Raw genomic sequence first — 138,432 nt, forward strand, 5'->3', positions numbered from 1 at the left:
AATTATTATCTCACACTTTTTTATTCTTGTCTCAACTCTAATTACAAAAATTGCTTCAAAAATTTGAAAATAATTGTAGATTTAGAAAATATGATCGTATTTCTCTAAAATTAAAAAAATAAATTGGCTAAAACTTGATTCTCATTTTACTCTATTCACTCTATTCACACCTTTTTACCTAAAATGAATATGTATAAACTTGAATATGTATTTTAGATCTTAAAAATTAATAAAAACATTTTGTTCGGTAGTAAAATTTCTCAAATTTCACCAGTTAAGTTCCCCAAGCCGGGGTTAGTCTGTTCCACATGTGTTTAGTGCGGGGTCATGTAAGCAAACGGCCGTTCCATTAATCACAACGTGGAGGAGAATAGATGGACATTAAAAGAATGAATGAATGACTGCCGGCGGGGACGTCGTTTTGTTACGTAATTCTACCATAGCTAATGGGAGAAGCGCGTGGTTCATTCTTTATAATGCTTCCGTTATGGTACGGCACCGCATCACCGGATTCATGTTGCACTGATTTTTTCCTATCCAAACTACTGCCTAATAAGTGCAATAATCCCATATACGGGCGAGAATGATTGATGGTCTTTTCAAGAGTTTTTCGGCGAAGTTTTTCGAGACTTCATCAATTACAACAACACACAATAAATGACTCGAAAACAAACTCATAATAACAGGATTTGGAGTAAGACTTAGTTAAACAAATTAGAGATTTGTGAAAGGGAACGAAGGGCCGCCGAAGGCGTCATTCTTTTCTATCCACGTGCTGGCACCAAGACGACACATGTATTTCATGTAATTATGTACATTTCCTATGTAAATGACTTTAGGCATGGTATAAGAATGATTTATTCATGGTTTCTGTCTCTCTCTGGCCTGGGACGGAGTCCTGGTGCGCTGAGTATTTGTCAACAGCCATTAACATAATCACTGTATTTAAAGTAAATCACACACTTTGGAGACAAATGACTCAGACCAGACGGGCCAAAGGCTCAGGCACAGCACTCACAGCCATTTTTGGTGAGCACTTACACGAAGCTTTCTATGCAGCTTAGCAAATGCCAATTTTTATGTTCATATTTTTGTTGGTTTTGGAAGAATTGAACAATTTTACCTTTTTTGTTGCCCTCTTACCAAAAATATTAGTAGAGAATTTCCAAACATACAACATTAGATTCGCCTTTTCTTGGCAAACCCCTAACTAATACCTCATCCATCCAACTATTGTTTCGTGGTCGGCCTCTTGTCTCTCTCCGCCAACTTAACGATTAAATAAAAAAGTGATTTATACTCGTCTTTCTGAGAAAAGCCTCCGCAGAGCTGAGCTTGATTCGCATGTCTCCGCTTGTGCCGTCACAATACGTCATCCCAACCATCTTTTGCGGCACACTTCTTCGCAGGTAAATCGAAAACCCTCTGCTCGCACTAGGAATTCCACCGCGATCGTGGTGAGTTAAAACGCGGTCCATTGTTTCGAGATTATTATGAAGAGCGAAATAAATTTTCGTGTCAATGCCGATGCGAAAAAAACCTTCATTCTTCCTCTGTTGAAATTTCGAAACGAAGTAGCGCACGTGTTTCCAGTGATTTCCAACTGGACGGATGGAATTTCGTTCTTGGCGTGTTTCAACCGCTTTTTCATGCCATTGTCTTTAATGTAGGTTTTTTCGGCGATTTCATCGCGAAGATGAATTATGGATATTGGTGGGCTTTAAAGTAATGGGGTCGTAAAAAGAAATGGACTGGGAGATGGATGGTACGTTTGAGGTGTTATGGGTTCCAATTAATTCGAAAGAAGCACGATGGCTAAAATAAGACTAATTTTTTTATTCTATTTTTTTTTACAAAATGTGTAATATTTTTTTAATAATTTTTTGAATTAGTTAAACAATCGGAGCGCGTTACTTTTCAAATATTCTATCAAGTTGGCTTTCGACCAGAAACAACTTGATGGAGCTTAAACGCCTTGTACATTATTGTCCGTAGTTTATTCTGGTCACCCCGGAGCTTTGCAGATCGCGTCCACCCCAAGCATTGAAGTAGCGACCGATGAACAAAAACCAGTCCACATCCAAACAAACTAGTAATAAATCATCCAACCCCCAACGATAATAACGTTAGAACTGTATGTGCTGACAACTGCACTTTTTACCCAACGCCAATGACAACCATAACGTCGGAAAACAGAATCACACACGCACTACTTGCCTCTTCTCACGCCTGATAATGATGGCGCCACGTGCGTTCTGACTTTTCATTATTTCCAATCGACCGATCTCTATTATTGTCTCCCGAATCTGGAGCGTGGCGGCCGTAAAAATCGCCAAAATATTTGCATAATTGCCGTTTTGTTTTTGGGTCTGTTTTCGGCCGGTTTTTTCTGATAAGAGCGGGCCTTTTTGCATATTTTATTGATCTGATCGATCGGGTCGTCCTCGTTTGCGGTTTGATGAGTCTTGTTGATCTATCAAAATCCTACAATGAGGGATGGAGGGTGTGCAAAGGGATGCTCTCGCGAGCTCAATGGACTGGAAGACATCGTCAGAAGTGTGAATCATTCGCAGACTCATCTGCAAGTCAAATCGCTGATTCTTCACTACTTTCAAGGGCCATCGCATACTCCAGATGCAGCTTTGTTCGGTTCAGGTGCTGGGGATGACGGCTAACAGTTGTCGGAAAATGTCGTTAAAATAATTGCGCCATTAAGAAATTTTTTGTGGACTTGAGACTTGCTTTGATAGAAACAGCGTATTATAATGTAATACATACTCGTAATTGTTAGTTGCTGGACAAAAATTTGCTAATATTTTATAACGCTACTCTAAAAAATAAAAATTTTTCCTTCGTAAGTTTTTGTTTGGAATGAAGAAATAGTCTTGTCTTTTGGCTCCAAACATTTTTTTTATAATTTAAGAACAAAGGGTTCACGTTTAGATATGTTTTAAGTTATGTTACAGTTCTACATATACAATTTAGTGCCTTTATGTAGTAGCTGCATTATTTCCTTATTCCTCATTCCTTATTCCTTACTTCTTATTCCTTATTCCTAGTCTTTAGTCCTTAGTCCTTAGTCCTTAGTCCGTAGTCCTTAGTCCTTAGTTCTTAGTCCTTGATCCTTAGTCCTTAGTCCTTAGTCCTTAGTTCTTAGTCCTTAGTCCTTAGTCCTTAGTCCTTAGTCCTTAGTCCTTAGTCCTTAGTCCTTAGTCCTTATTCCTTAGTCCTTAGTCCTTAGTCTTTATTCCTTAGTCCTTAGTCCTTAATCCTTAATCCTTAGTCTTTAATCCTTAGTCCTTAATCCTTAGTCTTTAATACTTAGTCCTTAATCCTTAGTCCATAGTCTTTACTCCTTAGTCCTTATTCTTTATTCCTAAGTGGCGTTTTTAGCACTGAACCACCAGGCTATAGATAGTGGTCACATTTTGAAAATATGTTTTTTTTAATTAAATCAACATTTACAAACTATATTTTTTTAATTCGCGTAAGACGCAAATATTTTGCACAATTTAGTCACAAATTGGTCTAAAAAAACATTTTCTTGCACATTTTCAGTTTCATACTCTAATTTTTCAGCCAATTCCATAAAAAAATATCAAATCAAGTTGCAGAATATAGGATTTTTGAGTTTTCCAAACGTGTAAGTTAATTTTTCAATTCGAAAATCTCAAAAATTGATAGTAGCATCTTATTACTTACCTACGGCATTTTGAAAAAAATTAATCTTTCCACACAGCATGACTTGTGCTTCTCAGTTACATCTCAACGGTAAGTAAATACAGGTAATCAAATATTGAGACGTTATTTTAATAAGATTTTATTTAAATTATTTATTATAAAATATCCCGTAGATTCTTTGAATTATTTTCTTAGAAATGTAGACGTACGCACATATACTGAAATAATTATAAAATATATTTGTTGGGGGAAAGCTGCGATGGATGCGGTTGGTTAAAACTTGTAGACCAGAATAAATCTGTCGCCAATTAGAATCTCGAATAGATTTTTCGTAAGCTTAACAAACTTAAATCTAGTGTCCCTAATTGAATCAAGTTCTTGTCCGTTCCCCGAATCCATCATATTTATTAGGTGGTGGTCCCGAACAATAGTCCATCTCGCATAAATAATTTATGTCGAGCATCGGCATTGCTAAGAAGCCCGAGTCCTTAATGTGGCAGGATCATTAAATCGAGAGTGCATGCCCCAATAGCAGCACACGTCCATGCAATTTGTTAGTACGACTTGAAAAGATTAAAATAATCCAATTATCCTGATGAGGTGGACACGAAGGGCATTAGTTTGGATTTATGAAGTCGCATCGGTAGGCCTCCTCGTCCTCGTAATGATCGCCTCATTTGTTCGGAATGCGCACGGGGCCCCGTTGGACCATTACAAGAGGACAACAAGCGCGACAAGATAAATAAATGAATTAATCAACCGGAGCGGCATTTATGAAGTCCGGAGGTTTGCGCTGCCGGCAAAGGTCTACAAGGACGCACACGACGATCTTGATTTCACTAGATGATAATCCTCGAGTCCTTACGTAATGGCACACATCAATTGCGCAGGATGCGACTTCAGAACGAATCGAAGCCAGGAATTTTAAAACAACCACCAGCATCTTTTTCCACCATCCACAAGTTCTTAACCATTGCTCATTTTTAAATAATTATGTATTATTTTCTTACTTCGAAACTTTTGGCAATAGTATAAGAAGTTTATACGATTTTGTCTTTTAAACTGACGTTTTTTGTATAAAACAACCCATTAAAGCTATTATTTAACCCGCAGAAGATTTTCAGTTATATATAGTTTTTTTTTGTTTCTCTGTATTTCAGTCTCAATATTTTTTATTTTTTTTAGCTTTTAATTATTGAAAATATACATATACTTTAATTCTATATTAAAATTTTTTTTTATTTTAAAGAGTTTTTCTATCTTATAATTTTTTTTATTTTTTGAATTTAGAATAAATAAATAATTTACGTAGAAGTGTCAAAATTGCAGATTCGTCAGTTGTTAAGTTTGATTTTAAAAATTTATTTATTTCACTTATTATAGTCGTAATTATTAATTTTTCTAAACCGACAATGTAGATTTTAATTAGTTGTATGCAAGTCCAGTTTTAAGAATTTTTAGTTTTTGTGTAATAAATTTAAAAAAACGTATGTTTTCGTCAAAAAATCAAACCTAAGGCGAAATCCCGTTCTGTGAAAAAGACCCTTAACCAGTCCTGGGGTCTTATTTGTCGCAGGAATGAGTAACTGACCAATAAAAATATAAAAATCACCTCCTACTTGTTTATCTGGTGCACAAAAAATTGCAAGGCGATTGAAGCGTTTATCATTGGATATGGAAGGGAGACTGCACTCCCAACTGTAAAACAACAGACCAATCATAGAGCGATTAAAACTGAGCAAAAAATTGTGTTTGATTATTTTGCAAATGCCGGCCAAACCATCTGGAATTCCGCTGTTTTCTAAGAAAATTTCATGTTTTCTATTACAGTTGGGTTCAAAAATCGTGAATAAATTGTGAATCAATTTGTTTTTGATAAAAATAGATTTTCGTAATTAGTTCATGATCAAACGCAAACACTTCGCAAGATTTTCAGCAAAAATTCAATTGTTTCTCAAGATTCTCTCACAAAACTCAGAAATGTACGAAATTAGGTCAATTTTTTTATATCTTTGTTGTTTTTGAATAATCTTTTTGACGCTTAAATAAGGATTGTACCTTCCTAAAAATCTGGTCTTATTAGTTTATTATTTAGTCCTTAATCTAAAAAACTGGCCCTTAACCAGTCCTAGGGTCTTATTTGTCGCAGGAATGAGTAACTGACCAATAAAAATATAAAAATCACCTCCTACTTGTTTATCTGGTGCACAAAAAATTGCAAGGCGATTGAAGCGTTTGTCATTGGATATGGAAGGGAGACTGCACTCCCAACTGTAACAGACCAATCGTAAGGCGATTAAAACTGAGCAAAAAATTATCGTTTGATTATTTTGTAAATGTCGGCCAAACCATCTGAAATTCCGCTGTTTTCTAAGAAAATTTCAAGTTTTCTGTTACACTTGGGTTTAAAAATCGTGGATAATTTGTGGATTGATTTGTTTATAATAATAAAATAATGATTGATTCTCGCAATTTGTTCGTGTTTAAACTCAAACATTTCGCAAGTTTTTCAGCAAAAACTTAATTATTTTGCATGACTTTTTTACAAAACTCAAAAATGTACTGAATTAGGTCTTTATATTTTTTTAGTTATTAACTTGGGCATTTGAAACATGAGTTATTTTTTATATAGACGATTTAATAATCTTTGAGAAGCAAAAACAAAAAATTGGGTGTTCCACTTAATATTAAAATATTAATAATGCAAAGGTGCCTGATTTTAATACTACAGTGAGTTCATTTTCTAGGTTGAGATGATTTTTTACAGAAAAACAAATTTAATTTAATTTAATTAACTTCTTTATAATTTTTTGTGTAATAAATAATTTTAAGCTTTTTTACATTGAAAGATCATAGGGAGAATAGGCATAGAACAGCCTTAGGAGGAAGAATCTCGTCACGCCCTTGTGCTAAATTGGTGTTGTTATTTTCGTTTGGTGCAGCCCTTAGAACGGAAATAATGAACGAAGCCGCGTGTCGGATTTATACAACGTCCAAGTTGATCGTTGTCGTTTTGCTTTGACGCAATCATCACCTAATCATCGGCCGATAAAGATCGAAAAGTTTATTTACGCAATCAGCAATACGTCACACACACGAGCCCCTGTTTGTTGCTTCACACATGACTGGTCATCGATACACGTGACACTCCCTCGCATGTGCAAGGGGTGTACTATTGTTTGTCTTAATTGCCATTCAATAATACGAGGTGGTTGATAGGAGTGATATGTCAATATGTAAATATAAGCCTTCCTGCAAGCAAATATCAGCTGTCAACAGTCCACCGAAGTGGCAAATTGCGTCAAAGGCCCAATGATTTAAACCGACTAAAAGCGGCATAATTGTGTATATTTTATTTAAATTTAATTAGGCTCTGGATGGGAATAAAATATGACGAGTCCGTCAAAAGTTGGGTATGAATATTCTCGCATGTGATAAATTTGAAAACGCGGTAAATATGCAAAGAGAAATATGTTTTCAATTAAAACCGTTGTTGGAAAGTATCGCAAATGGCATGCATGTATGTTAATAAATGCATTAACCGTCTAGACAAGCTTGGATTCCGCTCGGTCCATTATAAGTTTGGCTTAAATTTAGCGTTTTACCGTGTTGTAGCTCAATTAATGCCGAAAAGAATAAGTACGAAGTTGGCGAACAGTTATTAGCGTGACCGTACAATGAATAAACCATAAACTTCAACTGGCATGAAAATATGAGCCAGTAGTCGCTAAACTGACCACGGATTTATTAAATTAATTTAGGAATCGGACGCGCGCTTTATTTTGTTTGCGCTCTTTGAATTCATTAAGAAGTTATTTATTGGAGTCGCTTGAATAACAAATACGGACAACACCGTGAAATCGGACCGATTTAATCGGGCATTTATTATTCGGTGCCGACGAACACAATGGGATATGAACGCGGATGATTTACGCACACACTTTACATAAGTTTTGATCCGAGCTTCGATCGCCTAATATGTAAAGATCACACCTGAGGGGCACTGTTTCACTCACCCATTCACTGCCTGGCTAACACTCGGACACTGCAAATGTATTGTATAAGTGCTTTTGAAAAACTTTTCAGTTCCCAATTGTTATTTGTCCCCCTTTGCTATTTTCTAATTCTACAGAAAGTTTCATCAAAAAATGTACGTAATTTTAAGAGGATAATAAAATAATCAATTTCTATACCCTGTCCTTTCTAAGTTCTAATTTGCATTTGTCACTCGAATTCTTAAACCAGACTCTGATATTTCACAATTTGGTGTGAAACACCAACTTCACTAAGAAGCAGAGTACTGAAAAAATTTATTAGCTTCTGGACCAAAAACGGATAAAATCGGAGATGCAGAAATTTTGCAATTAAAATTATTTGTGGGTTTTTAACTGTTTTTAATGTTTCTTGTGTAAAAATGTTGCGTTTTTTATGAGAATTAAAATAAATTCCGACCCTGTGTTTCCCACATACGCGGGTCGCGTGTCGTCCGGATAATCGGCAGCGTCCCCCGATCCTGACACTTTACAGGCAATTGAATAATTCGTGTTAATGGAGCGAAGAGTCGGAAAAAGCTCAAGACATTTGTAATCCGCGATAAAATCAGAAAATGCTGCGAATACACATTCCATTTCTGGTCGACACAATGGTCTTCTTCTGGACCTATCTCAAATCGGAGACATCCGTTGATTAATGTCGAGGTGGATGCGCAGGTAAACGCGACCCACACAAAAATTAACTAGCGAATGACGATAAATCAAACAAAAACTGAAAGTTTTCGGGGATTTATTGCCAACACTGACAACTTCTCCACCTACAATCTGTTTACTTTTGTGAGGGTGTCCAGGACAGGACCGGAGCGGGGTTAACTCGATTAAGACGGGACTGAATTATGTGGCGTGGAAATGAAATTGTTGCATGGAACGCTATAAATTCTAGTTTTGATAGCCACTTTTTCGATAACGAATGCACCGAATAAGTCGATAGCAAACAACTTGTTTTCAAATTCTGTAACTCTGACTCACTGATAGGAGATAAACTGCTTTGCTTATCACAGTTTGACCAAGTTTTGTGTGCAGACAACTGTATTATTGTCTAGTGTTGCCAAACAAATACAGTTTAATTGGATTAGAGCGACAATGGGCGTCAAGATTTATTTTAGTTCAACGTCTGCAGATATGGAGGTAAATGCTGACTCACTACTTGTTATCATTATTATTAATTTAACTAAGTTTAATAGGTCAAACAACGACAAAACCGGGTATTTCAAATCCTAGATTCAAAAAATGTGAAATACCAAGCTATAGACATTACTCAAGATGAACACAAGACTGAAAAAGAATTCATGCAAAATAATACGAAAAATTTAGGAGCCACATCAATGGAACCAAGTCCCAAACATCCGCTTCCGCCACAAATTTTCAATGATGGCGACTATTGTGGAGTAATTATTTATTGTTTTTTGTTAATATTAATTATATTGTTTTTCTGTTTAAGGACTATGAGCAATTTGAAATAGCGAACGAAAACAGTGAACTAAAAGAATTTTTAAAACTCAGTTCCTGAAGGACGAATAATCGAGCGAATAATATAGGATGTGTAATATCAAAGTGTATCTTTGTCAGAAATAAACATGTAACTTACCTGGTTATAAAATAAATAATTACAAAACATGTGTAGTTTTATAACTTTATTACTTCCGGCTTTTAATTATTTTATTTATTTTTATTGTTTAAAAAAAATCAATTCACGAGTCCAAAAAAATTTTATAAATGTTCCAAAATGCACCAAAAAAAAAAAAAAAATTAAATACCTACCTACTATTCCACATTTGACTAAACGTTTAAAAGTCGATCTATATTTTCATCTTATAATTAAAACTCCGGATGATCAAGAGCAATAATTGTTTAATTGACAATATTAAATTTTATTTCTAAACTCTAAAATTTTGCATTTAAAAAAAAGTTAAAAAAAGCACAAGCTCAGGTGAAGCTTGACTACGAGCAGCTGAGAGTACGAATTAGTGTCATCACTTTGAGTACCAGCAACATTTTTAATTAGTATCTATTGGAAAATATTTTTTTTTATTTGTAAAATAGGTAGGTAAACTACTAAACAATAAATTCTTAAATAGTCGTTTTATAATCAAGGTAGGTAGTCTCTACTATAACTGGTATAATTAACTAAGTAGAAAATGACCCCTTATATGCGTTCAACTTCTAAAAAAACGTAGAACCTGAGGTACAAGTCATAAGGTCACCATCTGCACCCGTTGGCAATTTACGGCTTGCAGTTTCTTTCCACCTGTCCGTTTCCCTCTGAACCGATCTTTTCGCCTCTTTGACTCACTTTAATCGAAAAGCTCCTAACGAGAGCAATAAATCTCCGAATCCAATGATACTAAATATGGTATATGGGCGAACATTATAACCCGCCCTAGAAAAAATCCCATAACCCGAAAGCAAACCGAAGACATAAACCCTAAAATAAACAACCATCAAACGGTAATATTAGTAAAAAATGAGGACCCCGCCGAGCCGAACGAGCCCGCGATGCAGTGTTTACGGCATTGTTTATGGGGCCCTCTCTCTAGGGCGTCTCGCCCGCAACCGAGCCCCCTTGGAGCTGTCTTGGACCGAATCACACGGATTCTGTTTGTCTTAGCCCGACACTTGGAGAAACTCAAACACCCCCGGATATTTCTGCGATATTAGAAGTTAATATAAACCATTAGGTTTCTCCCCCGCGTCAGTACAATAGTTCTTTAAACGAGCTCGCTTCCGGTGGATGGGGATGTTTGTACTTACCAAACTCATCTTCCTGTCTTCCACTCGCTGACTCTCCATTGTGCAAAGCTAAAAAATTGACAATGATGAATCAATAAGTCGGCGAACGGAGAGGAAAATATTACTGACAGGATATGAGGGTCATTTAGGGAAGCAGGGCCGGGTTGGGTTTTTTTAAAAATATGTTTATAAGTTGACGCACAACAATGACACTTTTAATATGTCAAAAAATGTTAACACGCATCCCGAAAGTTTCCCTTTTGTTAATTTTACTATTGGTGAGCACAAGAGCTCAAAATTTGGTGCACAGACATCTCCCAAGCATCGCAGTTGTGGAATACGAACAAATAACACAACCATCTTTCACGACACGAGATGCACAGATAAAAAACGCCGAAAAATACATTGAGATAATAGATGAACTGTCCAGGAAATACGTAAAAAGCACAAGAGTAACAGCTTAGTCAAGTAACAAACTGTTACAGCATCTTATATTGGTGATTTTCCCCGAGGCTACTTTAGACTACTTCAAAAGCAAGCAAGACCTCATTGACAATGGTGCCGAATTCAAACAACATATTGTACCTTGTAATCAAACCAACATCCCAGTATTCCTCAAAATGTTGTCATGTGCTGCCCAAAAATATCATGTGACGATTGTCTTTAATTTAATCGAAAAGGAAGCCCAGAGAGTATTTACTTCTGATGCATTGCTTAACATTGATGGAACCCTTGAATTTAGGTACAACAGTTTCAAAAAATTGCTCTATTTACGTGGTGATTACAGCCTTAAACGAGAAAATCGGATCGGAACCGGCGCTTTACACAACAAACCAGTAGCATTTGCAATCCCTGTCCGTTTCATTTTTAGCATCGTTTCTGGAGCATTTCTGAGACAACCTAATTTCGACTTCACGCCCACATCTTTCGTCACAGGATTTAGCTTTTCATACGAAAAAATTGTAAATCGGAACAGCAAAAGAAATTATGTTGTTTGTAGCAACTGGATATCGCAGTTACCGTTTTTGACATGTTTGGTACTTATTTTTGCGAAACTGTGTAAAATAAAAATTTTTTTAGCACTGCAAGTTGTGCAAATGTGGGCACAAGAATTTAATATCACTGTGTTTATGTCGGGAGCTAATAATCCTGCAAAAGGACAAGGAGGAACTGCTATTTACCATCGTAAGTTTTTGGTTGTTAGGCAGATTTGTTAAAAAGATTTAGGGGAAGATGGGCCTATTTTGATGGAAATTGGTGCAAAAAGAGGGACTAAAGCGTATGTTTACCATTTTATAAATAACACGTCGGGAGCGCTGGCAGAGAGTGTCGAGGAAAAAAGCGTTGACGAGTTGGCAAAAGAGATGGATAATTTTTACTTAGAACAGGACCCTGATTTGGATAGTAATGATTTAGAAATCATTTAAAACAAATGTTTGAACTGTTGTTGTAGGATACAAATCGCTAGTTTTAAGAAAAAAAGAATCTTTTGTGTATCTTTGCAATGACAATGTTAAAGACAATTATTTTTGCTGCTCGTTCGACATTAAACTATCCATAAACACCTCAGTTACAAACAAGAAACGATACACCTACCACTTGGTGGCCTATAAAGGTTACAAAACCTACCACAATATTTTTCGACCTGGAGGCATTGAAGTTTGTGCCGTGATCGCCTGCTTAAATTCCAAACTGAAATCTTGTGGTCAACGATTTAAAAACTACGATGAAATTGGATGGCCCGTAACCTTTGAAAAACTCGTTATTAAGGCAACTTTTGGTATGCCCAGGAAAGAAAAAATTTACTACAGTTCACAGTTTCCGAATTCTTTGCTCAGTTCTATTCGACCAATTCATCCAGACTTTACGTCCTGGAGCTCACAGATTATCTTTGACGCTCAAAACAAATCGTATCTAGAACGAACATTCGCTCTTCTCGAGCCCCAAAGCAAAATACTGACTTTTGGAATTTTTGGAAGAAACTTTACGTTGCATGATCAGAGGTCAAAGGGTCAAAAATTGTCCTTTCACCCGCTTGGCATAGTATTGAGCTTAATTATTATTAATTATTAATAATAAAACAACGTTCTGTATGTATTAATCATTTATTAAAAACTTAAAAAAATAATAATACAACTTATTAGTGTTTTAATCCTTGAGTATTCGAAATGTGCAATATTATTTATTCTTCAGCTTTCTAGTAAAGCCAAAGCAAAACTATTTTACCTTACCCCACACAAGAAGTTAAAAAAATAAATGAAAGATAGGTAATTGAAATTCTCTTTCACGTGCTAAACTAATGATCTGTTAAGGCCAAAAGGTTAATAAATGTACTCTAATGGTTAAACTTTGATAATTAACCCACCAGATCATTAGGTTTAATTATTTTTGAAAACGTTTATTTTCTGTGGGAAAAACTGGAGTAAAAATTAAAATATTGAGGTCAAGGTTATAGTAAAAATTAAAAAAAATAAAGCAAATTATTTTAAACCTAGAAAAAGACACCCGAGCTCCGAGCTTTAAGCTTTGCTGCAAAAGTGCGACGACAGAAGTGAAGACAAACGCTTTCATTACATTAACTCGGGTCGCTTCAACTTATGCCTTCACAGGTCACCCAATCTTCAAAGTACACCGAGCAGAAACCCTCAAAATTTGCAACCAGAATTGGTTTAGTAAAAGTGCCCTTACATTTAATTAAATGTCTTTTGTTAGTTTCGTTAACCCACCACTTCATCACATTTGCGGCAATTGTCATGATTGCATTATCGCAATCTCAACCGCTTTCCCTAAATTCGCTTGAAATTTTGGGGACTCCTGACGCACACACTTAATCCGCAGCAGTGTGGTCACAAAGTGGAGTAAATTATACGTAAAATTTGAGTACCGCCAATAAAGCAAAAGGTCTTAAACATTTTATTGTTCATCGCTAAAAGCATTCTAGGAGGGTCAGTTTTCTCGCTGGCTCATCCATCAGATCGATGTTTTATCGACCTGTCATTATTAACGTTGAAGGGTGTTATTGATAGATAACAGCTTGTGAGTTTTAACAATTTAAATGATTTTTTTTGTGTGCGATTGTGACGGCAGACGAATACAATGAGCTGGCCACATTGAATTTGACACCTATAAATTATTAATGATATGGTAAATGACTGTCACCCAGTTTTTGAAAAGAGGGTTTGTTTATGTCTGAATATTAACGTCGGGCTATTAGTCTGATATTTTGACTAATCATTCGAGATGCGCCGACGATGATTAAACAATGCCGAAATGTAAACAACTACCGGACATTTACAATGGAGATTCGGTGGCGGATTGGGTGATGCAACCGTTTCCTGTTTACGTAACACCAAACCGATTTCAAAATAGTCTATAAATTTAGAAAAATCATACTCAAAAATTAAAAACTGTCTTTCAAAATCTTCTTTTTTACAAACTTCTGTAATCGGTGCAGTCGGTAGGTATTTGCTGAAAATGGAAACTTTTAAAATTAATTTCCGAACTTGGAGTGGCAACTCCTGGAAGCCCGGAGATGAAAATCTCGAACGTCCCGCTGCGCTACCAGAATTATTGCGCGTTAAGGCCCTTATCACGAAGCGGCACAGCTTTCGCCGCACAGATTCTTTTTTATCGACCAACACAATAAACAATAGCTACCGTCTTCGTAGTCAGTTGTTTTTTGCCGATTCCGAGAAAGGACGGCGTCATCAAAACGGAAACTTCACCAAAAGCGAAAAAATATTACCATTCCCATGACGTACAGGGTGGATATGCAAATGTCGATAGATATGATCAAGATTGTTTTATCGACGTGTTTGAACTGAATTCCGAATAGACAGTTAGTTTTCATTTTTATTATGAGAGACTGTTTTTATAAATAACGGAAGTGGAGAAAGGCGTGGGAATAGGGAAAATATGTATTAATGGCGGCCGGAGGAGAGGCAATAAAACAGCGCTAGACGCCCCCCTCCACCCGCTAATTGGCGCAAATGAGAGGAGACCCAGGCTAGTGTCACCCCACTCTCGGAATTAATTTGACGGTCGGCAAAAGCTGACAGAACAATCATTCTAAATCTTGTTAACATATGTTAAAAATGTTCTACCGAAACAAAAAGGTAGCAATGCGTTGACATCCCCCTCAGATTTCGGTTGATAAAATCGAATCTCGGATTTCTGGAAGGCAGCTTGTCACGTTTTCTCTCTAAAGAGGGTTGCAATTTGTCACGAGGGTTACAGGCTGTGGTCAACACCGGTGTTTAACATCTTGCACGTGGATTTTATTTTATGTAAAAATCTCAGAGATTGAAATCTTGCTGCTTGGGGATGACACGTTTATTTTTCCTTTTGTTTTTTGTCTTGCGTGTTTTTCTAATGCCGCATCGATCCATATTAGGACAGTCACGAATTATGGTCATGGCTGGGATACAAGAACCTGCAGAGACCAACCAGATCGAGTTGTTTTGTCCCCCATTTTTTAGATTTTGGCAAGCGAGATCAATACTCCTCGAACGATAATTGAAAATAAATTGAAAAACTTTCCTAATGGCACATTTCTGAGTTAATTATCTATTTTAAATAGTGCACTGAGCGCCATTGAAAGCTCAGTTGTAAAAATGACTCGAACTCCAACGGACGACACCACTTTCGATTTAGACAATTTTATGAAGAGTAGTACATTGTCGTTTGCCTTTCTAAAAATTTGTGAACATTTAATTTCAGATGATTCCATGAAATTAGTAAGAGTCATCGCCTACGATACTCTGAAATTTAAAATAACGAAACTAATTTTATCCGTAACTTTTTTGGTCCACTTTTCGACTACACTTATCCAAGTGTATTTTGTCTGTGTTGATTTCAACGTTTACTTCTTCGTCAAATACGCTCCCGCAATGTTTGGGTCTTTATTTGTAATAAATTTTTCACTAACCAGTATATGGTACCTACTTTTAATTTTTACTAGGTCATGGTATCCATCATTGCATTATTTGTAACTGCAGAAACGGACATGGTGGTTCGCGTATTCAGGAAAGCTCAATTACGAAAGCTTACGGTTGAGGATGGTCCCTCTTTCCATGTGTTTCAAAAAGAGTGCAAGATTTTTACAGTATTTTTCGTGCTGAATTTAATAATAGCCCTGTTTAGTGGTTATTTACATGCACTTCCCGATGACGACGATCGGGAAATTTTCTACGCATTTGCCTTCTTTGAAGATTATTGTTCCGAGTGGAAAGATTTTTGCTCCTTTTTGTACAGAATTACTTTTCTAGCTGTAGCGTATGTAATGTACGTACCCATTAACGTTTTTGTTTATGCAGCGATTCATCTCAAGTCCCAAATTTATTACCTTAAAGAGCACCTGATACAGATCAATGAAGGGTACGACATAAGCAACAACAATGATTTGTTCTACGACGAGAACTATCAACGAATCATAAGAGAAAAAATGATTTATTTGTACAAAATACACGTGAAATTATTCTTGTTAGGTCTCTACTGTTGTTTCTTTTGAAAATTAAAAGAAAAACGTTTTAGGGCGGCACTCGATATCAGAAAATTGATCCGTGGCTTTATTGCGCTTTTTGCCATCGTTGGGTGTCTTTTGGGAATTAGCATCCTATACTTTGTCATGTTGGTAAGAAATAAAATAAAGGTTCTCTGGTACACTTTGACCAGTTTCAAGGCAATCTTTTTGATAAATTTGGTCGTCTAAGTACACTGACTGTGGTTGCATTCAACAGTTTTGCAGCCGTCATAATAAGCGGCCAAATGATCGAAAGTTCAGTAAGTGAGTACATTTCCCAAACACTTTTCTTGAACTGGAATTGTAGTCATCTGATGATGTGGATGCTATTATTTATAATTGCAATTGGTATGACTGGAATGAAGAAAATAAACGCTTTTTTCTGCTTATAAGAATGGCAACGATGCATCCTTTCAAATTACAATTTTCTCAAAATTATGCAGTTAATTACCAACTCGGAGTTGCGGTAAGGTTTTCTCGAGGACTATCAAAATAAAATGCACCAGTTACATGAAATAAACCAAAATTCAGCTTTTTATATTTTTTATTTTTAACGTTTTAAACAGTTATAATTCATATTATCATTTAGGTTTTCGTTTTCAGATTTTAAAAGCCATGTACTCAGCATTTTCACTTCTAAAAGCAATAAAAAACGATTTTTAATACTAAGGAACATCGTTGGGATGATTTAGGTATACTTAGTTCGCAACAATTACTACTTTTTAATAACCGAATATGTATTTATGCAAAATGAAGTAGTGTTAATAACACCAAGAACACAATTGTTAAATGTTGATTTCCTTATTGCAACACGATTTTTAATAAATCCACGTTCTAGAAGTCAGTAGCTTAATTATTTATTACTTTTTTTGCCCAGTGGCGAGATAAAAGTAAACATAATTTGAAATTTTGTTTTAACTGGATTTGGTATTAGTTACAAAAGATTTTTAATTGCTTATAGTTAAAACTAAAGATGAAAAATTCTGGATGCCATAAATTTCTTTAATTGATCAGTTCCCGGATTATTGTTTAGCGACGGGCCGGGTCCAGTTGGTGTTAATATACCGTAGGGAGTTCCCAGGAGGAATAAATAACGCCAGTCCCACTTGATTAGATAATAAAAAGGTGCCTCAGAATTTTCAACATACCAAACACATACTTTATGAGCCAGTCCCTAAACCAGTTAATAATAAAACAAGAAAAAGACAAGCCATTAAGAGAACTATTTAATCTCATCACATGAAACGGAGCACTCCTCCCTTTTCCCTTCGCCACCCATAAATCATAACCAATGCCCTGATTAATATCTTCGCATCAATTGTATTAAAATCTGGAGGATTTGGTGGTCGCCCGTAAAAAAAGCAACGAATCGTTGGCAATTTTCTCGGTGTTTAAGGCTGTGTGAGCCCCCCGGAGTTCCAAACCAGCCAACTAGACTGTGATTAATTACCTAACATTCCACACTACAACTAAACACACATCGTCACTCCGGCTATGAAAAAAACGGCCGGAATTAAACGTGGGCCTCGTTTTGCTCGCCTTTGTGCCAATAGACGGACGAAATTGGACGAGGCTGATTAATAACACGCTAGGCCTTTTCGAAAATTTTAACCAAGAAGGAGACAAACCTCCAAAATTGTAACAACAATAAACATTGATGAACCCTCAACCATTTTCTAATTACGATTTCGGCAGATTAAAACAATTAATCACTGCCAGTTTTGCCTAATAGTTAATTATCAAATCATCTAATTGAAAAGCAAGCGTGTGGTCAATCTTTTGGAGGCGATCAGATAACGTTTCCGCTCCAAACCGCAATTTTCAAATCTTTTCAAAAAGTTTCGAAACGTCTTCGCCTAGATAATAATTATTCGGATGATTGATTGTGTTTTAAGTTGGTGGACAGGTGGTGCGTCATATCCCATACAAGCTGATTTATGTTATTGCGTTCGCCTTGTGGCCCTTGGCCGGATTTGGAAAAAATGCATCAATTTTTTCTCGTTATGAGATTAAGACAGCAGCATCCGAATCGATAAATCAGGCCCGGACCAATCACGAAATAAATTCCACGCGGTTGATTAAAAAAGCGAAGAGTTTATTTTTGACAATACGCATGTACAGCTTTATTAATATCCTTCCATCAGAGATCGTATCTATACGAAAATCATTTTTCACGACGTGTAAGAGTGTTTTATATGAAATTCATTACACCTGTGCAGGGCGCCGCCCCCCAGGGGTGGACCCGCAATTAGGGGGCGCAGCGGGACGCCAACAAGTCGAGATTCCGACGTTAAGTGACGCCAGACTCTTCTCTAGCCTTACATATTGGGGAAAATTAACACTTCGTAAACCTGGGACTGCGAGAAAAAGAAAATATTTGAAGCTTGCAATCATAATTTTATTCAAAATTACACGAACTCAACTCATGGATTTTTGTATATTTGGTCCTTGGAAAATTTCACTTGAGCCGCCGGTTCGAACTGTTCGAAAATAATAATTTCGTTGTCTCCATGCTGTAGATAAGCCCCCGGTAGGTAAAGGGCTTGTTGCGGCCCAATGAACGCATACCGTCCTAAGACAAACCCATTAACTATCACAATTCCCTTATTCCACTCCTGCATATCGATGTATGTGTCGTTGTATCTCTCAGCATAAGTGTCAATGTTGAGTACGGCCTTATGCATCCCTGGTCCTTTCGTCGGCTCATCACCAGCCGGCTGCCAGTCGGTTAATTTCGTGTTCCAAGATTTCTGAAATTCCAGTGGGAAAATCACCCACGATTGTAATTCCTTATCATTGAGATAAACTCTGTTATCTGGAGTGAGACCCTTGAATTGGTGAAAGAAGTTGCCATAATTGGCACGTCCGTAATTTTCGATCACAAGGTCCAAGCTTACGTTAACCAAATCGCTGGTTGTCAGAGTTATGTTCGAATTGTCGAGTTTCCAGAAACCGAAAGTGTTCAAGTCGTCGAGACTGGACAATGGTTTCGAGATTAAAACACCGTCTATCAAAACCATCACAGTGTCACGGACATGGCCTGTGATGGTCAAAACTGAGTTTGCTGGGATGTCTATACCCGAAGCCCTGTAGACAATGTAGCCGTAACTTTGCCCCGAATTATCATTGATCGGTAAATTCTCCATCGGTATGTCACTCGTACTTAAAACCGTACTCGGAGCCTGCCTAATAATATCATTATAACCCAACTGTCCCTCAATTGCCAAAGTTGGGTAAACTTGTCGCTCATACAGCTCTGGCGGATCGGGTGTTTTCGTTTGAACCGGATTGTACTTCTTGATCAAGGTTCGAATAACTTCGTATTTGTCGGTATAATCCCCAGCTTCGCTCAAGGGAGCATCATAGTCATAACTTGTGGTAGTTGGTTGGAAGTTGGAATTATCCCCCGAGCCGATATTAGCACCGTTCAAAAACCCAAAGTTGGTACCACCGTGAAACATGTACAAATTGATGGACGCTGGATATGCCAAAACTTCTTCGTAATTTTTCACAAACGAGCTGTTGCTCACAGTGTGGTGGGTCTCCGACCAATGGTCGAACCACCCCGGATAGAACTCCATCGCCATTAGGGGTTTATTGGGTTGCATTTCTTCCAGCTTTGAGAACGAAGCCTTAGCGTCTGACCCGAAATTGACCGTTTGGAAAAGAACCCCAGGGAGGGTACCATCGGTACCATAACCCGCACCATCCGAAGTTACCAACAACTCGACAATCCCATTATCCTTCATTAAATCGACCAGTTGTTGCAAATACGCGTGATCTTTCTCAATGGGGGCTGAGGCGTATTCGTTTTCCACTTGCACGGCTATTACAGCCCCCCTTTTGGTGAACTGGTGCTTGGCAAGAATCGGCAGTAGCTTGTCAAAGTACCGTTTGACGTATTTCATGTAGACTGGATCAGAGGTTCGCACTGAGATCGCTTCCTCTCTCAACAGCCAGCTGGGAAGACCGCCCCATTCCCACTCGGCGCAAATGTAAGGCCCCGGACGTGCAATCACGAACAAGTCTTCTTGTTTGGCAAGAGTCAGGAAGAGGTCCAAGTCGAGGAGTCTCTGATAGTCGCTGCCGCCGTCTCCAAAGTCGAAAACGTTGTTTTTGAATTCGTGAAGGTTCCAAGGGATGTAGGTTTCGACAGTGTTGAGACCTGTGGCTCTTAGTTTCCGGAGGCGGTCTTGCCAGTATTGCGAAGGGACCCGGAAATAGTGCATAGCACCACTGTATATGGTGATGTTTTTACCGTTTAGGGTAAAGTATGGTTGATCGACTGATAAGCCAGAGGAGACTCCATCGGTTGTGTAGTATTCGTAAAGGGTTGGTAGGTCGTCAGAGGTAGCAAATGGTGATAGACCAAGAAGCAGGAAAAAACTTTATTGAATTGTAAAAAATTGTTTGTAATTATTGAAAGACTTACAGGTGCATAATCTGTAGCATGGTGACAGTTTCGCATCAGTTTTATCCACTGTTTTCGACCTGTTTTTAAAAGTTTATCTAAAGTGTCGATATTAACAATCGTGTACAAAAGACAGATTCCATTGTTGTGTATTAGATAAAACAATCGCAATTATCTCTTTAATCGTACACTAACTGGTTTTACAGACAAGTTTAATTGTCAACACAATTTAATTGGCAACTATGATGGCAACATAATGTAGAATTGGTTTAATTTGGAATTAAATTTTAATTTCGGTTTCTATAAACCAACCCTTATTCCACCCTCTACCAGCTATTTTTTTAATATTGTTTATATTTTTTCTACTGAAGAAATATCTCTGAGTGGCCAAAAAAATCCTTTGCTTTAAATTAAAATAAAACAAGAATTATTAAAGAATATATTAAGCATATCTAACCGCTGAAGATTTGCAATGCAGGATAATTTACCTAAAACGCTCGAGACAAAGATTTATCAAAAGTAAAGTTGGATGTTAAAATTATTCAGAAAATGTGTTAAAAAAAATCATTTTTCTTATGTGGGGCTTGATATTTTATGTGAATTACTTTGTATTTATTTACAAAACGCCCGATTACTCTGAATTAGCAGATTACACAGTTTAAATAGATGAAGTACATGTAGCTACATTAATTAATAATTAATAGTAATTATACACATTACGAATACTCTTGATTAAACAGAATTTCGATTTTATTCATTTTTCAAACAATTTAGAATTTAGTCGTTAACAGAAGAAATAGTTGCTTTTATGATATTCTTTAGAGACCATGGTAATTAAGACTAATTGTTGTTTCATTGCTTAAGATTTTTTTTATAAAACTCAAAACAACTATTTTTTGAACAATAAATAAATGTTACGAGTATTTATTGAATTTTTTAAATTTATTCCGAAGTATTCTGTAAGATATTATAGACTACAGCCATCTAACAAACAGGGATCGAAACTTTAAGGAACACAAATAACTGGTATTGTAAAAAAATTTAATACAAATTTTTTACTTAGGTGTTTTGTGATTCGTATTTTGTTAATAAAGAATTAAAAATTTTGCTTTCTTAACAATGACTTTTTTTTGTGAGTATAATTTTCTACAGCGTGAAGTTGAGCTGTCGGAGACCTGACCTATAGATGTCGCGCCATGTATTAAAATACTTTATTACACAGCCAACTTCAGTAGAAATTTATAGTTAAACTAAACTATTAATTTTAAACTAATTAATTGTGCAACTTTTAAAGCGATACAAAATTTATCAAAATAGGTAAAAAAATCATTTTGGACCTCAGTTGGAAAATTTACGACATATTTTCTAATTCGGCAAAACAAGTAAATTAATTATATTTTTGGGATTTGATTATTTAAAAAAAACGTCATGATCTTGTGCATTTATTTAATAGGAATAAAAAAATGTGTACATAATAATAATCACAAGATATTATTTCTTCTTCAACTGTACTTCTTCAGACCACATCCTTTTGATTTCAGCCGGTGCGGTAACATCATACATTAAAATATCAGCGGCTTCTTGAAGCACACTTTTCATCTGATTTTCATGTACCTAAAATTAAAAATACACATAAATACGCATATTTATAAGTGGCCACATAAATTTAGACACGTATCGTAATATCAAATTGGACAAAAACCAAGTTTTATTTTGAAATCAGATTAATAAGACAACTTTATGTAATTTGAACGAAAACAAAAAGAAATCAACAAAAATAACCTTGACATTTCTTTGGCAGTTCAACAACACTTCACATAATCAAATTTAATTGTTTTGGCCCAACTTGTGTAAAATAAAACGATTTAATTTTTTGACACTGCGCCAAATTACTTTCTTCTAGCGTACCTATTCTGATTGAATAGCTTATTTTTTTCAAGATTTTGCAAAACTAAAGCATAAATTAAACAAAAAATGCCGCAAATGCAAACGCATGATTCAACATGTTTTGCTCCGTTAAATTTAGTAAAGAATTTTAAAAAAGCTCACCTTCGAAACACTTCCAGATTTTGTCTGGCGGTTGTTTTGCTCGTTGTAACAGGAGTACAATTCGTACAACAACAAACCTCTCATTTTACACTGTCCTAACCGAAGCAACTCCAACAAGGCCAAAAGGTCTCGACAGAAATTCACCTTAAGCGAAAGATATTCATCGGAAAGATCTGAAAAGTTATTCACGTCAAGTAAAAATAATTGAGTTATTAATAATTCGGTAAAGAAACAAACTCACCGTTCCAAGCAAAGCCTTGTTGATGACCCAGAATCCAGATCAGCTTATACTTGAGTTCCACAACAGTTTGGTTATTTTCGGGCACTAGGTTTGGCAGTTTTTGGTGGAGTAATCGCAACATGACTGCGACGTCGTCATCGTCGAAACTATTCAACGCGGAGCCAAGCACAAAAGTTATATTTGCGACTTCTTCTTTTTTGATCAAGCTGCCACAGACTTCGCATTGCCATTTGTCCGTTTGGAGGGAATTTGTGGGGATTACTTTACCAGTTTTGCAAACTTTGCACAAAATCGAACCAATGTAAGACCCAAATTCGGTGGGGTCTTCACACCTTTGGCACTTGCACAAGAAGTGTTTGGTTCTGTACAAGTGGAAGCGTCTGGCAGACGTGCTCCAGATTAGTCTCGAATACGAATGAAAAATTTCCGATCCTTGAGGAATAAATTTCGAGGCTCGCACTACCATGTGTTGCTTGTCGTCAAACACGTGACAGGTGTTAGGGCAGCAGGAATGATTTGCTAAGCTTCCCAGAGGGTACAAACCCTTGACACTGGCCTGGTTATCCTCAAAACCCACAAGGACCTCAAACGCGTTCGAGTCCATAACCGAACACACAAACCTCATAAATTTCTCTTCATCTTCTTTCACATTCAGAGCCAGGGCATCCTTCATAACGTCCACTTCGAACCCGTGTTGGTCCGACTTGTGCGCTTTCAGACACTTGACCACACTTTTGTCTTCCTCACCCAAAAGCAGCGACCTGATCGGTGATAACACTCTGACCAGCTGTACCGAAAGGTCCTCAGAGATGGGTTTACTCTGCCACTGTCTTACAACCTTGCACTCCTTTTGGTGTCCTAGCGACTTTTCGCACTTTTCCGAGCACACCAAAAGACCGCATTTTTTCCCGCACAGCCTCAAATCGCGCCTGCTGTAGCAACTGACGCAGGATAAAGGGCACGTGGGGGCTGCTCGAGGCCCCAAAATCACAGGGAAGTCCTTGAAAATTAGCTCACCGACTTCGATCGCTCTTGTGGCAAAAACCCCAAATCCTCCAAGTTCGGACTTTTTGATCTCCCAAGGGGCGTCCTCGATGGCAAGCGATTTGCGTTCGAGGTATTTGTGGATGGTTTGGGTAATGGTCTCGATGTTACGTTGCATTTTGACTGATTGTGAACAGATTTGGCTTAAGGAGGTATAAATTCGTGAATTAGGACGAGTTCGATTTATATTTAAATTTGAACTGAGTGCGGTCTGCGTTGGTGCGCACCTTAAAAATATACTGGGAGGTGTGAGGTCAGGCAAGTCTTCGGACAGGTGCTTGGACGGGGCAGTTTCCAAAATAATTTTTCAAAATAACACACACTACCGAATTTATTTTGTAAAAATAGAAAATTTATTTTAGCAATTGTTTTTGTTTCAAGTGTAACAATGTTTTCATAATTAAATATGTTTTAGTTTTGAGTTGGAAAAAGTATAATTTTTTTCTTCTAAAATGTTATACTTTTTAAATCCCACATTTATAGGTACTATTGTGAGTTGTAATTATTGATAATTATCTGAAAATTTCTACACAGTCATACACCTACACTCAATAAATTTTGTTATTTTAAATGGAAAGCTATGTTTCTTATTGTGTTTTTGGATTACTTAAGTTAATCAAAAAGAATTTTTATTTATCAGTTATCATTTTTAAAAATTTTTTTCGACTTGCATCCTCCATTCAAAAATCTCTAACTCTGTCAGATTTAAATGTAAAAATTGTATTAGGCACTTGAAAAAAAAGCTTAAACCCTTCTTTTGGTGTTTTAAAATTCCCAAAAAAGTTGCCAAAACAAAAATTTTTAAGGTTGCGTTTACAGAACTTCTAGTTCGATTTATTCAAACAGAATGCCCTTATTAGTATTTCTAAAAAAAAATTAAGCATTTATTGAATCTTGCACAAAAAGCCTGATTTTCGCTCGTAATAATATAATCTATTATTTCTCCTGAGAAATTTTCCGTTTTCTAACAATCCAATAAATTTATCATTTAGTGACTACTTAAGTCAATTTATTCGTATAAACACAAATTTTAAAAGTCTGCACATGTCCATTAAAACCCAATAAACGGCGAGCTATATTTAACCGAATTGTTTACTTTGAGTGAAACAACATAACGCAAAAATAAACCCATCCCACTGACCCGAGTGGAGCAATAAAACAAAACATCTAAAGAAAAACTTTTTAATAACATAAACAATCACAATTCACAGACTTAAACTTTAATTATCTTCGTATAAATACCCTCGGAAACATTGAACAAAATTGAGGTAGTACTTGGATCAATGGCAAGATTCCTTCGTGTCTTCGAACTTGCCAAAAATCTGAAATTATTTAATAACGCGGCGACAGCCAGTTTCGTCTTAACCATTCCAAACCGCAAACCTACAAAACAATTAACATGCAATTCTCGCTCAAACATTGGTAGTACCTATGCAGTTCCGGGGCCCATCACCAAACGGTAGATAAGTGTACGGAACGATGTTATTGTCATTACTAAACCGTTCCGGGTCAAATTTTAACGGTTCGGGATAGAACTCCGGATCTCTTTGGAGTCCCAAAACTGGGATAATCACCGGAGTGTCTTTGTCAATCACGACGTCAGTTCCGGGCACTTGATATGACTTGACACAGATGCGGTTCAACATCGGAAGAGGAGGATATTTCCGCATGGTTTCTGTGCAAGCAAAATGTTTACTTGTAGATAATTTGCTAAGGCTTTACCTTTCACAACTTTATCCAAAGTTGGCAGAGCGATGAGTTCCTCGTAGGCGTACTTACTAACATCTCTCCCTAAGTTTTTGTGAATTTCTTCCCTCACCTTGTCCTGAAGGTCCTGACTGTGGGCCAGTTCGTGAATGCAGTAGCACATGGTCAAGGCCGAGGTTTTGAAACCAGCAATAAAGAAGAGAAATGACTGGGAAACTATTTCTTTGAGTGACATTCCGGCCGATTCTCTTAGTTGCATCAACATGTGCAAAAAGTCGTTTCTGATGATGTTGTTCTTGTCCCGATACTCCATCGTTTCTTTGACCAAATTTGTGAAAAAGTCTTCCACAACCTTATCATTGTATGCAATTTTTTCGATATTTCCGGGGTTCTGGAGCCCCTCCTCTAGTGCAACTCTTAGTAGTTTCCATCCCGAGTGATTGGAAATCCTGTTGACCATCCTGGAAAATTCAGTGTCGGGATGATCCAGACTGTTGCAGTCAATACCAAAGGACGTAGAACCGATAACATCAGCAGTAAACCGCATTAGAATGTCTTTAATGTCTATGACTGTTCTCGTCTCCGCTAAAGGTTGGAACACTTTGACCAGATTTTCGCAATTGTGGACCACAATATTGTAGATACTTTTCATTTTCCCGGCTGTGAAACTAGGCGACATTTTCGTTCTAATATTTTTCCACTCTTCCCCCTTCATTGAGAAAATGTGGCAACTGAGAGGTAACTCATCCCCGTTTCCGTACATTCCTCTATCTACGAAATACTCGAAATCGGTCACTAGCACTCGTTTGACCAGATCTGGGTCTATGGGAAAATATATGGGCCCGTTGAAAAAATAAATCCCGGCATGTTTATATCCTTTGGCTTTGAACTGGTGGTAGAGCGTCTCCAGTCGACTGTAAACACTTTGTTTACCCCACGCTGACGATGACAGATCCCCAAATGGAAACCGAGGTTTGCTGGTTGGAACGCCTTTCTTCTTCCAATAGGTGTAGCAGTACCGATAATAGAAGTAGTACCCGGAGAGAATTGAGACACCAAAAAGTGAAAGCAGTTGAATGACCGACACTTGTAAATCAAAGAGAAACATTGTGCACGTTTGGAGGTTGTAGACTAACTGCTGTTTCTACGAGACCGAGGATGGAAATGACTCAGAGTAGAGTAATGAAGTTATTGGATATGTTTGAAGTGCTACGTGGTACGATGAAGTGTGAGAGGTCATTCAGAGAAATATAAATAGCAAATAAATGCGATAATTTGTGTTAGAAATGACCTTCTGACCCAAAGGTTTTGAGATGATTGTTGTTGTGCGAAGGAGAGAGGATTTTTAAAACTAATAATTAAAAGACCCATGTGATTATTATTATTTATTTCAAATAGTACATATGTATTACTAAAGATTACTAAATAAAAGTGTAAAAAATAAAAAACGTATTTTTTTTTCGAAATATTTTGCCGCCCTTTTTATGGTAAAAAAGTACAATAATACTAAAGAATCTGCTTTTAATTTTTGTAAATTTTGTAAATAAATTTATTATAAATACTCTTCAATAAACTAAATAAATTGCATTTTTAAAGAATTTTCTCAAAATTGTAGCTTTGAAAACTTGTATATATTTATTTGTTGTTGTTTTTAAATTTTTTTCAAGCAAACATAATGGTAGTAAAAAAAAATAAAATAATAGTGATAAAACTGTCAAAATAACGCAAAAGACATTAGATTTAAATCGAGACAAATCCTACGTGTCAAATAAGTTTACACTGCCAAAAAATTATAATATAGCTTAATCAGAAGGTATAACATGCTGCACACTTTGTTTAAATGGTGTATAACTAGTTGCATATAAAGTTTTTTTGACAATAATGTTCGCAGGAAAAGTAACTGACCACCTAGATCAGTTTCAATACATGTCTGTTTTATGGATTATCTATAAAAGCAAATATGAGTACAAAGGAAATTAAAAAAAAATATATTTCTTGTAAAATAATTTTCTGTGAAATATTGTAGAAGACAGAACAAGTTAATATACATTCAAATTTATGTTACACTTAATTAACCATCAAATTCCATTTTCATTGATTTGTTAAAAGATAAAAGCTCTGAATCCTGTATTCAGAAAAGCTCAAAATTTCTTATCTTCATGCGCCACTTATTACGACCAATGATTAGCATAAGTATCAGAATTTTCCTTAATTTTTAAATGCTATAAAGGTTAATTCTTTCTAACGTACTCATTTTACTTTATCTTTGCAGTGTTAAAATTTAGCAGTTTGTAATTTAAGTAGTTTTTTATGTATTGTTAATGTCGGTTCCAGTGATTATTATTCTAACGGAAATCAATTTCCGATATCTCTAATTTAAATTTCTACTATTTAGCATTGACTAAAGATAAGAACGAAAAACCAAATTAAAGTTATTCGAAACAATAAACGAATTATTTTAGTATAAATTTAAAAAAAATACGTAAATTAAATAATGTTCTTTTATTTACTGTTGAATTTTATTTTTAATCTTTTCTAATTACCTTCAAAAATAATATACTCGATTTATTATTTTTGAAAATTAATCTGAAAAAACGGTAAAATGTTGCAACTGAGAATGTGAGAATTAATAAATATGTAGATATTTATAATAATGCTTATTAAATACTTCGATTATTTTTGTTTTTGTAGTAAAATAGATATAGGTTTATTTATAGAACTAGAAAAATATAGTTTGTATCTAATAAAATAGGCGAAAAGGCTCGGAATTCAGTGCGTAACGTAAAAAACCAGCTTCTATCTATTAGGCATATTATTTAAGTAACAACGGTAACATAACACACATTAATATCCAATTAGTACTAATATTTTGTAATTATATTTGTCCGTTAGTAGGGAATTAAATTTCGGCATCTGCAGTAAAGCACCTGACGCTGATAGCCATCAATGCACTGATAAAACAAAGAAAAAATTTCAAAAATTCTTCAGTTCGTGCTGTAAATACATGCGAAACATTCGTCCACTTTCGTGATATCAGCAAATTCACCTGTTTTCCGTAACACTAACACTTTCTACTTACATGGCCGATTGTAAAGTGAAGGGAAAACACAAGACAGAATTTATAAATATAGGTTTGGCTGGATTGCTGATTCTAGTGAATTGAAACTCTTCAGTGTAAGCAGATCATCCCTCAATCAAAAATGAAATTGAACGTTATGTAAGTCATTCATTTACGCTACTTTTTAACCTAGATCTACTAAAAATTGCATTTTTATTGTGTATTAAAGGCCCAAGGCACCACCAACAGTTTTACTTTCATATTTTATCGCAACTCGCTTCTATAATTTATGCATATAGTACTTTTATACACCCACACTTGTAGTTGTTATCGTAGATGAAGCGTCTAATCATCTATTTAAATCTTTTTCCTTTGCTTGCCGCCTCCAGCTGAATTGATAGATCCTTACGTAACAATGTGAAATCGGATTTTTTACGTTAAAGCTTTGGGGCCTTAGACGCATTTCACTTTAAACTTGTACTTGCCACTGATAATGAAGCTTAATTGCTCAAACAAAAATATGATTTATGCACATTTCTCTTTTGGAGCTGGAAATATGTCAAATATGCACGACTGGAAGGTCCTTTCTGAAGCAATTTGACATTGAACGCGCCAAAAAGAGAGGTCGCACTTAATGCAGACTTCCTTCTAGCAGCAGGAAATGAAAAAATGCATTTGGTTCTGCAAGACGGTGCGCATCACCAGCGAAATAAAATTAACCTCTTTAGCTCAGCGTCGAATTATGAAATCTGCGAATTTTACGCAACAAGTCTGTCAATAATTAAAACCGACTTATTATTTAAAAACTTGGGCAACGCCGTTTTCGACTGACTGGAAAAAGGCGGGCAAATCTTTTCAAATTGGGTTAATTGGATTCTTGTATTTCCTGCTGTCGCTAACAAGCTTGGATGATACAGATTATTATTAAAGTCATAATAATTTATATTTCGCAACCTTGATGGGGATAAAAGTTCTTGATCCTTTTTATTTTACAGAAATGTGAAAAAGTGGTTATGATTGCAACCTTAAGTAAAGCAGAGGCTTGTTTGATTTATTCCGTGCCCTTGAAGTTGGACCACTTTTAACACAAAATTACTAGAAATGTAATTTCCTAATTTGCTTAATTAGGTTGCCGGTTTATTAATGTAGAAGCAAATTCTTGTCCCATGTTGCTGTTCTGTTACTGCTTGCTTATTTTGTACTAACTCAATTTTACACCGCAAGAAATGTGTTCACCTTGATTAAAAAAAAAAAAAATATTTGCATTGCATAATAAACAAAACTTACTTAATCAGTACACACGTTTTAATCAGTGATTGAAGTAGCTAAAACATTATCCTTTTTTTTATTTTCAAAACTTAATTCAATCAGAAAAGTTTAGATTACTTAAAAAAGCACTTTTGTTCTATTTTTTTAGTCTAGTATTTTAAGTCTACATTTTGTAACTAACCTACCTATTTAATTTTTATTAATTTATTAAAAATAAATAAGGACAAGGAAAATACAAAAAAAATACTGTTATTGAACATTCAACGCCAAATATCCAATTTTTTTTAATTTTAATGTTTTAAATAATATACAACATTGACATTGAAACGTAACATTAACAATTATTTACTCTTAGCCTCACTAACAATTTAACCAGAAATGCCAATATCTGGGTCCTAAGTCGTCAGTGAAAAGAAAAGAAAACAATAAATAATTCATGCTCGAATTCTAAGGAGGAGAAAAAAATTTACGTTATCCTTTGCATAACATTAAAATAAATAATTATTGTTGGCACGTTAAAGACAACCAAAGTGCATACAGAAAACACATCACATCTTCTGAACTACACTGAAGAAAAATTTATCAATTACATGATTTTAGAAATGATAATAATAGTCAGGAGTTGTCGCCCTTGAACTTTTAAATTTTTGACTTATTTAAAACATTTCTTCGACTTTACACGTGACAAATTTTCATGTGATGACAATCTTGTTTTTCTAATAAACTGGTTCCCTAAAATTTCCAATCAATTTGCTTATTTGAAAATTAAATATTGTATTTTATAACCAGTGTCCCCAACCCTTATAATTCATGCCAGTCCTGAAATGTTAATAAGCAAATTCCAACAAAATGAAGGCGTTTTATTGCAAGTTGCAAAAGATTATGATTTATTTTTGGCAAATGGGCGTACATTTTTGCAGATTTCTATTCGCTTTGTGCTAGACACCCACTTGTCTCGTTACGTTATAATTACAAATAAGAAGACGTATTCCATCAGTTGCGGAACCCCTTATTATACTCTTATAGCTTGAATTTAAATGAGAGAAACTTTCTGATGGTATTAATGTTCTAAACAATTAAATGTTGCACACTATTATTACAATTTCAGATTTGGATGACTCTGTTATGTAATATTTCACTATTTCTGGCAATTCTTAGTTTGATGACGATTTTTTGCGAGTGCAATCCAAATGTGAAATTTCTTCGTCACAATGAAACTTGGCTCTAATCATTTGAGGGAAGCTTTCACTTCAACTCATCAAAATGATTACTAATTAGTAATGAAGCATGAGTAAGAAAGTCACTTCACTATTTGTACAAATGTTTATAATTTGATATTATTAACTTGTTAAAACTGGTTATGCAAACAACTGGGTGATGATGTCACTTTCGAAGAAACCTATCCCGAAAAAATCTCACTTGCTTAACATTGACATTGATGCTGACTGTTAATTTAGGACTTTTTGTCAATCCCTTCCATTGTAATAAAGGAAGAAATGTCAAACGTTGCGAAACGTAAGGATCGGTTGTTGCAAGGATGTTGAACAGGTTTATCGAAAGTGTAAGGCCCGACAAGAAAGGCGCTGCCAAGTATTCAATTAATACTGACATCACTGCCTGGAGCCGATTATTTCTACAAGATTATCGGCACCTTTGGCTTAAATCACAGTCAAGTAAACCGCGGTTCACTTATTCCTAAATCTAACGTCATGTCTGGAGCAAAACTGACTGAACAATTTTTAAATGTCTCGCCCAGAACCTTGACCAAAAATTGCATCACTTAAAGTGCAAACATACTTGAACATTTAGTACCACTTATTGTTTAATCTACTAGTGTACATGTCAGCCAAATAAATTACAAGCTGACCTATGACATCTCACTTTCACTGTGCAAACCACGTGAGATCATTTTTTCTAACTCATATTACCACACATGTGAAGTAGGTACTTACGGAGATTTGTACGTAACTGAATATTTATTTCATTTTACAATTTTCACTGTTCGCCAAATCAAGGTGATTTGGTTATTTTGAGCAGAAAATTGATGGTCTAGTTTACTCCATTTTAACCCAAAACGTATTAATTAACATTTTACATTATGAGTTATCGCAAATAGTTTCAAATGTTGAGGTAAAGAAACTTGTTGGATAAGTCGTAATTAATTAAATTTGATTTTGTTGTAATTGCTCGATAATTAATTAAAAAATATGTTTTTGCAGAGTGTTATTCGCTCTAGTCTTTTTAATAGCATTGACTTCAGCTCGACCGGCCGAAGAAGAATACGCAGAATACGAAGATGAGCCAGCGCCTCCACCAAAAAAAACTCCGGCACGAAGTTCCTTAATCGGTAGACGAAATCCCCTAGCTGGAAGGAGCAGCAAAACTACTTCAACGACAACAGCAGCACCTCCTGCGGTAATTACTTTGAGAAAACCGAAAATAGTGCCATTAAACTTGAACTAGTTGTTAAAATTTATTTGATGAAAACATGTGACCGGTTCTGATCGAGTCGCTCTTTGGCAATGAAATTTAAAACGCGTGTTTATTTCGGCGCCGAATTTGAGCCAATTCACAATTTATGAAAGCTGAGTAGAAAACCTGTCATGTTTTGAAACTCGCTGTAAATTTACCAGGTGACAATATGGTAATACCGTGGTGGCGCCTAAAAGTATTTCGACTTTCTTTTAACCTAGTACGAAAATGACTACATTGCATATCCGGCTGTCAGTTAAGAAAAGATAGGGCCATCAACCCGCAGTGCGTCACCAAGTGAGAGTCATTATCAATTTAACATCGACTTTCCACCGATTCAAGAATTCAGTGTAAATCGACATTTACATACCGTAATAAAATACAAAATTCACGATTTCACGCACAATAAACTAGTTCAAATTGCACAATCCAATCAAGTTTTCATGGCATCTAATTAACCAACTCGTTGAAATGTCGCTAGGAGGAAGAAGAGGAAGAAGCCGTCGATGAGGCTCAAGGGGAAGAGAAGCAAGAACAGACGAGTTCGACCACAGAAGCGCCGAAAAAGTTCCTCAAAGGGGGAATCGTGCGACCGTTCAGGAGCAACGACGACTTGCTGGCAACCTTGAAACGCCGCAGGGAACAGGCAGCTATCAGTATGTGGTTACAGGAAAATCAGAGCCGTGCTAATGGCGTTTTTTAGATAAACATTCCAAAGTTAACCACGCTAGTGAAGCGGAGGAGTCGGCTCCAGCCCCAGTACACAACGAGCCGGCCTCCAAACCGTCCAGACCCTCTGCAGGAAGAAGGAGATTTAACAGTGCGAAGAACAATGAGCCCACTGCCGAAGAGCAGCCTTCTTCCACCGCCGCCCCGGCCAGGACGGGCAGGAGATTTAGTTCTAGGAGCTAATCACAAAGACGCTGTTTAATTAAGACAATAAAATGTAAACTGTACAATAATAAACGTTTAGGAATGCGATAATTATGTGACGTTCAAATATTTGTAAGAATTAGAAATTAGTCTTCGTATAAACAAATTGTAAATAAATTTGATAAATATACCGATATTTACCCAAATTCAGTGATTTTATTATCAGAAATTTCAATTACAATCGTGCAGAAAAACTAGCAATGTTTCTAAAATTCAATTAATTAGAGGGTGATAATAATACATCATCTCTCCTTTACTCAATTAATTATTATCATCATTTTAACGTTTGAGATTTAAATGAATAATTTTTTTCTGGTTTTAAAATCAATAATAAAGTGTTAAATAGTCAGAGAACAAAAACTAGAGGCGCATAATTAGTGCTGTCTGTAATAGTATTCTCTTAGTCTGCGAGTCCTTTTCCTTATCCTATGAAGCTAAACATTACTAAACCAAAAAATTACTGACACAATATCTGATAAAATTGTTTATGAGTTATAGTGAAATAAATTCGAAACTCTAATAATTTTATTTCCCCAAATCACTTTCGGATGTTCTTCAAATTAACGAATAAAAGAATTCCAAACAATAGAGCTTTATTTCAAAAGGATTACAACCTTTAATGATCACATGTCTAAGTCAACATTAAAAAAAGCAAAAATTCGAATTTTTTCAGAAAACTTGTTTTCAGTCAGTTTACACAAAGATTGATATTGTATAAGGATTATCGGTGCAGAAAAAGGAATGAGCGGATTCTTTTATTTTTTGGAGGAGTATTGGTTTATAAAAATGATAGTTATTTTAAAATAATTGTTATAATAATTTTTGCATTGGGTAAATTATTCAAAATAAATTACCTACATTTATTGAATTGTAAAATAATATTGGCACAGTTTGGGCCTGCGTATAAAAATGTCTTAATTACCTTTCTAATAATTAAGTATAAAATATCCTTAAGCTCGAAATTATGCTAGATACGTAAGAGATAAATAAAGTATGTAATTACGTATGTACAAAATTATACTTTTATTGAAAATAATAGACAATACTCGCAATGTTTTATTTCATAGACTACAAAACAGTTTTTACGAATCTAGTTTAAGGAAAATAGTACATGTAAAATTTTGCTCAAAAACTTGAAAATAATAAATAACTTTATTCCTTTTTATTAAAATTACTCTAACTCAACTGAAAATCAAAAAAGTTTGCTGGTTCAAATTCACGATTTTCAATTATTCTTCAGCCTTAGTGGTGAGCTGCCGGTCTGGTGGCTAGTCTTCTCCTGCCTGCAAGCAATTTGTTTAATCCTCTAGGTTCCTCGGTGGTAGTACTGGACGCTTCAACTGCAGCTTCGGTTTCTTCGTGTTCTTCAGCTTCAGCTGCTTCGGTGCTCACTTCTTGTGGTGCTTCACTAGACGCAGCTTCCGTAGTTTGCCCAGGTCTCCTCCTTGCAAGCAGTGGATTCACACGACGGACTTGCACCGGAGTGCTCGCTGCAGCTTTGGGCCGGGCTTGCACGTTCACCCGGTGCTTGTTTTTCAATCTACCTAAAGGACTATTATCTACTGGAGCCGAAGATTCTTTATCCTAATTAAAACCAAAACATTTTTACTTAACTTTTTTACATAACACTTTAACATACTTTTTCTTCCGAAGCTTCAGAGTTCGTGTTAGTTGGTTGTTCCGCATCTCCCGTTGCATGGTCTTCGGCGGGAGCTTCCGTGGTGGTTGTACTTTGTCCAGGGCGGCTTCTGGCTAGATTTATTCGAGGTCCAGGTCTTAGGGGTCTTACGCCACTGCCTTGAACGCGTCTACTTCTGGCGGTGGTGCTCGCAGGTTCGGAGCTGGAAGCAGTTTCCTCGTCGTGAGATTCATTTTCGGGTGATTGTGTGGTGGTGGAACGTCCTCTAGTGCGAAGATTGAAGGATGAGCGAGGGCGTGTGAGAGATGGTCTTGATACTGGGGCTGAGGTGCTGCTAGGAGAGTCGTCGTTGGAGTCGGAAGGTGCAGCAGTTGTTCGGGTCCTGGAGCGCGTCGCGCCGAAGCGATTTCGGCTTAAAGTGGGCTGAAATTGACATAAAAAAATATTTTTTAACAACACTCAATACCCGTCAAGTAATGTAAATATTAGATATTTTTTATAATATGTGAAACAAACACTTTATCGCTGGAGGAACCTTAAGTAACTACTAAAAATAATTTTTAAATTAATCGTCTAAAGTAAGAAAAAAAAGTTTTAATAACAGCACTGCATTATAAAATCAATTCATTCACATTAACTATTCAAAATTAGGTTTGTAGTGAGTAAGTTCTCGTACCAATTATTTTATCACCGTTATTTTTATTCCACATATGGATTATTTAATAGCATGCGATAGTTACTGACTTGCATTTTAATGACTTGTATAATGAATCTAATATTTTCAATATCTTTGCTTGAATAAAACTATCAAAATATATTTTTACCTTTATTCGTTAATTTTATTCTCAGAAATTTTTATTACAAAACAAGCAGAAAAATGTCAATTTTTCAAAAATTTTACTTGTTATAAAGAGAGAAAAATAAAACCGCTATTACGTAAACCCTACTTACTTTTTGAACTATTTTTAGTTCATTTGTTAATTTTTATTAACATTCTTTACGTTTAAGATTTGTTTGAACCTAATACAGTTCTCATCGGCACTTCTCAGTCGACGAGCCCTTTTTACTTTCGAATAATTTTCAAACTCTCAGAACTACTAGTGTATATTTTTGCCTGTAAAAACCTTCTTTGTTTGAAATAATATTTATTTAAAAAATAGTTTCCAGTCGAACAAAGTACTGCCTTTTTCATCAAAAAAAAATACCGAGAAAATAAAACGTTGTCATTTCTTAATAAAAAATAAAAAATTTCTGGTATCCCTACTGACTGCGCCAATTAAGTTTGTAAGAGCAAAAAGTGTAGTTTTGTAAAAAAAAAAGTAACAACTGGCAGTATTTTTACCCGAGAGTGGCTCACTGGCTTGGATTCCTCCTTGGAAGCGTCATGTTCAACTGCCGCCTCCGTGGTCGACCTAGCCCCAGCTCTGTGTCTCCCTCCAAAGCTGGGTCTACTGAATTTACTTTTTGGTTTAGTTTCTGCATGTGCAGCTTCGGTCGTCGACGCAGAATGCGTAGTTTTCCTCCCACGTCCCTTAAATCTTCCTCGTCCGATTGGTGCTTCCGTCGTGGTTGTGGTCGTAGGAGCTGGTGTTGTGGTTGTGGTTGTTGTTGTCGTAGTTGTGGGAGTTGTAGTCTCAATAATTTGTTCGGTCGTGGGTTCCAAAGTTGTGACCTCGGTATCAGTTGCATTTTCCTCGCTACTGAAATCGCCCTCTTCTCCGGAGAGTTTCTGAGTCCCTTGGAGGATCGCATAGAGGTCGAGGGCCACTTTGTCCATGGCTGACATGGCTGTTGTCCCGGTTTCTTCGGCGGTTTCAGTCGAGGTTTCTTCTTTCTTTGGTTCTGGGAGATTGTCGGACGTGGCGATGGGTTCCTATAATTAAATTTTAATACGTTTCTGATAGTTTTGAAGGTGATGGAATTAAATTGATATTAGGATTAGTAATTACAGGTGGATCCACGCTTTCATTAGGCGTTGCTCCCAAGAAACGTACCGGTCCAGCTGGAAGGTCTGTCGGGAAGGACGGGCTGCTTCCGGAAGGTTCGGATCCTGGATGGGTGTTAAAGGAGGCATTGTCAACCAATTCCAAGGAAGGCCTTCTCACGTTGGCACGCGTGCGCCCCCGAGACCCCTAAACAAACAAGTTTTTATTTTGAATATGCATCAAGTTAATTCGTCTCCTTGACTTTTAATTGTGAACCGTTTTAACTCTTCTATTGTAACGGTGTCGTTTCAAGGTGATAACTAACCTGAGTTTCGTCCGAAACACTATCAGTGCTAGGTGCAGCCTCAGTAGTTGGCCTTCCTCTTCCCCGACCTCTTGTCGCTTTAGTTTCCTCTTCCGGTAAAGGCGTAGTGTTCAGATTGCGACTTCTTGGAGGAAACCTCGTATTAGCAGGAAGCCTTTCCTCGCTGACTTCTTCCTCGCCCAGTTGGCGGCCTCTAGTCTTGCCGCGGGACGAGGGCACAACTTCGTTGGCTTCAGGAGCTGCACTGGTTCGCTCCACAGCCCCTCGACTCTTGTTCGCAGCCTTAGCAGGCCCATCATGGGCATTGGTCACTTTCGCATCATCATCTTCGTCGTAGTAATAATAAACGTACTCGTATTCGTACTCCTGCCCATTGGGTGCCTTTTTGATCTGAATCCGCGATCGCTGTTTCTCGCTCCCACTAGCAACTAGAGGAATATCATCGTCGACTTTCTTGGGGACGCTGGCTCCAGTCGTCAAAACGGGGCTAGGACTAGTGACTTCAACTTCCTTAATCTCCTTTTTCGTCCTCTTGTTGCCTCTCCTCCGCGTCGTTCTCGCTGTGGTTTTCGGAGCTTCGGTCGTGCTAGTCTTGAGTTCGGTCTTGTATTTTTCTAAAAGTTTTTGCACGTCTAGTTTGATTGCACCAGCGGGGGCGGGAGCCGGGGCTTCGGCCGGATTGGCCGCTCGTTTGGTCTTAGTCTTAACATCGTCGTCGTTTTCGTTCAGGATGTATGTGAGAGATGGTGGAAGTTTGTGGGCGGTTTCGAAAGGACGCTCCTCACTTGTTAGCTTGTCTTTTCGTGCTATGGGACGGGCGCCTGAACCCGTGGTTTGCACGAAAACGTACTCTTCCCCAGGTTTAGGTTGTGTGATTACGTCCTCTCCAGGATGGGGGAAAGCGAAAGTTGCTACGGTCGTTACGCATACAAGTCTGAAATTGAAATTGGTATTTAGTGGAGTGTCTATTAAAAATATGCACTTTTTATTCAAATTTGAATTTTAAATTTGACTTTATGTTTAAACAAATGTATAAAAAGATGAGTATCTCGGCATTCCTTTACCTGCTAGCCGTCACAAAATTAACATAAGTATTTCCATGCGTGGTTGAATTTTGGCAAATAGTTTCGTTAAAATACTTTACTGTGGTTTTGATTTTGTGTAATTGAAATTAATGGAAAATCTTTACGTAAAATTTAAAATTGTGAAACACCGGTTTGTTCACGTTAATTTAATTGGTTTTAAATGCAAATGATTCTTGTTATTCCTAAGTACGAATTGACAGATACATGGTATTTTGAAATAAAATAAATGATTTTTCTCTTAAAATAAAAATATTTGGTATGTGACTCATTATGAACGAAATTAGACGTGGCATTATACTCGTAATTTGGGTAGGTTTCTTAGAAAGAATTTTAATATGTTTTTGTTTGCATTTTATTATACAACACAAAAATTTACTTTTCAAATTTAATTATACATTTCTGAGATAATTTCCTTGCACAACATGCGTGTCTTCCTAATTGTACTCCTTAATTTCATTCAGTCTGCACCTAAAAGTTGTCATTCCCTATACGACCACCAAAAATTTTTTAAAATACTTATTTGTTTTATATTTTTAATAACAATAAAAAATAAGTGTTTCTACAGTTCTAATAATACTTATCTGATTACAAAAAAAAATGTAGTCTTTGGTAGTCTTTTTAGTAAATAAATATTCACAAAACGAACAAAAGTGTTTGTTCGACAACATTTAAACATTTTTGAGAAAACTATTTCTCTATTTTACTATTTTAACTATTTTAAAATCAGTCTATAATTTGAAACCCGTTAAGATTAGTGTGAGCTAAAATTGTGCATAAATTATTATTTTCAGACTGCGATTTGTGCAAAGTAGCTAATGTTATATCGCAACAGTGTTTTTTGTAGGTACTGCTCCTAGTGCCGACAACAATTTGGAGAAATTTAGGTCATTTTGCAAACTCTGTTACATTGTTTCCATTTTCATTGCAATTGTGAAACACTAGTTTTATTTCTAGCCAATATTACTGCCAAAAATGCATTTTATTTAAACAAATATAAGTTAATATCTGAGTGAATGTGAAAAACAAACATAACTACATTATCCTGCTTCGTCTATAATAACAGCAATAAATTGCAAAGGCCAGATTTCGAAAAAAAAATGTGTCAAAGAAGAAGCAGCGTTATGTAATCAGGAGACAAACCAAAGGCATTTTATTCTGCCGTCTGCATTACGAGATAGCTTTCTAATCATAAGTATATTTAGATGTCACACAATTGATTTTTTATTATGCTAAGCATTTGCTATGCAGGCAATTACTTAACTTCTTTAATGTCACGTAAAGAAAGTAAACTTGTTAAAAGTTCTTAAAAGTGTATTTATCTTATCAAAATATGTTCCAATCACTTTCATTGTCAATGGGCAGTGGCGTCGATGCCATTGACACACAATCCCCATTGGGTTGGGTAAAAGAGAGTGAAAGATGGAGAAATTTGTTGATCAAGGTCAGATCACGACCTTCCGGACAGAAAGAAAGTTCCAGCCCCAAAAATATTTCCGAGATGTTTCATGCATTCGTACCTAAACACCGACAAGTATGCTGCATATAATTACAAACAACAATTATATTGTTTATGAGCACTTTTTATAGTCTGATTGTTAACATTTCCGTGAGATTTGCTGCATGTGTTCTAATTATCGATTTTAATAACAATACAAGAAACGCGCTATGGATTCGTGATCTTGGTGAAGATGAGTTCTATTATTTATTAGTTTCTCTTCATCAAGTGTGTAAGTGGAGTAATTATACTTTTCCGTTTCAGGTGGGAAACTGATCGGAATCGTGCCGAAGAAAATATCAAAATTCCGTCATTTTTCAGCTTCTTTAAATGGAGCTGATATCATTCATCGCCCTGATTCGGGCTAAATTTTGTTCCCATAATATTCGTGTTATGATTGCAATATTTTTCAACAAGTTGCAAAAGAACCAATATTACAATGTAATAATGCGGTCTCAAGCTACAAAAAGATAACCGCAGTCGACCACTTTCCCTCTTGAGAGATGTCTAACACTTATACACTACTTATTAATTCTGTCGAAGCGGTAAAAGTAAAAACCTTGAGTGAAGTAAAGTTCAAACTGCATATTTTGCTAACGGGGCATCCACGATCATAAATTTTAATGAAGATTCCGCGACCATTACAATGTTATATAAATACCCATCAAAAAGACTGTTTTTACACCTTAATGTTAAACAGAAGAAAACTTTTGCCTACATGAAGATACCACAGACCCAGCTGGTCACTCAAAGTGTTTTTTCTTGTTTTTGAAAGAAAGTCAAAGAATTCTTCACCACTTACATAAGTACACAAAATCGTCTTTCACTGCTACAAGACCGAAACTTTTTGTTTTATTATCAGCCACACAGAGTTTTAATTTCGATTAATACAGTTTTACATAATGTTTACTAATAACATTGTTAACAACATAATGTAAAGTTGACCATTACTTAATCGTACTTAATTAGTTTTACAGTAAAATGTGAAGCATAAATGTTTATAAATGACAGATGCCCTGCTTAACAAATTTAACTGATATTTAGACACAACCACTTTCTTTTTTCGAAATACGTGTTTCGTACAAACTACTATTTTGAGTGAGTAAGTTGATAATTATTAACCAATTTAAAAAAAGTTGCTTAAAGTATTTGCGAGAAGTCTTTGAACTATGTCTCTTTCTGCGTAGGTAGTGAGTGGGATTAGCAAACACACAGTAAAAAATGAAAAATAAAAATAAAAAAATGTACCTGTTCTCTTATTACCAAAATTTATTTATTGCAAATTTTGTGTGTGGTCTTCTGTGGTTACAGATTTTAATAATGTAACTATGCGAATGTAACCCAACAGGCTTTAGACGTGTTGCAACACTTAAAACCGAAAAAGTGTAACCCACTTAGCCGCAGTTTTATTTTTTAGGTGTATTTGTGACTTTTTCTCTCACTGTAAGTTTTCTACAAAGAACAGCAAAATCTTTTGTTTCGTGAAACTGATTAATTCTTGATTACGTGTTTAAACATATTGCCGCTCGTTACGTGAAATCGGCACCAAAGTTTCGACTTTCTTTATTGATCTTGTGTCCGAGTGCAGTTAAAAATTCTGAACTTACATGAGCAAAGTGCCTTGTGCCATTTTCAGTCTTTGCACTAAACTACGTTAAAATTAGGTTTAAAAAAATTGAGGGCGGCAATATTGCCGCGTGGATTGGCTGCACTAGGCACACTATGTCACTACAAAGCCCGGAATCTCACTCGTTACACACAACGCCACATGCCCAACAACACCACACAACTCCGTCGGGGCAACTTTCGCTATTGAGGCCCCGAGTAACCAGCAAGCTACTGTTAAACTGCCTTTTATAAGCGCTCTCTTTAGCCTGAAATAGATGCAAAGATGTCCCTGGATGTCATGCTGAAAAAACCGGACTTTTCGCGGAGACTTCAACGGGCAATCAGGCGCCGAAACGCTCGGTTTCATACTAGCTTTCGTGCTAATTATTTGCTCAAATAATTTCTAATCAATTTATTGATTTTTTACGTCGTTTCTCTGAACTTATTAATTAGTATGTGGCAAATATTATTGAAAATGTAAACCGTTTTTATTGGAGAAAGTGCAAACTGAAATGAAAATTTATAATCGAAGAAAAACAGTAAAGAACAATTCGCGATTTTGATAGCCTGGTATGTAATCTACCTGAGCTGCTTTAGAAAGTACCAGAAGTTCGCTCAAATTTTCGAAGTTTCGAGAGGGAAAATTCCCTGAAATGTAATCATTTGTGGCGTACTTAGTAATTCAAATACTACGAGTTCTCACAGCGGATAATAACCTTGATATTTCATAACGAATTTGCAACCAATACTAAAATGTCAAGTGATGCTTTTTCGTGGTAAAAATGCCAGTTTTTCACCGGTGAGGTGAGACTCCAGCGATCAAGAAAGTGAAAACCAATTTATGCAAATACTTGCTCAAGCCACGTCTTACTCAGCAATTAAACACTTTTGGAAATCATAACAATTTGTAAATAACAGTACTTGGGTTTGACACATTTCTGGCCGTTTTGTACGTGTTTCAGACGCTACTTCCTACTTGAAACAATTGGTACCAACAAAAGCGCATCACATTAATCAATTGTTTTCTCTTCCAAAATAAACAAAAAACATTATGTAGGCGCGCTTTTCTGTGTTGAATCATTAAATAAATAATTCCGGTCACGTTAACCAACGGCGGAAATTACGGAAATTATTGCCTTTAAATTGTTTCTGTTTGATCAACATTATTGATAATTTTGATGAATCCACGTTTGCAATAATAACAATAAAAGTATTGCCTGTCTCTGTGCAAATACCAGTTGATAAAGCTGTACTTTACTTTCTCTTAGCCACCATTCATCATATCTCGAACAAATCTTCTTGCCGCTGGCGCTCCAATAATTTATTCAATGTATTGATAAAATATATTATTAATGTAATTTCTTAGATCACGTAAAGAAAGTTGTGATGTCACTTGCATATCTACTTGCAATACAACATTAAAAAAGTTGAATTCATGTAAACAAGTGTTTTGTCAATAATGTTATAATATACCGAAATCTATTGAAACATTGATCTCATTTTCTCAGTTTTGCAACCACAAAAGTACGCGTAAAATTTCAAGGAAGTGTAACGTCCTTACTTTCCGTCTACGCACTATTATAACGTCATTTTGTAAAAGTTGATTCATTATTTATTTTCCAAATGCCATTTTTGATTTATAAAGGAACATTTTATATTTGCATGAATCTGAAGATCTATAAATCAATCGAAAAGAAATATTTTCAAATGTTCTCGTACTCACAAGGTGAACAAAAGGCAATGAAAGTGAATGTGCAATTATTAGGTAAATTAAAAAAGAATTAATAAAAGTTCGCTCTTGTTTTTGTACCAGCGACAAAATTACAAAGAGTCCCCGCAAGTTCAATGAGCGCATGTTGTAAAGACAAGTGGAAGCAATTACCGCAATATTGCATAAATAATTAACTCATAATTAAAGACGATTAGAGAAACTTGATACATGAGATAAGTCTAGAAAAAAAAGATGTGTGATAAATATTTCACAATCTCGTCGTTTTGAAACGGTAATTAAACCGTAATTAAACAAAAGGTCTTCGCGATTTAATCATAAATGCCCACAAAACTTAAAAAGATTGCGTTTTATAATGTAGTTAGTTGAAAATGACATCAACGTGAGTTGGAATGGAATGGTGGCACGCCCAGTTATGTCATTGTAATTGTAAATAAGTTCAATACTGAAGTGCATTAAAAAGCTGTTTCCTTAAAAATAACAATGCTCGATTCATAAAAATTCTTCGGGCATCTTTGTGTTGCAGATCTTATTGAAATATTGTACGGTCGATGAAAAAAGATGTGCATTAAATAAACAACTTTAAGACGATTGCCGTTTTTGTACGAAAGAACAAATTAAAGAAAGTAAACACGATAGCCTTGGTGGCGAGACCACACCAGAAAACACAAAAATGTAAAGTATACTCTCCGGCTCATCTTTCTATCATTGCTAGACTACCACCTATTATTATTTATCTAGGTGGGTCAGCAGTAATTACAAATTTGCAAAAAATAGTGGAGCCTAAGAGCGACACAGATATTCGTTTAAAATGTAATAAAATTTCTCCTCTTCAAAAAGACACTAATTTACTGTAAAATTTTGTGCTTGTATTTGTAACCTTTTAGGCGTAATTTTGTATTTCCTTCACTTTCTCTTGGAAGATGTGAAGTAAATGATTAATCCTGCTGTTTTGTAATATTATAATAAAGAAAAATATATTTTTAAGACGTGATTCAGATAAGGGGTATGCACAGTAGCTGAGGCCATTAAAATTCACATTTATCTAAAATAATTTTCAAACAGAAAATAAATATTCTGTCAGGTGCTTAACTTTAGGAAACTTGGTATAGATAAATTCTACATAATGAATCCGATAAGATATTAAAAATCACGTTATCCTTGCTCTGCGTAATTCAGTTGCAAAACCTAATAAATTCAGCATTGAAGGAAACGATTAAGTGCTTTCTGTGCCTGCAACTATTCCAATAAAAACTTCCTCTACGGCATAATTCATGGTTTATTATTATTTGCAAATTTTATGTTAATAACAAACGCAGTTTTATTTCTTATACGTAAAAAAATACATAAAAAAAATAATCAACTAATTTGTTCTGAAAATTTAGTCATAAAATATGTTTTTATCTCAAATTTCGGCGGGTAAAGCTTGTCGTTTCTATAAATTTAACAACTATTTAATGGACACAAAACAAACAAGGACATTAATTAATTTGTTTTGCCTAAACTTTGGCTAACAACCCGAGTGACAATTAATTTGGAATAAAATTTATGGTATTTTATTCACAGTGGGTATTTCTTCTTTGTGTACATTCCACTCAAATAAAAACCGAACGTCGCTAAAAATAAATAAGGCACTAAACTTTCAAGGTATTCTTCAATAATTATATAGACTGGTTGGTTGGTGAACGAACAATATTCTCCTCTTGGTGTTTGATTTAACCAGCTAGTTTTCGATAGTGAACAATAATCAATAAGTACAATACTGCCTAGTGAATGAATTTATGACCTTACATTGACAAAAGGGCGAAAGTCTGTTCATACTTTTAACAGCCTTGGTTCATTGTCTTTAATATCAAACTACGTAAAATGAAGCTAATTTCTAAGAAGAACCTTGGTTTCGCCCATTCATTAAAGTGATCTAATTCAACTTGTGTTGCAAAAAAATTCACAAAACTTTACGTTTTACTTATGGTTCGATAAGCTTCTCTGAGGTGTCAAAACGTCCCTAAAATATAAGCAATGAAGCTAAGATCTTTACTTTCTATCATTTGCATACATGATCCCCTTCACTTTCGTGAATTCCTACACTCGTACAAACAACTAGCTGAAGGAAATTATCTACAGGTAGGACTTTTTTTACGAAACAACTTCTTTGAGCCGTTGTAGGAGTGGAGGTCATGTCTTGACATTCGCTGTCATCTTTGATATTCAGGCTTCATAGAACCACGGTTCAATCTCAAACAATTCAATAATTCGATTTTAGAACGTGAATTTTAATAATCCAGTTTAATTTTTCGTGACGCATTTTTTTAAGATTTGTATCAGCCTTGCCCCCAGTTGTTCCAAACATTTTAAAAGCGTGAACCCAACCGAAATTTTTGCATTGGTACAACCCACAGTTTATTTAATGTTCAAGCCATCTCAACGACTCAAAATTTTAATAACAGCACAGAAATAATTTATTAATCTTTTAAAAAAAGATGTTTTTCATTGGTCAGTTTCATAATTATGTGAGTGCGCCACCTAACGTCTGGTAGAATATAAACGGTTGAGGAGACTAGGATCTTAAAAAAGTACCCAACTGAACGCATTATTTTATTCAATTAATTACAGAAACAAGTAACAAAATAATATTTCCAATTTCACAAAAAATCGAAATTAACACAAGAACTTAAATAGACATTTAATCCTTAAAATCATAAAACTGTTACGTATTAAATGAGCAAAATACATTAATCTTGATATTCTCTTTTCATTAAATATTCTAGGGTTTGTAGATATTTCTTAGCCTGAAAACTGTGTCTCTACGAAAATTAAAAAAAAAACAAATACTTACAACGTCTTGATGAAGACATGTCCTCATTATAAAATTTTTGATGGCGGTTTCTGGTATAGAACAAAAACCATTGTGTGGATCAGATCTTATAACAGCCAGCCAAACATGTAATAATCGCAATAATTCACTACTATTTTCACTTGGAGTTGAACATGCCATTTCTATGTGAATAGAACTGCTAACTGTTTGGGCTAACATAGGTTTTCGTTTATACAATAATGCCACACATTCATAAGCCTTTGTTTGAAATTCAGAAATTAATCCAACGTTTAATACGCTGTGGTAAAGTCCCAAAATACTTTGCGCATCTTGTTCTATCAAAGAGTTTTTATACATCAGTGAGTGATAAACAAGTCTTAGGCCCTTTTCAACTTTCTCAGAGGAACCTTTAATAAATATTTTGAAATCTTCGGTCACCTTATTTTCAAATTTAACTCTGTTTTTTTGCTGAAAACGTAAACCGTAAGGTACTTATTTAACCATGGTATGAAAAAACCCACTTGGACCAGGATTATAACTTTAAGCAGGCTAATAACTTCGATGGACGTTTCGTCATTAAGCTTATCTATTATGCGAACAAGATGCCGAATATTGGCCACATTTTTACAAAACGCCTTAACCGACTCTGGGTTGTCTTTACAACTCGCTAAAAGTTTGCTACTGAAGACACAAGCCCCTTTCAGGACTCGAGAATCGTTAAGAGTGGGCATTACAGCCCCCATAATAGAACAAAGCAAAATAGAATCGCTGGAATCCAAAGGTATTCCGGGCTCTGCAATAATCAAGTTGCGGAAAATCGCGGGTTTATCTTGAGTTAACGGCAGGAGACATGCTGCAAGTTCGCGCACTTCGTCATTCTGAAGTTTATGTAAAAGCAAAGCTGATCTAAAAAACTGTCTTTGTGGTGGAAAAAAATAACGTGAGCGCACCTTGAACCAAATTGCTTTCTAAAATTCTTGTGCAAAATAATTTCGAGAAGAAGTGATTCAGTCTTGGTGGTTTTGATGGTATTTAGGAGGATTTCTTCGTAAGTTTGATCGTCTTGGATTGTTTGCAACCACTGACCCAGAACCATCAGTTTAATACACTTGGGGGCTTTCTCAAGCATCCATGTCAGCTGACACTGACTGTGCGAATACAAATACGAGATTGAACTCAATTTTGTGAAATAATGGAGGAGGTCGTCGCCTAACATGTTTATGCTCAAATCATCACTTTTGGGGTGCGTAAGCTTGGGAAAAAGATAATAAATCGATTTTAGAACATGTGGTTTTTCAGTTTGGCGTTGAGTGTAGAAAAAATTTCCTATGCCTTCCAGGACATGTCTCACTTCCCACAATATTTGCCTGGAGTTACAAAAAATATTTTTTTGAACCATTAACATCAATACTTACGTGCTGCAGCAAAGGCATAGGTGACAAATACAGAAAAAAACATCGTTTTTAGATGTGGCCCAGTTTTCGACATTTTCCGGAAGTGCGATAAGTTGGTTAAAAATCTCATTTGGTTTCCAAATTAGTATCTTGTTTTTATCAAAAAATTCCAATAGAATGAGTTCCAACAATTTGAAACAATCCTTTCTCAATCGAATGTTTGAAGTAAGCAAGCAAACATCAACTGTGATTTTTCTCAAGTCCTTGTGCAATTTCGGAAGCAAAGTTTCGTATTTGAAACTATTTTCGAAAACCGTATTCAAAATTTGTAAGATATTTTCCTTTACGTCATCACTTAAACTCTATTTTTTATTTATTGTAATTTATTGTATTGACACATGCTACTTACCCTTGATAACAAAATAGAAGCCTCGTCTTCTACCCATTGCCATATATTTCGAAAAGTTTCGCAAAAAGTGTTTGTTTTTCTACGATTTTTCAGCATTTGATTCAGGAGTGTGAAATAATGAATACAAACCTTTGAAGTATGTATTTAGTAATAACCGTTAACTCAAAAATGGCTCCGTGCTGTTTAAGTTTATCAAATAATTCCGAAATAATGCCATTTAATGCTTCCGGAAAATCGGAATCTAATATATTGTTCAAAATTGAAGCATAGGGTAGGAAATTGCATTTCTGTAAAGTCCTAAAGTCGCCCATTCTTAACATAATTTCCAGTATCCTTTCTCTATCAAATATATTTTTAAAGGTGCCATCTATATATACGATGTTTCTAGAAATAAACTATGCATTAAATTCTTTGTACATTTGTGCAAAAATAACTACGCAAAAATACAAAAAAAAAATCTCAAAAAGCCTTGTTTCCTTTAAATTAAAGAAATCAAGTCGTCGCTTTTTCGTCATTTTTGTCACGAATTATATATTTTGATTTACTTTTGCAATATTTTGGATAAGAGGTGGAACAGCGCAACGACTTCTTTGCGATCCTCTACGATTTGGGACAAATTAATCAAAATAAATTCCATGGTGTAATGAAGCCCATCGTCACTGTCATAAAAATCGTCATATTCGCTGAACAAATCAATAATTTTAATGCACCACCTACAATTTCGTAACTAAAATTTTATAATAAAATGGTAAAAATAGCAACATTAGGCTGTTTTCATCCATGATAGTAACATTCAAAAGCTTTTCGAAGGGGAAACGAATGAAAAAGGTCTTTCCCTCTTCCTTGTTACTCAGAATTTTCTTCACAACATCTAGGTTTTCCCAAAACTGTTGAAGCATTTTTTGCCTCAAATCAAAAGATTGCCACCAGTCCCGTTGGCTCGAAATTGACATCTTTAACACTTTTTTTGATTTAAAATTTGATGAGGAACTAACGCTTTTGTTATTACTGAAACACTTTACTTGACTTAAGTTGACAACAAGTCACTCGATCCAAGTCACATTTACTTAAAAAGTAAAAAAAAACATAAACTTTAAACCACTTTGAGAAATGTGAGTGTGCTTAATTAAATATCGTTTAAAATTAAGCTTGCAAATTTGAAAATTCACCAAATTAATTAAACCACAAGCAGTGCCATCTATGGGAGCTAAGTGGAAATGAGCTTTAATTTTGCCGGGAGTATTCAAAAATGTAAAATGAAAAAAACTGTTATTTTCGAAACCTTGAGCTTGCTTTTACATAGTAAATTTGTCATCAGCAGTCATTTTTAAGTGTCAACGGGAAAATAAAACACAAAAGGTCAAATATAAATCAACAATTTAATCATCAATACTATAAACAATTTACAGTATAAAAATGTAGTTACAATATGTACATTTTCACGGAATGTTACAAAGTATCCTTAAATATTGCAAATTTACACAACCATAAAACCTCACTTTATTATTAAATAAATAAAATAAATAATGGTAAAAATACATCAAGTTATGCAAATTGAGCCAGCGAATATTTTGAAACAAAATTTGGACCCTGTCTTACAACAACCAATCAATTTGTGGAAGATTTCTCAAAATTGACATTAATTTATTCCAAATTTCCTAAATTGCACGAACCTTCCTCTGAATTAAATTAACAGAACTCAATCGATCATCATATTCCTGGGCCTTGATGTACATAAATACTCCCGCTATCACAGTTATGGTTCCTACAGCACTCAATACTGTAACTTGGTTTCCAAACATGACGACAGACAGCCAGATTAAAAGAGCCCTTTTTGCTGTGTTTGCCACACTACAGACACTTGATTAAATTTTACAACAAGAAATAGTTTGGAAATCACCTGTGGGTCACCGGACTAATATAGTCCATTAAAACGTACGCTGTTATGCTCTGAAAGTGGAAAAAAACACCATTCAACATGAAACAAAAAATTATGTTCAAGTCAATCGGCTTGCTGTGGGTGAAATCTACTAAAAACAATGTGGCTGGAACTTGGATAACTACACTTGCGATGCTGGTGTAAAATTGAAGCTCTGCAGGTCTAAAATTCGATTTAAGTCCAGGTTTTTAAGTAATATTTTCTTACGTGTATTTGAACTTATCTCCCGATATTAACATTTTTGAATACACATTTTGTATACATTCAGTCAAGTTTGTGGCCATTGCAGCTATAAAGCCACGAATTTCAAAACTAATCTCATTAATTGAACACAGGGCTAATCCAGACATCACAGGCAACAGACTCAGATTCACATAGAGCCCCGTTTGCTCGCCTAAAACAACAATACAGAAAAAAATTGTTACCTAGCTCACATACCTAGAAGAAACCTAGATATCAATACTGTAAATAAAGGTGCCGAACTTTTGATTGTTTCAGTAAAACTCACTGCCACGTAATTTAGAGCTACCAAACCCAAAACCACAGTGAGAAATCTAAAAATTAAAACCAAATTATTTATTGTCTTCTGATTAAAATCAGGGACCCACCTTGTGCACCCAACCAAAACCATATGCCTGTAAAACCCAGGTGGTTTGCTCAACCTTTGGGACGGTTTATACATCCCACAAGGGAAGTACAATTGCACAAAGCCACAAGTGGCCGTCATCAGCATCTGACATGCTCCTGATAACAATGATTACAATAAATGTAACTCTGCCACAAGCCTTACCTAAGACAGTGGGGTTTCCATTCAGGAACGTCAAAATATACTTATTTAAAAACAAAGTGCAACCACTGAAAAAGTACCACAAAAGCAGGAAAAGTATCGCTCTGAAATTAGCAAGTCCGGCTTTGTGGGTGTCCACATCAGGCAGTTTCTCCTTTTTGGCGACTACATTGTTCTCCTGTTTCACATCATTCGAGTTTAACGTGATTTGAGCTTTATCCATCTTCTGAACAAACTTATCTAAAGATCATTGCTGTCACACAGGTGCGGAGTTGCAGTTTATCTAAGTCAATTTTTTGCACAAAGGCCAAGCAATTGTTAATTCATTGTTTGAAAACATTCACTTTACACGTCAGTTCACAAAAAGCAGAACACTGATGATTTGAACTTAACCTCCAAACCCATGTACTGTCACTAGTGTCAGGAACAGATGACTGGGGTGGTGCTGGGTTGCCAAGTATAATAAACACACTCAATTTATCACTTTTATTTATTCTAGGTGCACTTTTGTGTACCTAAAACAGCAAAAAAGAGCGAATAGACTCGCTTTACCGAAAATAATACAATAAAGGAAAATTTTGAAAAGTGACTCGAGCCTCTTTCCGCCCCCTTTTCAATGTTATTGACCATTTTTCAATACACCAAGGGTCGAATTACACCGTTCAGTCTGTTTTTTGGAGGGAAAACTTGTCTTTTGGGCCCGTTTTTCGTGATGATTTGATTTGGGCCCTAAAAGCCAGGCAAAAGTCTTGCAACGCTGCTCACAAATTGTCAGAGTGACATTCTCGCCACAAACAAATAAATGAATCAAATTCCTCCTGAAACAGCTCCAGCAGTAACGTATTGATTATTTCTTAAAGCGTGTCAGGGAGTGTTATGACAGGGAAACAGGTGCGCGGTCATCAACCCTCGCCGTTGTAAACATTGATCTGTGTGAAGAGGCCGAAGAAATGGCCTCTTCCAGTCAATTTGCCCCCACATTGTGACATTGGCCACGATGCAGAAGAAGGAAGAAAGCTTCGAGCACAAAAGGCTGGAGCTTGAGGCATGGCTGCAGCGGATGGAGGCCCGCCTTGCCTCCATGGCGGCCGTGGGCCACACCGCCGACGTCCTCGAAGTCCAGCTCAGGGAACAAAAAGGACTTCACGCCGAACTCCACCAGTTCAAAGCACAGATCGAGGCTTTCAACCAACTCACACAAAGACTGATCACAGCGCACCAACACGAAGACACCAGCCGCTACAAAAAGGTACACTCTGACCTAACCAACCCCAACTAAACCAAATTTCAGACAGCTGAGTACATCAACCAGCACTACATTCGTCTGGACGCCTGTGTCATCAACAGGGGGAAATTGCTGCACTCAGCCTTGAGCTCCCTTCAGAACCTAGACCGCTCCCTTGACAAATTCCTCGCGTGGCTCAGTGAAGCCGAGTCCGTGGTGGAGACGCTCGAGGGCGATGCGGAGTCCCGCAGGGCCGCCCATCAGTTGAAGGAATTACAGGCTGATGTGGAGCGACAAGCCCCAGCTCACGCCGCCCTTCGCTCGTCCAATTTAGCCCTTCTGGGGACCATGGCCCCCGAAGACGCCCTAATGCTCCAATTGAAGGGCGATGAGATGGAGCGGCGGTGGCAAGCCCTGAAGACACGAACCTCCGATTTGAGAAACCGGCTGGAACACAATGCCGACTATTGGAACGCTTTGCTTCTATCTTTAAGGGAATTGACCGAATGGGTGATACGGAAAGACACAGAGCTGGGGCTAGCAGCCCGCCAGGACGACCACCGAGCGTTCCGCCAACAGCTAGAAGACAAGAGGCCTCTAGTTGAGGCGAGTTTGCGGAGCGCTAGACAGTTCGTAGCGGGGGACCCTTCCGGCGAACTGGCCCGAAACCTGCGGAGGGAATTGGTCAAACTCTCGGATAAATGGAACGCTCTGATTGATAAATCGGACCAGTTGGCCGCGAGGTTCGAACAGAACACTATTGTAAGTGTAATTATGATGAGTCTAATTGAATTATTAATTTGTGGTGTTTAGAAATTGAAACAGCTGACTTTGAATCTGGAAGAGGCGTCCGCGGCTGTCTCCCGTCTAGAGCGCGCTACGCTTAGCTGGAGTGGCCCCCGGAGTGCAGCCGAGGCTAGGGAACTTTTGGCCAGTTTGCGGAATTTAGAGACGCAGCTGCCGCAATTGCAGCGTTCGTTGGAGGAAGCCAGGATTCAGGCGGCTTCCTTGGGGAATGCCTTGCCGAATAATCTGGCCACACAGCTTGAGGATTGCAGTGCGAGGTGTAGGGCGCTCCAGGCGGCGATCAGGGAGAGGCGGGAACAGCTGACTAGCACGACTCAGGGTGAGTTGAAACGTTCTGATTAATAAGTGTTCAATCTTTACGGGTCTGATCTGCCCACATGTATGTAAATTAAAAATGTTGTTGACCTCAAATGTTTGTCTAAGTTTATAGCCGAGAAGTCCTAATACCTACACAAACTTTCACATTTGAAACGTGTGACAATACAAGATGCAACTTTTTGTTCGATACACTTAAAAAACAATGACTAGTGTGATGTAAAGGTGTTAAATCATATTGTGGGCGTTATAAATTAATCTGTTTACACAACAAATGTACACGGGGACGTAACTACACGTCAAGTTTTATTAAAAAGTGTCAGTGTAATCAAAATAGTGGTATGTTCAAGAGAAGATATTTTCTAAGTATGTATTACCTAATTACTACATTCGCGTCTGTTATCTAAATGATCCTTTGGGTGAATTAACTCTGGCACTGAAAATATTATCAGTGAGTTAAGTAATTATGTTTTATAACAATGAATCTTCTTTCGTTCGAAATAAACGAGACAAATTTAAATGTTTAGATAGAGATAATTGCAACAACCCCACATATATTTTTGTAAACTAATGTTGAAGCCAGTTGTAAAACATTTTTATTTATAAAAATATAATATTAGTGCACAATTGTAGCACAAAATTATAAATTTTTGTGTTTTTTGTTTTCTTCCAATAGACTGTGGAAAATTGAACATTTTTTCAAAAAATTTAAATCTTTGTAAAAGACAAACATAACAACAGTCTCATTTTTTTAGTAAATCATAAGAAGACCTTTTTTATAGTAAATCAAAAAATTTCTTAGTTGCAAAAGATTTGACATTTTCAGTCGAATAAATTAAATTTTTCCAGGGGAGATATCCCCAGGCCCCTCCAGCGTCCAGCCGCCATGGGAGCGCTCCACCACCCCCAACAAAGTCCCCTATTACATCAACCACAGCACCGAGACAACCCATTGGGATCACCCCCAAATGCTCGAACTAGCCACTTCTCTTTTACAACTCAACGAAGTGCGATTTTCCGCATACCGAACGGCTTTAAAACTACGAGCAATTCAGAAGAAACTATGTCTAGATTTAGTCAGCATTAATGGTGCTTCGGAAGCGTTCGACTTGCACGGCTTGAGAGGCCAGAACGATAAATTACTCGACGTGGCCGACATGATTTTGGTGTTACGAGCGATTTATGCAACTGCAGCTTCGCTACAACCCGCCCTAGTCGATGTTCCTCTATGTGTTGACTTAGCTCTGAACTGGCTTCTAAATGTTTACGACAGTCAGCGGACTGGCCAATTGAGAGTGCTTAGTTTTAAGGTGAATAGTCAATCATTTTACGTTTAAACCCACTGTATGATTGATTACAGGTCGGTTTGACTCTTTTGAGCAAGGGGCATTTGGAGGACAAGTATCGCTATTTGTTCCGACTGATAGCCGACCCGCAGCAGAAAGCCGACCAGAGGAAGCTCGGTTTGCTCCTCCATGATGTCCTCCAAGTCCCGCGCCAGTTGGGCGAAGTTGCTGCGTTCGGTGGCTCAAACATCGAACCGTCAGTCCGTAGTTGTTTAGGCGAGCGTGAGGACTTGGAAGTGACTCATTTCCTCGCTTGGTTGAAGCAAGAACCGCAGTCGTTGGTCTGGCTCCCAGTTTTGCATCGATTAGCGGCTGCGGAAACCGCCAAACACCAAGCCAAATGCAACAGTTGTAAACAGTACCCAATCGTCGGTTTAAGATACAGGTGTTTGAAATGTTTCAATTTCGATATGTGTCAGTCCTGTTTCTTCGCCGGGAGGTTGACCAAAGGCCACAAATTGTCGCATCCGATGCATGAGTATTGCGCTGCCACCACTTCGGTTGAAGACATGCGGGACTTCACCAAAGCCTTGAAGAACAAGTTCAAGAGTAAAAGATACTTCACGAAGCATCCGCGCGTGGGGTATTTGCCCGTGAGGTCGGTCTTGGAAGGAGATGAGCTGGAAAGTCCAGTCGCGTCCCCGCAACACAACGATATGCATTCGAGGCTGGAAATTTACGCAAGTCGTTTGGCTGAAGTCGAGCTGAGGGCGGCCTCTCCCGAGGACGAGCACCGATTGATTGCCGATTACTGTCAGACGATTGAAGGCCCAGGGAGTCCAGGGCAACTCATGTTGGTTATAGACGAGGAGCAAAGGGCCGAGTTGCAGGAAATGATAACTGAGTTGGAGGCGGAAAACGCCGCTTTGAGGCAGGAGTATGAACAGCTCCAAAGGGGGGCAACTCCACATCCGCCTCAGCCGCAGCATGATGTCCTAGCGGAGGCCAGGCTTTTGAGGCAGCACAAAGGGAGGCTGGAGGCTAGGATGCAGATTTTGGAGGATCATAATAGACAGTTGGAGGCACAGTTGCAGAGGCTAAGACAGTTGTTGGATGAGCCGCCCACTTCGACACTGCAGACTAGGAGTGTCACTGCTTCGCAGTTGAATCAGGACACTCCGGGGAGAGTCAATCAACCACCGCCACCTGCTGATCATCGCTAATCATATCATTTCGTCATATCATAGTTGTAATGCTTGTCTACCATGTTGAAGTATACTCCTACTAACCATATCGTAATACACATCGATGTGTTCATTAGTGTTTCGATGCTAGATATTTATTTTGTTAACGGTTTTTATTTGCTAGGGTCCCAAATCATCAGTTCAATAAAGTATTAAATACCCAAGTCAACAACTTGTGTTTTATTTCACAAACTATCCTGAAAATTATACACTTCCGAGCGTACATATTTTGATAATTTGAGTATTTATCTCACGAACCTATTGGTCTCCGAAGGAATTTTTCATTTGTCTTATTTTTTGAAATTTAATTGGCGCAGTCAGTAGGATCCTCGGCAGCACCTTTGCTGAACGTATTATTATGTTACACGGGAATCGGGAAGGTTGGAGTTTTTGGGTAAATGAAAAACCGCTGTAGCAAAAACTTAATAAATCACTAGTAACTTACATTTGTACAACAGAACAACAACAAACTGACTGGCAAATAGTAATAAAAACTATTCTTGATGTGCGTCTACACAAAATCGGCGTTTCTCCACGACTTGGAAGAACAGACTCCCGGCCCCCTCCACCAGTCGTTAATATCATCGTAATGTCTATGTACTCTGGGAGCATGCAGCATTGCACAAAGTCTACACCAAAAGAAGGTATTGATGAACTGCCCCGTCCCTTTCCATTTAAAATAGGAATTGTAAAGTGTACTATCTTTATCCAGTCTATTTAAATATGCAGCCAGCTCGGCAGGTCCGGCAAACTCGTCCACGTGAATGTAAGACCCTTCCGGAGCGCTTCTTTGGTAATCCTCCGGGCGAGCGCCCATCACAATGGGCAGAACATTCTGTCCTAATCCGTTGACATAGAACTTCTCAGTGATGTAATCGCGACAGTTGGAATTTTCGAACGCTAGATAGAATTTGTACTCGCGGTCCAGCAAATCGAAACATTTTTTATCAGAGCGGGGGCACGCCAAAGGGCCACACATGCCGTAGATGTCCACTTGGATGTATTTAGAAAGCTCGCGAGCGTACGCCAATCGCCCGTTGCGTGCACCACAGTTCGATACGAACCAAGCCACTTTTTTTGTCTTATTTGCGCTGTAATCGCGGTTTTGCACCTTCTGGCGGACCTGCAACACACAACTTTGCCTTTTCTTTACCCACTTTTAACTCCCTCACCTGAGGGTCGAAGTAAGTCCACCTTTCGTACGGTGCGACCAGATCGCTGTCTCTGCGATAAGTAGCCGTCCAGTTGATTACATCGGGAAATTTAATACTTTGGGTATGGTAAGGACATTCTAAAAAATACATGATCCACACTTGGTTGAACGGTCTGGAAACTGGAGGGTGAATAAAATGATCCTTGTAGAGGATTGCGTCGGCATCGGCGGCTCTGCTGCGATCATCAGTCAAACTGCACCGGCTCACGGGACAACCGTGGAAACTGCCAGGGCCTGATCTTTGACCCCAGGTGCCTAGACCGTTGTAGGCAAGAATCACTTTCTCCGGAGTGTCAAACCCTAAAAACAAATCCAAAATTACGCAATTCGCAAAAAAATCTCTTTTTCTTTTTTTTATTTTTCTTACTTTGCCCAATCATTGTGTTATTATTAAAAAAATAATAATAAAAGATTGAGTAATTGATTTGTGTTTTGATTTGATCGAAATTTATTTAGTTGTTAGGCGCAAAATTCACGTGCGTTTTGTTTGCTTAACGAATTAGAGCCGCCGAAAGTGATAATGTTTACCTTGATAATCTTCTGGCACGTACATAAGTTGTTCGATGATTCTGTCCCCGTCCGTCTGATCTGGGAACAGCCTGGGAAGTCCCTTGCTAGCCGTGGGGAGGAGCGTCCCTCCTCCGAAAAACCAGGCTTTTTCCTGGCTTTTCGGCGGTTGTTCGGTCTCATGTTCCTCCACAACAGGCAAGGAAGGGGCTGTTGTGTGAATCAAGAGCTCGTCTTCGTCCGAGGACGGGATCCTCGATTTGGTCGAGGGCCATGTCAGCCGATGATGTAAAGTCACCAGCACTGTGACACCTCCGAAGAAGAAGATTACGAGGCATAGCCGGCGCGCAGAGAGTCGCGGAGGCATCTTCATGGACACTCCATTATTATCTATTGGGAGAGTTCGGGAATTAGGGCCAAACCGTGAAACTCTAACGTCTAATGACAATTTCGAGGGGCGTATGTAAAGCGATATCATCTTTTCTGACCGCTTCGAAAATAGAATAATTGCACAAACAAGACACGCAGCTACTAACAATGACCAGAAACTGTAAACGGAGCTTTACCTTTTCCATTTGCAACGTTATTAACATGTAAACAATAGGGCAAAAAATAAAAAAATGCACTTTGCGATTATTAGTTTGAATTATTAAATCTTCAAGAATAGATTGTGACCTTGTTCTCTTTAAACTGGTCCTGTCATGTCGCTCCAAATATTTCACCAAAATCGATACCACCTCACAACAGCAAAGTGGATTTTTATCTCACATCAGGAATGTAATGGATCCTCAAATTCACTCCATTTGCGTAAACACGGATTCCTCCTATTATTTATTTAGCACGAGCATGGAGGTAACAGTTATCTCATTTTCATTTATTTTATTTACGAGTGAAATTATGTAAATCATCACCATGATTATTCTAATCAAAGAGTGGACCTGTATCACTTTTTTTGTACATTGAACACTAACAACAGTTCTGCAGTCAGTGGACTGACTGCTAGTTTTATCAAAAGTTTAAACACTAAAACTAGCACCATAAAATTTAATTGAAAAATATCAATAGCTCATTTTAGTGTAAATTGCGCCTTTTTTAATAAATAAACATAAAAAATTAAAAATTTATGGACAAATTCACAAACATCTATACAAGATCCTAATCTGCTGACACGTTGAAGATAGAAATGTCGATAAAGACTGATTCTGGGTGAAGAGTTAATTACGAATAAATTTTATGCAATAAACAATTTTAAATAAGTACATACCAATAAAAATGTAGAAACAATAAGTTTTTGTCCTTGTGACTAGTAATAACAAAAATCGACTCAATTAACCAAAAGCTGTCACATTTTAACCGTTAAGTGGTTCGTAGATACTGCAAAATATTAGGTGCGACACTATCAGAAATAATGGTAAAGATAAGATAGAGAGGAATAACCATGCACCCAATTGTTGGACGATTTTGTTTACGAAAAGATTAATAGTATTAAAGTACTAAATTTTGGTACACCTCACTAATGTATACTGAGCAAATAAATTCTTTTTTCTGTACATGCAGTATTTAAAAAAACGTACCCTTAACATTCCTCAAAAAAAATTACTGCAGTTTTGATCAAAAGACTACTTTAATAAACATAGTAAACATAATAAATTAATAAAATAATCTGACATTTAGCAACTGTCAGAAGCAACTGAAGTAAGCAAATACGAATTTAATTACTTTAATTTTGCTGCATTCAAATAAAGAACTTTGTCGGAATCCAGTGAGAGTCCAAAAAAGTTAAAATACTAATTATTGGTTTAATCTAGAAGAAGTGGTAATGACTTACTGTTCTTTTATTGCAATAAAACATTGCGTCACATCACCAGTAAACACTAGTCAAAAATTGAAAAGCCACGGAATCAATTAAATGTTAAATATTTTAAATCTTTGCTTCACTTCACACTTGCGAGAAATTACAAAAGATCGAATATTTAACTCACACTTAATAATTATTGTTTTCTTCTTTGGCTGCAATTTCTCTATCAATTATTAGAATGACGGATTACCGCAACAGGAACAAATGTTTAAATAAAACTATTTGTACTGATAAGCAAACCGCAAAAATAAGGAAAAACAAACCATGAAACAATTAAATAATAAGATGACTCACCATTTTAGAAGAGTGAAATTGCCGGCATCAGGACTATCAGCCATGCTTTGCCAGCATCCACTGGCAATACGGAAAATCCATACTAAGGGATGGCGCAAGCGCTGCAGGAGTTATCCACTTGCAGGATCTATTAGGGTGTTCAGGACGTTGTAGGGAACTGTTTTTCACCATAATCGATTAAGTATTTAGCTGACTGAGCTAAAATAGCGCTCGAGGTGGTTCATTGATGGTTTAGCCTGGCACCTCCACCATTTTTGCACTCAATCTGTTTTCGAATGCGCGAAAATTCGGTAAAGGTTTTTAAATTTTGTTATATTTTTTGACATTTTTTACTTATTTATTATGTGAAGAGAATAAGGATAAGTTTACCTTTACGTGGCTAATATTAGCTAAGTTTGAAATTAAATACTCCGTATTTTTTTACTTTAAATATAAACCATCAGTCGGAAGTGGTATCAATAAAATCACATATCATCATTAATAAAGAGTACTCATGTTTCTCAGCTGTGAACATCCTAGTATTAGGTACTCAAAATTAAAAAAATTGGCAGCTACAGATGATTTACATAACCCAGTATATTTGGAACCGTTTCAAACGCATATTTTTAGATGGAAATTTACATATAAAAGACAATTAAACTTAAATTCGAAAAATTTCATGAGTTTCTTTACAAAATGTCATCAAAAAAACCACAGCCTGTGTAAGAAGAAATAAAAAAACACACCCAAATTCTGAAAAAATAAGAAGTTTGCTCACATTAAAATAAATGTATTATGGATGGCTTTCAGATTTTTTCTGTTCTAATAATAATGGTAACATACTCGTAACAGTATTGATTTCTTAGATCATTAATTTCTAATGGCAGTGCAAGGTGAAGGTGTAAATTTAAAAAATCTATAACATATTTTTATCTTTGATGGTATTACCTATTATTTAACGCCTGCGTTGAGTTCGATACCGACTGAAAAAATATCTATGAAACGCACAAATGAGTATTTTCCCGGCCTTCATTTTCATTCATTTCTTTAGATCCTAATTTATTAATCGACTTACATAAATAGCTGTCCATAATTATAAGAACAGTTTTTTGATTATTGTAACTTCTTTCCTTTTCCTATTTATTATTCATCAACAAAAACTGCAAAAACGAAAACTGTTTTAGTGGCAGAATAGTTTCAAATTAACCTCTACAGACATTAAACAAATGACTTGTACAAATATGTTTATTTAAAAAAAAAGGATTATACGTATTTATTTATCGTCTCCCGTATACGGTTTTTACCCCAGTGATAAATAATTCACTGCTTATCTAATTTTTGTTTCATGTGATTTGGAATTGGGGAATTCATTACGTGTATTATGAATTAGAATGAAAAGGTACGAGTATCCAGTTTTGTGCAGTTTTTTTTACTGAAAAAAAGGACATTTATCAATGTCCTTGGCCACGTAATAATTAAAACTGACGAAAGCGGCTTTACTTTAATTTAATGTGCATCTTACTCCATCCTTAAAAAAAACATAAAGCAAAATGAGGCAATGGTGATCTGACCTTTTTAAAAGCTCTTGATTGACCTAATCTTAAAAATAAACTGAAAGAAGTTAGGAATTGTCCATAATCACTTCAAAACACTGCTGTTTTCTTTATTTAAATGTCTATAGTGTGAATATTGAATAATATTGTTTACTAGCAATACCTGCTTTAAATGCTAGATAAAATAATCTATCTCTCTAAATAATGACATGTTATCTCGTGTTTACTATTCTTACCTGGCATTTATTATTTTTTAAGGCCGCTTTTACGACCGTCCGATAATTGCAACAACTGTCACAATTATATTACGAGTTTATCCGCGGATTTTGTGTTTTACACAGTGGATCCTAGTGAGAAACTTAGTATCCACCAATTAAAAGAGAAAAATAATTGTGAAAAGTCAGAGTTAAAGGATTTCCCCCTTAAAGATTTCAGGTGTGGGTTGTCTTGAGTAATAAAAACCACAACTTGAAAACATTATGGGCGATTTATTGATCTTTTTTTTTTGAAAAATAAATACATCAAATTTAAAGTAAATAAATGTTTTTATTAAAAACTTTGAATATATTAACAAAAATAAAACACACGATAATTTGATTTATTTTTATTTAATAGAGGCAGTCACTCTGAGCGACAGCGGGAATGTTCAGTTGGAGACTCCAGCAATCCCCTCATGCAGACGGACGACCTGCGTCCGGCGAACACCCTGGATGAAACCCAGGCGGCGACCCCACCATATTATGTTGCATCGAAAGACTCGCCATGGCATTAACCGTATCCTTATCGTCTTTCTCGTTGCGCACAGCGTCGTTGAAAGAACACCCGGCCGACTTGGCGGCCTCCTGCAAACACGGCCAATGGGCACTTTGTACGCTTATCACTTTCTGGAGCGCGAGGACGGCGTTCCCGCACGGGGCCCTCGCCAGCTCCGACGGCGCGATCGGCGACGGACTGTCCCCCAGCAGCACCCGCACGCACTCCTCGGCCGAGTCGCAGATCGAGGGCAGGTCGTAGCCGCCCTCGAGCGCCAGCACGACCCGCCCCCGCGCCAGCTGCATCAGCTGCCGCGTCATGTGCCCGAAGCACGCCGCCGACACCTTGTAGCCCCCGAGCGGGGGCAGGTGCCCGTCCGTGGCGTCGAAACCGGCGGACACCAGGACGATGTCAGGGTTGAACTCGCGCGCGATCGGCATCACGATCGCGCGAAACGCCGCCAAGTAATCGGCATCCGCCAGGGGCGGGTTGAGCCCCCCTGACCACGCGATGTTCACGTTGAACCCCACCCCAGCGCCCGCGCCGCACTCCCCCGGGCTCCCGGTCCCCGGGAAAAAATTCCCGTCATCGTGGCGATGCATCGAGATGACGAGGACCCGGGGATCGTCGTAGAAGATATCCTGGGTGCCGTTGCCGTGGTGGACGCCCCAGTCGAAAATGAGTATCTTGTGGACGCGGTGCTCGCGCTGCAACACCCTGGCGGCGATGGCCACCGAGTTGAAGAAGCAGAAGCCCATGGCCTGCTGGGGCTCGGCGTGGTGGCCCGGAGGCCGCACCACCGCGAAGCCGTTCCTGATGTCGCCGGTCCAGGTCCGGACCGCCAGGTCCACGGTGCAGCCGACGGCCATGCGCGCGGCCGGAGCCGTGTACACCTCGTTCCAGGTGGTGTCGGTGTCGACGCCGATGCCGCCGCACGGCAGACGCACGAAGGCCGTGACGGGGAGAGAGCTGAGTTTGCTCATGTCCATCTTGTGCCGGTTCATGGAGCTGGTGCCGTAGAGCAAAGCGTGCGCTTCCGAGTGGCACATTTGCAGCTCCGTGGTGGAGGCTTTGCGTGGCCGGAGACGGTCGCACCGAGACACGAGACCCGTTTCGAGGAGACGCGACCAGATGCTCTGGAGGCGGCCAGCGTGCTCCGGGTGGATGGCGTTGTTGCCGCAAATGCAGGCGTGTTTCAGCATCTGGCTGTCGTATGCTAAGCCCGTTGTCGGGGTGGAGGAGGCGCGACGACGAGAGAGCGTCGGCCCGTCGGGGGCGCCCAGGTGCACCACGGGGCTGCTCAGGGCACGAGACAGGGGGCGAATGCTGAAATATGATGAATTATTACTTAATACTCATAAATAACCAATAATTTTGTGACTACTTTTGAAATCTAAGTTATAATAACTGTATTAAGGTTTTTTTGCGTCAAGACTGCCCAGGTCTAAGAAAAAATAAAACTTTATTCATTAACAAATTCTCTAATAAAACATTGACAACGATTTATAAATACAGAATTACAGTCATTTATCAAAATCTGAAACGTATTTGATAGTAACTGTTAAAGTTGAGTATACAAAATTGTTGTTAAAATTGGGATGACTAACAATAATTACAAATTGACACTGCTTACTCTGTGTCATCGACAACTATATTTAGATGGTTGGGTCTTGGGTGAGGAAAATGTAGATAAATGAACAATAAGAGGAATATAATCACTCTTTCATTAGTTGTTAAACATAAGCACAAAAAACAAATAAAAAATAAATAAAAACAGAGACTAATAATAGTTGGCTACATAAAATTTTAAGTAAAACCCCCATAAATAAATAAAATTTATTTATTTATGTCTCCATTGATTTACGGCTTTTAAAGAAGTGACCTCGGTGTTGAGATTTTTGGGTTGTTCAAATGAAAAACTATGAAGTGTCCTTTTACTGCAGCTACCTGTTCGAGCATGTGAAACATTCTTATTAATATATGAATTGATCAAAACGACATGTTCGAACAATACAGCATAAGATAACAATGGCGTCGGAGATGAGAAAAGGAAAACCCAATTACAGATACTATTTATATCACGGAACGACCTGTGACAGTAATTAATACACTCGTAACTCGACGCTCGTCAATATCTGAACCAACCAAGTAGTTTACGGTTGCTGTACGACGCACGCATCGTGTCTAAATTTAGGTCCATAATGAGGAAACCATTCGATAGCAGGAGAAAAATTAATCAGAACACCACGTAACAAAGTCTTTTCAAAATGTCAGCAAAGGGGTGGACTCTCGGACATAATTACCATTACGCAACCACACAAGTAAAAACACAAATATCAATTTTAATAATGGTTTTTAATTAATCAATTTATTTTAAGCCCGTATTAGCAGGAGCATCGTTACACGCAAGTCTAAAAATAGTCCTGAAGAATATCGGGGAACTGCCTCTCGGTGTGCTTAAAATTATTCACCAAATTGAATTATTCAATTAATCAATTTTGTATTCCACGTTAAATACGTGGGATACTCCTGAACTCAGCCTACACGAACACATTTTATTATTCATCAAACAATAACTTGCGCAGAACATTTCGTACCAGCTGGACAATTCACAATTTCTCATTGTCACTATCAATCGCTGTTTACACCAACCAATTTTTATTATAATCAATGAAAATAAATAAATTTAAGACGTGAAGAATTTATGATATTCTAAAAAAAGACGTGTTTGTTTTGACTACTTCAAAACCGGAAAAATGCACGCTAATAATATTTTCCCCATTTTGTTATACCTTCGCGATTCGTTGGCCCTGAGCTCCAGGTCCCTCTGCTCCTGTTCTTCGGGCGGGGGCTGCGGCGGCTGGGGCACCGGGGGCGGCGGCCCCTCCAGCAGCGGATGTCCTAGAGGAAGCGGCGAAGACTGCGTCCTTCCCAGCGGCCGGATCACCCCCCTCGACTGCTGAGGTTCCTGTAATTCGCTAATTGTGTCCAGGGGGGTTTCCTCGTGCTCGCTCTCAATCGCCGGTAGTGAGGGATAAAACGGCAGAGTCCCGGGCAGCATTTGGCCCGTTAAGGGCATTCCCAGCCTGGCGGTGCAGGCGGCCCGGACGGCCGCCTCCGACAGGTCGGGCGAGAGGACGTGGTGGGCGGCTAAAGAAATATTCGGCATCGATGGACTGCTGAAAAGGGCATGTCGTTGATATTCTTCGGTCTCGCACGGGGGACTCAGTTCTTTGGGGGGCTCTTGGGGCGGCGACTCGCTGGGCGGCAGGCACGAGCTCAGGAGCTTCTTCTTGAGCGACGGGGGAAGGTGTCTTTTACTCATGGGGCTGCAGCGGCGCTCCATCACGCGCTGCTTTAACCGCACTTTCAGCAGATTAGGCTCGGATGCTAAAAACGAACGTTTCATAATTTATGTTTTTTGTTAAAATTTTTAAAAACAACAATAAACCACGGCACAAAAGTGAGTCACTTGTTTCTCATTGTCTCATCCGTTGCATCCTTACATGTCATTACGTCTCATTAAGTAAAATTATACGTGGCCTTACGAATTTTTACATAATTTATAAAACCATTAACAAACAAACAAAAAACAAATAACTAGGATTTAACATCCTTTTTGTGTGCTTGAAATCAATTCTGTGCTTATCGCTATCTTGATACGCAAGTTTGAGGGTGGAACTCGGTTCATAACAGCGCAATATGCGAACATAGGTATAAATAAGTTTGAGCTTTTCCCCGGCCTTGGGCAGCAAATTTGTGTTCAATCAATACACACAGAGAGCGTCAAAATGTTGCTAGCATCTATCAAAACATCGGAACACAATCATTTATTCACATAAATTGCTTGGATTTACTTCCTTTTCAGAAATACTACAACGCATTTCTGGAATTGCTCGGTTCGGTTAGCAACAAAGGTATTTAATTTTCTTTCCAAATTAATGAAGACGGAAAATGTGGTGCTTCATTAATTCTGCAACAAATTGGCGTCGGAATTCTAATAAAACTTGCAGCCATTTTTGAAAAGCAAAGTTAATAATTGAAAGAACTAAAAACGAACAAAGCACAAATATAATATTTCCATCACCGGGTACTATTTCATGTAATTATCGATCGATTTTTAAATGACACTCATTGAAGTCTCCAAAATCAATACAAAGGGTAATTCTTCAAACTTCCGAACATGAAACTACATCATACCGTAAAAAAATTAGTTATTAAAGTGTCAGTGCGTGTGTTAGTCTTCACCTGCAGAAAGGTAATTACCTGTTTTCCTTAAGGGAAAATCGTTGTTAGTTGTTGAGTCAGACCCTGTATCCATTCCCTCTGACCTAAAAACCAAACCAGAATTAATCCTCTCATCACACAACGAAAAATAGTTAGGGCAATCCCGTAACACCAATGGAAAAACCACCGTGTAACGTACATTTCAGGTTTGGCTCAGCTTCAACAAATATTTTTATGAATCAAACCAAAACGACTACTTCTGTTATAATTACTCTACACACTTCGCACAAATAAACGGCGTTAATGCGAACCTCAATTGCATATTTTGAACGTTCCCAAATTCACTTTGATTTTTGTCATGGAACTTTGCGTGCAAGATTTGGATTTCAAAATTTATGCTCGTGGATTATTTTTAATACACCTCGCATGGAACAGCGTTAAGGTTTCTTGTAATCGGTATTTGGTATTTATAGACCCTATGATCACAGATTTAGAACATGGCATTTAAAAATATACCAATTTTGGTGCTACGTGAACGCCTATTAATACCTCTCCCATGGTGTACTTTATCTCAAGTGAAGTGGAACATCAAAAATCGACTCCACTATCAGAATTGGAAAATCAAAGCCATGATAGTGCGTTATCTAATGTATTCGTTAATTTGTTAAAGTTGTAGAATCAGTGATAAGAAAAAATTCCACTGATTCTAAAAATAAAAAATAATTACGCTTCCTCTACGCAACTTTTAAAAATTCTATGTAGAACCGGTTTGTGATTATTGTAGCTAAATAACGAGTAATTCGGCGATTAGAATAAATCCTTGATCGGTGCTAAGCTTGTTGTAAAAAATCCTGTACGTAGTTTTGACATAAAAATCCACAAACTGATACGAGTATTCAAATCATTAACGCGTCTACCTACCTTGTTTAGGTCAATTCTATTTTAGTCATAGATAAATTTAATTTGTTTTATTTTTAGTGACGCGGTTTAACAATTAAACCGTCTTAATTACGCGCGACAAAAAAACCCAGAAAAACCTTATTAAGGCTCAATTCCACTTTACATATTTATTTTTATCTCGGCGATATTTAATTACGTTTGCTTCTCTATAGCGTTTCAATTTAATGGAAGACTGATTACGTAAATAATTGGCTTCCTGATTGTATTTTCTAATGAATAATGATGAAATATCAAAGATTCAAGCTACAAATTTGATGTCTGTGTACGTCAGAATGATTTTCAAAGAAAATTATTTATGGTTGAGACTACTTTTGCGAAAATTGCTCACTCCGACACCAATTTTCTAATTATCTTTTATATATTAGTTTTCCGTAGCGGTTTTCTCACAAACCGATGATTAACATAAATTTGTGTAACCCTGTAAATATGTAAATATGATAATGAATTTAAATCCTTGACGGAAGTGATCTACTATTTATTTAAATTTAGTACCCTGCCACGGAATTATAAAGAGAACTTTGTGTGTTACAGGTGGTTAACCTTAATGAAAATTAAGAATCAGTTTCTATTAAATAGACTCGGTATAATTTTAAGCAATGAAAGCGTTAAAATTTGGCAAGGGCCAACTCATTCAGATTCTAATTGTTGCTTTTGGCACGGAATTATCCCAATACTCGGTTAGATTTAGAAAACCGACGAAAAAAGATTGGGTGTCTTTGTAATTATTTAGATCAATTATTGACAATCAACTAATATTTGAATTTTGCAATTATTTTTGGAACAAAGCAGGTATTATGAAATAAGTTCTAAAAATAATTCATTTTATAACCGACTTTGCTATATAGAGACCATAAAATGTTTTAAAACTTAAGCAGCCTAGCTGATAAAATGTCACTGTCTCGATATTCATATAGTTTATTTTTAGAACGATTTTACAATTCACCTTCAGCTAGAATTATTTTTAGGACTAGGATTTTATTCACATACGATTTCGCATTTGAATTTTATGGAATAACGATTTTTACATTAAGAGATACGTACTTCAAATTTAAACAAACCGCAGTTTACATAAGCTTCGAGAATTAATTCCAGTTGTAACATTTTATTGATGAATAAAGTCCAATTGATTATTTTTAGCTGGCTATAATTAGCATTTATGAATACTTATTTACAAAAATTAGAGAACGATTTTAACAATGAATGAGCACGTTTACTTCACAAGATGTAGTGGCTACCATTACGTCAAAGTTAATTATGAAAATAAATCGTAAAACGTAAATGCTTTTCTAATCGGAAAGATTCTAATTAGTTTTATCAATCAAAACTTTTTAAACCTGAGATACACGAATACAAATATTGAAAAAAAAACATACTCAACAGAAGAAACCTGTTGCAAATTACTCCAACTTTTGTTTCGTTTTTAAAAAATTTGTTCGTTAATTACAACTTCTTTAGCAAAAAGTTGAATAATTTCGACTGCTTCAAGCTTGTTTACCTGATTTCAATAACACATTCAATTTCCAAAAGGAAAAAAGGTCCGTTATCCGTTGAGGAAACTAACTATATTTTAAAAACTAACCACAGTTACCGGTTACTGGAACCAATAAATGGTAGATAGCAAAAGAAATGATTATGAAAAATTACGTTATTACACCGAAACATGAAAGTTTGAAGAACAAAAAGTTATATATTCACGGACCTCGCCTAAAAATCAAGAAGTTAAAAATAATTTGTGTTATGACAGTAATTCTCTTATGAGTAAACAAATCTATAATAAACGTGTCCTAAAAAAACATTCAAATACACAATTCTTTTAAGTTTTCCCCGAAAAAAATCTTGCACCAGAAAAATAATTTTGATTTAAGGTATTAGTGGTTCCTTCTTTTTAATATTTTTTTTCTCGACTTGTACAACTCAGAAAAGCCTTAGCATTAAAAAGTAATCATTTTTCTCAATATCTCGCAAAATTACCTAATTACAATAACATTTTAGATCAACTTTAAATACATACCTTGGTATGTAATAATATCAGTCAATACATGAATAAATAATTATTTTATGTCAAATTTTAATTCTTGTTTAGAAATATATTTGAGAACTTTCAGAGCAAAGAAAAATGACCATCAATCTAAAAAACAATTCATAAATTTTCCACCATAGCAATAGTAATTTATTTAATTGAAACACACTTGTAAGAACATAATAAATCATGTTACTTATATTATTATTATTATATGGTTTCTTACGTTGTTCTAGGTGTGTGTTATTCAAAATTCAAATTAACGATTAAAGAATCATTACATAATAACCATGAATTAATTGATTTTGGTTTTGCGTTACAACAAGAATGAAAATTATTCAAATAAATATTCATAGATTATTATTATTTATAATGTGACTAGTAGCAGTGACAACTCTTCAAAAAATCTTGCTATTTTTAACAATAAATGTAACTTTATAGATTTATGCAATAAAAATAAAAAAGAATAAAAAATCGTTACCAGAATTGTGAAATAGGATAAGTGGCATCCAGAGATCCTGGATATGGACTAAAACAAGATCCTTAATATCCATAATAAGTCTCAGAGAACAATGTTTTAGAGAATCAATTATTCAAATAATTTTGAATCATTTATCCACCTGTTCTACATAGTGTTTTGAGAAAAAAACTACCTACACCACAATGACCTATTGATTTTGTTTACTGTAAGCAGACCAGTAACAACGTTACAATCAACACATTTCAAAAGTGCAAAAAAAGATCAATTACGTTACATTTTTAATGATAAAATGCCCCGGTATTGTATAATAAATGTCGAATTCGTCCCTTTGTGAAGGGGTGCTGACGATAAATATTCTACTCGTTTTATCTTCGATTAATTTGACGATTTGAATGAAACCGTATAACTGTAGGTTCGATTGTTGAAGTGGTCTTGAAAATTTTATTAGCTGGTGTCGTGATTAAGTCGTGTAGTAAAAATTTTTCTGGAGATCTATATCAGTATTTTTCTGAATCAATACATGCGCGAGGAGCGTTTGTTTATAAACAAAATTTAAACTTGAACCAAAGAAAGCACAATGAGAAATCAATTTCTGCAACAAAGGTTGACGTTATGAAACCAATAATACAACGGTGGAATAAATCGATCGTGTTTGTTTTAAAAGTTGATGTAATGTTAGTGGATTCCCGTAATCTTTTTATTCGAGTCCGATGATTTTATCATCAATAATAAAATTCCCGAATCGGTTCGTCCCCGGAAATATTCCGATCACGCAGTGCGACCTCATTGTTTACAAACAGCAACGGTTGGCAGGAATGCAGTCCGTCAGCTGTTGCACTCACCAGCAGGAATTGTCCGTCCTGGACGTCTTGGAGCATCCCGACGCCCTTTGTCTGAGGAACGCCTGCAGCTTGTGCTTGACTTCGGTGGAGGCGACGGCGCTCTCCTCATGCTTCTCCTTCTTGCGCAGCGCCTCCAGCTGCTCTCTCTGGCGCAGCTCCTGCAGCTGCTTCTGGCGCTCCCAGAACTCCTTCAGGTGCTGCCGCAGCTGCTGCTCGTGCTGCTCAGCGAGGTGCTTCTGCTGCTGCTGGAAGTGCTGCAGCAGGATCTGGTGCTGGAGCTGGTGCTGCTTCTTGATCTGGAGGATTTGCTGCTCGAGCTCGCGCTCTGGCGCCTCTCGCTGCTGCTCGGCCATCCTCCTAGGCACGGTCCATGACACCCTCACAACCACTCACCACGGCACTACAACTGTCAGAATTAATTCAGCAATTATGTGTGAGGTCATTTCGGTCGCAGTTCGAACGCTGAATATAGGAACCCACCGCAGCAGCGCGGACGGAAGCGCTGTTGTCGGATCGACGGGTATTGATAAGGCGACGACGACGACGGCAGGACTGTCACGCCGAGCGCCGCCACACGATGGATCGACGAAACACCAACATACGGAGATTAACACCTTCCTTTTCCAATACGTTCTCTCGGCCATTTGAGTCACCTCTCCTGATACGACGGCGGATAACTCTTACCGACCTTGCGGCTCCTGCAGCCAGGGGCGTCCCATACGCCAAGTCGCAGCAGGAAACGCAACCATCCAAATTTAAAGGTTTCTTACTGAATGTGTGAGAGATCGGCATAAAGGCCCTTTTCACGAATTAAATACTATGTTCCTTCTACTCACAATGTGCCATAATGTTGCCATAATTCGTGTGTAGTTGTAGGGAACATTAGGTGGAAGTTTTTTAGTTTTTTAAAGCATATTTTTGATACCACAAAAAAATTAATGCAGGGAAAAATCAATATTTCACGTCCCTTTTCCTGAAAATGTTTATATGTAATCATTACCCTCTTATACCCTTTGGCTCTCCTGCAAATTTAGAATAGAATTCTATATTTCAGGCTATTTAGGAAGCAGATTTACACTCATTCAGTCAAAACATCCAATTTTTTGAGAAGTTGTGACCACTTTTTTAAATATTGTACAGCGGTTGTAAGAAAATATGCAACTTCTTTCTCATTTTTTTTTGTTTCTGGTACAGAGACAATTTTTTTCTAGGCGATTTATAATTATTTGTTCGTATTAAAATGCCGATATATTTTGATTGTCTTCTTTTAGTAATGTTTTTTCTGCCTCTGGTAACAAATTGCTAACACTTCGATTAGTGTAAGTACTATGACTAGTGATCGATTTCTCAACTTTCTTAATTTGACTGCCGACAAATGACCAAGTAACCGGTAAATTCACATTGATGTTTAATTTGTTTGTTTCTCTGAGCATTTTCATGTATTAATACTACTTTTTAAACATCCTTTCCACTGAAACACGGTACAAAAATGGGACGTAACAAAATACGGGATAGAATTTTCAAATAATGTGACAGTCCCGTATTTACGGAACATATGCAAATATAAGTCAGTTTGGTTAAAGGTCAGATGCACTGTCCACCTTATTATTTGCAATTTTGCAATCTCTGATTCCACTTCACCGCCCATAATGTTTTCCTGAAAAAAATGATAGACAACAGCTGAATAATGAAAAATTGTTTTTTCCATTAACATTTTACGTACTTTAAATCCGTACAATCTCTTTTACTGACTAAACTGACGTGTTTTAAAGACTTTTTCGTATTTTTTTTATTCTGGTAATCTTTTGGTAAAGCTATTTTAGAGATTTACATTCACGGTGTTATAAATAAAAAAATATGTAGGTACCTACCAGGTATTATTTTTTCATTTCATTTCATTTTTTTCAACAAATTTCGACTACCTCTACCACATTTATTGCAAACAGTGCAAACTAAAAAAATGCAAAATTAATTACTTAAAAAACTCATTATTATTATTATTATTATTATTATTATAATTAATTGTCTCTAGATAATAATCGTAACTTAGGCACATACATGTTTATTTAATTTAAAAATTATGTTAGACTAGTTTTTCCTGAGACTAATACCTATTGTGTTTTTTCAAAAATTATAAAAAACGGTCAAAATTGATATTCTGTTCAAGACTTATACAATCATTATGAATTAAACAGACGCACTTATCTAAACTTGGAGCTAACACCAAATACGTCGTGTGTGTGATGATTAATCAGGAAATACGTCAGAAAGACTTTTGATTTAATTGTAATAAGACCAATAAATCTTTATCTTATGCATATTTTACTAAATAAGCTGTGTGACAAATAATACACCAATGTCAATGGTCCATGTTGAATCATTAGATAATGAGATACCTAATCATTGGTTATTTACAATAGTAATTCGGTGATGATTAATCAATAGAAAAACTAATCGCACAAATTCGTCACTAGTGTCTTAAAGCACCTTCGGAATAGATAAACACGAAAAAAAAACTAATAACAATAAGGAACATGAATGAATCAAATTTGGTAACGGTACTAGTACTATTCCATTGTGATTACGTGTTGCGATTGATATTATTTATTCAAAAAACCAGATAATATTGTAGTATTTTTACAAGTGCAAAATGCGATCCACGAAACTTAATCGCCAGTTTAAAAATTGGTTTATGAATATTGAATGAAACTTTGGGGTACGCCGCTGATCGCTGATTAAATAAGACTTGGCAAAGTCTTAGTACGCAATCGCAAAACATCGCCCCAATTTTAACATTTTTAAGCTGAAGTCAAGAAATTTTTTGTTGAACTATATAATTAAGAAGAACCTGCAAATGAAGACACATGTTTGATATAAACCTGTCAGAATAAATAGGAAAACTGGGGATGAAGGTAAATGTGTCACGTGTAACTTGCCACATGCAACAGTTACATTGTTTTTATCGGGTCCGTTCAGACACGTGGCAACATGGTACGGAATGTAAAACACCAAGGTTGAGATAAAAATAGAAAATCTTTATTATAAATAAATCCATTTTTTCATAGCGATTCACAAATAGAGTTGGAACGGCGTAGCACATGTGCTTTAATACTGTTGCGTAGCATTTTCGTAGGCCCCACTGATTCAAATAGAATCTTCCGACTTATTATTAACTTGAGGAACTGCTGATTTAGTTAAAAATAAACGCACTCCACGCCGCAGAGACAACCACACCAGCGAAATACAAAATTCCACACTAAACATTATTCTTCACTAAGACTATGCACAGAAATTTACTTAAAGCTGTGCAATTACAACAGTTTTCAAACAAAATCATAAAAATTAAAAAAAAAAAATACTTTTAGTATTCTTTACAAGAATATTAAATAATACTTAAACTTAATTAAATAATAATTCGATTTATTATTTAAATTTAAATATAAATAAATAACACGCAAAAAATATTTTCTTTATAATTATAAGTTATAATTTTAAGGAATCTACCGTTTTATTTAAAAACGGTTTCGTCCAAACAAATTCACCTTTTAAAAATCGCCTTTTTGTTGTTTTTTTTTAATGAAGTTTTTTGCATTTCACGCCGATACCATAAAAATTTGGGATAACGTTAAAGCATCAAATTGATGCGTGTTAGAGACTATCGTTTGCGACATGTTTCTCTTTTGGGCAACTAAAAAAATTTTTTTATTGAGACTAAAACTTGAAACACCCTGTACATAACAGAATGACATCGTAATGTGTCTTGGGCAAGCCAACGTCATGTCGTTTTTTCAGACCATGTTACTTACCACTTGAAAAAAGTTTCTCTCTTTAACAAGTGTACTTAAATTTTGAATTAGTAAAAATACGTAAAAATCATAAATTGAATGTTTCTCTCCGATTTTTTCACAATTATTCACGGGTTTTTTAAGATGACGGGGTCAATAAATAAAATACCGCAGCCTTTGTGCTTGTACCTCTTTTACGTTTTATTCATAAAAAGGTATGAATATATTGGGGGTTATTATAATAAAATGGGATGATACTGATAAAAACCGAAAATTCTTGGGATCGTAACCAAAAGAGGATGGGTTTTGTACGTATGAAATATTTACAGAGACTAGAGCTTATTGGCCTTAATTTGAAGGATGTATTTTCACACTCACGGAAAGCATTTTGTGCGTTGCAACACAGGAAATCAACAAAACTGAATAAATCAAACCAAAATTTACAGATGGCAAATGCGAAAACACATCCCAGGGTTTACACAATTAAAAACAGATCTTTGAAAAAACTGTACATTCTAGAGAGCTATAATATAGAGAGATTATCGTCGATATGTCATGCAGACCTACAACATCTGCTTAAAAAAGAATAGAGTATCAAAATATAACTAACTAAAAATACACTAAACACGTGGGAAATTAGTTTCCATTGCACTTATACTAAAAATCGAATAAACTTAACTATTCATAAATACAAATGAGACTCGAGAGAGCGTAATGTAAGTCCTACCAGTCATTTTATAACTTAAATCTTACAACTACAAGACAAATGTGTCATTATATCGAATTTTCACCATTATGGGGCTTCCACTATTGTCCAAAATTAAGAAAAATTCACGTTGAGTTCAAACTTGACGATAGTGGAAGTCGGAACTACTATTTGTCCACAACTAAGAACAGCCACGATTAAACCTGTCAAAATCTTAATCGATAAAAGGGTAAAATTTTTAGTAGTTTTTAAAGATCGTACAACCTACTATTTGACATATGTATCTATGTGTACAATGTGGTTTTAAAATCGAATACCGCATGATATTGTTCAGTTTCCAGTCATTAAAACAGCGATCGAACGAAAAATTGAACTTATTGCTTTATCGCCTAATGATTCCTAACACAAGCCTTTCTGTGACTGAGTAAGGTACTTAATAACAGTCTGAACGATAGCTAATTATCCTGGTCATGGCATTTGTGTCACATGTCTTAAGTTAAAATAAAGTACGTAACACTACACGTCCTGCAATACCCTACAACTATCCTCACTTACCGTTCCAACCGACCTGAGTCAGTTTCGAGTAAAAGGTAGCCGTATAAGTGAATGGAAACGGACCTTATGACTAATCCTTAACTAAGTTAGAGAGCTGGGTTAGGTGGGCTATCACAAGGGCTTACGTTAGTGAGTTACAGCTCTTTGGCTCATTCTTGTTTGTGCTGTTTTGTGCTACGTACACAAGACAAATAACAGTTGAGTATTTTCGTAGGCCTAACGGAGCTGCGGATATGTTCAATAGGGCGTGAACCGGTTATAACCGCTCCGATACACAGCAGCCTGCAAATCAACGTTAGTTTTATTTTGATGCCGGGATGAGGACGTACCCCATATCCGGCCATCGGCCCGATCCCGTGTCCCAGGTAGGGATCAGCGTAATCCCGGCCGTAACCGGCGACAGCGGCGTAACCGGCGACGGGTTGAGCGGCTCCGTAACGCGCCGCAACTGCCGTATAGGTGGCAGCGGCAGCGTAACTCGCCTGTTGGGCAGTCGACAGAGGTGTTTTTAATAGAGGTGTTGCGGCCGCAGCAGCCTAAAACAAAGAGCCATGCACAGCCATGCACATCTAAAGCCACTAGATGCAGACACATCAAGGCTGTGCTATGTACAACATACGCACGTCAAAATCTAGAAGCACGCTTCTAGATTTTGACGAGACGGTTTGTTAATTGTGAAGACATCGATTAAGTAGAACATTAATTCGTATCTTCCAACAACAAAGACATGAAAATGGTTATCACTTCACTAGAAATGTAAGCTTAACTTTAAAGACGTTAAGAAACCCGATTTTAAAAGATAAAAACTTACTTCATTTTATTAACAGGATGTTATCACCAGCCAAAAAATACTTCTACTGGCGAAAAATATACGTCATTTTGATACTTAATTTTATTCTAAGTTAACACAGTGATGCAGTAAAACGCGAAAAACCATAGTTGAAACCAAAATTTTTCACGTTACTGTTTTTAGTTCCATCTATATTTACTATATTTTAAATTATTTTTAATTTTCAATTATTAATTTTATTAATTTTAGAATTCTCACATTAAAGGAAAAAGTTTATTATGTAAAAATAATTGAAACAGGACGAACTTATTCGATTTTACGAGTTCGCAAAAAAATTCAACCTCAGCTTGGTGAGACGTAAGCATGATTTAGAAAAATTATTGTCTACTGATATAACTGAATGTTTTACTGATTGAACTCCAGTTAAAAGAATTACGAAATGAAGGCATTATTAAAAAATCTACACAGAAATTAAACAAATACGACACTTGAAAGCTAAAAATGTTTCCCCACAAAAAATTAAAAGCCAAGAATTTAGAATCAAACTCAGAAATTCCCATCGTGAGTCATAATACTCACAAATCATCGTTTTGGTTCGGTCTTTCAAACAAATCGATACTAAATATATCGCATATTTATTTTGACAAAAATTAATATTTTTGCCTGATAGTAAATTAATTTACAGAAAACTGCCTTGAAAGGTTTGATCGCCACTAAATATAGTAACATATTTTTTAAATAAAAATTTTAATTCATTTATAAGCCAGACATCAGTTGAATTACGAATCATTTAGATTATTTTAACTTGTTTTTTTCTTTTGAGGTTTGTAAAGAAAATTATACAAGAAAAGGTGCTTGCAATAAAAACCTTATACTCCCTCCCACGAGGTTTTTGAAGAGTTACACTCAACCTAACAAATAATACAAGATTTTTTACAATATTTAACAAGAAATAAAAGCTAAAATATCTAGAGACACAACTATTGATATTACATTCCTATAATTAACAAAATTAATAGACAAGACATAGAAACCATCAAATGTTACGTTTATCAAATGAAATAAATAAAATGTTTGACTATTTTAAAATTCATGTGACAAATAAAAAAAATCTTAAATTTATCAAAGACAGACCTAAGGCTAAAAATTTTTTAGTGAAAAGTGAAGTGGGAGAAAAAACGTTGAGGTTTCGTCTTGCTAAATAGAAATGCAATTCTTTCATATAATTATGCATGCATCTAGAGATACATACGTATGTATAATAAATTTAAAATAGTAGTAATACACCAAAAACACTTAACATAAACGTAAATTACATCTTGTTAACGTTAGTCATAGTTAATTCAGATAATAAATTAATAGTAAAAAATCACAATTAAACATACATTCTCTGATTGTTACATCGCTAGGGAAATAATGTATGCTTAATCAGGTTCTAGTGTGGCAAAAAACGTCTACACGTCGCCTAGACGGTTATACAATATTTATGAAACTAAATCAATATTTCCACCGATTCAGTTTCATCTAACGCGATGTGTAAACACCCATATCACATTAGGGTGGCAACTTCTTGAATAAATAAGAACAAAAGTTCCTCTAAGAACGATGACAAAGTTGATAAAAAAAATTGTTATGTCAGTTAGATTCTAAAATTTTGGTCGGATTACAACTCAATCTTACCTGTAGTCTATAATTGGGATCAGCTGCGTGGGCAGCCAGAAAAGGGTCATAGTAAACGCTGCCATCTACAGGTAATGTGTTCAAAACGGGGGTGTAACCGTGTAAAGCTCCAGCCAAAGGCGTCGGATGCCTCGCAAATGCGGCTGCAGCTGCTGCAGCGGCTGCCGGATATGCTGCCCTTGCTCGTCCTCTCTGAATGGCCGCCACTCCAGCTCGCAGTGTGGCATCGGACCATTGTATTACCGGAACTAGACACAGTGTAAATGATTTACAACATAACTGGATGTGGTACATACCTGTTGGAAGCGTTGGTGGTTTCTTAGTTTGTACTCTTGCAGTTGCATTATTGACCTAACGAAAATAAACAACAATGACAATAAGTGTGGTAACTCAAATCTAATACAACCACTTGTTTATTGCCTCATTTTGCAAACAAGTGACTATATTAGATTCAGTAAGGATGGTAAAGTGTTCTAGCCAACACTAACGATCCTTACAAGGGCCTAACTGGTCACAATTTTAATAAACTTAGCATTTCTATGGAAAAATCTCACATTACCAGGCCTTGATTGTTCATTAATTAATATAAATATTTTATCTACTGTGGGCCAGTAATATGAAATCTCTTAACAACACTTACTTAATCACTACTGTTTTGTGGAATGTTTTATAACTTCAAGAAAGTTTCATAAATCAATTTAAAAACAAAATAAACTAAGTTAATTTTTAGTTGAAAACTTGCCAAAACATTGAAATCTTATTTGAAAATTTACATAATAATAAATCTCACAAAGACTTGACTCTGAATATAATTTCTCTTCCTCTTTTATTACCTAAACTAATTAATATAAACCCAACAACAACCAATAAACCAAAAAATCTTCATTTCCTTATCACTTGTGCATGTTTTCTTTTATAATTATTATGACTACTACATTTACACTAAACAAGTTAAATTCGATTATATTGTATAAACAACGAACAAAATACAAAAGCTAATTCAAAAAAGTTTTAGTCTCAAGTTTAGTTTTAAGAATAAATCTATCGTATGTAATAATGAAACATTAATTTATCAAATGCAGATTGTGACCAAATCCCACTACAAAAAGTTAGATATTAAAATAAGCCAATAATAGACTTTGTTTATGGTAAAAACTCGGATCTGGCCTAGATTTTAGAACAGTTTTGTAATAAGAATTTTTGTGCCAAAAAAATTACTACAATGGTGAAAACCGTTTCTTTACAATTGCTCTCCAAAGCAAGTCATACCAATCAGGTGGTGTTGTTGAAGACAAAATTTTGGGTCTAAAGAAGTCAATTTTTATCAGGTCTTTGGTGACTCAAAGTATTTACTGATATGAGAAGGTTGTGACGTTACAATTTCTTACGTTGGAAGCGATCACCTCGCCTATATTTTGATAATGATAATAAGTTGCCAAAGCCTTTTATAAACAGAACTGATGATTCGATTCTCGATGGTAGTACGATGGTAAGCAATTCGCATAATTTTAAAGCTTTGGGAAATAAGTCATCATACGTTACATAAATTAAGCAAGCAACAAAATTAGAACTCTCATTTATTTTTTAAGTTCGCTGGCTATAGTAGACCTGACCTGACTTGACTTATCAAAGATATATTCAATACAGTGGTTTGTTTCCTAGTTCGTTAAACAGGGTTATGGGTTGTTTTTGGGTGTGTATATCTAGTCTTAAGCTATCTTAGGCTAGTCTTAGGTGGTAGGGACCTTAAAAGTAAGATACGTGTGGTACTGTTGGCTGGAGCGTCACCAGGGCCCCCGCCCGCATTGGGGGCCTTGGCGTCGCTCCGCTGGCCTTATCCACTTACCTCCTCGGCGGCCCGTGATCGGGAGGGAGGGGGATCGGAACTACAACTGTCGCGTCATCATCGCAAGTTCGCAAGAGCCAATTAAATGGCCGACACGGTCTAGAGACAACGTACACACATTGGAGAACCGACAGCTGAGAGTGACTTACAGAACTGATATAACTGATAGTGTGTGCGGCAAAAGAACGTCAAAACAACACGTGTGAAGCGGGGAGGTGCTACCGGTTAGTCACTAAAGCCAGCAAGCCAGCCACACGGGGGTTTTGACCTTGTTTTACCGGGGAGGGACGGGACAGGCCAGTGCTACACGTAGAGCTATATCATGCACACCTCTATTTTTCTTCCCTCAACCACGGTGCCGTGTAGTCGGTCTCGTGCGCGCTCCGCATCAGCACTATTTGCGAATGTTACAAAACCGAACCCCTGCATGCAGAGACAGACAAGACATGCATTATAAACAGCTCTTCAAACTCGTGCAATGACATGATGACGTTAGACATTAGACATGCTTCTGTCTAGAAGCCTCATTCCACACTCGCTCACTAGTCTCGGCTCTCGGGTTAGACTACTTTACACTGTTAAGCCTCAAGTCGGCGGCGGCATTCGCTCCACGTGACGGGAGTGCGCCAGTGCGCCTAGCTATGTACACTACCACTCGCCGCCTCTCTGCTCATATCCATCTACTCGACGCCGCCTCCACCGATCAACGCGGCGAGGAGGCGACACTTTCTCTCGCGCTCCACGACCACTTTGAGCTGTGTGTATCGGTTTTGTGCACCTTCGTCACTGAGAAAGACGACAAACGCAATTTCCTTCGCCTGGATGGCAATTTCCTTCATTGCAATTCAATTTCGTCGCTTCCAACTCCACGCTTCTCCTTATCAAATTCACTACACGCCGCTTCTCCTTACTCCTCTTCACCTAAGCGAACTAGAAAGCTAAGAGCAAGCTAAAGGGAACCTTGCCACTCCACACTATTATCTCTGTTAATACACATAAAACTACAACAAAATTGACTGTATTTTCTTTGCCGGTGTGGGTGTTTGTGCAGGCGAAATACACGGATGTGAGTGTTGTTGCCGACCTCCGCTCTAGCTCGCTCTTAGCACTGTTACAGCTAGTGTGGTAATTATTACTGATCTAAGGCGACTGTTAGACACACACACGTAATGAAGTTGCTGTTATGTTCAACTACTTGTGGATTATTAGGCATGTAACCCCTTAATCGGTTCGTTTCTCAGTGAGCAAGGTAACAAAATTCCAAAGCTAGAACACACAACTCAAAGCCCCCGTTGAAAACCAACACAGAACAGAATACAAACAGTACGGGAAACTGACAAGGCAATAAGGAACTAACAGAATCGAGCCTGCACTGGGGCACTCTTTACTTTTCAGGTGATCAACTGCAGGAATGACAAACGTAAAATCCAATTGTTTAGTGTTAAACCTGCAGAAATCGCCCCGAATCATTTTTAAGTAAATGGATATGAAGATCGGACAGATCATGTCAAATCAAAGACGAACTCAAATAGCTGCTACAGCACAATCATTATATGAAAAAAACCAAATCTCACTACGCCATCATATGTCATATGTTTAGTAAAAGTCATCAAATTGCACTTGAACGATATTTGTATATAAGATAATGTATGTTGTATTTATAGTAAATAACATGCATCATATAATAATTACACTGCGATGTCAAATTTCTCGTGTGAAAGAGCCTACTCAGCTTTGCTGCTATCAAATCTAAGGTGTTATTTACCAGGGTGTTATTCACTGAAAAAGCCCATAGACAAGTGCAATATGCCCATACATCATTCTATTTATTGTGCCAACCACAAAACATTAATTATTAGGAAAACAACTCAAAGAGTTATCCCATGCATTCGCCTCTTCCATTGCCATTTCTTGTTCATAAAACAAATCCAGTAACTGCAAGTCTTATTCTCTTTCGCTCTTCATTGTCATCTCCTTGTCGAACTAATATTTCAAAACGTTCATTTCAGTAAATTCAATTACTACAAGTTCATGCGTCAAAGCCAGACAATAAATCCAAACACACTGACTATTATATGAGAACTAAAGTTATTCTCTTTGTGTAAAAATAAAACTGTGTTAACGAAATTATCATGCACTTCTTCCAGACTTTAGCAAAAATAAATTAGTAGAGATAAACTGCATTTAGTAAAGATTGGACAAAATTGAGAACAACTAATTCATATCAAATATTTCTCAGGAAATTAACTGCTATTATCTAAATGGCATTCTTTTGTAAACATATAAAGCAACAATCAATTGTTGTTAGATTCAACAAATAATTATTTAAAACCAAACATGCAAATATTTATGTGTGGTAATTTATAAAAAAGTTTTCTTAAATGATCCAAAGCTACAACTAATCGTCAGATCTAACTAAGCCTAAGCTAAACTAAACGATTCTGAAAAGAATGTATTTTTAGTTTTGATAGCAGCTTTTACGTAACAATGCAAAATCTTCAAAAATTTGTCATTCATAAACAAGAAAAGTATGTCCATGCTCATATTTAAAAGAAATCAAAAGTGTTAAAATCACAACGAATAAAGAAAAAAAACAGCAACATAAAAACTATTAAATATGTACAATGTTAACACAGATGAAAGATAAATAAAGAAAATTAAACAGAAATAAAATGGCGGTTTAACATGATATCTAGTTAAAAGTGAATAATGCACAGTCTACAGGCTTTAAAAAGTGACTAAAATCCCCAATAAACGCATGTAACGATCTTACATAAATTGTTAGCTACCAATTTCCTGAAATAAAAAAATATGAACAGTGAATAAATAGCAAAACAACAAACTTGTAAATGCTAGATTAGTTCCAGAATAGAATTCAACAAGACAAATAATACATCTCAGAGTTATTGCAGAAAAACAACGTGATATAAACAAAAGCAGGTTAAGTTGGAAACTAACTATAGGAAAAAGTGGCACTGACTCGTCGAAAAGTGAAACGTAGACAAAGAACCAGACAAAAGAAAAAATCTTCCAAAAGATCTATTTTGGAAGATTTTTCACGGAGAAACATCTGCAATAACCTATAAAAAGTTTAATAGCAACATAGCTGGCTCAAGATAGTACTGTATTTATAATGGAAGTTGTACACTTTCACATACCTTGGATCCTCTTTCGTTGAAAATTATTTCTACGTCGAGTATTGGGCCAAATTGCTGAAAACACAATCAATTTTAAGTCATTACGAAACAAGAAAAAAACAATTTATGCCAATAATCAGCTAATAAAAGCCGGCCGCAATTTAATTAAACGTTTCAAGAGTGTTCTGGATTGCGTCCAGCTCTACAAGCTGGCACACAATGAATAAAACATGCGTTTTTTGCCTAGTTAAACAATCGAACAGCTTCTTACCCCAAACATGGCCCGCAGATCGGGGTCTCTAAACCGAAAAGGAATGTTGGAAACGTGCAGCCGTTTGGGCTGGTTTTTCGAAGGGTCTATGGTGGCCGGCGTCCCCGACGCGCTGGTGTCGGACGCCTCGGACGTCGGAGGTGCCACCGCGCCGTTCGTCTCCGTTTCTTGGGGTTGTTGATCGCATTTGTACGGTTGTTGGTTCTGCGTTAACGCTGGGCTATTTACTATGCTCACGGTGGGTTGCTCGCCGGTGGCGGTCGACTGCGGGGGCGGCGGACTGAACGGGGGCCCCGTGCCCGTCGCTGCTGTCCCCGTCGGCGGCGGCAGCAGCGGCACTTGGGCCTTCTCGTCCGCAGGCTTCACGTCGCCGTTCTGCGCAGGGAAACCCGTCGGAGTCGCCGCTCCAAACGGCGCTGACATACCCGTCTGAACCATGTGCTAAAAAAATAAGATTCATTGTCAAATTATCAGCAGCCTCTTTGAGATGGTTATCCGTGCGACGGTGTTGACGCCCAACGCTTGGCTGAATATCCACTAAAATAGGTGTGGTTTTGGCAGTGCGCCAGATCTCTAATTTAAAATACTCTAACGAGCTTTAATCAAGAGCAAATCTTTAAAAATAATGCGGGATCGCGTCAACCTAAGGTTTGTTAAACCGACACGGGACATATTTTCAAAACCATTTCGGGAATTTAGATTTCTTGGCAAAATCAAAACCCTAAATCACATAGGTGTAAACATCTGTTACAAATTTAAATGCACTTTATTATGCTAAAAGTCATCACAACTATTATTCATCTTTGGGTTACAATTTTTGTCGACGTTTTTGGAAAAATAGGGGAAATACAAATTCAGTGTTCACATCAATTGCCAATATGTAGGATTTATTGATGATCCAAATCCAAACGCTGTTTCGTGATTCCCTGCATTTTTTACAACACACTCAGTTGAAAATTGGCCGTATAATCTCACACATCAGAACAGATAAACCGAATTACTGTTTTACGAGCAACTCAATACACACTATGAGAATAAAAAAAATTATTTAACAATAATTACAACGAAAAAAGTTTACAGTGGGTATTTATGACACCAATATTAGGCGTTTCTAGCAAAATAATATATGAAACATGTTTTCTTATGTGACCTAAATAATAAAAAACTCAAAGTCTTAAGTCACGATAACTCGATAAATTTTTATTAGTTTTGCTAAAGAAAGAGAACAAGAGTTTAAAAATAATGCCGAGCAGATAACATGAAAGAAACTGTCACACTGATGTCTTTAGTCTGCTTTCCAATCACCCTTGTTTGGAAAAAGCGCGCCATACGTGGAATTATGCGTAGATATTTGTAAATTAAATGCAGTGTTGTTTTATGACAATGCACATTACTTGCCATGGCCAGATTTGAGACAATAAATAATTAACGAGACATTTTAAGAAAGGTCATGCAGTATACCTGCAATAAATAACAGAATAATCAGCAATAATCGTTCACTTTCTCGCCTAAATCAAAAAGTTTTAATCTTGTTTGTGTCACTCGATGCAATAATAAAGTGTTTATTATTCCACGTTGATACGTTTCATTAACCAACTTTTATGCTAAATTAATTGGCTTTAATTACCCTAACTTAACACTGAGGGAGATAACGCACACGAAAATGCCGGTGTGAATTTACGGGACAAGAAAAATTATACCAACATTAATCTTTTTTTTGGAAAAACCGGCATGTAAATTAAAAATTGTGCCAGCCCTAATTAATTTATTAATGCATCCTTGTTTTGTGTTAACGCATTTTATTCAAACACATTTCCAGCAGATGTGTTCTATGGGAAAGTTTAATGAAGAATGCAGACGGTCAAAGCACAGCACAATTGTTCCAGTGATGTCATCACGTAATTAACCCCATGGGGACGCAATGTTAGTTATAAATTGAAGCAATATGGCTCTACGGAGAACAGTTTCAGCCAAATTAAGTTGTTGAAAGTTCGTTGATGAATATATGAGACGATTCCACAAAATTATTATTCGCTGTTGCGACTATTATTCATGGTGAATTATAATTAGAGATTACCAATCGGCAGAATATGCAACAGACGCACACCCTGGGCCTTGCCTCCAGGTCCACAATTACCCAAGGACTAAAATTAAGTACATAAATTTAAATTACTTCATTACAGGATGGCAAAGCTGCAACGTGCCAACTATTTAATATGTTCATGGTGTACATCCGGCGGATATGGCAGACATTCAGAGCTTAGTTTTTGAATTTGAAACAGAACAAATAAATTTCAGGACTTCCAAAGAAATCTCCTCACGTACTCGGGGATAAAGCAAAACAAGACAAATAATGTCTCAGAGATGAAGACTAATTTATTTCACTGGATTTTTAAACTTGGTTTCTTGAAACCTTGGTAAACACGCGATAAAACCGCCCCATGAATGCTCCATCCGAGGAGTCAAACCCTAAGTGTTCAAATATGTTCTTAAAACCCCGCTGGCGGCATGTAAACAGACTAAATTTAAACACAAGTTTCCTGAAATCCGTAAAGAGGTATGCACGCAACATCGACAACTTCCACCAAGGTCGAGATTAGCTTCAAGGGAGGAATTCCTAATTTTTTGTTGGTGATTTGCAATCTCGAGGCACAAAAAGAGGCAACGGACTTATCAATATTTAATTCACGAATCTGTCTCGAATGCCAAAACCGACTTGGCACGAATGCCAATCCTGAATCAATGCTAAATTCCCATCTGTATACCATTACTATAACGGAAAAGCGGATTTTCCCCAAAATTATTGAATTTCAGAAATGCCTTCTTTCTAAATAAAATGTTGCATGTACCAGCTGAACCTGAGATTGATGGTAAAACACGTGAGAACGTTGCCAAACCGCATTTAATGAAATATTTTAACACATTTTTCGTAATCCTTTGAAAAAGTGAAAACCGTGTCTCCTCTTGCCCCATCAAATATTTTTTCTAATTGTTGATGCGTATCACTTCCATCCGGTTTCCGCTGTGATGCGTCTCTTATTATTTTTCGTACACCCGTGAAGAGATACCATACAGCCCTGTATGTAAAGCGAGTAGTGTGTAAAGGTCATACGCCTGGCTAGTTAATAACCAAGCTGATTGAGGAAGGCACGAAACGTAATTCACTTCCGGTCTGCTTTGTTCCACCTTCTACTATTTCCGTGTCCTCTATGTCATCCAAATTGCGGAATGTAATATTTAAGCCCTAATTTTCCCTTTTTCACCACCTACTACACTCAATAGGTGAATAGGCTCCTCACACATTTCAAAAACCATAGAAAACGTTGTTTATTAGAACGTTAAACTAAATTATTCATACTAATTCGGCTCGTTTGAGTGAAATAAATACAAACGACTGGCAATGCCTTCCAATTTATAAAAATTAAATATTTTGAGATTCCGCTTAGACAACCTCAATAATAGATATGACACGTTTCTGATTATTTATAGGTCACTTTACACAAAAACAGCACAAACTACAAAAGAACGGCGGCCGCTTCTGCTCTATAGGTTGAAATATAGAGGTGATCAATATTATTATGCTTTTACAACTTGACTGTAAAATGTGACAAGAATGCTATAAAGCACTCATCCTGCCCTGGAATAATGAACGAAACAAGTTGCTATTTAAATGTCTACAAATCGCCGGCGATTTCTGAATTATTGTATCAACCAATCGTATAAAATCGAATAAGAATTTAGGCCGAACGTGCTTCCGTTAGCAAATTCACAAATCGATTATATTGATGTTTCTAAATTTTCTACACATGAAAGACTGGTTCGAAAATATTTATTTATTGCCGATATTTCTACTTTTGGCAATAGCACCAACGTTTCCGAATCCATCAACCTGATTCGATCAAAAGTATTTATATTTTACAATCAAATTAAGAATTCGCCGAACATTCTCGTCAAACTGAATTAACTTCTTTTTCATTTGTGACTAGAATTTAATTAAAATCGTCGCTCCGAATATAACTCAGGATATCCCTCCGGGATAAGCAGTTATTTACCTGGGATGGCTGGGAGTTGAAGATGCTCAAAATCGACTTCCAGCACAGCAGCCGCCCCCACCCTATTAACGAGGGCGGGCGCACCCAGCAGCCGTGTTGCAAGTCCTATTTTCAGCTCACTGCAGTGCCCATGCAAAGATCTCCAGATAAAATATGACCAAAGGGTTTTTCATTTGGTGGTTAAAAAGTAGCATTTTTCTCAAGCTTATTGGAAAAAAACTGCCAGTTACTTAATAACTGTGCTATTTACGTAAAACATTATTTCATAATAATAATTATTGTTCTTAAAACATTACACTGCAATTTGCAACAATTTTTTTAACTCTTCTAATGTTGTGTGACTTGTGACATTGTTTTTAGCAGAACATGATCGATAAGCCAACGCTCTACTATTAATAATCAAAGTAATTCTAAAATTAAGATAACTCTTGAAGGAATGAAAAAAAAACATGTTTATAACGATTGTTGTCTAATGATCTTTGACCTAACTATGAACCAAGTTTATCAAGAAATGATAAAGTGATTACCCCAAGTGAAAACAAAGTTTTCTGTATATTTACCAAACGTTTTGAAAATTCAACAAACTTCTTTGACAAGCATGCGAATCTGCAAAACTGCCCCCAAATAATTACTTTCGCTAGTGCAGCCGTTCGGCTGTAACTTTTAGGCACGTTTTATTTATTTACAGATCATTTGTCGAACAAATACGTACATGAAACATACAAACTTGGTCTTTAACGAATTTCAAACAAAAACGGTAGCTGGGAAAGGAAAGCAAACATGGTTTCTGTTATTATCAGATTACATGCATGGCTGTAACTTTGGAAAATTTTAAACATCTGGGACCCGCATGTCTGCATGTTGTTAATTCGTTATCTTGTCTTCGTCAAGAAGAATCAATGAAAAACAATAACGACAAATTTCCGGTTATTAGAAGAAACGTAACAGAAGCAAAATATGTAAAGTGGACCGGTTAGCTTTATGGTTGTTATATGTCTTATTTGCGTAAACAAAGCCGCGAAGTTTGTTCAACTTAAAATGCACGTCAACACAGACCGATTAAAATATCTTACGGATGAAACAATGTCCTTATTGGAAAGATGTAAATTAGTCATTGTTAGGGCTTTGTTCTCCTGAACATGTGTTGATTGGAAAGCAAATTGCGTGTTATTACATTTTTCTAACACCATCTATCATTTGATAACTTGATTCTTTATTACTTGTTTTTTCGCCCCAAAAATATTTATCACAACGTCAAATAAAAATCTCATTTATCTTACGAATTGAAACGGAGAAGTTTTTCATCTAAACTTCTTTCTTTCGATTCCCTCGGGACTCGGGCCCACGTAAATAAAAAATAGAAACGCTTGCCTGCTTGACAACAGTGCAATATTTCAAATGATCCTTTTCTCGCAAAGCGAAATTCTCAAGTCTGGCGGACACTGAATTTTCGAGGTTGAGAGAACACATTTCCTGCAGAAATTGCACGTTGCATCCGAGTAGGTGAGAGAGATAAAAGCTGGGTTTTGAAGATCCCCAGATTTGGAGCCCAAAAGAGCTTTATCTCTGTCGTTATTGTAAGTGGAGGAAAGACGCAACATGCAATTTCTAGGGGAAACCTGTTTTGAATTGATGTCTGGGTGGCTACTCCGTCTCTCAACTATTTTGAGAGTTGAGTAGGTAAACACAAGCAGGAGAAATATCGATTTCAGATTACAACTCTTTGTTATCTAAATTATTTAATAAGTAGAATTTGATTCTTTTCCGCGTAATTTACTAATCAGAGCTGAAGAAGTTTTAATTAACCCGTAACATTAGAGCCGAAACCTTGTTTTATCATCCCTTTTCAAACAAATTCATCGCTGTTTTCCGGAGCTCCGCTGAGAATTGAGGATTTTAATCAAAAACAGGCAGCATGGAAATCTAATTAATCTGGGGTGGATTTCAAAATCATCACAATAATGCCAGACGAAGCTTTATGCAAAATAAATCGAATTAGGCTAGCTTTATTTCGTTAAAAATACTTTTTAATTGAGCATAATATTTATCGTAAGTAAAATCAAAGTAGGAGTTATAAATAATTGTTGACTTAACACGGCATTTAATTCAATCAGTGACCCATAAAGTAAAATTTTCAACTTATATTTTTAGAATAAACCGTGCCGAAAATTGGACGTTTTAACGAAGCTGCGATGAAACGAAACTGTTGGCATGTTTGTTATTGAAGTCCAGGGCCACCACATGTGTTTTAAATTCCGTCCCAATCAAGGCAATTTAACAATTACAAGAGCGACAAAGTGTTGATGATGCTGAACAAATCGTAAAGCTTCCCGATAAGCAGATATGTAGGGCCGAGCAAGCAGCCAGTGTGTGTGTAATCATTAAAAAACTACACAGAAACTGAGTAATTTTGCAAAATTAATAACAAATTGTTAACTTCAACACAAATTTGAAGTAAAAAATATGCGACTTTTTTAAAAAAGAAACATAATATCCAACTGAATCTTGATTACTATAAGATTTCTTTTCAAACTCTGAATTAAATCTTGCAACATCAGGAAAGTAAAAAATAGGTACAGTGAAACTCGGTTATAACGAACCCTGGTTGCCAAGAACACTTGCTTCTAACGTCCAATTTTTAGACAAAAAAGCGTTCTATGACTCGTTTGTTACGTTCTAGGAAACAATAAACGTTTCCGATATTGCACAATAAATTCCAAAAATGATACATAAATCGAAAACAGTCAAAATGTTAAGTACAAACAAAATAAGTAAATGCATAGATGTTAGATGTTTAGCAAACAGATTATTTCATTTCTTCAAGAAAATTAGAGAAAACGACAGCAAAAGCATATAAAAATGGGTGGTTGCAATAAACCCTCCATCATAAACATAACTGAGCTTTTAGTAAATCAGTCATTGACCATCAGCTTTGATTTATGGTCTTAAGAAAATACTTTTCTGAAAACCATAAATCAAAAAGAATCAAAAATTCCCAGAAAGCTCTATTACGTTTATAGCATGGTTTATTACAAAAAATTGAAAAAAAAGGCAGTTTATCTTTGAATTTTTGTTACGACTGTGTTAATTTTGTAAATATTGCCTCTTCCATGTCACTTCTGGACTAGCTGAAATAGCAATTACTTCTAGTCATACTTACGGTAAGGCCCAAAGTAATTGCAGGTAGCCCCGAATGCAATTTATTCGTTTGTTTACGATAATAAAATCTCATGATTAAAAAAACACTATGAAATTCTATTTTGTATTTTCGCTACACGTTTCGCCCATTATTGGATTCTTTAATTATGTAAACCTAGATCGATGGCATTAATTATTTCCTTCCAAAATATATAAGTATCTAGGTCAGCAAAATTTTATATTTTTGGTCATAAATAAATCGGTAAGTTGCTGAACGTCAAACCCTCATCACTACGAATTGCGACCGTTTGTACTTTTGTTGAAGCAGATGTTGGGTTTATTCAGGTACACCTAGCATTAAAACTACCCTAATACCTCAACTACGTTATAAAGCAATAAATTAATTCGTGATAATGTTAAATATTCATGTCAAACTTATTAACAACTCTTGTTAAATTTTAGTTTGGATACGCTTCTATTGTATTTATTCGCTTAAAATTTAGTTGTTCTGTCGGTGCGCCATTTTGGCGACGATATTATTAAAAAGGTTGGTGACATTGATGTAAAAATTGCCCAGTGGCCAGTAGTATTATCTCGGTTATATCTCTTTTGATGGAACGTAAACATAAACTCATCACGACCGAACGCACCACTCAATCACGCGCAATAATCTTGTAATTTTGATAATGTGTTCGCATTCTTCAGATTGATTGCAAAAAAATGGTTCAGTCGCCTCCGGTGAAATCCAAATGAATCAGCTGCTAAAAGCGTTACCAAAACCGATCTAAAGATAGCTAGAACTTAGTGTTTAAATTTTATGGTTCATTGTCGGGGGAAACGCCACTGGGAGTAAACATTCTTAAAACTTTAGACGTACTTATCTCCACAATAAAGAAACCCGTCTGCATAAGCACCGAGGGATAAGCTAAAAGAAAGGAAAAAGCCGACCAGAACAACAATCATCAATATTTCAGGCTTGGTAGCTGGCTTCTCTTTCTCCCCCAGCGTCCAGATGCGAGATGCTATTCTAGGCCATGTGCGGAGAGGCAACTTACCGGGTAGTACATTCCCTGAGGAGGAAGAAAAAAAGCCCCGGCACCCCACAGTTTGGCTGCTTGTTAAAGCCCTCCGCACATAAAAACACTGCACGAGGCAAAAATTTCAATTGGCACAGTTTATTTCTCGCTGCAGCAGCGGTCCACCTTCACGTTCAGTTTTGGCTTTGAATGCTGAACAACGCCCGTTCAGGGTGCCGTGGCTCAACTACCCCGGCTGCCGTGGCGGAGGGGCACATGCTATTTTCTAGGTGGGGACGATCAATGAACGAGACGAGGAGCGCGCGCAGACCATCTTCCGAACGCATCCTCCCGGTGGGAAGGAGATGGAGAGATGGTGGGCTTCTCCTCGGAGGCCCCGCCAACATAACCTCTCGAAAACTCAATTTAATTTTGGAAAATCGAAGACGCCCCACCTAGACACCCTCTAATTCAATTCAATCTTTGGGGTTTTTTGCCAAGGATTTTGGGAGGTGCCGCCAGTGGCCGGTGATTAAAGGCGGGCAATTAATGGAGTAATTGCGTTCAATCACCGTGGGTGTGCGCAATATGTTCATAGTTTTCGGAACGGAAAACTGAAGACTCATCCTTTTAATTTTATGGACGGAATTAAACTTTTCTTGTTAAGTTAATTACTAATCCCACTGACAGCTTTTCCACAACGACGCGAATAAAACCCAAAATCACCGAAGTTTGTGGTGCGAGCAAACGTAAACTCGAAAAATCTCCTTATTCCCTTATTTACTTTAACCTTATTACCTTGATGTTTCTCCGTTTAAAAATATCTTAATATTTTAGAAAAAACAGCGAACAATGTAGCTAAATCGAGAGCCAAAAAATGGCGTTATCACTTTGTGTTTATCTTCATTTCATTTAAACTTTTTTCTATAGTCCAGTCCAACGCAAATCAAAATTGATGACAACAAAACAGCATTTTTTCAAGAACAAAATATGAGATAATTTAGCTGATTTCATAAAAAAGGTAGAGATACCTTAAGTGACTAGTTAAATAATGATGAGAGTGTAAACGTTCAAGAACGTTGCTAAATTAATCTTAATTTTAACTGTGTTACTTCATTTTCTTCAAGTGCATTTATTTCAATCCAATATTTATTTCGCAATTTTTTTAAATTTCTACCTCAATTTTCAGAAAAATGGCTTCACGAAACCTGCCTTTTAAACACCCAACTGAAATTGTTAGTAAAAATGTACCAGACAAAATAGTGTATGAATGAAATACATAATATATTATGTAAAGTTACAAACATCCAGGTGAAAAATTTATTCTTGTTATATTACTCTAGACTGCACAATATAAAGTTTTACAATGACTTCAAGCCTCCAGAAATAAATTTTTTATCCAAGCCTTGGTCTTAAAAGAAATTTATGGCTTTTAAATATTTTAAGTCAAGTGTTTGAAAGAAGTTTTCACCCCTAGGTAGGAATTTGCTACCTGTTCTTAAATTGTTCATTTGCAGAAGTATACGTCCACCATACCTATAAATTATTTAATTATCATAGGTATTATCTACATTTAGACGTCACTTGAAAAAAGTCTATGTGGTCAGCGCTTAATTGTTATAAGCGGATGTTTTTGTGTCAAATTAGGACGCTTAATAAAAATATTTTTATTAAAGTATTAAATTAAAGTATTAAAAGTGTACAGAATTCACGAAAAGAAATTTTATAGCAACAAATATTTCCTGACAGCAGAACCTTATAAAGACACCGATTTACCCTTCTCCCTCAGGTGAAATTGAGTTTAAATCCGGTTCAGGTGCAAGATATCGTGAGCCTTATTAATAAAATGAAAATTACGAGCGTGTTAAAATTTCTGATGTAATTGTATATTTTTTATCAAGCTTTACCAGCCAACCCAAGTTAATTGGATTACTGTTGACACATTTTTTCTAATCAAGATTTACGAGATTTTCTCATTAGAGCAGGATTAAGAATGTTATGTTAAGTAAGCAATATTTACATTATTATTAATAGCTATAAAAATTAGTGGCTTTTCCCCTGTAATAGGTCATCCGCACTGCAATTTTGTTTCCGTTAACACACTTTTGTTTGTGTGTATAGCGGTTAGATATGTATCTAATGCTTTTTAATGGTGTTCTAAGCAGTAGGTACTCAACTATGTCATTATTAAGACTTCTTTTTTCATTACTACTTCAGTTTACAGATCAATTCTAACATTGAAAAGACATTTACCATTATTTGAAAAAAATACGGTCCGAGAAACTATTCAAAATAACTGCAAAAACGTATTTTCAAAAAAAAATGTGACAACTTGCTTCAACAGATTAGTGAGACCTCAGGATAGGTTATTATTACAAACAAAAATTTAGCCTGTTTTATAGAGACATAGTACTACTTTGATAAATACTGTGATCCTCACTAGCTTAGTTTTAATCATAATTGACGTCAAACAGTAGTATGTGAGTGTGAATCTGTGGTATGTAAGTGCAAATTCCCAATTTGAACAATTTGGAGTAGTTATTTTGCTCTTGAAAAAACTTTCTAAATAGTAATAACTTGTTGCCTAAATAGCACAAACAAAAGGAAAAAAGCTTGTTTCTGTTTTGTGTCGTAGTATCCAGTAATTCTAACATAAAACCGCAAAACGTACCGCATTTTCAGTGATTTCAATGCTTTATCTATCTAATCTACCGCTGGGAACAGGTTATGTTATAAAGTTATAACTTATAATAACACAAAACAGCGATTTGCATAGATGGTTGCAGATTTTTCTTACAATATTCATAAACCGTAAACAAGAATAGAAGATAATAATTATTTTAAATATGTAATTCTGGGAAGCTTGTATCAGATTTCCGTTGCGTGAAAATTTTCCGCAAAAAATACAAACTTGTACCAACAATGTGCGCATTTTGATTTATAAAAAAGACAGAAACAGTATAGATAGGTAACACATAAACAATATAGGAGCAAAAACATTTCAAAAATGGAAATAACCGAGATTTCTCCAATTTCCGAAAGGAAAAATGAGAAGCATTTCGCAAAATCGTATCATACCCAAATGCATTCATTAAGTTGTTCCCATTCTGCAGTAATTTCAGCTTTCAATCGTTCCAAATAATTTGGATGAAATTTCTTAACAATCATCTTGTTAATCATAATTAACACTAAACTAAGAAACTGAAAACAAAATTTGAAGATAGCCATGAAGACAACCTGAACAAACCCAATCACAGCAATTATTGGGCTCATTTAAGTAGGCGCGTGTCAAAAAACCAAGCGGATTGAAGTTTTGTTTACACGTTTGCCAAGAAACTATTAATTCCTCATAAAAGTGATAACCAAATCCAAATAGGTGTTAATATTAGAGAAAATGCGGGATATTATCTCCGTACACGCAAGTAAACAATAGTTTATTCATTCGGCGGCATCCAGTGCCACAGGTGCGCCCAGAAGAAAGAACTGGAAAGTGACCACCACAACCGGTTTGATGGGTTAAATAACGCCAAATTTTAATAACTGTGGAATGCCACCCCAGTTTATTCAAGAAATCAAAGCAATATCTAACGCAAATAATTGTCGAGTTTGACAGAAGGTTACTAACCGTCACCACAGCATGCTTTGTTTGAGAACAATCGCCAATCGATCTGTCACTTACCTTCGCAAATGAACGGTGCTTGATTGACGATTTTCGAAATGATTCAGATTGATTCGGATCACAATTTTCGGGTTCGCATCACTCGAATCAGCAAGTGGTTGCCGCGATGCACGACACAAATAATTGATCGAGAGCGATGGAGAATTTGTTGTTAGAAAGAAATGAAGACGACAGGTATTACGACAGTTTAGAGTGAGATAGACGTAAAAATAAAATGCGCGCGCAGAATCACCCTTTCAAATTCTATATTGATTTGTTTCAGGGCACATTTACAAAAAAGACCTGACATGATCACTGCTTTGGTTACAACGGTTGTGATAAGTCTGGGTTTGGCACAGAAAGTGACTTACACGTTCCCCGAATTTCCGTACAAGGAGACCAACAAAAATGTAAATCCCGACCAAAACACCAATTTTCTAAAGGCACTATTGCAGGAGGTGATGTTTAGGGAGGTGGAGGCCGCGTGCGAAAGGGGCTGTTTGGGGCGAAGCGGCGTTTCCAAAGTCCTGTGCATAAGACAGTGCGTCTCCCCTTCGTGCTACCGCGACTTGTACCAAGCTGATCAGGTGAATATTAGCGTTTTTTTCAGTCACTTAACGCAAAGCTGTGTTACAGTTGGAGGAAGGAGAAGTTGATGTAAGACTGAACTCGTTTAAAGGCTGTTTTATTCAACGATACAACAGATCTCGCCCATGACCTGGCTAACATCAATATAATTGTAACAATACAACACTGATAATTTACAGTTGACATGAGAAAAGAGCTTCCCACTAAAAGGGCACGCAAAGGAACGCATCCAAATCAAAACACTTAAATATATTGCTTCGTGTTCATGCACTTGCGATTTCAGACACCCTTCAAGTTAGAAACCTTCCTGATACGAAACAATTTATACACTTTATTATTCATGAGTAATGTGAAAGACTAATAAAAAGATAATACATCATGGTTTTTCGCGCACATTACCTGCCGTCATTTTTTTATGCTTTAACACTACCTATTTTGTAACGAATAGATAAAACAAAATCTCATTTATTGCTCGGCGCTTTATTAATCAGAATGGAACAATATCTCTAACGAATCGTAAACCACGTATGTATTATTATTTGAAGGCAATTATTCGCAAATCGTTTACATCCAACGTTAGTGGCCAAGTACGACGTAATGAATGTAATTATTACCTGAATAGACCTGGAATAAACAACTGACGCAGACAATAGATTTTCAGTATTTGTTACTATAAAAGGCCTCGTCAAAAAACGCTGATAGACAGCAATTATTGGCTGAAATCAGTGTTCAAATAGCACTTTTACCGCCGTTATCTATTATGATAAGCTTCCTCGGTAGTCGCATTCCACCTTAATGATTTTTGCAATTAACTTGTTTGTGAAAACCCCGTCGAAACTTTCACGATTGGAGCAGAATCAAATGACAGAATTTTTACTTTCGCTTCAATTAAGATAGGAATTTGATGTTACGTAATTTGTTAAAATACGCCGATAAAAATTTTATTAAAAAGCATAATAGAAGAAACTTTTTACTACTTTAAGCTGACCTTTTGTAGTAACAACGTGTATCGTATTTTCAATTTGTTTATGTATTTTTAACTAAATTTTAAAAAATCCGCACCACAGTCATAACTCCAAATTTGTTCTCTGTTAGGACCTCTAATTATGACCAATAAAGAAATGATAAATAATAGTATCAAATAACTTTACAGAGCCGGATCGAAGTAAAATATTGTTCAGTTTAGTCTTAAAAGGGTGCCAATTACGTTTTTATCATGACTAGATCCAGCTCTGTAAAAAAAATTTTTCGTCTCGTGTAAAAAACCTGAAATATAACCAATGTATCACGAAAATGAAACCCCCATTTCGTCGTGTTGAATCAGTAAATAAATAAAACTCAACCAAGCACTTAAATAAAAATACTTCTTTCAGTTAAATTAAGTTCAAGTAAGACGTGCTGTCAGAACTAAGTGAATTCGCTAAGATCTACTCAAAACCTACTGCTCTGGTGCATCGAAACCCCCTCAAGACGCCCCTTGTCGCATTCATACTTTAAAAAATATATTTGGTTGATTAGTAGTCCCTAGCGCTAAACAACACCTATATCAACTTCATTGTATACCTTGTTAGAAAAAATAAGTCATTTGAAAAACTCTGTTGTTCCTAAACCGCACTAACGTGCACAGCATGGTTAAAGTCTGTCGACGGCGACTCTGCTGTTGACTCTCCCCCCGCATTTTGCATTTCAACTTGATCTCCTCCACTTGGAGGATTCTTCACTTTGTGTTTTTTCCCTAAGCCGGGCAATTTAGGCAAATGCTTGAGTGCGCTAACTGACCCTCTCGGCTTGCTTTTGTCAGCCTCTTCCTGCTCCTCTGTTATAGAATCTAAAGGAACCTCTGTCTGATGCTCATCCTGGATTGGTATATCATCTGCACATAATCACCAATGCAAAGTCCATGTATTTCAGTCAAATCATGGCATTGAAATAACGCCAATCATTTTCATACGTACCAGGTAGTTTTTTCGTTCGGAATGACGCGTTTGTGATCATTGATTTCGAAATGCTGTGACTTTGTGACGGTCGCGGGGTTACAGACACGGAGGACGAGCGTTGGATCAGATTTTTTATCGCGTTTGCGGACAACAGCACGTCTGGAATCGATGTTATGAGCGCAATAGCGACGGATTTGCACTTACCGGCAAATGCCTCGTATTTCGCCCGTTGCGTGATATCATGGAGGGCCTGGACGGCCCCGTTCACGCCCTTCTCAGCCCCGTGATACACTATGTGAAGTAGTTCTAAAAGTAATGGACTAGAGACGGGAATGCGAGGAGCAATACCTTGGCTATAACTACAATCACTATTTATTGAACTTCTTGCACTATCATTGGAAGAAAATCCTTGTGAAACTAATCTATACACAACAATTTGGGTCATCTTCAACTCGATTAGGCGGAAAATAATTACCTAGAAATCCCCCTACAAGTATGCTCAATACCCTGGGATATGACACTAGCTAGTTGTTGGTTATATAGGAACACAAGTGCGGTGATTACACGTTGGCGGTTCTGAGCATTCAGACACTCAACTTGTGGCAGGGGCCCCCAACTCACTAATTTACTGTTGCATTCTTCCCACCGCCGTAGCGAATTTTCGGCGATAAAAGCCGGTTCCAAGTTGTTGGAATCGTGGTATATCGACGACTGAGCTATGCTTGGGACCCGGAATGAAAGGGTCCGGGGCTGCCCTTTAGAATCTATGACCTACAAACAACGTTGCAACAAATACTTAGTCAAGCTTGGGGTGACGGTACCTCCAAATTGTATAAACTAACTAAAAGGGTTTGTACCGAAGTGTACGTTTTCTCAGTTAAATGTAAAAATACTAAAGTTGGTATATACTGCAGTGTGAACTTCTTGAGTTGTTCCTCCCCTGATCTGTAAAAGTCCAGCAGCTGTTGGCAAATGCCGTCAATCAGCTGAAATGAGCGCATTAAAACGGGGGTCAAGTCACACCACTGCATACATTTTGCCCTTTAAACCTATAGGGCTCCGTTAGAATGTCGTAAAGTGCGACCATAACTTCGTGATTATGTTCTTGTTCTGATGAGTAGGTGTGGATTTCGCTTTCAGTGAGCGACTCGAACTCCTCCATCCAGTCCAAGACGAGGATATCTGCCATTATTGTCTCCTGTTTTTGTTACAATAATAAGAAAATTAAGGGGTTGTAACTTTGAGGTTACTTTTTCGAAATCTATGTCATCGAATCCCGTTAAACACACTTATGAATACACTAATGCGACTGCTTATTTAAGTACATCTTATCACTATTTGGCCCAACAATGCGTTAAAAATAACAAATTGAATAGATTAAAACAAACTTGTCAAAAAGGGTGATTTATGGATGTGGAGAATTTTGTTGGTGACCCTCATTACCAACTTAAAATGTGTGTTGCCTACATGCTCAATTTTGAAAAATCGTACCATGGTCCGAAACATTTTTGAAGATTCCTCGGTTTTGCGCCACTGAAATTCAAAAACACAAATCGTAAAGCAATTATTCGAGCGATTCATTATTTACGGTTCCACGAATAGACAATTTATAAAATATTAACTACTTGTCTCATCATTGACGTCGATTTTTCAATAAAGCCACAAATGATCGAAACTGAAAACAACACGAATCACCAATGTTTGAAACAGTTTAACCGCAAAGTATCAAAATCCTGAAAATTTTTTGGAAAAGAATTCGCTTGCATTTTTCTTGTAGATCTTTTTTCAATTATCTTATGCAATTTTTGCCAGAAGCATCCAGAAGTAATTATTAAAACAGTTCTTTATTAATAAAAGTATACATTTATTCATTTAAACTAGCAGGTATACATTATATGACAGCAACAATTACAGCAAAAGAATCTGTAATGGTTATTACCAACTTAGGGCCGGTTTATAGAAGCGTATTATTTTAATCCGCAAAATTCCTGAACAGCGCATTAAATTTTAATTGGGCTTTCTATAAACCGACCATTATTAACTTAAATATAAATATGTTTCAAAAAATAACTAATTGTAAAAACGGTAAAAACTGCGTAAATACTTGATTCCACAAAAAATAACTTACCCTAATAAGACTGTTTCATAAGAACATCATAATGTATTTACAGTAGATAGAAAAAAGTGCGCTAATAAATTAACTCTTTCATTACTTATATTTATATCAAACAAAATCAAACCTTGTTATGACGCAAGAAATCAAAGAGCCAAATAATTAGGAATTCCATTTGTAAATAAATTAAATAGTGCTTTTAGCAACAACTTATCCATAAAGATTTCCCGGAAATTCCTGATCAGACAGCACCTCATCTTGCTCATGATCGGACTCAATTTCCTTCCTTTTCCTCCCATAGGCCCTCTTGCTCGTAACTGGCAGAGCGTCCGACTCACCATGCAGCAAAGAATTGCGATAAAGCAGCAACGGCTGCCAGTCTTCCCCCCTACTGCTCGGCATTCCTGTAGTTATCCTGCGATCCAGAAACGTCAAAACCACTCTTTTATCCTGCTTGAGCAACTTATTAGTGAACTCAGTCAAAATTTCCAGGAACGGTAAATTCGGAGGTGGTCCCGTGGGATCATCCGGTTGATCAGCCCCGCTTACAGCAAACAAAATCCCCGCTCGATGCAGCGCCGTTATAGCTTCCCGATTCTTAACGGCATCCAAACCGAACGAAAGTGCAAATCGCTTTGCCAATTCTTTCAGCGCAAAGAACTCCTCATTCTGACGCGTGCTTTTCCCCGTTGATAATTTCTGCACTTCGTGGAAGATCATATTCAGACTCAAACACATGGTTAGGGCGCAGTTAACTTTATTAATTTCGCGCGCTTTGCTCAAAGTTGCTTTGATAATGTCGCCGTATTCGTTGTAATATTTGACGTAATGTTTGAAGATGTCTGCGGCGGCTTTCGTCGGCATTATGTTGTAGACGATTAGTTTGCAATACGCAGCTAGGAAATTCCTCCGTTTGTGCAACTCCTCGATTCTGTGTTCGTCATGTTCCGCATTTTGTTCGGGGACAAAAACGTAAGATTGGACAAATTCGTTTAAAAGCGACTGGAGATTTCTGTCTGGTTGGCAAGTCAGTTCGGCGAGTGGAGGTGCCGTACTTGACAACTGTTCGCTAAAAACGATCAACAAGTCGCACAGACACACATACGCTTCTTCCTTGATGCTGTTATGTGGCGAACACCGAATTAAAACCTGCGATGCTTCAATAAATTCGTCCAGACGCTGACGCATCTCTTGGATGGCGGCTGCAGTCAAGCCCCCGCCCTCATGCTGGATCTCCAGAACCCTCAAACCCCATAAAAGGCAGTAGAAACAGGCGCTGAGGCTGTATTTGAGAGCGTCAGGTGGAAGCACGCTTTCGGAGTCCTAAATTAAATTTTGTAAGATTACGACGAAATACTACGTTATCACAATTATCTTACTTTGACGTCTTGAAAAAGTGTGGACCATAAATTCCACTGGTTCAAGTTGTGACAAGCGTAGAACATTGAAACTTTTTTTAGTGAACTGACGACGTTGAATATTTCGTCCGCGTTTGGCGTTTCCTCTCCTAGTAGTAAAGTGCGCCAATCGTCGATTGCCTCCTTGTAAGAGACCACGATCATGTCCACAATTGTTGATCTAGCGACGTCGCAACGAGTGTAAATTGAGTGGCCTTCAGTGCAGAGAATTTCGAGAGTTTTTGCGAGAGTCTCCAACACCTACAATTAAAAATTTTCTAAATAATTTTAGTAATGTTAATTTTTTTTGTCTTCGTAAGTTTCGCTGTGCAGTCCATTATTGCAAATAGGTAAAGTTCTTAGTCCTTACGTCGTTAAATAGACCAAAAATTTTTAATTTCCACTGACTAATTTTTATATTGTTAAAGCCTTTAATAATTAAAAAATACATTTTTTAAAATTAATTGTGCACACAATTTTTTGTCTCGTCCGTAATATCCTGTCCGTTATGTGTATGTTTATATATTTTCAGTCCTTCAATTTATTAAACAATTGGCATTAAATATTAAATAAACTGATTAAAATAAAACGATTTTATTAAAACATATCTTACTTCTGGTTCATGGTGCACCTGAGCGATGTGCTTCAGCTTGACCAAAAGCGACTGAAGCGAGCCCTCCTGCCTGCCACTGGTGTACAAATCAAGATCAAAATACTGAGGAATACTCAACAAATTGGCCAATTTCTCCGGATCGGCTGCATATTTATCCAAAAGCGGTGGCAAAGTCACTATAAAGTGTTCGGTCAATTTTTGCTTGTCCTCTCCGGCTTGTTTCATTTCACGCAACGACGAAACCCTCCTTGTGGGCCCCCTCCCGACTGGGGCCTCCCCCGTGGCCGCTTGTTTGATGCAACACACCATAATTTCAATCAAACTCGTCTCTTGACGATTATCCAGAGGTTCCTCCTGTGGTCCGGGTTCCTCCAGCAACAAATCGGTCATGCATTCCCAGTCCTTCATCATACTGTTGGACTCGATAAGCGAGTCGACTAGATAAGCCGCATGTTCGTGCAACTCCGACTCGATGAAAAACTGGACCAAGTCTCGGATAAACGGCGTGTTGGGCAACCGGCGTTTGCCCCTTTTCGTTTTACCTATATCCACGTCTCCCGGCTGGAAGAGACGTTCGTTTAGAAATTCGCCAGCTGCTTGCGCCACAGCTCTGTGTGAGGAGTAAACCAGCTCGTACACATGTTCACAATCTTTGTCGGTTAAAATTTCGTGATGATGCTTCAGGATTGAGATAACAAGTCGCACAGCTTGCACGGCCACGTCGTACTCTTTATCCAGAGTCATTGCAACGATCCTGTCTTTGAATTTATTGGTGAACAACTCCAACTTGCCCTTCAACTCTTCACTAGCATATAGCGGTTGAAGGGCTTGGAGGCACCTCAAGCGCACCTCGCCCACTTTATCATGCAAGGTCCACCCTATATATTTTAAATAAGAGTCGTCCAAGAAATTCGCGTGGAACTTGTGCATCCAAACACCGATTTCCGTCATTGCTATTGCTCGGATTTCGGGCAAAGTGTCGCGATAACGATGGACGAAAACCGATTTAAACATGTAGGTCAACATGTTCTTTATTTCGTCCATATTTTCTTCCAGCTCTTGCCGTTTCCCAAGCAGGGCTTCAAGACGATCACTGGCGCGTTTTTCGCGAGTTTTCTGTCTCTCGGCTTCGTACTGACGTTGCGTATTATCGAGATTAACCGAAACTGTTAAAGCAACGTCCACTAAAGCCGTCATTAGTTTCATTGCGCCGAGGGTTGCAGTGTGCCTGAACGCACGCACCTATAAAGATAAAAAAACGACCAGTGAAAGTAATAAAAATGTATGAAATTCTCAGCTTGCCTGCGAATCTGAGAGCCCCGTGAGCAACGAAATCACGTTGTCCATTAAAAACTGGTCGTAAATGATCGAGTACTGGCACTGTTTGACCAGAGTTTGCACAAAATCGCAAAAATTCTGCCTGAATTTTTTCCACGTTTGACCGGCCATAATAAGCGGGTATTCGCCCGACTCTTCATCAAATTCCTCGGTCATTCTCCTGATAATAGCCGCATGTTCCATGGTGGCTTGCATCTGTTGCGTTATTCTCCCCTTACAACCAGCAGCGTTTATAAAAAACTGCATCAATGCGATCAAAGCTGCCTCCCTATTGACCTAAGTAAAGTACAAAATAAATTCAAAAAAATCACAAAAACGTGATAAAATCACCTTGTAACTCTCGATCCACTCATCCACAATATTGGTAAGTGAAACCTTGCTGTTTTTGATGTAGTGGTACAAAGAAGTCTCATCTTCTGTACTCCCCTCAACCGTGTTTTTGCGACCGGGGGGTCTGCCCCTGCCACGGGGTTTGGGCGGTGCTGGTGTTCCAGCCCCAGTTGGAGAATAGGAAGGTGGTGGCAGATTTGTTTGCCCCCTTGCTTTAGATCTGGTAATTCGGCGCATTCCGGGAGTTGGGGGCGATTCAAACATGCCGTCTGATGATGATGTGCCCGCTTGTTCGGTGTATTCGACTCCATATAAACTGGGGTGGCCGTAGCCCCCGTAACCATCGGGCTCAACTTGAGGGGTCATGGGGTTCTCATAGTCGGGGGGCGGCTCATCCATTCGGATTCTCTTACCGCCACGACGTTGCATTTTGAGTGTTTTTTAATTCACATCAATCACAAACGAACTAATATTTATTTACGGGAAAAAGACGCAAAGCGGGACGCGATTTTAATGCCGGTATAGTAGGATTTGATAATTTTTGTATTTGTTTAAACTCAAAAAATAAATGATATAAACGATGTATCAGCCAAAAAAGCTGTAATATTTTTGTAATTTCATTCTCCTCAGTTATTCAATTTATCAGACACATGCAAGATTGAAGATTTTAGAAGTAATTCGGAATAATAAGGGATTGACAAGCCAGTTGGTATTGTAGGAATTTATATTGATTTGTTACCCACATAACCTTAACTTTGAAAAACACTTGAGCATGTATTAATAATCAAAAAATTAGAAATTAACTAGCCATTTTCTAATATTTTTTAATAGCGTCGCCACATTTTATAAATTCAGTAAAGCAAGTATCATTTTAAGATGGAATCCAGTGAGTCTCAACTGCAAATTCGACTGGTTACAAAACAAGAATGGTATGGGAATTTTGCAAAATAACGTAATTCATTGTGCTGTTTTAGTTTTGCGGTCCCAGATGTGCCCCTCGCCGTTCCAGGTTCCATTGAACACAATTCATTAAATGAATTGATTAACCAATTAATAAAAGAGAACAAATCAGATTTTCTGAAGCCCAAAGAATTTGATTTTTTGGTCCTGGGTGAACTACTAAGAGTTCCCCTTCTTGAGCATTTAAAAGAACACAATATTTCAACTGAAATAGCTATCGATGTTGAATATATTGAGAGAACTCCAGCTCCAGAGCCTCAAGATTCACTTTTACACGATGACTGGGTTTCGGGTTTACATTGCGTTGATAAATGGTATTAAACATACACAAACGAACGATTGTGAATAATAATAATGTTTTTAGGATTTTAACTGGATGTTACGACTACTCTGTGAACATATGGACAACGCATGGAAAACTTGTTACATCGCAAAAAGAACATAAAAATATTGTAAAAAAAGTGGCATGGATAAACCAAACCAATCCCTCACAAGGTTTCATAAGTGTTTCTCATGATCTTACGGGACTGCTGTGGCAGTGGGAGCCTGGGACAGATCAGATAAAACCTCAAGTTGTGTTAAAAGGTCATGAAAAAGGGATAGACAGTGTGGGGGTTAGTCCCAACTGTCTTAAAATTGCAACAGGAGGATGGGACACAAACCTAAAGATTTGGTCCTCATCGTTTGAAAGTGACGACGAACCTGCACACAAAAAAGTAAGAGGAGACAAAAATCTGATTACCAGGACCCCCATTCACACATTAAAAGGCCATAAAGAAACCATAACTTCGACTTCCTGGATTGACAACCATGTAATTTGCACTGTGTCAATGGACCATACGATTAAATTTTGGGATGCTGAGTTGTGTGGTATCAAGAATGAAATAGTTGGCCAGAAGGCATTTTTGGATTCTTCTTGGTCTTCCCTATCTAACACATTATTAGCATGTTCAGCTGATAGACATATTCGGTTGTACGACCCAAGGTCTTCAGAGGGTTCAGTGGTCAAGACTACTTTCACCTCACATACGCTATGGGTCAGTTCAATTGAATGGTCAAAATACGATGAACACCTTTTTATGTCGGGAGGATACGATTCTGGTGTCAAATTGTGGGATTCCAGAAGCCCTAAAGCCCCACTTTATAATTTAGAGGGACACCAAGGGCAAGTCCTAGCTGTAGATTGGTCCAATAACAAGTATCTGGTCTCTGGAGGGTGCGACAATAGTGTACACATTTTCAGAAATAATTATGTGTTTTAAGTGAAAAATAAAATTAATTTTAAAAAAATTTATTAGTTTCAGCTTACAAAATTTAACGTAAAACATTTTCCTTCATTAACGCCAACTGGAGAATGAGGAGCTCCTACAAAAAAAAATGTACTATGCCATTTATCAGTTTAAAAATTCTTACCCAGAGAACGGCGCACTCTGCGCTGGGGCGTTGGCAGCTTGCTGTGCCAAATTCCCAAACCCTACTGTTGGTTGATTGGCTAAATTACCAAAAGCTGTGTTCTGGGTACTAGCAGCTGCCCCAAACCCGGGGCTTGAGGACCCAAACACCTTTGAAGTATTCCCAAAAGCCGGTGGGCTGCCAAACGCCGGCGCTCCTCCAAAACTAGGCGAACTCCCGAAACTGGGCGATCCCCCGAAAACGGGAGCTGCCCCAAATCCCGGTTTTTGGAAGCTCTGACCTGCCCCAAACCCGGTTTGTCCCACAGTTCCACTCCCACCACTGAAGGGCCCCGCAGGTTGCTGACCGAAACTGCTACCCCCGAAGAAGGACGACTGTTGGCCGAAGGAAGATTGGTTCCCGAAACCGGTACCAAAACTCTGGGACGTGTTACTGAAGAGCGATCCACCACTGGAACCGAAAACTGAGCCACTTGACGACACTGGAGAGGCTCCGAAAACGCTCTTATCGCCCCCGAAGGGGTTCGCAGGTGCACCGAAACCCGAACTTGCAGTCGTTGAAACATTGAGACTTCCGAAACCGAACGTTCCGGAACTGGTATTGGTGCCGAAAGTACCGGACTGAGTAGTGGCAGGGGCGAAGACATTCGACGAACCGAAAATAGAGGGAGTCGTAGATGCAGGTGCCCCAAAAAGTGAGGGGGCAGTGGACGCAGGTGCTCCGAATAAAGATCCACTAGTACCGAAAGTACCTCCGCTTGTAGTCGTTGCCCCAAAAATGCTCCCAGAGCTCGTAGTTGGTGCATTTCCAAAGACGGAACCACCCGTTTGGCCAAAAGCGGGTGCTGAACCCCCGAAAACGTTCGTACTACCTGACGAACCAAAAACAGAACCTTGACCAAAAGCGCTTGTATTTTTGCTCCCATCGAAGGGCTGGCTTTGGCCGAACGTTGAAGAAGTTGTGGTACCACCAAATATCGACGGCTGTGTGCTTCCGAATATTGACGGTTGAGTCGCATTTGGTTTTGCATTAAATAGGGAAGGCTTTTGGGCGGCGTCTCCAAAAAGACCGAACCCTTGAGATTGAGTTGTCGTTGTAGGACTGGCAAAAGTCGACTGAGTGGTACCAACAGGAGTTCCAAAAACTGGGGTAGTGGGAGAGCCGAAAATTGACGATTGTGTCGTAGCTGCAGCCCCAAATGAACTAGTAGACAAAGGGGTAGCACCACCAAAAATCTGAGTGGTAGGTGTGGTAGCGCCAAAAACAGTCGCTGGTGAAGTACTTGACGAAACATTGCCAAAAATTGACGGCTTTGATACATTACTATCGGTACTTGCAACAGTACCAAAGACAGAAGCTGTAGTGGAGGATGATGGCAGGGCTCCGAAGATGGATGGTTTCGAAACGTTTGAATCCGTGGTTGCAACAGCCCCAAAAACACTTGATGCAGTTGTGCTGCTAAATATTGACGGTTTCGAGGCGCTAACTTCGGTACCACCAAAGAGTGGTTTAGTTGAAAGAGCACCACCGAAAAACCCAGTTGTGGGCGGAGCTGAAGATATGGTTGGAGACTGAGTAGTACTACTAACAATAGAGCCGAAAATTGATGAAGTTGTCGCTGGCGAAGAGAAAATTGATGAAGTTGTTGCTGGCGAAGAGAAAATTGATGACGTTGTTGCTGGCGAAGAGAAAATTGTTGAAGTTGTTGCTGGCGAAGCGAAAATTGATGGAGTTGTTGCTGGCGTTGAGAAAATACTAGTTGAAGATGGGACTGTTGTAACAACAGGAGCTGTAACACCGGTAGTTGTAACAGCTGTAGTAACAACAGTGGCCGCACTGGTGGCGATTTTCGGTGTTGTAGTTACGGCAGGAACAGCCGGTGAGGGAAAAATAGATGATTTAAGTGCCCCCAATGAAAACGGTGAGGACTGAGTTGATGGAGTGCCACTGGTAGTACTAACTGAATTTGGAGCTGTTACACCAAAAGTGGGTTGGATTGAGACTGGACTCGAGACAGCTTGCGTTGTTTTAGGACTGGTTGTTACAGAAGTCGTAGGGAAAATTGAACGTTGGGTACTGCTAGCAACGGGGGAAACGGCAGAAACCACCACATTTGGAGTACTTGTTGCAGAAGTAACTACTGGCTTTGTAGAAAACGTAAAGGTTTTCGATGTCGCAGCTTCGGTCACTTTTTGTGTTGCTGCACCGAAAATACTTGAAGTATTAGTAGCGCCACCGAACGAAAACTGGGTGGAGGTTGGTGCTGTGGTGGTAGCAATACCAAATGACGGAGTAGAAGTTTTCGTAAAAATCGTACTTTCCGCGGTAGTACTAACACTCGTGGATAGATTAAAAACAGAAATAGACGTACTGGGTTTGGTAGTCGCTGCACTACTTGTTAAAATGGGCGCCGCACTAGTAGTTTGTAAACTGAACGAAAATGTAGTTTTAGGCAAAGATGTGGCAAAGAGGTTTGTCCCCACCTTTGGGGTACTGCTAGTAACTGGTTGGGAAGACAAATTAACAAACGATTTAGGTGCTTGCATGGTTGCAGTACTAGTCACTGCCACAAAACTGGGACTTGTTTTAATAATAGACGCTGTCACGGCTGTAGTTGCAGCCATGAAGGTGGGTTTGTAAGTATTTGCTGATGCAGAAACCGAAGTTGAGACAAAAGCCGAATTTGGAGACCCAGCAATCACGTTTTTAGTCAAAGGCGTGAAAGTTTTCTCGGGCAAATTTGTGAAATTTTTAGCCTCGAATTTAAGGGCTAAATTTTGTAAACCTTCGATTGGAGTTGCCGTGGAGTCGAATTTGAGCACAGTGGGTTTGGGAGTTGACTGCGCAAAATCGAGAACCCGAGGTGCAACTGAAGTTTTTTCGGGAAGCCGACTAAGTTGTTTTGGCGGAGTTTGGATTACGGAACTGGCCAATTGAGGCTTCACGAATGAAATATGTGGATATTCTCTTTTTTGGAGAAAAGTCCGCAAATCTTGGACTTTCTTTTTCGTGAAATTTTTCGTTCGATTTATGACGTGTTCATACTGAAGTTGGCTGATGTCTTCAGGGTTCATCCTCAAACGTTTCAAATCCTCGGACAGGTCTTTAACATCATCAAAAGGAACAAGGAGAGAAGGACCAACGGCCGATCGCGACTTTTTTTTAATCCTACTGGCTATATCTTTCAAAATATAACTCTACGAACGAAATAATTAACGAAACCTACAAGTCAATCAACTGCCTTACTTGTTTTTGCAAAATTGCGTTTTGTTTCACCATGGTTTGGAAAATCATCTCCATCGTCGGAATCTGTATTTTGTGCTTCTTCTTGCAATAATCCTGGAAATTTTCCCACTGTTCATCTAAAGCGGAGTGTGCTTGCGATATTTGTGACTCCAAATAATAATTCGCATGTCGTATATCTGCAAGCTGTTTCTCAGAAACAGAATCCAACGGTTGTGCTCTCATCAAAACCAACAAAGACTCATCCTGAGACGACAAATGGCGAGACTTCACTTCCTCATACCACGCCCAAGATTGAAGAAGATTCTGCTTTAAGATATGAACCTGAAACGGCAATTAAAGACGTTGAACAAATAAAATTAACACATTCGTGTACCTCTGAGTTTTGTGTAGTACAAATATCGACAAGCTCGTTGAAAAACTCCTCTAACGACTTGGTACCAAGGACGATTTTGGTTTTATCATCATCTGATCCTAAATTCAATTTCAAAGTCCGGCCTTGGTGAAGAATAGCCTTGAGTTCCGATTCGAGAAAAACGCATTCTTCACGGACCATTTGCGCGAAAATTTTCTCAGCTTCTTCCTCTGCTTTCAAGTCCAGATTTATCGTATCTTCGGTCTTTTCGACAGTCTTTGTAGCACTGCTAATAGGAGGTGCGATTGTTTTTGCTACCACTTGTATGGTCTCCGTAGTACCACTTTTAATTTCGCTTGGCTGAGAGGGGTACAAGGATTGGTAAGGTGATGAAGTCGCTGGTTGTGGAGTACTTTTTGCCCCTTTGGAAACGGGAGTTAGAGTCGCTTGACCGCCAAAGAGATTTATCTGAGCTTGTGGCGGAGTTGCTTGATTAGACTGAATCTTAAAAAATGAAGTAGTAGTAGGAGTACTAACTACAACAGGAGCTGGTTTTGGTGGTTCCACACTACTGGTTGGTGTTAGTGGTGGTACTGGTTGTACTTTGGTTTCTTTGATCCCAGTTTCCATGATAAAATTTTGCAAACCTGAAGTGTCAGGTACTGGATCAGGTGGAGCACATATAGTCGGAGACCCCTCTTTCAAATTGATGACGTTAAAAATACACAACGTTCCGTGATGGGACAAGAGTACCAAAAATGGTACTGGTGGTATGGTAGACTCGCCCCATGGTAAGTGCTGGGTGTTTCCAATATCAAGTCCACAACCAACTGGTAACGTTTCTTGACGATTTGTACTGAGAGGGAGTTCAGCCCTTGCTGCATCTCCCATAATCCACTGCTTCCAACAATCGCCTGAATTTCCCAAAATACCAACTTCCATACTGTTCGAGGATGCGGCCATCAAAATATTCCTACAAAATTTAATTAGGCACAAACCTACATTTGAGAGTTAACTACCATTGGTGAATCAAAATCGTGTAAAACTGGGCAGGTCTTGCGTTCCCATTACTGTAGCAAATATCGTCATAATTGATGAAAATAGGGTCTCCAGTTTTGGGAGCATCGACCACGACAAAAGTGGCAGGACTGCTGGGGTTAAGGGGTTGAAAAACTCCGATAAATTGGTAATTGGAGACCCATTGCAAGGACAGAAGTGAATGCGGCTCTTTGAAAGGTGGCGCATTTATCACTTTAACCGCCTTAAGGTCAGGTTTATATTGGGTGATTTTACCATCACGAGAACCCACGGCTATTTGCTTGCCTTTGGGGCTCCAACAAAAGCTGGTAGCACCCGCTGCAGCCGGTAGCTCATTGATATCAATGCCGCTACTTTTGATTTCATAAATTCCTGAAATACCCAATAAATAAAAGTTGAATAATTGATATGTGTACCTAAAGTTCCGTCGCTTTTGCAGGCTGTAAATACCGGTCCTAGAGCCGGATTCCAATTCACTTCCGTTACAAAAACTGAGGGGGTGGCTGAGAGACGAATTTCCCCAATCTGTTTAATATCTTTCTGCCAGAATGACTTAACATCGTAAAATAAAACACACGGACAATTATTTTTTTCGACAACAATGGCCAATACTGTGTGCTCGCAATTAACTGATAAATGTGTAGGGGCTGACGGTACAGCCAGATTTCTTCTAGGGTAGTCGGATTTGTCTCCACTACCTAAAGTACACCCTTCTATGCTTTTTAACTGAATTACTGCAAAACAAATTATTGCAATGTATCGTTCTTGCAGATAAGCCATACCTTGCACGTTTGGAGTATTGGTTCCAACGAAAATTAACCCAAATCTGCTGGCACACGTAACCAGACTACAAAGTTTGGAAGCATTTGCACCCTCTACATTATTAAAAACTTTCAAACGGCAACGTAATTTAAACTGAAGATCCTGTATTCATGGAAAAATGATTATTTAACTCATACTGATTATTTTACAAATACCTGGATATCTATGGGGTCTGGAGCGGTTTTTAACATTATTGCTGAAACTTACACTTCTCTAACACAAAATCGAAATTAACAATCACGAATTCGTAAATTAAACATACCGGACAAACATAACCGCTTTCGAAAAATCTGTCAAAAATGAAGTTTCGACAGAAATCGCTTGTCAAATCACCTAAAGCCCAATTCACGCTTCAGACGCTGTACACTGGTGGTAACATAAACATAATTAACTTAAAAGCTGCTCCATTTGATTTTATTTTACTTACTGCAACTATTTATGCCTCTCTCTTATTCTATGATTTATACATACAACTGCACGCGTCTGGTAGGTATACCATGTAAGGAATAGGGATTTTTTTAATGAAATAAAATCACAATTTCTTTGAAGGTTTTATTAATTAGTTACAAAAATCTCTACATTTAAATAAATAAAAATGTAGTAAACATAACTTTTCAGTCAAACAAGAGATTTACATTGGATAAAACATAAAGTGTAATCAAAAGAATGGTTGTTGTGGGTCAGATAATACCGAAATAATTATATATTATGAAAAGTTTTATTTCTCTAATAAATTACTTAAAAGTTATACAGCTTTTAAATGAGGCATATGAGCCACCTGCGACCCTGTATGCCATTAACCCCATGAGGACTAGATTAAAATACAGTGGGATTAAAGTGCCTGCTGGTCCGACTTTAAAATTAAGCAACGTAATACAAGAGGACAAAAGGTGCGAAACCACAACAACTCCCACGTAACACTTATTACTATTATCTAGAGCGTTGAAAAAAATCACACCCCAGAAAGTATGCAACAATGTAAAACAAAGTCCAGTTGCTGCACTTGTGAGGAAAAACATCTCATTCCCGCCTTTCAGTCCCATGGTCCCAGGACCCACTGCGTCAGCAAGGATGTTGACCAACGAAAAGGCCCCGCTGATAATCCCAAAACCCAGCCCACTGACATAGGCCAGAATATGCTTGTTTTCAATCAGCTGAGTGCTGTCGTCGGTGATTTTCTTAAGGCCATTTTCCGCTTTTCTCAGGATTTTGTAAATGATGTAGCGGAAGGTTTCCTGGAAGAACACTGAGAAGACCACTCCAAAAGCCAAGTCTTGCCTCAGCGGGACCACAATGTACCACCACAACGAAGACAACAGAAGGGAGACCAGCCAGAAGAACGCTGCCGCTATCAGGATTATGATTCGCACAGGGTCATGGGCGATTGTGAACACGAACATCGCAAACGGAGGGCCAAAGGCCAAAAAGGTGCACCCGAAGAACTCAACCAAAGTCATTTTCCTTTATTTTCGAAAAAGCTTCAAAGATCTACATGACAGTCGAAATGACATTGACAGGTGTATATCAATGAAGATAGCACCAAAAATGATGAACATTACAGTCGACCAGACAATCGCTGCGCGCATGGAGCGACCACCATTTCCCCACCATTCTCGTTTTCTACAGCCAAGTTCACACCAGGAAAATTATCAAAAAAATCGTAAATCATTATAAAAAATCAATAAGCTGTTACGCTGACTTACATATCACATGTGCAGAACATCTCCTGACCATTCTAATGTGTTTCTATTACAAATTAAAATTAATTGAGGAATTATTAGAAAAACTTGTAGGTCGTTATCAGAGGCTGAAAGTTCAGAATGTTTCAACTTATTATTATTGAATCAGCCTAATTCTGCGTTGAGTTGCTATCTGTAAGTATTTTAATAAATCGTGATTAAAGGTGTAAAATATGAAAATATTGAAAAAATAAAAAGAAAGCTTAGATGAAATTAAAGCTTTACGATGGTAATAAAAACTGATTTTTTAGGCAAGGTCGTAAAAGTCTGTCTGAAACAGAAGTTCAGGGTGTCGATTCTCAGGCCCCAGATTGGCTAAAAGTGTTGTTCGAACACATAAGCGCGTCTCAGTTTTTGAGATCTCTAAATATGAGTATGGAGCAGTAGGGGCTAGAGGCGTGTTGCCAGGAATTTTATAAGACAAATTTCCTGACGTGACCATTCTTATGTGATTCTATTACAAAGGACAGGAGGAAAATAGTGAAAACAATGAATAAGAGTTTTGCAAAATGTTTATAGAAAAGTTGTTGTACTTTATGTTTTATTATGTGGTAAACTTAACACACCTTAAAACACGGCCTTTATAAACGATTAAATGCCCTTTTTCATCAAAATGTTTAACACGAAAAGTTCATTTTTGCCCTATATACATTTCAATAAATCACACTAAAGTTTATGTCGTTGACTCAAAGGTAGATTTATCTACCCATAACATATTCAATAATAATTAATAACACTCTAAAAGAGCAGAAACGGACACAAAATCCATAAATGTTAAAATTTTTACGTTTCAGCTGATAACATAACCCTACTTTTACAACCGAATTTTATGGAGACTTAAAACTAACACAATTTGTGGCGATACCACTAATTTTCGCACCAAAATTTCACATAACCGGCTTGTTTGCACAAAGGAAATGAGGAAAATAATGAATAAGAACTTTGCAAAATGCTTTTATAGAAAAGTTAAACCTTATGATTTATTACGTGGTAAACTTAACAACACACGTTAACACGCCCTTTACAAACGATTAAACACCCTTTTTCATGAAAAGTTTGACACGATAAGTTCATTTTTCAATAAATTTCACTGAAGTTTATGTCGTTGACTCAAGGTAGATTTATCTGCCCTTAAAGATGTTCTATAATAATTAATAACGCTCTAAAAGTGCAGAAAAGCACACAAAATCCATTAAAGTTAAAATTTAACACTTCAGAAGAGAGCATAATAACCTTAACCCTACTTTCTAAACTTTTGTCTCTATCTGGCAATAGTACATAACAAAGGTAGAGCTTTCGGCCCTAAATATCCTATCATAACGTTCTGAAAGGGCAGAAATGGAGACAAAATTTATAAAAGTGTAAATTTTGACATTTCCAGGTATCAACATAACCCTGTTTTTCGAACACACCGAATTTTCAACAAACCAAACCAAACAAACAATTTGTGGCTATACGCATTGCGGTACCACTAATTTTAACATCAAAATTTCACATTGCCAGTTTCTGTTTAAATAAAAACATGCATGCGAAATTTTTATAATTTTTGACGTTTATAGACAAATACATTTGTCGTAATTAATTTTTCTAGGTTAATACTGTTCTATTTTGAATAATTCTGTGTATGAATGTTTCTAAATTTGAAAAATTATGTGAGTATATGTTTCTGGTGATGACCTGTTTTATACATCAAATGACGTCACATCCGTGACGTGTCCCGAGGTTAGGTGTGCGACGCAGTAGGCGAGAGCGCTTCAGTCGACAGCGAGCAGCGGCACGGGTCAGATCGGGAGCGGGAGCGGGAGCAGGAGGCGAGGCGAAGCGAGGTGAGGCGGTTTATTTAAATTATTGTGTATTGTGCCGTTTCGTTTAATTTATTCAGTTTGTCACTTACCGTTGTCGCGAACGGACGTGTGCTCAATCAAATCTAAATTTTTCGGTTTAAATTTTAAATTTGGTGATCGCGGTGTGTTAGTGCCAATGGAATGGACTTAAGGAGGAAACAATCCGGATTAAAGGGTAAGTTTTACAATGATTTATTTTAAGAAAATTAAATCAAATTTGTGATATTTCCAACTAGTAATTTAAGGGCACATTGTTCTTATTTCATTGTTTCTTTTATTGCAGTAGGTCCGTTTAAGAAGAAGATGGCATCGGAACAGAAGACAAAGGTCAGTGCATTTTTTTTTTTCATTTGCGGTTAATTTATTTTCATTGTCTTGCTACAAACGGTAGCAGAAGTGCGTTTTAATTTTTTAAATGCGGTGTTGAAAAGTCATAGTTTGAGTGACACATTTTAAATTCAGTAACTGCAAATAAAATAAAACACTCAAATAATTTATTGCCACGTAATAATTTTGTGTTTAATTTCAATGAATGAAAGTGGCTTCCTCAAAATTTAATTCAAATAAACATTTATTTTTGGTTTCATTTTTATTATTTTTTTTTATGCTACAAACGGTAGCCAACGTGGAAGCGATATGAAGGTAGGTGTATTTTATTGCTGTGTCGTTATTTCACAAACCAATAATTTCATCAAAGTTAATTGCAATTAAAATCTTTAAATGCGGTGTTGAAAAGTGATAGTTTGAGTGACATTTTAAATGCAGTAACTATAAACAAAATCAAACACTCAAACAATTTATTGCCACATAATAATTTTCTCTTTAATTTCAATGAATGAAAGTGGCTTGCTCTAAATTTAATGCAAAGAAACATTTTTTTTTTGGTTTCATTTTTATTATTATTATTTTATGCAACAAACGGTAGCCAACGTGGAAGCGAAACACAGGTACGTCCATTTTATTGTTGTGTCGTATTTATTTATTTATTTCACAAACCAATAATTCGTTAAAATTTTATTGCGATTAAAATGTTGTGTACACCGGCTCTAAATACGGTGTTGAAAAGTCATAGTTTGAGTGACTCATTTTAAATACAGTAACTATAAACAAAATCAAACACTCAAACAATTTATTGCCACGTAATAATTTTCTCTTTAATTTCAATGAATGAAAGTGGCTTGCTTTAAATTTAATGCAAAGAAACATTTTTTTTTGGTTTCTTTTTTATTATTATTATTTTTTATGCTACAAACGGTAGCCAACGTGGAAGCGAAACACAGGTACGTCCATTTTATTGTTGTGTCGTATTTATTTATTTATTTCACAAACCAATAATTCGTTAAAATTTTATTGCGATTAAAATGTTGTGTACACCGGCTCTAAATACGGTGTTGAAAAGTCATAGTTTGAGTGACTCATTTTAAATACAGTAACTAAAATAAAATCAAACACTCAAACAATTTATTGCCACGTAATAATTTTCTCTTTAATTTCAATGAATGAAAGTGGCTTGCTCTAAATTTAATGCAAAGAAACATTTTTTTTTTGGTTTCTTTTTTATTATTATTATTTTTTATGCTACAAACGGTAGCCAACGTGGAAGCGAAACACAGGTACGTCCATTTTATTGTTGTGTCGTATTTATTTATTTATTTCACAAACCAATAATTCGTTAAAATTTTATTGCGATTAAAATGTTGTGTACACCGGCTCTAAATGCGGTGTTGAAAAGTCATAGTTTGAGTGACACATTTTAAATTCAGTAACTGCAAATAAAATAAAACACTCAAATAATTTATTGCCACGTAATAATTTTGTGTTTAATTTCAATGAATGAAAGTGGCTTCCTCAAAATTTAATTCAAATAAACATTTATTTTTGGTTTCATTTTTATTATTTTTTTTTATGCTACAAACGGTAGCCAACGTGGAAGCGATATGAAGGTAGGTGTATTTTATTGCTGTGTCGTTATTTCACAAACCAATAATTTCATCAAAGTTAATTGCAATTAAAATCTTTAAATGCGGTGTTGAAAAGTGATAGTTTGAGTGACATTTTAAATGCAGTAACTATAAACAAAATCAAACACTCAAACAATTTATTGCCACGTAATAATTTTCTCTTTAATTTCAATGAATGAAAGTGGCTTGCTTTAAATTTAATGCAAAGATACATTTTTTTTTGGTTTCTTTTTTATTATTATTATTTTTTATGCTACAAACGGTAGCCAACGTGGAAGCGAAACACAGGTACGTCCATTTTATTGTTGTGTCGTATTTATTTATTTATTTCACAAACCAATAATTCGTTAAAATTTTATTGCGATTAAAATGTTGTGTACACCGGCTCTAAATACGGTGTTGAAAAGTCATAGTTTGAGTGACTCATTTTAAATACAGTAACTAAAATAAAATCAAACACTCAAACAATTTATTGCCACGTAATAATTTTCTCTTTAATTTCAATGAATGAAAGTGGCTTGCTCTAAATTTAATGCAAAGAAACATTTTTTTTTGGTTTCTTTTTTATTATTATTATTTTTTATGCTACAAACGGTAGCCAACGTGGAAGCGAAACACAGGTACGTCCATTTTATTGTTGTGTCGTATTTATTTATTTATTTCACAAACCAATAATTCGTTAAAATTTTATTGCGATTAAAATGTTGTGTACACCGGCTCTAAATGCGGTGTTGAAAAGTCATAGTTTGAGTGACACATTTTAAATTCAGTAACTGCAAATAAAATAAAACACTCAAATAATTTATTGCCACGTAATAATTTTGTGTTTAATTTCAATGAATGAAAGTGGCTTCCTCAAAATTTAATTCAAATAAACATTTATTTTTGGTTTCATTTTTATTATTTTTTTTTATGCTACAAACGGTAGCCAACGTGGAAGCGATATGAAGGTAGGTGTATTTTATTGCTGTGTCGTTATTTCACAAACCAATAATTTCATCAAAGTTAATTGCAATTAAAATCTTTAAATGCGGTGTTGAAAAGTGATAGTTTGAGTGACATTTTAAATGCAGTAACTATAAACAAAATCAAACACTCAAACAATTTATTGCCACATAATAATTTTCTCTTTAATTTCAATGAATGAAAGTGGCTTGCTCTAAATTTAATGCAAAGAAACATTTTTTTTTTGGTTTCATTTTTATTATTATTATTTTATGCTACAAACGGTAGCCAACGTGGAAGCGAAACACAGGTACGTCCATTTTATTGTTGTGTCGTATTTATTTATTTATTTCACAAACCAATAATTCGTTAAAATTTTATTGCGATTAAAATGTTGTGTACACCGGCTCTAAATACGGTGTTGAAAAGTCATAGTTTGAGTGACTCATTTTAAATACAGTAACTAAAATAAAATCAAACACTCAAACAATTTATTGCCACGTAATAATTTTCTCTTTAATTTCAATGAATGAAAGTGGCTTGCTCTAAATTTAATGCAAAGAAACATTTTTTTTTTGGTTTCTTTTTTATTATTATTATTTTTTATGCTACAAACGGTAGCCAACGTGGAAGCGAAACACAGGTACGTCCATTTTATTGTTGTGTCGTATTTATTTATTTATTTCACAAACCAATAATTCGTTAAAATTTTATTGCGATTAAAATGTTGTGTACACCGGCTCTAAATGCGGTGTTGAAAAGTCATAGTTTGAGTGACACATTTTAAATTCAGTAACTGCAAATAAAATAAAACACTCAAATAATTTATTGCCACGTAATAATTTTGTGTTTAATTTCAATGAATGAAAGTGGCTTCCTCAAAATTTAATTCAAATAAACATTTATTTTTGGTTTCATTTTTATTATTTTTTTTTATGCTACAAACGGTAGCCAACGTGGAAGCGATATGAAGGTAGGTGTATTTTATTGCTGTGTCGTTATTTCACAAACCAATAATTTCATCAAAGTTAATTGCAATTAAAATCTTTAAATGCGGTGTTGAAAAGTGATAGTTTGAGTGACATTTTAAATGCAGTAACTATAAACAAAATCAAACACTCAAACAATTTATTGCCACATAATAATTTTCTCTTTAATTTCAATGAATGAAAGTGGCTTGCTCTAAATTTAATGCAAAGAAACATTTTTTTTTTGGTTTCATTTTTATTATTATTATTTTATGCTACAAACGGTAGCCAACGTGGAAGCGAAACACAGGTACGTCCATTTTATTGTTGTGTCGTATTTATTTATTTATTTCACAAACCAATAATTCGTTAAAATTTTATTGCGATTAAAATGTTGTGTACACCGGCTCTAAATACGGTGTTGAAAAGTCATAGTTTGAGTGACTCATTTTAAATACAGTAACTATAAACAAAATCAAACACTCAAACAATTTATTGCCACGTAATAATTTTCTCTTTAATTTCAATGAATGAAAGTGGCTTGCTCTAAATTTAATGCAAATAAACATTTATTTTTGGTTTCATTTTTATTATTTTTTTATGCTACAAACGGTAGCCAACGTGGAAGCGATATGAAGGTAGGTGCATTTATTTACTGAGGTATTGAATTTGATTTGAATTTGAATTGCCACATATTGAAACGTATTGTGTATTTTTTATTTTGTTTAATATTGACAAACGTTGCTTGTTGTAACTTTCATGCAAATAAAGATTTTTATTGGTGTTGTTTTAATTTTTTATTAAATGTCTTGCTACAAACAGTAGCCAACGGAGAAGCCATATGAAGGTAGGTGCATTTTTTTGCGTTTTATCTTGTGATGTGTTGAATTTAATAGCTTGTGTGCCATATATTATACCGTATTGTGTATCCTTTCTTCTGTATAATATTTATTAAAGATGCTTGTTGTAACTTTCCTACAAATTAATTTTTTTGTTGGTTGTGTTTTTAATTTATTTTTTAGGTTTTGCTACAAATGGTAGCAGATGCAGTACAAAAGGTAAGAGCATTTATTTAACGCAAAGTGAAAAAGGTTTGATTTTTATGTACTATTTTTTCATTTCACAAACCAATAATTCCTTTATTCTCTTCATTTTCAAATAATCATTGTTTACCTCATCCTTATATCCTTTTTTCCTGGCAAGAATGCTCTAAACCTCCACGTGGTTCTTGCTGGACAAATTAGTTATTGACTAATTTTTAATTTTTAATTAGTTATTGACTAATTTGACCAATTAGAGCAATCCTTAAATATAACATTGTTGATTGTTTTTTACAGCCGTAAAATTATGTCGCTTGTTGTAATTTTCATGCAAATAAAGATTTTTTCATTGGTGTTGTTTTTAATTTTTTTTAATGCTACAAACGGTAGCCAACGTGGAAGCGATATGAAGGTAGGTGTATTTTATTGCTGTGTCGTATTTGTTTATTTCACAAACCAATAATTTCATAAAACTTAATTGCAATTAAATTCTTGTGTACACCGGCTCTAAATACGGTGTTGAAAAGTCATAGTTTGAGTGACTCATTTTAAATACAGTAACTAAAATAAAATCAAACACTCAAACAATTTATTGCCACGTAATAATTTTCTCTTTCATTTCAATGAATGAAAGTGGCTTACTCTAAATTTAATGCAAAGAAACATTTTTTTTTGGTTTCATTTTTATTATTATTATTTTATGCTACAAACGGTAGCCAACGTGGAAGCGAAACACAGGTACGTCCATTTTATTGTTGTGTCGTATTTATTTATTTATTTCACAAACCAATAATTCGTTAAAATTTTATTGCGATTAAAATGTTGTGTACACCGGCTCTAAATACGGTGTTGAAAAGTCATAGTTTGAGAGACTCATTTTAAATACAGTAACTATAAACAAAATCAAACACTCAAACAATTTATTGCCACGTAATAATTTTCTCTTTAATTTCAATGAATGAAAGTGGCTTGCTCTAAATTTAATGCAAAGAAACATTTTTTTTTGGTTTCTTTTTTATTATTATTATTTTTTATGCTACAAACGGTAGCCAACGTGGAAGCGAAACACAGGTACGTCCATTTTATTGTTGTGTCGTATTTATTTATTTATTTCACAAACCAATAATTCGTTAAAATTTTATTGCGATTAAAATGTTGTGTACACCGGCTCTAAATACGGTGTTGAAAAGTCATAGTTTGAGTGACTCATTTTAAATACAGTAATTAAAATAAAATCAAACACTCAAACAATTTATTGCCACGTAATAATTTTCTCTTTAATTTCAATGAATGAAAGTGGCTTGCTCTAAATTTAATGCAAAGAAACATTTTTTTTTTGGTTTCATTTTTATTATTATTATTTTATGCTACAAACGGTAGCCAACGTGGAAGCGAAACACAGGTACGTCCATTTTATTGTTGTGTCGTATTTATTTATTTATTTCACAAACCAATAATTCGTTAAAATTTTATTGCGATTAAAATGTTGTGTACACCGGCTCTAAATACGGTGTTGAAAAGTCATAGTTTGAGAGACTCATTTTAAATACAGTAACTATAAACAAAATCAAACACTCAAACAATTTATTGCCACGTAATAATTTTCTCTTTAATTTCAATGAATGAAAGTGGCTTGCTCTAAATTTAATGCAAAGAAACATTTTTTTTTGGTTTCTTTTTTATTATTATTATTTTTTATGCTACAAACGGTAGCCAACGTGGAAGCGAAACACAGGTACGTCCATTTTATTGTTGTGTCGTATTTATTTATTTATTTCACAAACCAATAATTCGTTAAAATTTTATTGCGATTAAAATGTTGTGTACACCGGCTCTAAATACGGTGTTGAAAAGTCATAGTTTGAGTGACTCATTTTAAATACAGTAACTATAAACAAAATCAAACACTCAAACAATTTATTGCCACGTAATAATTTTCTCTTTAATTTCAATGAATGAAAGTGGCTTGCTCTAAATTTAATGCAAAGAAACATTTTTTTTTTTGGTTTCATTTTTATTATTATTATTTTATGCTACAAACGGTAGCCAACGTGGAAGCGAAACACAGGTACGTCCATTTTATTGTTGTGTCGTATTTATTTATTTATTTCACAAACCAATAATTCGTTAAAATTTTATTGCGATTAAAATGTTGTGTACACCGGCTCTAAATACGGTGTTGAAAAGTCATAGTTTGAGTGACTCATTTTAAATACAGTAATTAAAATAAAATCAAACACTCAAACAATTTATTGCCACGTAATAATTTTCTCTTTAATTTCAATGAATGAAAGTGGCTTGCTCTAAATTTAATGCAAAGAAACATTTTTTTTTGGTTTCATTTTTATTATTATTATTTTATGCTACAAACGGTAGCCAACGTGGAAGCGAAACACAGGTACGTCCATTTTATTGTTGTGTCGTATTTATTTATTTATTTCACAAACCAATAATTCGTTAAAATTTTATTGCGATTAAAATGTTGTGTACACCGGCTCTAAATACGGTGTTGAAAAGTCATAGTTTGAGTGACTCATTTTAAATACAGTAATTAAAATAAAATCAAACACTCAAACAATTTATTGCCACGTAATAATTTTCTCTTTAATTTCAATGAATGAAAGTGGCTTGCTCTAAATTTAATGCAAAGAAACATTTTTTTTTTGGTTTCATTTTTATTATTATTATTTTATGCTACAAACGGTAGCCAACGTGGAAGCGAAACACAGGTACGTCCATTTTATTGTTGTGTCGTATTTATTTATTTATTTCACAAACCAATAATTCGTTAAAATTTTATTGCGATTAAAATGTTGTGTACACCGGCTCTAAATACGGTGTTGAAAAGTCATAGTTTGAGTGACTCATTTTAAATACAGTAACTATAAACAAAATCAAACACTCAAACAATTTATTGCCACGTAATAATTTTCTCTTTAATTTCAATGAATGAAAGTGGCTTGCTCTAAATTTAATGCAAAGAAACATTTTTTTTTTGGTTTCTTTTTTATTATTATTATTTTTTATGCTACAAACGGTAGCCAACGTGGAAGCGAAACACAGGTACGTCCATTTTATTGTTGTGTCGTATTTATTTATTTATTTCACAAACCAATAATTCGTTAAAATTTTATTGCGATTAAAATGTTGTGTACACCGGCTCTAAATGCGGTGTTGAAAAGTCATAGTTTGAGTGACACATTTTAAATTCAGTAACTGCAAATAAAATAAAACACTCAAATAATTTATTGCCACGTAATAATTTTGTGTTTAATTTCAATGAATGAAAGTGGCTTCCTCAAAATTTAATTCAAATAAACATTTATTTTTGGTTTCATTTTTATTATTTTTTTTTATGCTACAAACGGTAGCCAACGTGGAAGCGATATGAAGGTAGGTGTATTTTATTGCTGTGTCGTTATTTCACAAACCAATAATTTCATCAAAGTTAATTGCAATTAAAATCTTTAAATGCGGTGTTGAAAAGTGATAGTTTGAGTGACATTTTAAATGCAGTAACTATAAACAAAATCAAACACTCAAACAATTTATTGCCACGTAATAATTTTCTCTTTAATTTCAATGAATGAAAGTGGCTTGCTTTAAATTTAATGCAAAGATACATTTTTTTTTGGTTTCTTTTTTATTATTATTATTTTTTATGCTACAAACGGTAGCCAACGTGGAAGCGAAACACAGGTACGTCCATTTTATTGTTGTGTCGTATTTATTTATTTATTTCACAAACCAATAATTCGTTAAAATTTTATTGCGATTAAAATGTTGTGTACACCGGCTCTAAATACGGTGTTGAAAAGTCATAGTTTGAGTGACTCATTTTAAATACAGTAACTAAAATAAAATCAAACACTCAAACAATTTATTGCCACGTAATAATTTTCTCTTTAATTTCAATGAATGAAAGTGGCTTGCTCTAAATTTAATGCAAAGAAACATTTTTTTTTGGTTTCTTTTTTATTATTATTATTTTTTATGCTACAAACGGTAGCCAACGTGGAAGCGAAACACAGGTACGTCCATTTTATTGTTGTGTCGTATTTATTTATTTATTTCACAAACCAATAATTCGTTAAAATTTTATTGCGATTAAAATGTTGTGTACACCGGCTCTAAATGCGGTGTTGAAAAGTCATAGTTTGAGTGACACATTTTAAATTCAGTAACTGCAAATAAAATAAAACACTCAAATAATTTATTGCCACGTAATAATTTTGTGTTTAATTTCAATGAATGAAAGTGGCTTCCTCAAAATTTAATTCAAATAAACATTTATTTTTGGTTTCATTTTTATTATTTTTTTTTATGCTACAAACGGTAGCCAACGTGGAAGCGATATGAAGGTAGGTGTATTTTATTGCTGTGTCGTTATTTCACAAACCAATAATTTCATCAAAGTTAATTGCAATTAAAATCTTTAAATGCGGTGTTGAAAAGTGATAGTTTGAGTGACATTTTAAATGCAGTAACTATAAACAAAATCAAACACTCAAACAATTTATTGCCACATAATAATTTTCTCTTTAATTTCAATGAATGAAAGTGGCTTGCTCTAAATTTAATGCAAAGAAACATTTTTTTTTTGGTTTCATTTTTATTATTATTATTTTATGCTACAAACGGTAGCCAACGTGGAAGCGAAACACAGGTACGTCCATTTTATTGTTGTGTCGTATTTATTTATTTATTTCACAAACCAATAATTCGTTAAAATTTTATTGCGATTAAAATGTTGTGTACACCGGCTCTAAATACGGTGTTGAAAAGTCATAGTTTGAGTGACTCATTTTAAATACAGTAACTAAAATAAAATCAAACACTCAAACAATTTATTGCCACGTAATAATTTTCTCTTTAATTTCAATGAATGAAAGTGGCTTGCTCTAAATTTAATGCAAAGAAACATTTTTTTTTTGGTTTCTTTTTTATTATTATTATTTTTTATGCTACAAACGGTAGCCAACGTGGAAGCGAAACACAGGTACGTCCATTTTATTGTTGTGTCGTATTTATTTATTTATTTCACAAACCAATAATTCGTTAAAATTTTATTGCGATTAAAATGTTGTGTACACCGGCTCTAAATGCGGTGTTGAAAAGTCATAGTTTGAGTGACACATTTTAAATTCAGTAACTGCAAATAAAATAAAACACTCAAATAATTTATTGCCACGTAATAATTTTGTGTTTAATTTCAATGAATGAAAGTGGCTTCCTCAAAATTTAATTCAAATAAACATTTATTTTTGGTTTCATTTTTATTATTTTTTTTTATGCTACAAACGGTAGCCAACGTGGAAGCGATATGAAGGTAGGTGTATTTTATTGCTGTGTCGTTATTTCACAAACCAATAATTTCATCAAAGTTAATTGCAATTAAAATCTTTAAATGCGGTGTTGAAAAGTGATAGTTTGAGTGACATTTTAAATGCAGTAACTATAAACAAAATCAAACACTCAAACAATTTATTGCCACATAATAATTTTCTCTTTAATTTCAATGAATGAAAGTGGCTTGCTCTAAATTTAATGCAAAGAAACATTTTTTTTTTGGTTTCATTTTTATTATTATTATTTTATGCTACAAACGGTAGCCAACGTGGAAGCGAAACACAGGTACGTCCATTTTATTGTTGTGTCGTATTTATTTATTTATTTCACAAACCAATAATTCGTTAAAATTTTATTGCGATTAAAATGTTGTGTACACCGGCTCTAAATACGGTGTTGAAAAGTCATAGTTTGAGTGACTCATTTTAAATACAGTAACTATAAACAAAATCAAACACTCAAACAATTTATTGCCACGTAATAATTTTCTCTTTAATTTCAATGAATGAAAGTGGCTTGCTCTAAATTTAATGCAAATAAACATTTATTTTTGGTTTCATTTTTATTATTTTTTTATGCTACAAACGGTAGCCAACGTGGAAGCGATATGAAGGTAGGTGCATTTATTTACTGAGGTATTGAATTTGATTTGAATTTGAATTGCCACATATTGAAACGTATTGTGTATTTTTTATTTTGTTTAATATTGACAAACGTTGCTTGTTGTAACTTTCATGCAAATAAAGATTTTTATTGGTGTTGTTTTAATTTTTTATTAAATGTCTTGCTACAAACAGTAGCCAACGGAGAAGCCATATGAAGGTAGGTGCATTTTTTTGCGTTTTATCTTGTGATGTGTTGAATTTAATAGCTTGTGTGCCATATATTATACCGTATTGTGTATCCTTTCTTCTGTATAATATTTATTAAAGATGCTTGTTGTAACTTTCCTACAAATTAATTTTTTTGTTGGTTGTGTTTTTAATTTATTTTTTAGGTTTTGCTACAAATGGTAGCAGATGCAGTACAAAAGGTAAGAGCATTTATTTAACGCAAAGTGAAAAAGGTTTGATTTTTATGTACTATTTTTTCATTTCACAAACCAATAATTCCTTTATTCTCTTCATTTTCAAATAATCATTGTTTACCTCATCCTTATATCCTTTTTTCCTGGCAAGAATGCTCTAAACCTCCACGTGGTTCTTGCTGGACAAATTAGTTATTGACTAATTTTTAATTTTTAATTAGTTATTGACTAATTTGACCAATTAGAGCAATCCTTAAATATAACATTGTTGATTGTTTTTTACAGCCGTAAAATTATGTCGCTTGTTGTAATTTTCATGCAAATAAAGATTTTTTCATTGGTGTTGTTTTTAATTTTTTTTAATGCTACAAACGGTAGCCAACGTGGAAGCGATATGAAGGTAGGTGTATTTTATTGCTGTGTCGTATTTGTTTATTTCACAAACCAATAATTTCATAAAACTTAATTGCAATTAAATTCTTGTGTACACCGGCTCTAAATACGGTGTTGAAAAGTCATAGTTTGAGTGACTCATTTTAAATACAGTAACTAAAATAAAATCAAACACTCAAACAATTTATTGCCACGTAATAATTTTCTCTTTCATTTCAATGAATGAAAGTGGCTTACTCTAAATTTAATGCAAAGAAACATTTTTTTTTGGTTTCATTTTTATTATTATTATTTTATGCTACAAACGGTAGCCAACGTGGAAGCGAAACACAGGTACGTCCATTTTATTGTTGTGTCGTATTTATTTATTTATTTCACAAACCAATAATTCGTTAAAATTTTATTGCGATTAAAATGTTGTGTACACCGGCTCTAAATACGGTGTTGAAAAGTCATAGTTTGAGAGACTCATTTTAAATACAGTAACTATAAACAAAATCAAACACTCAAACAATTTATTGCCACGTAATAATTTTCTCTTTAATTTCAATGAATGAAAGTGGCTTGCTCTAAATTTAATGCAAAGAAACATTTTTTTTTGGTTTCTTTTTTATTATTATTATTTTTTATGCTACAAACGGTAGCCAACGTGGAAGCGAAACACAGGTACGTCCATTTTATTGTTGTGTCGTATTTATTTATTTATTTCACAAACCAATAATTCGTTAAAATTTTATTGCGATTAAAATGTTGTGTACACCGGCTCTAAATACGGTGTTGAAAAGTCATAGTTTGAGTGACTCATTTTAAATACAGTAATTAAAATAAAATCAAACACTCAAACAATTTATTGCCACGTAATAATTTTCTCTTTAATTTCAATGAATGAAAGTGGCTTGCTCTAAATTTAATGCAAAGAAACATTTTTTTTTTGGTTTCATTTTTATTATTATTATTTTATGCTACAAACGGTAGCCAACGTGGAAGCGAAACACAGGTACGTCCATTTTATTGTTGTGTCGTATTTATTTATTTATTTCACAAACCAATAATTCGTTAAAATTTTATTGCGATTAAAATGTTGTGTACACCGGCTCTAAATACGGTGTTGAAAAGTCATAGTTTGAGAGACTCATTTTAAATACAGTAACTATAAACAAAATCAAACACTCAAACAATTTATTGCCACGTAATAATTTTCTCTTTAATTTCAATGAATGAAAGTGGCTTGCTCTAAATTTAATGCAAAGAAACATTTTTTTTTGGTTTCTTTTTTATTATTATTATTTTTTATGCTACAAACGGTAGCCAACGTGGAAGCGAAACACAGGTACGTCCATTTTATTGTTGTGTCGTATTTATTTATTTATTTCACAAACCAATAATTCGTTAAAATTTTATTGCGATTAAAATGTTGTGTACACCGGCTCTAAATACGGTGTTGAAAAGTCATAGTTTGAGTGACTCATTTTAAATACAGTAACTATAAACAAAATCAAACACTCAAACAATTTATTGCCACGTAATAATTTTCTCTTTAATTTCAATGAATGAAAGTGGCTTGCTCTAAATTTAATGCAAAGAAACATTTTTTTTTTTGGTTTCATTTTTATTATTATTATTTTATGCTACAAACGGTAGCCAACGTGGAAGCGAAACACAGGTACGTCCATTTTATTGTTGTGTCGTATTTATTTATTTATTTCACAAACCAATAATTCGTTAAAATTTTATTGCGATTAAAATGTTGTGTACACCGGCTCTAAATACGGTGTTGAAAAGTCATAGTTTGAGTGACTCATTTTAAATACAGTAATTAAAATAAAATCAAACACTCAAACAATTTATTGCCACGTAATAATTTTCTCTTTAATTTCAATGAATGAAAGTGGCTTGCTCTAAATTTAATGCAAAGAAACATTTTTTTTTGGTTTCATTTTTATTATTATTATTTTATGCTACAAACGGTAGCCAACGTGGAAGCGAAACACAGGTACGTCCATTTTATTGTTGTGTCGTATTTATTTATTTATTTCACAAACCAATAATTCGTTAAAATTTTATTGCGATTAAAATGTTGTGTACACCGGCTCTAAATACGGTGTTGAAAAGTCATAGTTTGAGTGACTCATTTTAAATACAGTAATTAAAATAAAATCAAACACTCAAACAATTTATTACCACGTAATAATTTTCTCTTTAATTTCAATGAATGAAAGTGGCTTGCTCTAAATTTAATGCAAAGAAACATTTTTTTTTTGGTTTCATTTTTATTATTATTATTTTATGCTACAAACGGTAGCCAACGTGGAAGCGAAACACAGGTACGTCCATTTTATTGTTGTGTCGTATTTATTTATTTATTTCACAAACCAATAATTCGTTAAAATTTTATTGCGATTAAAATGTTGTGTACACCGGCTCTAAATACGGTGTTGAAAAGTCATAGTTTGAGTGACTCATTTTAAATACAGTAACTATAAACAAAATCAAACACTCAAACAATTTATTGCCACGTAATAATTTTCTCTTTAATTTCAATGAATGAAAGTGGCTTGCTCTAAATTTAATGCAAAGAAACATTTTTTTTTTGGTTTCATTTTTATTATTATTATTTTATGCTACAAACGGTAGCCAACGTGGAAGCGAAACACAGGTACGTCCATTTTATTGTTGTGTCGTATTTATTTATTTATTTCACAAACCAATAATTCGTTAAAATTTTATTGCGATTAAAATGTTGTGTACACCGGCTCTAAATACGGTGTTGAAAAGTCATAGTTTGAGTGACTCATTTTAAATACAGTAATTAAAATAAAATCAAACACTCAAACAATTTATTGCCACGTAATAATTTTCTCTTTAATTTCAATGAATGAAAGTGGCTTGCTCTAAATTTAATGCAAAGAAACATTTTTTTTTTTTGGTTTCATTTTTATTATTATTATTTTATGCTACAAACGGTAGCCAACGTGGAAGCGAAACACAGGTACGTCCATTTTATTGTTGTGTCGTATTTATTTATTTATTTCACAAACCAATAATTCGTTAAAATTTTATTGCGATTAAAATGTTGTGTACACCGGCTCTAAATACGGTGTTGAAAAGTCATAGTTTGAGTGACTCATTTTAAATACAGTAATTAAAATAAAATCAAACACTCAAACAATTTATTGCCACGTAATAATTTTCTCTTTAATTTCAATGAATGAAAGTGGCTTGCTCTAAATTTAATGCAAAGAAACATTTTTTTTTTGGTTTCATTTTTATTATTATTATTTTATGCTACAAACGGTAGCCAACGTGGAAGCGAAACACAGGTACGTCCATTTTATTGTTGTGTCGTATTTATTTATTTATTTCACAAACCAATAATTCGTTAAAATTTTATTGCGATTAAAATGTTGTGTACACCGGCTCTAAATACGGTGTTGAAAAGTCATAGTTTGAGAGACTCATTTTAAATACAGTAACTATAAACAAAATCAAACACTCAAACAATTTATTGCCACGTAATAATTTTCTCTTTAATTTCAATGAATGAAAGTGGCTTGCTCTAAATTTAATGCAAAGAAACATTTTTTTTTGGTTTCTTTTTTATTATTATTATTTTTTATGCTACAAACGGTAGCCAACGTGGAAGCGAAACACAGGTACGTCCATTTTATTGTTGTGTCGTATTTATTTATTTATTTCACAAACCAATAATTCGTTAAAATTTTATTGCGATTAAAATGTTGTGTACACCGGCTCTAAATACGGTGTTGAAAAGTCATAGTTTGAGTGACTCATTTTAAATACAGTAACTATAAACAAAATCAAACACTCAAACAATTTATTGCCACGTAATAATTTTCTCTTTAATTTCAATGAATGAAAGTGGCTTGCTCTAAATTTAATGCAAAGAAACATTTTTTTTTTTGGTTTCATTTTTATTATTATTATTTTATGCTACAAACGGTAGCCAACGTGGAAGCGAAACACAGGTACGTCCATTTTATTGTTGTGTCGTATTTATTTATTTATTTCACAAACCAATAATTCGTTAAAATTTTATTGCGATTAAAATGTTGTGTACACCGGCTCTAAATACGGTGTTGAAAAGTCATAGTTTGAGTGACTCATTTTAAATACAGTAATTAAAATAAAATCAAACACTCAAACAATTTATTGCCACGTAATAATTTTCTCTTTAATTTCAATGAATGAAAGTGGCTTGCTCTAAATTTAATGCAAAGAAACATTTTTTTTTGGTTTCATTTTTATTATTATTATTTTATGCTACAAACGGTAGCCAACGTGGAAGCGAAACACAGGTACGTCCATTTTATTGTTGTGTCGTATTTATTTATTTATTTCACAAACCAATAATTCGTTAAAATTTTATTGCGATTAAAATGTTGTGTACACCGGCTCTAAATACGGTGTTGAAAAGTCATAGTTTGAGTGACTCATTTTAAATACAGTAATTAAAATAAAATCAAACACTCAAACAATTTATTGCCACGTAATAATTTTCTCTTTAATTTCAATGAATGAAAGTGGCTTGCTCTAAATTTAATGCAAAGAAACATTTTTTTTTTGGTTTCATTTTTATTATTATTATTTTATGCTACAAACGGTAGCCAACGTGGAAGCGAAACACAGGTACGTCCATTTTATTGTTGTGTCGTATTTATTTATTTATTTCACAAACCAATAATTCGTTAAAATTTTATTGCGATTAAAATGTTGTGTACACCGGCTCTAAATACGGTGTTGAAAAGTCATAGTTTGAGAGACTCATTTTAAATACAGTAACTATAAACAAAATCAAACACTCAAACAATTTATTGCCACGTAATAATTTTCTCTTTAATTTCAATGAATGAAAGTGGCTTGCTCTAAATTTAATGCAAAGAAACATTTTTTTTTGGTTTCTTTTTTATTATTATTATTTTTTATGCTACAAACGGTAGCCAACGTGGAAGCGAAACACAGGTACGTCCATTTTATTGTTGTGTCGTATTTATTTATTTATTTCACAAACCAATAATTCGTTAAAATTTTATTGCGATTAAAATGTTGTGTACACCGGCTCTAAATACGGTGTTGAAAAGTCATAGTTTGAGTGACTCATTTTAAATACAGTAACTATAAACAAAATCAAACACTCAAACAATTTATTGCCACGTAATAATTTTCTCTTTAATTTCAATGAATGAAAGTGGCTTGCTCTAAATTTAATGCAAAGAAACATTTTTTTTTTTGGTTTCATTTTTATTATTATTATTTTATGCTACAAACGGTAGCCAACGTGGAAGCGAAACACAGGTACGTCCATTTTATTGTTGTGTCGTATTTATTTATTTATTTCACAAACCAATAATTCGTTAAAATTTTATTGCGATTAAAATGTTGTGTACACCGGCTCTAAATACGGTGTTGAAAAGTCATAGTTTGAGTGACTCATTTTAAATACAGTAATTAAAATAAAATCAAACACTCAAACAATTTATTGCCACGTAATAATTTTCTCTTTAATTTCAATGAATGAAAGTGGCTTGCTCTAAATTTAATGCAAAGAAACATTTTTTTTTGGTTTCTTTTTTATTATTATTATTTTTTATGCTACAAACGGTAGCCAACGTGGAAGCGAAACACAGGTACGTCCATTTTATTGTTGTGTCGTATTTATTTATTTATTTCACAAACCAATAATTCGTTAAAATTTTATTGCGATTAAAATGTTGTGTACACCGGCTCTAAATACGGTGTTGAAAAGTCATAGTTTGAGTGACTCATTTTAAATACAGTAATTAAAATAAAATCAAACACTCAAACAATTTATTGCCACGTAATAATTTTCTCTTTAATTTCAATGAATGAAAGTGGCTTGCTCTAAATTTAATGCAAAGAAACATTTTTTTTTTGGTTTCATTTTTATTATTATTATTTTATGCTACAAACGGTAGCCAACGTGGAAGCGAAACACAGGTACGTCCATTTTATTGTTGTGTCGTATTTATTTATTTATTTCACAAACCAATAATTCGTTAAAATTTTATTGCGATTAAAATGTTGTGTACACCGGCTCTAAATACGGTGTTGAAAAGTCATAGTTTGAGTGACTCATTTTAAATACAGTAATTAAAATAAAATCAAACACTCAAACAATTTATTGCCACGTAATAGATTTCTCTTTAATTTCAATGAATGAAAGTGGCTTGCTCTAAATTTAATGCAAAGAAACATTTTTTTTTTGGTTTCATTTTTATTATTATTTTTTTATGCTACAAACGGTAGCCAACGTGGAAGCGATATGAAGGTAGGTGCATTTATTTACTGAGGTATTGAATTTGATTTGAATTTGAATTGCCACATATTGAAACGTATTGTGTATTTTTTATTTTGTTTAATATTGACAAACGTTGCTTGTTGTAACTTTCATGCAAATAAAGATTTTTATTGGTGTTGTTTTAATTTTTTATTAAATGTCTTGCTACAAACAGTAGCCAACGGAGAAGCCATATGAAGGTAGGTGCATTTTTTTGCGTTTTATCTTGTGATGTGTTGAATTTAATAGCTTGTGTGCCATATATTATACCGTATTGTGTATCCTTTCTTCTGTATAATATTTATTAAAGATGCTTGTTGTAACTTTCCTACAAATTAATTTTTTTGTTGGTTGTGTTTTTAATTTATTTTTTAGGTTTTGCTACAAATGGTAGCAGATGCAGTACAAAAGGTAAGAGCATTTATTTAACGCAAAGTGAAAAAGGTTTGATTTTTATGTACTATTTTTTCATTTCACAAACCAATAATTCCTTTATTCTCTTCATTTTCAAATAATCATTGTTTACCTCATCCTTGTATCCTTTTTTCCTGGCAAGAATGCTCTAAACCTCCACGTGGTTCTTGCTGGACAAATTAGTTATTGACTAATTTTTAATTTTTAATTAGTTATTGACTAATTTGACCAATTAGAGCAATCCTTAAATATAACATTGTTGATTGTTTTTTACAGCCGTAAAATTATGTCGCTTGTTGTAATTTTCATGCAAATAAAGATTTTTTCATTGGTGTTGTTTTTAATTTTTTTTAATGCTACAAACGGTAGCCAACGTGGAAGCGATATGAAGGTAGGTGTATTTTATTGCTGTGTCGTATTTGTTTATTTCACAAACCAATAATTTCATAAAACTTAATTGCAATTAAAATCTTGTGTACACCGGCTCTAAATACGGTGTTGAAAAGTCATAGTTTGAGTGACTCATTTTAAATACAGTAACTAAAATAAAATCAAACACTCAAACAATTTATTGCCACGTAATAATTTTCTCTTTAATTTCAATGAATGAAAGTGGCTTGCTCTAAATTTAATGCAAAGAAACATTTTTTTTTGGTTTCATTTTTATTATTATTATTTTATGCTACAAACGGTAGCCAACGTGGAAGCGAAACACAGGTACGTCCATTTTATTGTTGTGTCGTATTTATTTATTTATTTCACAAACCAATAATTCGTTAAAATTTTATTGCGATTAAAATGTTGTGTACACCGGCTCTAAATACGGTGTTGAAAAGTCATAGTTTGAGTGACTCATTTTAAATACAGTAATTAAAATAAAATCAAACACTCAAACAATTTATTGCCACGTAATAATTTTCTCTTTAATTTCAATGAATGAAAGTGGCTTGCTCTAAATTTAATGCAAAGAAACATTTTTTTTTGGTTTCTTTTTTATTATTATTATTTTTTATGCTACAAACGGTAGCCAACGTGGAAGCGAAACACAGGTACGTCCATTTTATTGTTGTGTCGTATTTATTTATTTATTTCACAAACCAATAATTCGTTAAAATTTTATTGCGATTAAAATGTTGTGTACACCGGCTCTAAATACGGTGTTGAAAAGTCATAGATTGAGTGACTCATTTTAAATACAGTAACTATAAACAAAATCAAACACTCAAACAATTTATTGCCACGTAATAATTTTCTCTTTAATTTCAATGAATGAAAGTGGCTTGCTCTAAATTTAATGCAAAGAAACATTTTTTTTTTTGGTTTCATTTTTATTATTATTATTTTATGCTACAAACGGTAGCCAACGTGGAAGCGAAACACAGGTACGTCCATTTTATTGTTGTGTCGTATTTATTTATTTATTTCACAAACCAATAATTCGTTAAAATTTTATTGCGATTAAAATGTTGTGTACACCGGCTCTAAATACGGTGTTGAAAAGTCATAGTTTGAGAGACTCATTTTAAATACAGTAACTATAAACAAAATCAAACACTCAAACAATTTATTGCCACGTAATAATTTTCTCTTTAATTTCAATGAATGAAAGTGGCTTGCTCTAAATTTAATGCAAAGAAACATTTTTTTTTGGTTTCTTTTTTATTATTATTATTTTTTATGCTACAAACGGTAGCCAACGTGGAAGCGAAACACAGGTACGTCCATTTTATTGCTGTGTCGTATTTATTTATTTATTTCACAAACCAATAATTCGTTAAAATTTTATTGCGATTAAAATGTTGTGTACACCGGCTCTAAATACGGTGTTGAAAAGTCATAGATTGAGTGACTCATTTTAAATACAGTAATTAAAATAAAATCAAACACTCAAACAATTTATTGCCACGTAATAATTTTCTCTTTAATTTCAATGAATGAAAGTGGCTTGCTCTAAATTTAATGCAAAGAAACATTTTTTTTTTGGTTTCATTTTTATTATTATTATTTTATGCTACAAACGGTAGCCAACGTGGAAGCGAAACACAGGTACGTCCATTTTATTGTTGTGTCGTATTTATTTATTTATTTCACAAACCAATAATTCGTTAAAATTTTATTGCGATTAAAATGTTGTGTACACCGGCTCTAAATACGGTGTTGAAAAGTCATAGTTTGAGTGACTCATTTTAAATACAGTAACTATAAACAAAATCAAACACTCAAACAATTTATTGCCACGTAATAATTTTCTCTTTAATTTCAATGAATGAAAGTGGCTTGCTCTAAATTTAATGCAAAGAAACATTTTTTTTTTTGGTTTCATTTTTATTATTATTATTTTATGCTACAAACGGTAGCCAACGTGGAAGCGAAACACAGGTACGTCCATTTTATTGTTGTGTCGTATTTATTTATTTATTTCACAAACCAATAATTCGTTAAAATTTTATTGCGATTAAAATGTTGTGTACACCGGCTCTAAATACGGTGTTGAAAAGTCATAGTTTGAGTGACTCATTTTAAATACAGTAATTAAAATAAAATCAAACACTCAAACAATTTATTGCCACGTAATAATTTTCTCTTTAATTTCAATGAATGAAAGTGGCTTGCTCTAAATTTAATGCAAAGAAACATTTTTTTTTTTGGTTTCATTTTTATTATTATTATTTTATGCTACAAACGGTAGCCAACGTGGAAGCGAAACACAGGTACGTCCATTTTATTGTTGTGTCGTATTTATTTATTTATTTATTTCACAAACCAATAATTCGTTAAAATTTTATTGCGATTAAAATGTTGTGTACACCGGCTCTAAATACGGTGTTGAAAAGTCATAGTTTGAGTGACTCATTTTAAATACAGTAACTATAAACAAAATCAAACACTCAAACAATTTATTGCCACGTAATAATTTTCTCTTTAATTTCAATGAATGAAAGTGGCTTGCTCTAAATTTAATGCAAAGAAACATTTTTTTTTGGTTTCATTTTTATTATTTTTTTATGCTACAAACGGTAGCCAACGTGGAAGCGATATGAAGGTAGGTGCATTTATTTACTGAGGTATTGAATTTGATTTGAATTTGAATTGCCACATATTGAAACGTATTGTGTATTTTTTATTTTGTTTAATATTGACAAACGTTGCTTGTTGTAACTTTCATGCAAATAAAGATTTTTATTGGTGTTGTTTTAATTTTTTATTAAATGTCTTGCTACAAACAGTAGCCAACGAAGAAGCCATATGAAGGTAGGTGCATTTTTTTGCGTTTTATCTTGTGATGTGTTGAATTTAATAGCTTGTGTGCCATATATTATACCGTATTGTGTATCCTTTCTTCTGTATAATATTTATTAAAGATGCTTGTTGTAACTTTCCTACAAATTAATTTTTTTGTTGGTTGTGTTTTTAATTTATTTTTTAGGTTTTGCTACAAATGGTAGCAGATGCAGTACAAAAGGTAAGAGCATTTATTTAACGCAAAGTGAAAAAGGTTTGATTTTTATGTACTATTTTTTCATTTCACAAACCAATAATTCCTTTATTCTCTTCATTTTCAAATAATCATTGTTTACCTCATCCTTGTATCCTTTTTTCCTGGCAAGAATGCTCTAAACCTCCACGTGGTTCTTGCTGGACAAATTAGTTATTGACTAATTTTTAATTTTTAATTAGTTATTGACTAATTTGACCAATTAGAGCAATCCTTAAATATAACATTGTTGATTGTTTTTTACAGCCGTAAAATTATGTCGCTTGTTGTAATTTTCATGCAAATAAAGATTTTTTCATTGGTGTTGTTTTTAATTTTTTTTAATGCTACAAACGGTAGCCAACGTGGAAGCGATATGAAGGTAGGTGTATTTTATTGCTGTGTCGTATTTGTTTATTTCACAAACCAATAATTTCATAAAACTTAATTGCAATTAAAATCTTGTGTACACCGGCTCTAAATACGGTGTTGAAAAGTCATAGTTTGAGTGACTCATTTTAAATACAGTAACTAAAATAAAATCAAACACTCAAACAATTTATTGCCACGTAATAATTTTCTCTTTAATTTCAATGAATGAAAGTGGCTTGCTCTAAATTTAATGCAAAGAAACATTTTTTTTTTGGTTTCATTTTTATTATTATTATTTTATGCTACAAACGGTAGCCAACGTGGAAGCGAAACACAGGTACGTCCATTTTATTGTTGTGTCGTATTTATTTATTTATTTCACAAACCAATAATTCGTTAAAATTTAATTTAATTTAAAATGTTGTGTACACCGGCTCTAAATACGGTGTTGAAAAGTCATAGTTTGAGTGACTCATTTTAAATACAGTAACTATAAACAAAATCAAACACTCAAACAATTTATTGCCACGTAATAATTTTCTCTTTAATTTCAATGAATGAAAGTGGCTTGCTCTAAATTTAATGCAAAGAAACATTTTTTTTTTTGGTTTCATTTTTATTATTATTATTTTATGCTACAAACGGTAGCCAACGTGGAAGCGAAACACAGGTACGTCCATTTTATTGTTGTGTCGTATTTATTTATTTATTTCACAAACCAATAATTCGTTAAAATTTTATTGCGATTAAAATGTTGTGTACACCGGCTCTAAATACGGTGTTGAAAAGTCATAGTTTGAGTGACTCATTTTAAATACAGTAACTATAAACAAAATCAAACACTCAAACAATTTATTGCCACGTAATAATTTTCTCTTTAATTTCAATGAATGAAAGTGGCTTGCTCTAAATTTAATGCAAAGAAACATTTTTTTTTGGTTTCTTTTTTATTATTATTATTTTTTATGCTACAAACGGTAGCCAACGTGGAAGCGAAACACAGGTACGTCCATTTTATTGTTGTGTCGTATTTATTTATTTATTTCACAAACCAATAATTCGTTAAAATTTTATTGCGATTAAAATGTTGTGTACACCGGCTCTAAATACGGTGTTGAAAAGTCATAGTTTGAGTGACTCATTTTAAATACAGTAATTAAAATAAAATCAAACACTCAAACAATTTATTGCCACGTAATAATTTTCTCTTTAATTTCAATGAATGAAAGTGGCTTGCTCTAAATTTAATGCAAAGAAACATTTTTTTTTGGTTTCATTTTTATTATTATTTTTTTATGCTACAAACGGTAGCCAACGTGGAAGCGATATGAAGGTAGGTGCATTTATTTACTGAGGTATTGAATTTGATTTGAATTTGAATTGCCACATATTGAAACGTATTGTGTATTTTTTATTTTGTTTAATATTGACAAACGTTGCTTGTTGTAACTTTCATGCAAATAAAGATTTTTATTGGTGTTGTTTTAATTTTTTATTAAATGTCTTGCTACAAACAGTAGCCAACGGAGAAGCCATATGAAGGTAGGTGCATTTTTTTGCGTTTTATCTTGTGATGTGTTGAATTTAATAGCTTGTGTGCCATATATTATACCGTATTGTGTATCCTTTCTTCTGTATAATATTTATTAAAGATGCTTGTTGTAACTTTCCTACAAATTAATTTTTTTGTTGGTTGTGTTTTTAATTTATTTTTTAGGTTTTGCTACAAATGGTAGCAGATGCAGTACAAAAGGTAAGAGCATTTATTTAACGCAAAGTGAAAAAGGTTTGATTTTTATGTACTATTTTTTCATTTCACAAACCAATAATTCCTTTATTCTCTTCATTTTCAAATAATCATTGTTTACCTCATCCTTATATCCTTTTTTCCTGGCAAGAATGCTCTAAACCTCCACGTGGTTCTTG

At 35.7% G+C, this 138,432-nt stretch overlaps 18 protein-coding genes, 3 long non-coding RNA genes and 1 other non-coding gene across 32 annotated transcripts; 7 read left to right on the forward strand and 15 right to left on the reverse strand.

The window, feature by feature from the left end:
• Positions 1-8,704: 8,704 nt before the first annotated feature.
• On the forward strand, positions 8,705-9,350 carry LOC103313053 (uncharacterized). The gene is made up of 3 exons (XR_010334377.1): positions 8,705-8,861; positions 8,918-9,121; positions 9,175-9,350. It is a non-coding gene; the product is annotated as an uncharacterized LOC103313053 (transcript).
• Positions 9,351-9,710: 360 nt separating this feature from the next.
• Positions 9,711-10,684, reverse strand: LOC135266367 (uncharacterized). Its single transcript, XR_010334378.1, has 3 exons — positions 10,593-10,684; positions 10,485-10,532; positions 9,711-10,379 (listed from the first exon to the last, which is right to left on the reverse strand). It is a non-coding gene; the product is annotated as an uncharacterized LOC135266367 (long non-coding RNA).
• LOC107397960 (vanin-like protein 1) lies at positions 10,654-12,566 on the forward strand. Of its 2 annotated transcripts, XM_064356950.1 has the most exons (7): positions 10,654-10,900; positions 10,949-11,205; positions 11,251-11,495; positions 11,544-11,648; positions 11,691-11,867; positions 11,917-12,243; positions 12,302-12,566. In XM_064356950.1, the coding sequence occupies exons 1-7, from the start codon at positions 10,670-10,672 to the stop codon at positions 12,379-12,381; spliced, it is 1,422 nt and encodes a 473-aa protein (XP_064213020.1). In that variant the 5' UTR covers positions 10,654-10,669; the 3' UTR covers positions 12,382-12,566. The 2 variants fall into 2 exon arrangements, with proteins under 2 accessions (XP_064213020.1, XP_064213019.1); XM_064356949.1 differs by having other exon boundaries at positions 11,917-12,565.
• Positions 12,567-18,360: 5,794 nt separating this feature from the next.
• On the reverse strand, positions 18,361-20,545 carry LOC656432 (beta-galactosidase-1-like protein 3). Its single transcript, XM_962965.4, has 2 exons — positions 20,417-20,545; positions 18,361-20,370 (listed from the first exon to the last, which is right to left on the reverse strand). Exons 1-2 carry the CDS (start codon positions 20,434-20,436, stop codon positions 18,408-18,410), a joined length of 1,983 nt encoding a protein of 660 aa, XP_968058.2. The 5' UTR covers positions 20,437-20,545; the 3' UTR covers positions 18,361-18,407.
• Positions 20,546-21,827: 1,282 nt separating this feature from the next.
• On the reverse strand, positions 21,828-23,947 carry LOC656351 (SET domain-containing protein SmydA-8). Its single transcript, XM_064356936.1, has 3 exons — positions 22,686-23,947; positions 22,445-22,617; positions 21,828-22,009 (listed from the first exon to the last, which is right to left on the reverse strand). The coding sequence occupies exons 1-3, from the start codon at positions 23,845-23,847 to the stop codon at positions 21,887-21,889; spliced, it is 1,458 nt and encodes a 485-aa protein (XP_064213006.1). The 5' UTR covers positions 23,848-23,947; the 3' UTR covers positions 21,828-21,886.
• A 950-nt stretch (positions 23,948-24,897) lies between these two features.
• On the reverse strand, positions 24,898-26,651 carry LOC656267 (cytochrome P450 346A1). Its single transcript, XM_962808.4, has 3 exons — positions 25,452-26,651; positions 25,159-25,404; positions 24,898-25,112 (listed from the first exon to the last, which is right to left on the reverse strand). Exons 1-3 carry the CDS (start codon positions 26,542-26,544, stop codon positions 24,943-24,945), a joined length of 1,509 nt encoding a protein of 502 aa, XP_967901.1. The 5' UTR covers positions 26,545-26,651; the 3' UTR covers positions 24,898-24,942.
• Positions 26,652-28,497: 1,846 nt separating this feature from the next.
• LOC100141724 (uncharacterized protein) lies at positions 28,498-33,314 on the forward strand. Its single transcript, XM_001807944.4, has 4 exons — positions 28,498-28,653; positions 31,983-32,178; positions 32,717-32,891; positions 32,939-33,314. Exons 1-4 carry the CDS (start codon positions 28,637-28,639, stop codon positions 33,145-33,147), a joined length of 597 nt encoding a protein of 198 aa, XP_001807996.1. The 5' UTR covers positions 28,498-28,636; the 3' UTR covers positions 33,148-33,314.
• Positions 33,315-33,744: 430 nt separating this feature from the next.
• On the reverse strand, positions 33,745-41,482 carry LOC656100 (mucin-2). 2 transcript variants are annotated; one of them, XM_008195313.3, is made up of 6 exons: positions 41,245-41,482; positions 37,058-37,991; positions 36,757-36,939; positions 36,150-36,680; positions 34,808-35,230; positions 33,745-34,752 (listed from the first exon to the last, which is right to left on the reverse strand). In XM_008195313.3, exons 1-6 carry the CDS (start codon positions 41,265-41,267, stop codon positions 34,411-34,413), a joined length of 2,436 nt encoding a protein of 811 aa, XP_008193535.2. In that variant the 5' UTR covers positions 41,268-41,482; the 3' UTR covers positions 33,745-34,410. The 2 variants fall into 2 exon arrangements, with proteins under 2 accessions (XP_008193535.2, XP_967744.2); XM_962651.5 differs by having other exon boundaries at positions 36,802-36,939; positions 41,245-41,481.
• A 4,134-nt stretch (positions 41,483-45,616) lies between these two features.
• On the reverse strand, positions 45,617-47,667 carry LOC107398033 (uncharacterized). Its single transcript, XM_015980698.2, has 6 exons — positions 47,593-47,667; positions 47,205-47,545; positions 46,740-47,156; positions 46,311-46,695; positions 45,811-46,257; positions 45,617-45,763 (listed from the first exon to the last, which is right to left on the reverse strand). The coding sequence occupies exons 3-6, from the start codon at positions 47,003-47,005 to the stop codon at positions 45,707-45,709; spliced, it is 1,155 nt and encodes a 384-aa protein (XP_015836184.2). The 5' UTR covers positions 47,006-47,156; positions 47,205-47,545; positions 47,593-47,667; the 3' UTR covers positions 45,617-45,706.
• Positions 47,668-47,721: 54 nt separating this feature from the next.
• Positions 47,722-48,618, reverse strand: LOC135266396 (uncharacterized). The gene is made up of 3 exons (XR_010334428.1): positions 48,355-48,618; positions 48,138-48,305; positions 47,722-47,976 (listed from the first exon to the last, which is right to left on the reverse strand). It is a non-coding gene; the product is annotated as an uncharacterized LOC135266396 (long non-coding RNA).
• Positions 48,619-48,952: 334 nt separating this feature from the next.
• Positions 48,953-50,721, reverse strand: LOC656018 (solute carrier family 35 member E2A). Its single transcript, XM_962574.5, has 6 exons — positions 50,322-50,721; positions 50,140-50,275; positions 49,970-50,085; positions 49,739-49,925; positions 49,493-49,693; positions 48,953-49,443 (listed from the first exon to the last, which is right to left on the reverse strand). Exons 1-6 carry the CDS (start codon positions 50,539-50,541, stop codon positions 49,251-49,253), a joined length of 1,053 nt encoding a protein of 350 aa, XP_967667.2. The 5' UTR covers positions 50,542-50,721; the 3' UTR covers positions 48,953-49,250.
• A 253-nt stretch (positions 50,722-50,974) lies between these two features.
• Dys (Dystrophin) lies at positions 50,975-55,367 on the forward strand. Of its 3 annotated transcripts, none has more exons than XM_008195311.3 (6): positions 50,975-51,158; positions 51,210-51,567; positions 51,610-52,305; positions 52,357-52,669; positions 53,515-53,975; positions 54,026-55,367. In XM_008195311.3, the coding sequence occupies exons 2-6, from the start codon at positions 51,316-51,318 to the stop codon at positions 55,172-55,174; spliced, it is 2,871 nt and encodes a 956-aa protein (XP_008193533.1). In that variant the 5' UTR covers positions 50,975-51,158; positions 51,210-51,315; the 3' UTR covers positions 55,175-55,367. The 3 variants fall into 3 exon arrangements, with proteins under 3 accessions (XP_008193533.1, XP_967587.1, XP_008193534.1); XM_008195312.3 differs by having other exon boundaries at positions 51,063-51,153; XM_962494.5 differs by having other exon boundaries at positions 50,975-51,567.
• A 240-nt stretch (positions 55,368-55,607) lies between these two features.
• Positions 55,608-59,216, reverse strand: LOC655857 (glycoprotein 3-alpha-L-fucosyltransferase A). Of its 2 annotated transcripts, none has more exons than XM_962419.5 (4): positions 59,068-59,216; positions 56,937-57,305; positions 56,368-56,708; positions 55,608-56,318 (listed from the first exon to the last, which is right to left on the reverse strand). In XM_962419.5, the coding sequence occupies exons 2-4, from the start codon at positions 57,286-57,288 to the stop codon at positions 55,707-55,709; spliced, it is 1,305 nt and encodes a 434-aa protein (XP_967512.3). In that variant the 5' UTR covers positions 57,289-57,305; positions 59,068-59,216; the 3' UTR covers positions 55,608-55,706. The 2 variants fall into 2 exon arrangements, with proteins under 2 accessions (XP_967512.3, XP_008193532.2); XM_008195310.3 differs by lacking the exon at positions 59,068-59,216 and adding an exon at positions 58,180-58,326.
• A 1,909-nt stretch (positions 59,217-61,125) lies between these two features.
• On the reverse strand, positions 61,126-70,540 carry HDAC4 (Histone deacetylase 4). Its single transcript, XM_962332.5, has 4 exons — positions 69,883-70,540; positions 65,619-65,683; positions 64,145-64,742; positions 61,126-62,678 (listed from the first exon to the last, which is right to left on the reverse strand). Exons 1-4 carry the CDS (start codon positions 70,233-70,235, stop codon positions 61,271-61,273), a joined length of 2,424 nt encoding a protein of 807 aa, XP_967425.2. The 5' UTR covers positions 70,236-70,540; the 3' UTR covers positions 61,126-61,270.
• A 2,046-nt stretch (positions 70,541-72,586) lies between these two features.
• On the forward strand, positions 72,587-74,695 carry LOC135266403 (uncharacterized). Its single transcript, XR_010334444.1, has 2 exons — positions 72,587-72,895; positions 72,948-74,695. It is a non-coding gene; the product is annotated as an uncharacterized LOC135266403 (long non-coding RNA).
• Rbfox1 (RNA-binding Fox protein 1) lies at positions 73,843-94,679 on the reverse strand. Of its 4 annotated transcripts, none has more exons than XM_962243.3 (8): positions 94,538-94,679; positions 82,653-83,093; positions 82,403-82,456; positions 79,575-79,667; positions 77,695-77,749; positions 77,399-77,646; positions 75,258-75,464; positions 73,843-75,210 (listed from the first exon to the last, which is right to left on the reverse strand). In XM_962243.3, exons 2-8 carry the CDS (start codon positions 83,088-83,090, stop codon positions 75,166-75,168), a joined length of 1,140 nt encoding a protein of 379 aa, XP_967336.1. In that variant the 5' UTR covers positions 83,091-83,093; positions 94,538-94,679; the 3' UTR covers positions 73,843-75,165. The 4 variants fall into 4 exon arrangements, with proteins under 4 accessions (XP_967336.1, XP_064213147.1, XP_008193529.1 ...); XM_064357077.1 differs by lacking the exon at positions 94,538-94,679 and adding an exon at positions 90,898-91,132 and having other exon boundaries at positions 75,258-75,410; XM_008195307.2 differs by lacking the exon at positions 94,538-94,679 and adding an exon at positions 90,898-91,129.
• LOC655445 (uncharacterized protein) lies at positions 94,572-95,502 on the forward strand. 2 transcript variants are annotated; one of them, XM_961989.5, is made up of 4 exons: positions 94,572-94,711; positions 94,800-94,926; positions 94,972-95,103; positions 95,153-95,502. In XM_961989.5, exons 1-4 carry the CDS (start codon positions 94,674-94,676, stop codon positions 95,231-95,233), a joined length of 378 nt encoding a protein of 125 aa, XP_967082.1. In that variant the 5' UTR covers positions 94,572-94,673; the 3' UTR covers positions 95,234-95,502. The 2 variants fall into 2 exon arrangements, with proteins under 2 accessions (XP_967082.1, XP_064213148.1); XM_064357078.1 differs by lacking the exon at positions 94,572-94,711 and adding an exon at positions 94,722-94,740.
• Hyccin (hyccin) lies at positions 95,185-98,562 on the reverse strand. 2 transcript variants are annotated; one of them, XM_015980398.2, is made up of 7 exons: positions 98,533-98,562; positions 98,075-98,239; positions 97,863-98,027; positions 97,517-97,812; positions 97,246-97,463; positions 97,060-97,200; positions 95,185-96,977 (listed from the first exon to the last, which is right to left on the reverse strand). In XM_015980398.2, exons 1-7 carry the CDS (start codon positions 98,545-98,547, stop codon positions 96,709-96,711), a joined length of 1,269 nt encoding a protein of 422 aa, XP_015835884.1. In that variant the 5' UTR covers positions 98,548-98,562; the 3' UTR covers positions 95,185-96,708. The 2 variants fall into 2 exon arrangements, with proteins under 2 accessions (XP_015835884.1, XP_008193528.1); XM_008195306.3 differs by lacking the exon at positions 98,533-98,562 and adding an exon at positions 98,292-98,481.
• A 304-nt stretch (positions 98,563-98,866) lies between these two features.
• Positions 98,867-103,422, reverse strand: SA1 (Stromalin 1). The gene is made up of 5 exons (XM_961805.4): positions 102,833-103,422; positions 102,467-102,778; positions 101,165-102,406; positions 100,534-100,812; positions 98,867-100,477 (listed from the first exon to the last, which is right to left on the reverse strand). Exons 1-5 carry the CDS (start codon positions 103,259-103,261, stop codon positions 99,365-99,367), a joined length of 3,375 nt encoding a protein of 1,124 aa, XP_966898.1. The 5' UTR covers positions 103,262-103,422; the 3' UTR covers positions 98,867-99,364.
• Positions 103,423-103,559: 137 nt separating this feature from the next.
• Positions 103,560-105,083, forward strand: LOC655202 (uncharacterized protein). The gene is made up of 3 exons (XM_961718.4): positions 103,560-103,761; positions 103,807-104,106; positions 104,157-105,083. Exons 1-3 carry the CDS (start codon positions 103,709-103,711, stop codon positions 105,052-105,054), a joined length of 1,251 nt encoding a protein of 416 aa, XP_966811.1. The 5' UTR covers positions 103,560-103,708; the 3' UTR covers positions 105,055-105,083.
• Nup214 (Nucleoporin 214kD) lies at positions 105,068-110,987 on the reverse strand. The gene is made up of 8 exons (XM_008195304.2): positions 110,819-110,987; positions 110,624-110,765; positions 110,258-110,575; positions 109,823-110,213; positions 108,825-109,776; positions 108,452-108,772; positions 105,206-108,402; positions 105,068-105,157 (listed from the first exon to the last, which is right to left on the reverse strand). The coding sequence occupies exons 1-8, from the start codon at positions 110,852-110,854 to the stop codon at positions 105,130-105,132; spliced, it is 5,385 nt and encodes a 1,794-aa protein (XP_008193526.1). The 5' UTR covers positions 110,855-110,987; the 3' UTR covers positions 105,068-105,129.
• A 214-nt stretch (positions 110,988-111,201) lies between these two features.
• Positions 111,202-112,199, reverse strand: aph-1 (anterior pharynx defective 1). Its single transcript, XM_961368.4, has one exon. The coding sequence runs from the start codon at positions 112,118-112,120 to the stop codon at positions 111,398-111,400; it is 723 nt and encodes a 240-aa protein (XP_966461.1). The 5' UTR covers positions 112,121-112,199; the 3' UTR covers positions 111,202-111,397.
• Between the last annotated feature and the right edge of the window lie 26,233 nt (positions 112,200-138,432).

Source organism: Tribolium castaneum, chromosome 5 (genome assembly GCF_031307605.1).
Source record: "Tribolium castaneum strain GA2 chromosome 5, icTriCast1.1, whole genome shotgun sequence".
NCBI lineage: Eukaryota > Metazoa > Arthropoda > Insecta > Coleoptera > Tenebrionidae > Tribolium > Tribolium castaneum.

Coding starts and splice junctions, on each gene's coding strand:
- LOC107398033 (XM_015980698.2), bottom strand. CDS start 47,005: ATGTTAGGCGACGACCTCCTCCATTATTTCACAAAATTGAGTTCAATC. Junction 46,696..46,739: donor AGAAAGCAATTTGGTTCAAG/GTGCGCTCACGT, acceptor ACAGTTTTTTAG/ATCAGCTTTGCTTTTACATA. Junction 45,764..45,810: donor CATGTCTTCATCAAGACGTT/GTAAGTATTTGT, acceptor CACAGTTTTCAG/GCTAAGAAATATCTACAAAC.
- LOC655857 (XM_962419.5), bottom strand. CDS start 57,288: ATGAAGATGCCTCCGCGACTCTCTGCGCGCCGGCTATGCCTCGTAATC. Junction 56,709..56,936: donor CGTGCCAGAAGATTATCAAG/GTAAACATTATC, acceptor ATTTGTTTTTAG/GGTTTGACACTCCGGAGAAA. Junction 56,319..56,367: donor GGACTTACTTCGACCCTCAG/GTGAGGGAGTTA, acceptor TGTGTGTTGCAG/GTCCGCCAGAAGGTGCAAAA.
- LOC656100 (XM_008195313.3), bottom strand. CDS start 41,267: ATGGCACAAGGCACTTTGCTCAT. Junction 36,940..37,057: donor GTGTTTCGGACGAAACTCAG/GTTAGTTATCAC, acceptor TTGTTTGTTTAG/GGGTCTCGGGGGCGCACGCG. Junction 34,753..34,807: donor CTGAAGCTTCGGAAGAAAAA/GTATGTTAAAGT, acceptor GGTTTTAATTAG/GATAAAGAATCTTCGGCTCC.
- LOC656267 (XM_962808.4), bottom strand. CDS start 26,544: ATGTTTCTCTTTGATTTACAAGTGTCGGTCATTCAACTGCTTTCACTT. Junction 25,405..25,451: donor TTTGGATAAAGTTGTGAAAG/GTAAAGCCTTAG, acceptor TTGCTTGCACAG/AAACCATGCGGAAATATCCT. Junction 25,113..25,158: donor TGGGCCCCGGAACTGCATAG/GTACTACCAATG, acceptor ATTGTTTTGTAG/GTTTGCGGTTTGGAATGGTT.
- aph-1 (XM_961368.4), bottom strand. CDS start 112,120: ATGACTTTGGTTGAGTTCTTCGGGTGCACCTTTTTGGCCTTTGGCCCT.
- LOC656018 (XM_962574.5), bottom strand. CDS start 50,541: ATGGATAAAGCTCAAATCACGTTAAACTCGAATGATGTGAAACAGGAG. Junction 50,276..50,321: donor TGGAAACCCCACTGTCTTAG/GTAAGGCTTGTG, acceptor CATTGTTATCAG/GAGCATGTCAGATGCTGATG. Junction 49,444..49,492: donor ATTAGTCCGGTGACCCACAG/GTGATTTCCAAA, acceptor AAGTGTCTGTAG/TGTGGCAAACACAGCAAAAA.
- LOC655445 (XM_961989.5), top strand. CDS start 94,674: ATGGAGAATTTGTTGTTAGAAAGAAATGAAGACGACAG. Junction 94,927..94,971: donor ACAAGGAGACCAACAAAAAT/GTAAATCCCGAC, acceptor GCACTATTGCAG/GAGGTGATGTTTAGGGAGGT. Junction 95,104..95,152: donor ACTTGTACCAAGCTGATCAG/GTGAATATTAGC, acceptor GCTGTGTTACAG/TTGGAGGAAGGAGAAGTTGA.
- Rbfox1 (XM_008195307.2), bottom strand. Junction 77,647..77,694: donor ACCACCAACGCTTCCAACAG/GTATGTACCACA, acceptor CACTGTGTCTAG/TTCCGGTAATACAATGGTCC. Junction 75,465..77,398: donor ATCCCAATTATAGACTACAG/GTAAGATTGAGT, acceptor TCTTTGTTTTAG/GCTGCTGCGGCCGCAACACC.
- LOC656432 (XM_962965.4), bottom strand. CDS start 20,436: ATGCTACAGATTATGCACCT. Junction 20,371..20,416: donor ATGCTACAGATTATGCACCT/GTAAGTCTTTCA, acceptor AATTCAATAAAG/TTTTTTCCTGCTTCTTGGTC.
- LOC655202 (XM_961718.4), top strand. CDS start 103,709: ATGGAATCCAGTGAGTCTCAACTGCAAATTCGACTGGTTACAAAACAA. Junction 103,762..103,806: donor CTGGTTACAAAACAAGAATG/GTATGGGAATTT, acceptor GTGCTGTTTTAG/TTTTGCGGTCCCAGATGTGC. Junction 104,107..104,156: donor TTACATTGCGTTGATAAATG/GTATTAAACATA, acceptor TAATGTTTTTAG/GATTTTAACTGGATGTTACG.
- Hyccin (XM_015980398.2), bottom strand. Junction 98,028..98,074: donor ATAGGTTTAAAGGGCAAAAT/GTATGCAGTGGT, acceptor CGCTCATTTCAG/CTGATTGACGGCATTTGCCA. Junction 97,813..97,862: donor TTAGTTTATACAATTTGGAG/GTACCGTCACCC, acceptor CGTTGTTTGTAG/GTCATAGATTCTAAAGGGCA.
- SA1 (XM_961805.4), bottom strand. CDS start 103,261: ATGCAACGTCGTGGCGGTAAGAGAATCCGAATGGATGAGCCGCCCCCC. Junction 100,813..101,164: donor AGGTGCACCATGAACCAGAA/GTAAGATATGTT, acceptor TTTTAATTGTAG/GTGTTGGAGACTCTCGCAAA. Junction 100,478..100,533: donor CACTTTTTCAAGACGTCAAA/GTAAGATAATTG, acceptor AATTTAATTTAG/GACTCCGAAAGCGTGCTTCC.
- LOC100141724 (XM_001807944.4), top strand. Junction 32,179..32,716: donor CAACAGCAGCACCTCCTGCG/GTAATTACTTTG, acceptor AAATGTCGCTAG/GAGGAAGAAGAGGAAGAAGC. Junction 32,892..32,938: donor CAGGGAACAGGCAGCTATCA/GTATGTGGTTAC, acceptor GGCGTTTTTTAG/ATAAACATTCCAAAGTTAAC.
- LOC656351 (XM_064356936.1), bottom strand. CDS start 23,847: ATGCAACGTAACATCGAGACCATTACCCAAACCATCCACAAATACCTC. Junction 22,618..22,685: donor ACAAGGCTTTGCTTGGAACG/GTGAGTTTGTTT, acceptor ATAACTTTTCAG/ATCTTTCCGATGAATATCTT. Junction 22,010..22,444: donor AATCTGGAAGTGTTTCGAAG/GTGAGCTTTTTT, acceptor TTTTAATTTTAG/GTACATGAAAATCAGATGAA.
- HDAC4 (XM_962332.5), bottom strand. CDS start 70,235: ATGGCCGAGCAGCAGCGAGAGGCGCCAGAGCGCGAGCTCGAGCAGCAA. Junction 65,684..69,882: donor AGGACGGACAATTCCTGCTG/GTGAGTGCAACA, acceptor TTTGGTTTTTAG/GTCAGAGGGAATGGATACAG. Junction 64,743..65,618: donor TTTTCCCTTAAGGAAAACAG/GTAATTACCTTT, acceptor GTTCGTTTTTAG/CATCCGAGCCTAATCTGCTG.
- Dys (XM_962494.5), top strand. CDS start 51,316: ATGCAGAAGAAGGAAGAAAGCTTCGAGCACAAAAGGCTGGAGCTTGAG. Junction 52,306..52,356: donor GGTTCGAACAGAACACTATT/GTAAGTGTAATT, acceptor TGTGGTGTTTAG/AAATTGAAACAGCTGACTTT. Junction 52,670..53,514: donor GCTGACTAGCACGACTCAGG/GTGAGTTGAAAC, acceptor AAATTTTTCCAG/GGGAGATATCCCCAGGCCCC.
- LOC107397960 (XM_064356949.1), top strand. CDS start 10,670: ATGACACTTTTAATATGTCAAAAAATGTTAACACGCATCCCGAAAGTT. Junction 10,901..10,948: donor ATGAACTGTCCAGGAAATAC/GTAAAAAGCACA, acceptor AAACTGTTACAG/CATCTTATATTGGTGATTTT. Junction 11,206..11,250: donor GATGGAACCCTTGAATTTAG/GTACAACAGTTT, acceptor TGGTGATTACAG/CCTTAAACGAGAAAATCGGA.
- Nup214 (XM_008195304.2), bottom strand. CDS start 110,854: ATGTTAAAAACCGCTCCAGACCCCATAGATATCCAG. Junction 110,214..110,257: donor CAAAAGCGACGGAACTTTAG/GTACACATATCA, acceptor TGGGTATTTCAG/GAATTTATGAAATCAAAAGT. Junction 109,777..109,822: donor ACGATTTTGATTCACCAATG/GTAGTTAACTCT, acceptor TAAATTTTGTAG/GAATATTTTGATGGCCGCAT.